This window comes from Podarcis raffonei, chromosome 5 (assembly GCF_027172205.1).
Source record: "Podarcis raffonei isolate rPodRaf1 chromosome 5, rPodRaf1.pri, whole genome shotgun sequence".
Taxonomy (NCBI): Eukaryota; Metazoa; Chordata; class Lepidosauria; order Squamata; family Lacertidae; genus Podarcis; species Podarcis raffonei.
This window is the reverse complement of record NC_070606.1, coordinates 2,978,277-3,097,833: the sequence shown is the minus strand read 5'-3', so window position 1 is coordinate 3,097,833 and position 119,557 is coordinate 2,978,277. Positions and strand designations below refer to the sequence as shown.

General features: G+C 41.6%; 2 protein-coding genes across 4 annotated transcripts; one reads left to right on the top strand and one right to left on the bottom strand.

Annotated features, from left to right (window-relative positions):
• The first annotated feature begins 5,556 nt into the window (after nucleotides 1-5,556).
• ATXN10 (ataxin 10) lies at nucleotides 5,557-73,348 on the top strand. 3 transcript variants are annotated; one of them, XM_053387569.1, is made up of 11 exons: nucleotides 5,572-5,853; nucleotides 8,435-8,626; nucleotides 9,774-9,856; nucleotides 29,156-29,252; nucleotides 30,840-31,004; nucleotides 39,127-39,207; nucleotides 42,237-42,384; nucleotides 44,213-44,321; nucleotides 45,673-45,836; nucleotides 59,684-59,747; nucleotides 72,984-73,348. In XM_053387569.1, the coding sequence occupies exons 1-11, from the start codon at nucleotides 5,681-5,683 to the stop codon at nucleotides 73,172-73,174; spliced, it is 1,467 nt and encodes a 488-aa protein (XP_053243544.1). In that variant the 5' UTR covers nucleotides 5,572-5,680; the 3' UTR covers nucleotides 73,175-73,348. The 3 variants fall into 3 exon arrangements, with proteins under 3 accessions (XP_053243546.1, XP_053243545.1, XP_053243544.1); XM_053387571.1 differs by lacking the exon at nucleotides 30,840-31,004 and having other exon boundaries at nucleotides 5,557-5,853; XM_053387570.1 differs by lacking the exon at nucleotides 39,127-39,207 and having other exon boundaries at nucleotides 5,557-5,853.
• Nucleotides 73,349-99,606: 26,258 nt separating this feature from the next.
• LOC128413527 (E3 ubiquitin-protein ligase ARIH2-like) lies at nucleotides 99,607-101,687 on the bottom strand. The gene has a single exon (XM_053387568.1). It carries the CDS (start codon nucleotides 101,527-101,529, stop codon nucleotides 100,057-100,059), a length of 1,473 nt encoding a protein of 490 aa, XP_053243543.1. The 5' UTR covers nucleotides 101,530-101,687; the 3' UTR covers nucleotides 99,607-100,056.
• Nucleotides 101,688-119,557: the final 17,870 nt, after the last annotated feature.

Genomic DNA, 119,557 nt, shown 5'->3' with positions numbered 1-119,557 from the left:
ATTCCACCAAATCCTTTGTTATTTTGTCTCTACTTATTCACGTATTAGCTATGCCTAGTGACTTATTTAAAAGTTCCATAACACCATTTCAGTAAACAGCAAGGCAATACAAACTCTCAACATTATCATGAACAATCTTAACAATAAGAACCATTTCCCTCCAACTCTGCCTGCCCTCTAACTCAGTTGGTTAGAGTGTGGTGCTGATAACCCCAAGGTTGCAGGTTTGATCCCGTGTGGGACAGCTGTCTAGCCCTGCATTGCAGGAGGTTGGACTAGATGATCCTCAGGCTCCCTTCCAACTCCACAATTCTATGATTCTAGATCGTTCACAAGAAACACTGATCAAGATCAACCTGGAAGTTGGAGTGAGGTGTTGTTGATATGCTGATGACACCCAACTCTTATCCCTTTCATTAAATTCGGGTGAAGTTATTGACATGGTATTGGTAATGGACTAAATGAATCTTAAATCTGACTGTTGGCGGGTGGTTTGTCTGTCCTGCTTAAAATATAAAAGACAATAGATCCTTAAAAAATAGCGGGATGAGGACAATCGTGTAAAAATACAACAGCTCTATGAAGAAAAGACCTAAAGGGACCTTGGTATCCCCAGTCCTAGTCTAACTCTAATTACTAACACCACACTGGCAGCATTAGCCACTAAAAGCTGGCAGCTGACAGTCCAGAACAAACCAAATGTTTTTTCCCCCTGAGGTGAGCATTTCACAACCAGGGTACTGCCAGCTGATTTTAGAAGATTGGATAACTCAGCATCTGAGAAGGTCTGAACCTCCTCAGCAACAAAGACTTACCGCTACAACCAAGAAGACCTGCTGCTTGGCCACTATGTGCTCCTCCTTGGGTGGCAGAAGGGCCCAAAGAGGAAAAGCTCAACAATCAGACAGGTTTGTGGGGGCAGGTCCTAAACTGTACAGGGTTTTATGGTTAAAAACAGAACTTGAAGTGTGCCCAGAAATAGATGGGAAGATGTTTTAACATTGCTGGGATGTGCTCTGACCAATTCACATGGAGAGAGAATCCATGTTTCAGAGGGGATAATTCTGACCTCCCTCATGTAAAAGCTCCACAACCCTACAGGATATATTTGCCAGTTCCCTGAACAGATTCTTTCAATGAGTAATTAGCTTCAAGCAGCATGAATGGGCTAGTTTTCTATCAAGAGAGTAAATTTTAGCTGACAAATTAGACAGATTCCCTAAGGCAACAGCTATGCAGCTTTGCCATCTGCACTTAAAAACATGATTTATAATGGAGTCCTGTTTTCTGGGCACTCCTTTCTTCAGGAATGAAGCCTACACTGCATCTTAGATTTCTAGGTAGGGTGATCATATAATCCTACATTTTCAATTTCCTTTGGTTTACACCAGGAGCCAGCAAACTTTTTCAGCAGGGGGCCAGTCCACTGTCCCTCAGACCTTGTGGGGGGCCGGACTATATTTTGAAAAAGAAAGAAAAAAGGAGTTCCTGTGCCCCACAAATAACCCAGAGATGAATTTTAAATAAAAGCACACATTCTACTCATGTAAAAACATGCTGACCGTCCGTGGGCCAGATTTAGAAGGTGATTGGGCCAGATCTGGCCCCCGGGCCTTAGTTTGCCTACTCATGGTTAACACAAAATATAATGGCCATGTTACCCAATTTAACATGCTCTTTTAAGATCTATCAGCATATTCTTGGGGGGGGGGCATCCCCCCTGCTGATATTTCCTGCTTGTGCGTGGATAGTATGGTTTTGGACACAGGAATGTGTCCAACAGAGGGATCACTCGGTTGGCAGAGCATGGTTGGCAGAGCATGAGACTCGGTTGGCAGAGCATGAGACTCTTAATCTCAGGGCTGTGGGTTTGGGCCCCATGTTGGGTGAAAGATTCCTGCATCGCAGGAGGTTGGACTGGATGATCCTGAGGGTCCCTTCCAACCCTATGATTCTATGTGGAGCCTTACCATATATGATGATGAGAAACTGGGTTGGGGGCAAACCTGACTGGAGCTGATGGAAGTCCACAACATCTGGAGGGCTCTGAAGGTGAGGCTGCTAGATACGGGAGTGAAGCTAGCGTTCAAAAATGCCTGCCTCCCACTCTCCCACCCCATTGCGATCTTGTGTCCTAGAAAAGCAGCTTGGCCTACTTTCTTCTCCCTGTCTCCTTTGCTCAGCACCCTTTCCCTCACTTGCTTGGCATCTAGTTTTGTGTACAACCTTCATTTACTAAAAGTGCAAGATTGTCCTTTTAATTATCCCACTCATGATCTGATCCAGACAGTAACCACAGCCCACAATTTTTCTCCCCTTATTTCCCACTGCAGAAACCGCACATCCTACATCCACGCAGCAGCAATCCCATTCTTTTCATACTCACAACACATCAAATCCCACAATAACTCTGCGTCTCACGGCAACTCCTCTTTTTAAAGCCATGCCACAAAAAGAACTGTTTGTGTGTGTTTTGGTAAGAGTGCACTGGGAAGGAGGAATGGGGCTGCTGTCAACTTCTGGGCGTGATCCACTATAAAGTACAGATGGACTAGTTTTCAAATACATTTTATTGTGTAGACGGTTCCCTAATGGAAGTGAAACCCTATCTCCATTGTGAAGATGTAGTCTTGCATCAAGCTGGCATGTATGGGGATTAAACGCAGCAAAGTCCCATCCTGGGCCAATGTTTGATCCTTATCGGTCTTTGACAGCAACATGAGCTTTTGGTCTTGTTTACACCTTGGCAACACCTGAATGTCTTCTTGTGTTAATAAAATATGACTGAATTTAATTTTATGGAACAAGTGGGGAGGGCATTTACGATGTGGAAGGGTTTGAGGGAAAGAAGATGGAAAAAGAGCAGGGCGAGGCATGCATATGTGAAAATCCAGTGATGAAGTCATCATGGATTCAAGTTGAAGCAGCAAAGTTATTTTCAGCTTGGGTGCGGGAGCGGCAGCAGTTGTGAAATGTGTAGAATGTAACACACTAGAGAGGTGTGGGTGGGCAGAGCTATGCATAAAAATCGGCAGTACAACCTCATAGCTTTATTTATTAATTTTTTAAAAAAATATCTTTTATTAAGGATTTTCTTGTTTTACAGAAGTGTAGTGCCTCGTATTTTTTCTTCTTCTTCCATGTAACATTTTTACAAATCCGTTTCATTTGTTGAGGCATTAGGGGGAGAAGAAAAAAGAAAGAAAAAAGAAAGGGGGGGTGGAGAGAGGGAAGATGGATGGGGGTGGGGTCGGGTGGCGCTGTTTCTATTATGTTTAATGTATGTAGAGTTTGGTGTCAGCGTTGCTTGTGTTGTTCACTTGTGTTCCTTTGGTGGTGAGAGAGGTTGGGGTTGGCCTAGGGTGTGATTGTTTGCTTGTGATTGGCTGTGATGATCTTTGTTTTCGTGTGTGAGTGAGGTGTGTGTGTGTTTTGGATCAGGTTAGCCATATTGAGACCTGTCAGGAGTAAGCATGGACCAATGGTACCAAATAGTATGGGAAACAGCCCTACTAGAAAAATTAACTAATAAACTGAAACTGACACGGGGACAAACAGAAGAAGACGCCTTCACCCCGGTATGGCTCCCCTTTATCACATGCACAGCCCAACAGGACAATGACAATAATCCACCAACAGCATACAAATCAGTACAACCTCATAGCTGTACATGTGGAACTGCCTTATAGTGAGCCACACCACTGCTCCCCCTGGCCCAAGATGGTCCCTGACACTCACCTTTTCCAGCCCTGCTAACCAAAACCATTTTGCCTGCGATGGAACTTGGCACCTTCCTCATCCCAAGTATGTTCTCTGCCATTAAGCTAGGCCTCCTCTAGGCTGCCCTGTAAGGTAGCAGCTACAAAACCCACAAAGCTCCACACATCTAAAAGGCCAGGGTGGGAGCACAAAGCTCCTCCTGCCATTAGCAGTCCACACATCAGGATGATGTATTTCCAGTAATTAAGGTGGCTTAATAGTAAAACACTTTTGGACAAATGCCATATTGACATACATCAGTTTTCAAACAGAAAAGAAACAAGTGGCAAACTCAAACAGCTGCCATGGGCGGCAGAATCCCATGGGGCAGCATGGGCCTGCTGGCATTGTGTGGCTGTGGCTTCATGTGAGACCTTGTGAGAGCTCTGAGAGATCTCACTGGAAGTCACCACTGCTGCAAGACTCAGGTAGGCAAGGTTTGGGAGGGGGGCACACTCCCATTTTGTCTCATGCTGCCCCTGACAAGTGGGGCCCTGCAACAAAAAGCTGTAGCGTGGAGGCTCCCAGCCACTCTTCCAATTCAGCTTCCCCCTGGATTTTTGCCCTTTCAAGCCAGTATTTCATGATGAGGATGCTCAGTCTTTAATGGACTCTTTAATGGGGTTAAGAGTCCCATAATCTGGTGAACCGGGTTCGCGTCTCCGCTCCTCCACCTGCAGCTGCTGGGTGACCTTGGGCCAGTCACACTTCTCTGAAGTCTCTCAGCCCCACTCTCCTCACAGAGTGTTTGTTGTGGGGGAGGAAGGAAAAGGAGAATGTGAGCCGCTTTGAGACTCCTGAAGGGGAGTGATAAAGCGGGATATCAAATCCAAACTCTTCTTCTTCTAAAGAGGGTGGGGTTGGGTGGGCACATTTGTGCTCAAGGGTGTTTTAAGAGTGCACAATGAACACTTGTGCTGGAATTGTTTAATTTATCCACTGATGTTCATGGGCAGCCTGGCCTTCCATCCCTCAGTTTCTCAGTGTGAAGCACAGTCACCTATGCAGGAGGAGACGGTTCTTTCAAGGTATGTGTGTCCTTCTCTTTGGCCTCTGCATTCAAGTCCATCCTCTACCTATGGCAGTGTCCTCCCCCCACCTGCAGCCAATACTGCGCTCCATTACCGGAGTTGTTAGAGGGATCTTACAAGGGTTTTCAACCCCATGGCAGCTGGCTTCTATATATATATATATTGTGCACCTACAAACCTTAGATTTCAGCAAGACAGCCCATAGCCCATAGTGATGGTGAAGCTCCCTGAGCATAGGAAGAATCAGATCGATATTAGTATTTATGATATCTGACAGTAAATAGTTTTCATAGTTGGTGGAAATACATGTGCAAATTAAAATAAACACACCCTGTCGTAGGAGAACAGCCACAGAAGGAAATATAAACTGGTTACATGTAAAAACACAGAATACATTTTTAAAACCTTCTTGGCGTTCAAACTCTTGAATTCCTGTTTTTCCTCAGGAGCAGCTATGGAAGAAATGCTAACTTTGAAAGGAACTCGTCTTCCTCCCTTGCCCGGGAAGTGGGGAGCTGGGCTCCCTCCTGCCCCTTCGGGAGAGTCTCCTGCGGAAGGTCGGGGGCAGGAGGACTGGCGCAGGAGCTGCGCCCCCTTCTCCCGGGGGGGGAGGGGTCCCTGCTGGATGCAGCGTGACAGGATAGTAACGGGGGGGGGAGCCCCACACAAAATAAACCTTGGGGGCGAGTGGGAGCCGCGTCGTGCGGGGGGAATAAGAAGCTGCGCTGGTTGGGAAGCGAGGCCCCGCGGCCCCCGCCTCGCGCGAGAAGCAGGCAGGAAAGGGCGGGGATTGCTGCCTGGCGAGGCCGCGGAGGGCGAGCGGCTCAGGCCCAGGCCTGCCTGGAGCGGCGGCTGCGGGGCGGAGCGAGGCCTCGAGCAGCCGGGCGGCCATGGCGTCTTCGGAGGCGCCGCCCGGGGAAGAAGCAGCAGCGGCGCTGCTGGCCGCCCTGGCCGCGCGGCTGACGGGGAGCGCCGAGCAGGAGGAGCAGGCCGCGGCGGCGGCGCCCGGTCGCCTGGCAACCGTGGGACAGATCGCGGCCCTCTTTCGCGACCCGGCGGGCAGGTGAGGGCCGCGGGGGGCTGGGGCCGGGCTCCGTCACGTGTGGACGCGCTGCCGCGTGTCTTCCTGCCGCGGCGGGTGTGGTTTTGCCTGCGTCTCGGAGGAGGGACGGGACGAAGCAGGCTTTGGGGGGGGGGGGCTCGCTTCCTCCTACTCTAATTCTTCTCGGCGATTTTGTAAGGAAGCCTCCAGAAACTTCAAGTCCCCCATTTCTCCCTGCAGTTGTGCTTATATCTCTGTCTGTCTAGAAATACAAGGCGTCCAAAGTTCATGCTGCTTCTCCTCGCTTGGCTGGATGCTGTGGCTTTTTGTAGGCAGAAGTTGCTGGTGGGGTATAAATACTGCTACTGCTACTGCTACTAATAAGAACAACAGCAGCACTAATATGATTAGTTATACCCCACCCCCCTGGCTGCACCCAGCCACTCTGGGCCGGTTCCAACACGTATGAAAACATAATAAAACGTCAAACATTAATAATAACAATCAGATCCAATACAGAAAAGTCACAATAACTTTAAAATAAATAACTTATATCAAATAAAGCAATATTCAATAGTCGATTAGAATATAATGGCAAATATTAAAATTAAATATCAGCAAATAATAAACAGCTTCCACTTGGGAATTACAATAAACAATTACTAAACTGTAATTAATAAAAATCACAATGCATAAAATATCAGAAAACATACACAACCGTGTATTTAAAAATATATCTGAATTTCTTTACAGTGAAAAGTAATAATACAATATAGCTTTATTATTATTATTATTAATAATAATAATAACAACAAAGCTACAAATCTTATGTAGAAGATGCTGCTTTTCAGCATCTTGCAGGTTCCGTGTACATTCCTCACCCTAGTTCAGACAGTTTAAGAAGAAGCATACTAAGAACCAGTTCTTTGACTCCAAGCTTTTTCTTTTTTGGTAACATAGTTTTTATTCATTCTCATATTTAAAGCGTTTAACATTAAAGTGTATGACATGCAACATTTACATAAAATTAAAAATAAAGCAGCAAGAAACACAGAGTTAAATGTTTCTGAGTGTATTAGCAAAATTGTGTCAAAGTGTATCTATCAAAATTATTACAATTATTACGGATATGAAATGATGCATAGTAACATGTAATGACCATAACTAACATGTATTTTGTATTAATAACAATTAGAATTTATAGGAAGGGGCGAGGGAGAGGAGCAGGGGAAAAAACAAAATACATAGTAATAAAACTGCTAGCCCATTGGCACATGCCTGCCCAGGTCTTTGGATACTGGGAGCCATGGAAGTGTCCTTACACTGAGGCGGACTGGCTACATGATGGAGCAGCAGTGGCTCTGCCAGCCCTGCCTGGAGGCTGAACCTGGGGCCTTCTGCATGCAGAACAGAAGCTTTGCCCCCGGGCTGTGCCATGCAAGGAGGTGTGTCTGCAGTTCCACTTTAGGGAAAAAAGTCTGTGGGAAATACTGAAATACACATCAGTCCTGGCTTAATCTTTTAAAATTTCACATCTTGTCTTCATTCCGTGGCTCCACAGGAAGGAATGTAGCTCAGTGATAGAGCCAGTTCTGCATGGAACTTCAGTCCTGTTATCTCCAGGTAGTGCTAAGAAAAATTCCTCTCTGAAACGTTGGAGAGTTCCTGTCTTCCCTGTAGGTAATCCTGAGCTAGCTGGATCAGTGGTCTGAAGTCAGCTCCTTATATTCCAGTTCAGGCATCCATCGTCCCCAGAGCTGCTGTGTTTCAGCAAGATGGTTTCATCATATCCTAAGGCAAGCGATGCAGCCACCTTGGTGAAGCTAAGCAGGTCTGGGTATAGTCAAAGCCTGATGGGATACTGCCTAGAAGCTCTACTTAACTTGAAAAGTCGGTGTAATAAACAAACAGAATAATTCACCTTTTGACTTGCCCTGGGAACTTAAGTTCAGAATTTAGAATAACTCCAATTTTTATGAATTCTCTTCACAATTTTATGAAGCTTGTAGAGGCTGGAGAAAATACCTGAGTTCATGGGTAAAGGTAAAGGTAAAGGGACCCCTGACCATTAGGTCCAGTCGTGGCTGACTCTGGGGTTGCAACGCTCATCTCGCTTTATTGGCCGAGGGAGCCGGCGTACAGCTTCCGGGTCATGTGGCCAGCATGACTAAGCTGCTTCTGGCAAACCAGAGCAGCGCACGGAAACGCCGTTTACCTTCCCGCCAGAGCGGTATCTATTTATCTACTTGCACTTTGACGTGCTTTCGAACTGCTAGGTTGGCAGGAGCAGGGACCGAGCAACAGGAGCTCACCCTGTCGCGGGGATTCGAACTGCCGACCTTCTGATTGGCAAGTCCTAGGCTCTGTGGTTTAACCCACAGCGCCACCCGTGTTCATGGGTACCTATAGTAAATATTTCAAAGCCAGGGCAACCCTTTATTTGCTATATTTTTTTCTATCCCTATCAAGTACAAAATATGCAAAACATCTTGGATTAGCTTTTTAAAAAAATATTGCATGGTACAAATGATATCCTTCTTTTATGTATATTGTTTTAATGTACTGTTGATGCTGTCTACTTTATATTTATTTTTCTTTTCAGGGAAAAAGCATCAGAAAGCCTATTCCAAGATCTCCTGCAAATGTTGAGGAAGGCATCTTATGAAATTGATGTAACCTACAAGCAAAATAATACACTGGAACACACAGATTCATTGTTCCTGTTGGTATCAGAATGTTTCAGATGCCTTCGGAATGCTTGTGTTCAGTGTACCAAGAATCAGAACGTTATGAGGTAGGATTATTGCCCCCATACTTGCATAGTTTTTTAAATGTTAAATTACAGCAACTTGTTTCACCCAACTGCGTTCATAGCCGATTTAACTTTTGAAGCAGGCTCTCTTTGAAATACATTTCACTCCTCACTAGTTCACTTCACTTTGCTGTATACTCTTGGCGTTTGAGTGGAAACCTTGTGAGTGAATTGTCCACATTTGTTAAATTGTGTGGCTCAGGCTAACTGACCAGTGTGTAATCATTATATATCTACATATTCTCTGAAAGTAAATTAATCTGCAAGACAATCAAGGGTGCATGAACACAAGATTTATTCTGACAACTTTTTTTCTTTGATTTGCTCTTTTTAAAATACTCGTGAAGTGAGATTTCATAGACATTATCTTCACCAAGTCTTGTGATTATTTAAGATCTGATTTTTTTTTGTTAGTCTTGCATCTGGATTACTTAATATTTGTTGGCTGCAAGGATGTGCATTTTATTTGCCCCTGAGGTCAGGTGAATTCTGGGGTGTTCTCCGTGTGTCCTAAAGTGCAGCACTGCAGCAGGGAGCGCTGTGTATCCATGAAGGTTCCCTGCACAGTTGAAAACCCGGATTTTCTAGAATTGTCAGTTGTGCAGGGAGCATTCATGGCTGGACAAGGATCCTCAGTGCAGAAGTGCACTTTAATCATGTGAGGGGTCAGAACGAGTTGTTAGTTATTTTGAATCTTTATGTGAATCTTTATCTCTTGCCAGCTCCTCACCATGAAACCCCCCTCCGGTCTCTTTTCTCTCCTGGTGTGCCTTGCCACCTTAGGACTTTTTATTTTCATTCCTTTTCATAATTGCCCAGTATGACCTCCCTTTCCTAGACTTCTCTGGGCCTGTTGTTTTTTAAGCTACAGTCTGTTCTTTCCAAGTATTTTTAAAACCATCTTCCTCCCCTTAGCTTTTCTTCCTACTCAGTCCCTTTCTGTCACTCTTACCTTACTCAGTCAATTACTCCTAGGGGAGTTCACCACCACAGAATTTATTTATTACATTACAATATGTATTACAAATTTAGGACTTTATATTATGATACAGCTTTGTATAAAACACTGGTTTCTCTGCTTTTTTTAATTTCAGAGAATTTTAAATTTAAAACTGTTCTTTTATAACAGAAACCTGGGGCTAATTGAGGCATCTGTACACTTGATCCAATTACTTCACAAATTAGAAACTAATCTGGAGTCATTATTGACAGGTAAGATATTGCGGGGGCTACGTACATAAGCCCACATAGCTACTAACTTACAAACATGTTTACTTGCCTGTGTGCTCACACATACCTAAGAAAAGACAACACTATTCCAGTTGAACAAAAAGACTTTACATGTCCAGCCTCCATCTCCATGTTGTAGAACTTTTAGAACTGTGGAACTGTCCTGATTTCCCCCCTGATGCTCTGTGGCATTCTTGTACAGTGGTACCTCGGGTTAAGAACTTTATTCATTCTGGAGGTCCGTTCTTAACCTGAAACTGTTCTTAACCTGAAGCACCTCTTTAGCTAATGGGGCCTCCCGCTGCTGCCGCACCGCCAGAGCACAATTTCTGTTCTCATCCTGAAGCAAAGTTCTTAACCCGAGGTGCTATTTCTGGGTTAGCAGAGTCTGTAACCTGAAGCGTCTGTAACCTGAAGCGTATGTAACCCGAGGTACCACTGTAACTTGAAGCCATTGGTTTGCGTCCTACCCTTTGGAGCAGGAGAAAACAAGCTTGCTCCATCTTTCATGTGACAGCCCTAAAGATATCTGAAGATGGCTATCGTATCTCCTCTCAGTCTCCTCTTTTCCAGGCTAACCGTACCAACTCCCTCAAGGCTTGGTTACCAGACCTTTGATTATCTTGGTTGCCCTCCTCTGCACACATTCCAGCTTGCCAATGTCTTTAAATTGTGGTACCCAGAACTGGACACATTATTGCAGGTGTAGTCTGGCCAAGGCAGACTAGATGATACTTTTACTTCCTTCACTCTGGAGCCGTATGCTCTTTATGAGAGAGAGGGTTATTTCTTTATTCTGTTACAAAGCCAGAACATCTTGCTAGCTAATTGCCGCCGTGGCAGAGTAAGGCCTTGGGGTGCTGTTGCACTCCCTCCAAATGCTGTGGGACTGCTAGTTGCTGCCCTCAGCAGCTCTGTACAATGAGATCATGCTCTGGGAGTGCCGGCTGACCTCCAGATTAGCATGTTGTGGCACTTATTAGTGCCAGATGTGCTGATGAAGGATACTGTTACAGGTCTCTATACCAGCAGACTAAAATCAAAAGACTTTTCTTTGAGAGCAGGTGTTCTTTAATTTTGCAAGCTTGAAACTGAGTGGTATAGCTCAGTGTTAGATAATGTGTTCTGCATGCAGACAACCCCAAGTTCAATCCCAGTCAAAAGGATGGGGTTAAGGGAAGACATTAACTGTCAGGGTCCCTCAAAGTAGCAGAAGCTGATTTTGTTGTGGTTGCCATATTTATTATATTAAGTGATCATTTTACCCTGTTCAAGGAGGTGCACATCAGCGTTCATTAATGAAATATGAAACCTGAGTAAACAGATAAAACAGCAATGGAATTAAATGATAGGTGAAGATAGAATAATTCCAAACTATTTCTCACCAAGAGTTCATGTAATCAAAACAAGGTTTAACTTGATGTGAAAAGACAAGATTAGGTGCCAAGCCAGTTCTCTGGAGAGGACACAACCTGGATGTTGACACAGAAAAGGCTTTGTATCTTAATTATCAGGTTCATACAGAAGAAAGCACCCTGTTTTACTTAAGTGCTTTAGGGCTTTATAGCCATCACCAGCACTTAAATGAACTTTTCCACGATATTCTAATTTTTCGAGTTTCACCTGTAATTCAAGCATGTCTGAATGTACTCTACCTATATTTAAGTGGCATAATTTGGGACCTGCATTTCTTCTAACCAGGAATAATAATACCTTTATTGTCATTGTACAACTTGTGGACAATGAAATTAAACGAGCCTCCCCCCAAAAAACACTTAATCTCATTACACTCTCTGTGCTTATCGAACAACGCACCACTTCGCAAGTCAATTGCGTTATGTTATTTTCCGTTCAACAGCCTAACAGCCCATGAATAGAAGCTGTTTTTTAGCCTGTTGGTATGGCTGATTATACTTCTATATCTCCTGCCCGAGGGTAGAAGATTAAAGAGGTGATGGCCGGGGTGTGAGTCATCCCTGAGAATTTTTCTTGCTCTCCTAAGGCAACGATTCCTTGCAATGTCATCTAGCGGACTCAAGGGACAGCCCATGATACCATGAGCTGTATCCACCACCCTCTGCACAGACTTTCTGTCCGTGTCTGTCAAGCCAGCATACCACACTGTGATACAATATGAAAGGACACTTTCTATTGTGGACTGGTAAAAGGAGTTCATAAATTGTTGTTTAACATTATTCTTTCGCAGGACCCTGAGGAAATGGAGTCTCTGTTGGGAAAGAATACAGTAAAATCTTTTAAGTTAATTATCCTGATGGCTATGTGTTTCTCTCTCATCCAGTAACATCTATTTTAAGTTTTTATTGTGGTGTTCATAATGTGGGTAGGAAAGTCCAGAGTGTCCCAACAGTTTGGAATCGGTAATACACATACTGAAGTGGTATGCCTTATGTGCCTGGCAGATGCTTTTAACCACTGCGGCTGACTTGCGGGGAGGAGTTTATTTTTAACGATGTATTAATGAATAAAGCAGCAGAAAAGGAAATACTGTGCAAAGCGCTGTGACTTAAATAACTGCTGTCTAATATCTGGTTAGGTCAAACTGCAATTTGCAATTTGCCATGAGAGCAAGGCATTTTTATTTAAGGGAACAGCCAAGTCCCTGCTCTAAAAGTTTTAACCCATTTTGTTTACTGTTTCTGCTTTCATGTTTACTTAGATCTAGCAATCATAATTTAGAAGCTGTTCAATTAACAGCTTCTATAATATGACCAATTTGCATACGACCAATATGCAATTATATATAAAGAAGTTTAAATCACATTTTTTATATTGTTCTAGAATATTTATTCAGTTAATGGATTGAGTTAGGAGTATTGTTGACTTTGTGAATTGTATTATCATTCTGTACAATTTAAAACCAAACTGTATGTGATGCAAACTGTATCATTACATCCATTAGGCAGGTTTTTTTAAAAAAAGAAAATTGCATCAGCTGAGGAAGAAGCTGGTAATTAATCAGTTTATAGCAAGTATGAAAGGGGAATATAATCATTTTGTACTCTGCTGTATTCCTGAGGAAAATCCCTTTTCTAATACAGTGGTACCTTGGGTTAAGTACTTAATTCATTCCGGAGGTCCGTTCTTATCCTGAAACTGTTTTGTTTTTTTAAAATAATTTTTATTAACCGACCAATCAAATCAAATCACATCACATAAATTCCAAATTACAAAGCCGAATTTTTGAGGGGACCCATATTTCAAGTTCCGAAGGGGAATTCTGATCATCTTCTTGCTGCTGCGTTAATATCCACAAATCTGTCCAAATAATATTCATAATTCTATCCAGTCCTATCTTGCTGTTTCCACATCTCATCTTGTTCGTATATTTTTCTTTTTTTTAATGATCTCTTCTGATAATCTCCTTAAGCAGGTAAACACCAATTATAATCCTGTGTGAATTTTCCGTTCGTCCAATCATCATATCAAGATGGTTTCCATATATTTTCACTTTCATAAATAACAGCACTCTTTCCATCATTAGTCTCGCAAATCTGTCGCCTTCTTTTGTCCCTCTGAGGAGTCTCACCCACAATATGAAAACAGATTTGTTACTCCTCTCAGACATAAGAACTTGCCAATATGGCGACGCTGTTTTTTGCTGCATCATTCCAAAGCTCTTATGCTTTCCACGATCTTCTTAAAACATGCTTTGGTTAGGAAATTATCTCCACACAGTCTTAAATCCACAGCTTAAGTCATTTAAACGGCATTTCTGACTTGTGTGTGTGTGTGGGATTCTTGGTTAATCACATAAAGAAAAGAAAGGAAAGTTCCCCCCCCCCATCCAGTCCCGTTGCCGAACATACCGAGCCTTGGTGTGTCTTCTCATGATTTATTCCTGTTCCTCCGACCCGTCTTGTTTATCAGAGATCTCTTCAGTTAGTAGTCTTTACTCCCCCTTCTTCCTTGAAATATGTGCATTAGCTTCCTCCTAATTGTTTCTTTCGAAGTTGCTGCAGCTAGAGGCGTGAATCAGAGACAGCGTCCAGGAGCGCCGAAGTCCGCACAAGGGCTTTCTGCCTAGTGCCCCCACCCCCTCAAATTCGGGGGTGGTATAGGGCACAGCAGGCAAGGGCAGTCCCCCCCACTCCCTTGGGGGGGCCAGGAGGCTGTTTACTCCCATCACAGCCTCTTAATTACCTCGTGTGGGTCGGAGAGATGTTATTGTCAGCCATCTTCCGATGCGCCCCTAGTGGCCTAACTGTTCTTAACCTGAAGCACCACTTTAGCTAATGGGGCCTCCTGCTGCTGCTGTGCCACCGGAGCACGATTTCTGTTCTCATCCTGAAGCAAAGTTCTTAACCCGAGGTACTATTTCTGGGTTAGCGGAGTCTGTAACCTGAAGCGTATGTAATCTGAAGCGTATGTAACCCGAGGTATCACTGTACTAATAAATGTATTGTGAGAAAATCCCCCATTTGCACTAGTTAAATACCCCAAGATAAATTTCATTTTTTTGCAATTAACTATTACTCTTTTAATTCTCTTAATTTTTATTTTGAAATTGGGATTTCCTTTTGCAAGTTTCACAATATAGTTAGACTGTAATATTCACAGCAGAGTGAATATTCTGTTCCACACACCCAGAAACCTTTGCATTTGGGATCCTAAGGTGTACTGACCACCCTTCAATAGAAAGACCTCCCTTGGAAGGTGGTGGACTCTCCTTCTTTGGAGGTTTTTAAACTGAGGTTGGATGACCACCTGTCAGGGATTATTTAGCTGTGATTGCTATATTGCAGGGGGTTGGACTAGATGACCCTTCCAACTCTACAAATCTATTACATATGCCTCTAAGACAGCATTGCTGGCCAAGCTGGTGGAAGTGGTATTGGCGGAACCCACGACTTTGGTTCTGTGTGACTTCAGTGTCTATGCCAAGGCCTCTTCCATGACAGCTTTGGAGCTATCACAGCTCATCAGTGGCCCAACCCCCGGGGCAGGACAGATTTAGCCTGGGTTGTGTGGTCCGACAATAGATGGGATTCAAACAAGCTAGACCACTTCCTGGTGAGGTTTGGTCTCATGGTGATTATCTCCCCATGCAGGGGCTCAGGACCTATTCAGATGGTCCATCCCAGAGACTTATGGAATCTAATGGAGAGAACTGGCAATGGTACTGAGACCCTTGTCTTCCCCTATAACAGTGAAATGTGTAGGGCTATCCACACTTTCTCTCCTGAGTGCCCTCTCCACTGTTGTGGAGCTTGAAACACACCTTGGTGCTCTAGGGAGCTATGAGTTATGAAGCAAGATGGACAATGGCTACAGCGCTCTTGGCACAAAACCTATTGCAAAGGTGACCCAGCACACCTTAGAGTACACAATAATGCCTACTATGTTGCAATGAGGGGCAAAAAAGGACTATTTTGTCTCTGCCATTGCGTCCTGAAATAGACATCCAGTAGATGACATACCGTCTCAACCCTTGCCCCTCATAGCTAATTATAGCTTGTAAGGTGTGCTTGTGTGTGTGATTGGCTATGTACTGTATATGAGTAAAAGTCCTGAACCAGTGCCTGGATGCAGTAATGGGCTTGGTGAGGGCTAATAAACTGAAGCTCAATCCCCAAAAGACTCAAACCCTGTTGGTAAGCATCTGGAAACTTGGGTCAGGTACCATCTCTGGATGGGGTTGATCCATCACTGTCATTGGAAAGCCTAGCATCCTCAGTGGCTAGGAATTTCTTTAACCAGCTTTGGCTTGTGTGCCAGCTGCCTTTCCTGGACTGAGATAATCTGGCCATGGAGCTTTCTGCCCTGGTAACCTCAAGGCTAGACTGTGGCAATGTGCTATATGCAGGGCTGCCCTAGAGCTTAATCTGGAAGCTGCACTTGGTGGATGTTAGGTTGCTCTGTGCAATGACTTAACACCAACAAGCTACACCATTGTTAAACTTTTGCTCTGGTTGCCAATAAGCTACTCAGCTAAGTTTAAGGTTATGGTATTGGCATACGGAGCCCTGAACAGCTCAGAACCTGATTATCTGAGATATACCTGATTATAATATAATATAATATGATATAATATACCTGACTCTCTGCTCTGGTCTGCTGTGGGTTTTTTTTTTTAAAACACCATGTGCATCAGTGGGCCATTTGTTTGTTACTCACCACTGAACACTTAGTTGTGTAGTCCCCTTTCTGTCCCTTAATATTTTAGACAAACACCAAATTGGTATATTCTTGGACGCTTATTGAACAGATCTTCCCAGACTAAGACTAGATTGTATTTTATCTCCACACAATGTTTATTCAGTTACATAGTTGTGCTTGTGTTTTGTAGCTGTAATTATATTTTACTGTATTTTGTATAGTTGTTGTTTTAAGGGAATCACTTAGATATTTTGGTTTGAAGTGACAAATAAATAATAGCAGTAATGACTATGATGCTAATCTGTGCTGACTTTCTTTAATTACATAAGAAAAATAGCTTAAAAGCTACTTATTTACATCTTTGCTTTGTCTTTCTGCACTTCCAGGACAGGGAATTGAGGCCAGTATTTTGCTACTGTGGTTGAAGCAGAAGCTGTAATTACATTGTCAGAATAATATTTATAGCACTGTATTACTTTCTCAAAATAATTGCAGGCATATGACAAATACATTACACTCATCAAAATTTTATGTAAACACATGCACAAGTTTTTATTTGACTTATTGATGGTGTGTGTGAGTTTCATGCCTTGCAATCTGTTGACCAGCCAACCAAACAAGCAAAAAGCAATCTTTGTGGCCTTTTAACTGTTAACACTATAAATATCTGCTGTAAAATAAACTGTCACTTCTACTGTGGGCAATATTTGTTCTGTCGTACTTTATGCTATGCAAGTCTCATATCATGCTTTGAAGTGAGACATTTAATCTTTTTGTTCCTGGGATGTTATTGGATGAATTTGCTCTTGAAACAATTATTAAATTGACATTTTTTAAATATGAGAGTTGAAAGTGATCTTTAGGGCTCATAGGGTCCTAAAAACCTGGTTGTCTTGTAAGCAAATGAATCAACAACAGCCAGAAGACCTGAAAGCAAAAGCAGGCTTTTGCACAAACGATTCATGACAGGTGCACGTGGTTCCCACAGAAATGGCTTGATGTGTCTTTTGATGTTGATATAGGTAATTTGCAGCTTTAAGCTGATTTCACTTATGCTAAAACAAATAAGTGGAAAGAGCTTTCTGAACTCTTGCTTACTGGCCTTTGGGAAGACCATGTGAGGGCCCTGCGGTGCTCCCAGAGCCCTTCCACATCCTTTCCAGAGATTGGTAAGCAGCCCTGTCTGTCTCACTGGGCTTGGGGAGTCTCTTCTCAGGTGGGGGCCTCATTCTACACAAACCTGGGTGTTGTAGATTTTACCTGTTGGCCTTGAGTGTGAAATTCACTATACGATTCAATTTTTCATTGCAAAATGAATATTTTAGCTGATTTAATTTCTAATTGCCTTATCTTATATAATAAGATGCAACATAAAAAGAGTACTGGTTACATTATAAAACTAATTCAAAATAGCTTTTAAAAATACATTAGTAGTTTTAAAATAGCTAGTAGGGAGGACCACAAACTTTTTTCCTGTTAAGTAAACACTGCTATTTTTGTTTAATTATTCAGAATATTTATATCCCACTTTTTCTGGAATATTGCTCATGCTGGCTAACAATAAAAATGAAATTCATAAACTTAGCAAAAGGACCCCATAGTAATAAGATACATATCACACAGGCTGGTAGTTTTTTGGTCCAGCTTGCTGGGGTCTGCAGTGTGGCACCCGTAGATATCCTGGCACCCTCAGGTGGTCCCCTGCCCCTCCCAATTTTTAAATTTGACTTAAACAAGCTTTGCAGGTTTGCTTATTTGGTCAGGAGTGCCTGTTTTTATTTGGACAGAGAAGGTGATAAATCACCAGTTTTCCTTCTGAAAAATTAGTATGATATGGTGCGCACAACAATTTCTTCGATTTCCAAATGTGGTCCTGGGCTCAAAAAGATTGGGAACCCTGTTCTAATATTCTCAATTGTGCTTTCTTCTGTTCAGAGTGCAATACAATAAAATGCAGTATAAGAAATAAAAGAAGCAATAAAGATACGCTAGCTCAGTGGGAGAACACATGCTGTACATGCAGAAAGTCCAGGTTCAATCCCTGGCACCTCCAGCTGAGAAGCAAAATAAACAAGGAGAAAAGAGTGTTCAGGTAGTAGATGATATGAGACATCCCTGCCTGAGAGTCAGGAGCAGGGGTGCCAACTTGAATAATTTTTTGGGGTGGGAGCCAAGTAAGCCCTGTCCTGCATACACTGTTTGAATGGCCATGCCCATCAGCTGGGGGGCAGCACCCTCAATTTTTTTTGGGGGGGGGGGCAAATACCCCACGGCCCCTAGGAGTTGGCTCCTTACACCAGAGTAAACAATAAAGGGCTCAATGACGATTAGTCTGACTACGAACTCCTCCTCCGCCTTCCTTCCTGTTGCTTGCTATCCTGTCATGGAAGTGGAGTTCTGGGCCTATTTGTGTCAACAAAACAGCCTGTCTTTTAAAATGCATAGTTCCCAACTCCAGGGATGCAGTCTTGGGGTTTGATAAGCAAAGCTAGGATCCCTCATTTTCACAGAAGACTGACATTCTTTGAAATTAAATGAAGCAGCCGGTCCATCCAGACATCTCTATAAATCTAAGTGTGCAACATCTGCTACATCCTGTGAACTGGCAGGTCATATGGTCATGTAATACAGCAGCTGGACACTATGAATAACTCATAGTGGGTGGCCGGTCAGCCCTGTTCACTCTTTTTCTTGGTTACCAAGTGTGGTTGAAGTTCAGGTTAAGACTCAGACCATTCATTTTCTGCTGATTTTATGCAATTGCTCTTTGAAGGGATACTGTTGCCTGATTATATGCTTAAATGAAGGGCTAATCCCAGGATTGTGTTTGCTATGAGGTATCTGAAATGAGAACACTTGTTCTTTAACAGAAAGATTAACTGTTGTTCTAATGCATCAGGGACTGGTGAAGCCTAAAGGAACTTCAAGCAATCAATAATGTTTAATTTATTAACTACAATTTAGTCCCTCAGTTCCTCAAAGTAATTATACTTGCAGGCCCTGGGGCACTAAAAACGAACAGAGGTAAGGAAATTTCTGCATTGGTTTTTAGACCACAGAATGAATAAAACTGCCTTTGGTCCCTGTAAACAGAGGCCTTTAAAAACAAAGGGCCATATCATATGTGACCTTAAATGCAGATTTACATTTAACTTGTAGGTTTAAAATCCAAAAAGTATCAGCTGTTAGTGCCAATAAGATAATGCAGAAACAACCTTCAGAGGACAAATTTGTCTTAGTAGCTCAGCTGGGGAGAAAAGAGTTAACCTCCCACATGCCTGCTGCAACCCTGATAATTATCAGCACACCCCTTACCACTATTTGCATGTTTTAAAACTTGCGTTTAACACCAGGTGTCCTAAACCCTCTCCAGTTTTTGTGTTCTCAGGGGTTGCTGTCACCTCCAAACTGGGGGCTTGGGCTGGCAATATCTTCTGCCTTAAATTGGTCCTCTCACAAGTCACCCAACTTGGTAGGAAGGCTGGTGCCCTTGAGTGTTGTTGCGCAGCTCAGAAAAGCATGGCATACAAATGTGCAAGTGCATTAAAAATCCAAAATTAAAGTTTACCATTAAATTACGGAATCTCTCTAACAACTTGAAAATACTATTTTATTCTTTGCCTACAGTTTCATTCATAGAAAAAAAGTTTTGTATTACCTTGCTTAAATCATTGTAGAGTGGGGAGGGGGGAATCATTTAAACCTGAAGAGTAAAATCAACTGTAAATTAGAAATCAGGGATGGACTGAAAAGAAGCTTTTCTCCTTCAAATAGAGGAAACCATCTAGCCTGTGAAAGACTGCTTCCAAGGCTGAGAAGACAGACTCCTGATTCAAATTCCAGAGGACACATAGTCTTCCCAGGTCCCTAAATAACTTCTTGCCTTTGCCAAGGGTGAAAGGCTCTGATGGGGCTCCCTCTCCAGCAGTTCCTAAGGCATAATAGAATGGAAATGCAGCTCACAATTTGACTAAGGGAGCTGCTTATTTCATGTGTAGACAGCCGGCTGTTTTTTTAAAATTTGTGTTCAGGGCTACCACCGTTCCTGCTACAGCTGCAGCCTTTTTTTTTTTTTTTTACTTTACAGTGTCTGGTTTCCAGCCCAAACCTGGTGGGCATTCTTAGTGTTCAGCGCTCTGAAGGTCCTGGAGTGTTTTCCTCTGGGCAACAGCTCTCACAGGAAGTGACATCGTCTGGTGGTCCCATCATTTGTTGTAGACCCAGGGATAGCTTAACCTGTGGCCCTCTAGATGTCAATGGCCTAAAGCTCCCTCCATGGCTGGGCTGATGGAAGTTGGACCCCAACATCATATGGAGGGTTAAAGGTTGCTCGCCCCTGCTTTAAACAAACAAGTATGATTTCTCTGTGTGCCATGTTCTCCCATGGGAATATGTAGGTCATGCAGCTGCCATGACTTGTAGAATTGCAGCCTTTTAAAAAGGTCCAGTGTGATCATGCAGAATTTAGAGGTCATGTGTTTACTTCCTATGTGGAAGAACCAGTTATTACCAGCTATCACCTGGTTTTGTATGCACATCCCTCCCAGGTTGCAAGCCTGCCAGCCGTCAGCTCTATATGATTGCTCTTTGATATTTGGGATCTATAATAGGCATAGGCCTTCTTTTTGTGCAATTGAGATGAAATCTAGCCTTAACTTTTAAGTGGTTTGTGGCTGAATTCAATCAAATTTTGATGTAAGATGAACTTGTGGCCAATCAATATTCCTTTTACTGTTCAGATGGCCACATAGCCTGATATAAATTGGTGTCCTAAATTGTAGCATATTGTGCTAAAAATCCTTTAAGCCTGAGATCCACTATGACCTAGCATTTGTGAATCTTAAGCCGCAGACTCCTTGATCAGGGTACATATCCTTCTTTGGTAATTTTCTAAGAAAGGAATATAGAGAAAATTATTCTCCTCTTGGAAGCAAAGTGGAAAGCTGAAGTTACTATTCTTCATACTTCACTGGCAATAAAACGGGGGCATGTTCTACGTTTCAGCAAATACAGAACAGTAAGGCCTTTAAATTGTGTGTAAAATGATCTATTGCCATGGTCGCCAACCTTTCTGGGCACATTAGCAATCTGGAGAAACTCTTGTGGTCACCAAGCATATACCACCAGCTGTTCTTTGTATTGGCTACAGTGGGATCCTCCTTTCAAGCCCAGTTTCATGAGAGTGAGGGGAGAAGACCCTGTGGTGCCAGGGAAGGCTTCTGCAGGCGCCTCCTTGGTAACCTCTCTTCTGGTGTTCTAAAACTAAGTTGCAGTGACCATACACATCAGGTACACATTTTGTTCTACCTAGATTACCCTAGACTAGCTATCCCAAGCAAGTTTTGTTTTTGTATTCTTTCTTCGTGGTGAGGTGGAAGCAAACTGGATGGCCAAGAAGATCTGTCCCAATGGATCATCCAGAAATAAGAAATAGCCTTCTGGCACCTTAAAGATTTAACAAAAAATTATTTTAGCATAAGCTAAATTATTTTAGCATAAGCTTTCATTGTCTGGAGTCCATTTCATTGCATGCAAGTGGACAAAGCTTCTGCCACAATAAATTTGTTAGATTTTAAAGTGCCACAAAACTCTTTGTCAACAGACTAACACAGCTGCACCTCTGGAAATACTCTTAGAAAACCTGAAGTTAGGTTGTGACACATAAGGGCTGGGAATATACTGTATTAAACTGTCTTGAGGTATATATAATTCTTGTTAACGCTATATCTGCATGGGCCAGAATGCCTTTGCTACTCAAAGACCAAGTCACACACAGCTATTGTCTGCTGCTAACAGTTGGATTGCGGGCAAATTAAATACGTATTACCTTGGTAAGACAAACCTGAATATGCTTGCCCTGTGTTTTGCTTTGGGGAATTGAAAACTTCCTCTAGAAATGGCTCAATTTTAGGTAGGTTTTATTAGGAGCAGCTGGTATGGAAGAGTCTGCCATGACATCTTATTCCCTGTGGTGTGTTGCTGCATCACTTTGTGTCCTTGGATATTAGAAAGGGAAGTATTAGAAGGAATGCTCCCTGAGTGCCAGGCTACACATTCTGTAAGGATAGAGATGAACTCTGGTTTCTTAAAGGTAAAGGGACCCCTGACCATTAGGTCCAGTCGTGACCGACTCTGGGGTTGCGGCGCTCATCTTGCTTTACTGGCCGAGGGAGCCGGCGTACAGCTTCCGAGTCATGTGACCAGCATGACTAAGCTGCTTCTGGTGAACCAGCGCAGCACACGGAAACACCGTTTACCTTCCCGCCAGAGTGGTACCTATTTATCTACTTGCACTTTGACGTGCTTTCGAACTGCTAGGTGCAAGGAACAATTGCTTATTTCTATGGATGTCCTGCAACGAAGTAAGGAATTGCCTGCCATGGTATCTAGTGCCAAGAGTTTAAATTTAGAAACAATGTCTTGCTTTTTATTTATTTTCTTCAGGTCTGGGGGAATTGAAATAGGCTTCTGTTATCACATGCTGATTCCATTTATATATATATTTGTTCAAAAGGACTGAAACAGAATGTCAGCCTCTTATGGGAGTTGGCGGGGCAATGCAGCTAGGGATTGTCAATTTCAATTCCTCTCAGGTGAGAGCCTGAGCGGCAGTTTGTGTAGGTAGAGGGTGGGCCCATGAGAGAGAGCTGGGAGTGAGAGTTAACGCGGGACACAAGCAGGGGGTGGGGTGGGGCCAGGGGGTGATGTTGTGGTGACGGAAAGGGGTCTGACTTAAAGGTTGAAAGGGGGCCAGAGAGCCGGACGTTTCCTTTCCCACTTGTATTGGAGCTCAGCTGGGGAGAAAAAGGAGTCATTTAAGTGTCAGGATCATGTATGAATCAGTCCCAGGGCAAGTTTGCAGGGAGGTAAGATACCGGAGGGATTAAGCTTCAGCACCCATTTGCTTCAAAAATTGGATGTATATCACCTGCTTTATAATTGATTTTAAAAACAAGGATTGCTGCTCACAGCTTGGTTTAGCTGGAGAGATTTGCCGCTAGAGGGGGCTGTAATACATTCTTTGACAACTGGTTAGACAAGATTGTGACCTTTGCCCAGAGATGTCCCCAGAGCCGCAACTCGGCCACAGTTTCTTGATGTCTAAACTGGCCAAGCACACATGGGTCTTTAAATCCATTCAGTCTTAAGTTAAAATCAGTGTCTCTCTATCTATATAATGTGAACTGGAGGATTTATTCCCATCCTGCTTCTCTCCCCCCCCCGCCCAAAGCTGGAGTGCAAAGCTGTGACCTTTTTTTGGCGTTTGGAACATTTGTCTTTCTATGCTTGTTTTATAAGTCAAGAGTAAAAATGATCTTACTGTTGCACTATTTCTTGATGCTTTTGACTCATTAGCCAAGTATCTGAAATCCTAGTAATAATTATAGATTCTTAACATCAGTCTTCCGTTTGAGATGAATCTTAATTTATATCACAGAATAATAGAATCATCATACCTCTCAAATTTTAAAAGCATGATGGTTATGTTTTGGTGATACTTAACTTCAGTTAGAATTTTGGAGTTGATCCATCCACATAATGATTTGATTTTTGTGAAGTTGTAAGCTATTTTGTAAGGGACACGGGTGGCACTGTGGGTTGAACTACAGAGCCTAGGACTTGCTGATCAGTAGGTCAGTGGTTCGAATCCCCGCAACGGGGTGAGCTCCCGTTGCTCGGTCCCTGCTCCTGCCAACCTAGCAGTTCAAAAGCACATCAAAGTGCAAGTAGATAAATAGGTACTGCTCCGGCAGGAAGGTAAACAGCGTTTCCATGCACTGCTCTGGTTCGCCAGAAGCGGCTTAGTCATGCTGGCCACATGACCAGCTGTACGCCGGCTCCTTTGGCCAATAAAGCGAGATGAGCGCTGCAACCCCAGAGTCGGTCATGACTGGACCTAAAGACCTTTAAGCTATTTTTAAGTATGTGGAATTGCCTAGTTTTTTAGGGTGGGAGGTAAGGGGGTGTTAAAAGAAGAAAAAAAGCATGCTAAAATATGATTGGGAACAAAATACAGTTGAGCAAAGAAGAATAAACAGAACTTTAAGACTTGATTGAGAACTGATAGTTGTTGGTTAAGGATAAAACCGACATAGCAGTTAAATGATGTGCTGTGGACTTTTGGCTCAAGAGACTCTGGATTACTTAATTTTGCTAAAAGTAAGCATAACTTTAGAGAGGGCATAAGTGGGAAAAGTCTAAAGGCAAAACTTACCAATTTCTGCAATGGAACTTGATGCAGACATGTCATTCAAGTTTTTGTTCATACTTGTATCTCTTATCTCTTCCCACTCCCTTTTGTTTCAAAGCACTCAGTAAAATGTACTAATAGGTTATCATAATGCAGCAATAGGCTGTCAGCGTTTAAGATCTATCTCATATAATTTTGATTTCTTATAGTTACGATAATTGTTGTAAATTCCTGCAGGTGTGTGTATGTATGTATGTATGTATGTATGTATGTATGTATGTATGTATGTATGTTGTGGTTTCTGTATGTAGAAGCATTTGCTCACATAGGTCTCCTGTTACCTTTGCCTTTCTCTTTCTTCTTATCACTTCTCCTAGCACTGACATTTAAATTGTAAGCTTCTTGAGACAGAGTTGTTTTGATTCTCTTACATGAGTGCTATGTACAGTGTTGGTTCCATGTCCGGTTTTGTATAAAGGTAGGCAACATTATGCTAATTTAAACAGTTTTCCTTAAATCTTTGAGATTTGAAGAAAAATCAGTTTTAAAAAGTTAAGAAAGTAAAAGTCAGAGGTTGCTTTGTGCCTAACCCCAAGTGACCTTACTTCAAGTTTTCTTTCTGTGTGTTCCAAAGGAGCAATGTTCCCAGGCCCTTCTCGCAACTTTGGTTGCCAGCTGGCTCTGTCCCTTTCAAGCAGATACTCCTTTGCTATTTCCAGGGCCTGGCAAAGGACGCTTCCATTTGCAATGGGCTGCCTTTTAGTAATATCTGTTTAACTATATTTTAATATGTAATAGTATGTCTATAAGCCAGCCTGTAAACAACTGAAGAAATTGAGAACTTGTAAGTCTTGCCCAGAGTGTCCTGTATGCTAATGTTTAGACTTTTATAGACTGGAATTCTTTTATTATTCTTATTTAAATTCACTGGCCTTCTTCTTTTGGAGTCCTAGCTACAAACTTGACTAATATTTCATTGAAAATCAATAGTTTTCTTTAACTGAAAATAATCCTGGGGTGAAGATTTACATAGCTTGCATTACTGGCATACTTGATGCATTTACATTACCGTACAAAAATTGGCTTTTACGATATCGCTGCTGAAGCAGACATACGGTAAAAGGGAATGGGTGTTAGTGCTTGTGGAATTTGAAGGGAGCGGCTTATATTTGGGTATTGTCTTTTTTTCTTTCCCCCCCTTGAATTTTAAAGGTGTGGCTAATATTCGGGTGCAGCTTATATTCGGGCCAATATGGTAAGAAAGCAAAATACTCTGGCTTCAGTCTTCTGGAAGGGAGATTTTAGGGTGTTGTGTTCCCTGACTGCAAATTGCAGTGGTTTGCCAAGCTGCCTAAAAATAAAGTTAGTAGTGAGTGACTTCAACATTTCCCCTTTGAAATATTGCTATTTTGCACCCTACAGCCTGCAATAATTTTTTTCCTCCATTAGATTGTATTTTTGCTCCATAGTCGCTCCTGTTTACTTCTTTGAGTCACTATAAAATGTAACTTTTCTGTTATGTGACAGGTTGAAAAATACTTTAAGTACTTGAGGCAAAGCAGACAAAAATAGTGGTAAAAGTTAAAGTACATTGATCCTGTTGTTGTCCCTGCAGAACTCCAGGGAAATAATCTTTGCATTTCTACCAGGTTCCTTTCCAGCCAGAGTGCAGTAGCAAGTGAATGTTGTACAGTGTTGTACCACAACCTAGTTTTGAATTTTGAACAAGATATTTATTAAGGGAAATCTGCAATCATTAGGCATATGCAGAAAATGAAACTGTCTAGTATTATTTTATTTTATAGATGGGAAAAAGGAGTTTCATTTACGTGCTCTCAAAGGCTTTGTCTCCGCAGCATGCCTGTAGTGCCACAGGGGCACGCTGGCATGTTAGATTGTTTTGAAGTATAACAGTTGGATTCATTCTGCAGTGCCAATTAATCCTCCCCCTTTGTCATGCTAAAATTTAAAATGGAGTTGTTTATGCATCAGCTTTATTCTGTATAGAAGACCATATATGCAACAAAGCTCTATTTTTTATTTATTTTTTGAACCCCTTTTCACCTCTCTCTGCAAAGTTCTCCTTCCCTCCCAGTTGCAGTGGGGACAGTCTTGTGATTGCCTTCAGTATCCTATAGCAGCAGTGGTGGCGAGCCTATGGCATGTGTGCCAGAGACGGCACTCTGTGGGCACGTGCACAGTTGCCCCACTGTGCTGGAGGTGGGAGGAGGAAGAGGGCTCACACACACGTCCAAAGCCTGCATCTCTAGTGCCATAGCTTCCGTGCTGGGGGTAGGGGAGGAGGAGAGAAGGGCTGGGTTAGGGTAAGGAGAGGGGGGGCTGCCGCGAAAGCAGCGGCCTCCCCTGAGAAAGGGAGGCGACTGGAGTGCAAAAAAACTAACAACCCCAAGACGGGAGGTGATCTGGTTTGGGAATTTGCATGTGGGGGCCTTAGAAACCTCCTGCGCTTTCTCTGGAAGGAAGCGTTGCTGAGGTCGGTGGGGTTTACTCCCGAGTAAGGGTGTGCAGAATAAGGAGGAGGGAAGCCTGGTGGGGCCTCAAAGGGGCCCAGGTGTAGGTGAGGGAATTAAGAGCAAGATGGTGGGCAACTCTGGGGTGTGAGGGATGGGTGTCCTCTCTGGAGGGCTGTTTCCCATTATAAAGAGTATCTGAGGGGTGGATCAACAGGACTTCAGCCAGCCGACTTCCCGTGGGACTGAGAGGGGGGCATGTAGACACGCTGGTGCAGGTTGCATTTTGCAACAAACAGGTGCTGAATTGTTGGCAGGCAGAAGGGTGACCCCTTTCGGGTCATGCGGTTTAGCCTTTTATCTTATGAATGTAGATGTTTACATATGGAAAAAGTATTGGAAGAGAGGAGGGTTATTGGTTTGTTCTTGTTTTCATTATGTATTTTGTGTTTTTTATCTTCTGTTTTCATGCTGTGAACTGCCCTGAGACTTGCACATGAAGGGCAGTATGCAAATTCAATAAATGAATAAATAGAAGGATTTGGATCTGGATGGAGAAAAAAAGCACTGAGTTATACCATAAAATTATATATCAATGGAAAGATAATTTAATAAAGAACTTTCATGAAGGATTATTTATTACAACAGCAGTCATAAAGAAGAAACGTGAAACACACAGAAAAATATACAGGTGAAATTGCCATGTTGGCACTTTGTGATAAATACTGTATTTTTCGCTCCATAAGGCGCACCTAGTTTTTAGAGAGGGAATGCAAGAAAAACAATATTATTTAAAGGGAGCGCTGAGCAGAACCTGTATGCATCCCATGCTCTGCTCAGCGCTCCCTTTCATGAGCCGTGTGGAGCGTGTGTGGCTTTTCCCTGAGGAGGGAGAAGGGCAGCCCATCACTGACGGGCTGCCCTTCTCCCTCCTCGGGGAAAAGCCCCCAACAGCCACACACACACTCCACGTGGCTCTTTAAAGGGAGTGCGGCTATCCCTGGCTTTCGCAGGAGGTGGGGGAAGTGTTCCGGCTTTTGGGATAGCCGCGCAGCCTGCATTTGCTCCATAAGATGCACACACATTTCCCCTTACTTTTTAGGAGGGAAAAAGTGCGTCTTATAGAGCGAAAAATACGGCAAGTGGGTTTTGGGTTGCAGTTTGGGCACTCGGTCTCTAAAAGGTTCGCCATCACTGTCCTATAGCATTCGTCTAATTAGTGTTTTGAGACCCACAGCCTGGGTCACATACCCATTGAAGGTGGATTGTGTGCCACCACTATTTTTCTTTTGGATGGCTTTTTTCTCTTTTAGGGAGGAGAGTGAAGAGTAGGCAAAAGAGAGAGCATGGGAAACCAGATTCAAAAAGGCCATCTTGTAAGAGATACATTTAAAAAGTCGCCCCCGTGTTTCGGTCTCTTTGACGAACATAGGCCCTGGGTTTGAAAAAGTAAAGATGTCTGGCAGCAAACCCGGGATGGATGTTGCTCTTGCCCGCAGCTGCACTTCCGCCTCCCAGCACCATCACGGCCCTTTGAATGAGGCAGTGGCGACATCCTGCTACAGATGTGGAAGGCTTTCGTCCTCAGGGTGGCTGTCTGTAGCAGAGCTGCAAAAAAAGGGAGGGAGAGGTGAGGAGCAGGGGGACCAAGCAGCACTGAGAAGGACATTTTGCACCTGCAAGGCTGCCAAATGCTGCTTGTCCTTCACCCCCCAGAGGTGTGCTCACCTGGCAGGGAATCCACACCTTTCCCATTTATGCTGTAAGAATTATAAGTCTGTATTCTTACATTTCGTGTCCCTGTGATATCACTGCTAGTATTTCTCTCTCTCTAACTTTATAGCCATGTACCTGCCTCCTTCAGATAACATTCCATGCATCTGATTAGGTGGACTTGAGTCCATTAAAGCTTATAAAATGATCAATTTGTTAGTCTTTCAGGTGCCAGTAGACTTTGCTGTAACAGACTAACATAGTCACCACTCTAGAATTTTTTCTAAATAGGTGATCAGGGGTCAGCAAACTTTTTCAGCAGGGGGCCGGTCCACTGTCCCTCAGACCTTGTGGGGTCAGACTGTATTTTTTTGGGGGAAATTAAACGAATTCCTATGCCCCACAAATAACCCAAAGATGCATTTTAAATAAAAGGACACATTCTACTCAAGTAAAAACACGCTGATTCCTGGACCACCCACGAGCTGGATTTAGAAAGCGATTGGGCCGGATCCAGCCCCCGGGCCTTAGGTTTCCTACCCATGGTGTAGATCTAGTAATTTGTGAATACGTAGCAAGCTTGTAGATTGTGAACATGTTAATCCTATACATGTTTCCTCAGAGCAAGTCTCCTAGATTTAAATTGCAATTAGTTCCAACCACATGTGCATAGCTTTGCAACACTAATGTGCTGCTGGACTAGATTATTGTGGCTTTTTTTGGATAGCTTTGATATGTTGTAAGGTGCTTTGACTGGGCAATTAAATGATTCTCTCTTTTCCCCTTCAGCTTTTCGCTGTAGCCTCCAGTTTCTTGGAAACATTGCAGCTGGAAACAAAGCTTCTCAGCACAGGATTTGGACTCTTGCTTTCCCTTCGCTTTTCTTGTAAGCATCTTGTCCCGCTAACAACAAATGAAATATTATATGGTTATATTTTAAGTTACCTTATTTACCATCCCTAAAATGTGTTTTTGGAGAATGAGAGAGTAGTACTTTATTTGTGTATGCTAATCACAGGAATCAGGTTAACTGGAAAAAAAATCTTAATATGCTTAACGTTTTGTGCCAAATCATATGCAGGTAGATACAATGGGTTTTAATTCATTAATGCTTGGCTAAATACAAGTTTATCTTGACCAAAATATCACAGTTTACATACAAAAATTCAGTTATGAATTTAGAACAGGATCTTGAAATTCTTTACAGCTAGGTTTTAATAGGATTGCTATGAATTTCAAGAAAACCTGGTCAGTTGATTAATTGTTGATTAAAGCTGCATAAATTTGGGTATTAATCGCATATGAATAACTCAGTATATAAATAACTTTACTTGCTTTTAGATGATTTACAAATTCCTGATGGCAGCATTTTAGATAACACATTTCCTTTTGCATGTGAGAGAAGAATAACTGGTTATATTAATATTGTACTGGCCAACTCATTTTTTGTCAGTTATGGTATTAAAATAGTTACAGTTTAAAAAAATTGCTGCCTGATATTAATTTGGGGCCTACTTTTAGTTAATTAATTGGTTGGAGTAACTTTGATTAAATAAATGTTGCAACCTAACTTTTTAGTCTAATGCCACCTCTAAGAGGAAATGCTAAATTCAAATAAATTGTTCCAGAAATGTATAGTAGTATTTGAAACCTTATACCCCTTTCTCAATGAAAAACTAATGACTTTGTATTACACTGCTTAGAATTTGCAAACTACTTTTTAAATTGCCCATTGCAACATTGTCATGAGGCAACAAAGTTTTTGAACAAAGTTTGACAGAGTTTGGGGGATTTAAATAGAAAAATCTCCATTTAAAAATCTCTACTTGGCCATAAAGAGGTCTTAACTCTAACCTGCTTCCCAAAACTGTGAGGGCAAGGTAGCAAACAATGAAGTAAAAAACACTGTACACAGCATCACAATTTAAACATTTCTAGTTACCGTTCCATTCCTATAAACATAAGCGCTTAACTTTGTATGAATTCCCTCTCTGTTTCCAAAGAGTGTCAAAGCAATTGGTATTAAAATGATGACATAATAATACAGCTTCAGTGCTTGCTTGTTTCAGTAGCAATTCTTAGATTAGCAGAACCAGACAGGAACCGATCCTGACCTTTCTAGTTTCAGGTAAATTTTTGGATGGATGGATGTGTGAGTGAAAACACTTCTCTATAAACAGGCCTTTGGCTGATTTACATTCTATGGCTTTTTAAATGTGTTTGGGGAGTGGTTTGTTTTCTTTGTTTTTGTTTTATTAAGTATTTTGTGTTCTTATTTTGTATTTTTATTGAGGGATTAATTGGGGATATCCATTAGAATAAAATAGCCCCCAAAGTCCCTTCCAACATTCTTAAGATTCAGTAAATACCCATCACCGTTTGAAGAGTTGGGTGCATTACACATTGGCTGTTGGTACATAGCCTAAACAATCCAGAACAATAAATATCCCTGCTTTTTCGTTTTGTTTTTGAGGAATTGCTTGAATCATCAAGATGAGAAAACGGTTGCCTATTGCTGTATGGTTCTTTTCACTTGTCTTAACCCTGAGAGGACAAGAGAACTACAGGAAGAAAGCAACTTGAACGTTGCCCTTGCTGTTCTGCAGGCATCCAGGAAGTACCCGGAATCGGAATGGACGTCTGTATACCTCTCCTTTTTCCCAATACATTGCCTTAAGTCTTTGATAGTTGTCTTTTCTCAGATGAGATGTGCAGCTTGCTTTTAACTTCTTTTAGTAAATACATTATAATAACTTAATCTTGATTTTAATTCTAAGAGAACCTAACAATATGTAAACTTTATATTGGCCCAAAATAAGACTGGGATTGAAAGAACTGAATGCCCAATGGTGCTCCATAGTCTCTGGTAGAAGTCACATGTTTCTAACAAGCCGGGCCATAATTGCAACAATTTCACACTCTTCATCTCTTGCTAGAAGTTGTTGTGGGAGGAAGGAGAATGTGATAAACCTTTTTGGATGTGCAAGTTGTTGGGCTTTTTTTTGCACGTCTTCAGGGCTCTTTGGACTCTAAAATAAAATGCCACTTGCAGATAGGGATGGTGAGAAATTTGAAACTCTCTTATTCACACTTTTTGAACTAATACATGAAGTGAAAAACAATTATCATTTGAATTCACACTTTTTTGTGCCTCCTTGAACGACACAATGAGGAATGAGTATCCAGACTGCTTTCTGTCTGTCAGAAACAATAAAGTGGAAAGTGAGGCGAGTGCTGTGCCTGCCTTGAGCTCTTTGCCGCTTACGGTGTTAGGACCCTGAACACGAGATTCATCACCATCATTCCTTTTGATGAATTTTGTTGTTTGTCCAATTAGTAAACTGCTATAATAAATCCAGTTCAGGGAGAGGAGGACCTAATGGACATTGATCCCAGCTGAGTGATGGAGATGGCTCTGGGAGGAGATGAGGGAAAAAGCAATATCTAGAATGGAAAGTTTATTTTACTCTGTATCTGAAGAAGCCATTACAGAATCAGTAAGATTCCTTAGGGCATTGGAGTTATCCTATTCCAGAGCTTGTATTTTTGGGAAGAATAACAGAGGTAGTTTTTCAGCAACTTGACACAAGTGGAGTTTGGTACTGGTTGTGATAGCTAGATTTTGCTGTGAGAAAAAAGCTTTGGAATAATTTTGTAAATAAAGCATTTTACAAGGAATAATAATATATTTTTTTAATTTATATGCCGCCCCTCTGACTGGGTTTCCCCAGCCACTCTGGGTGGCTCCCAACAGAATATTAAAAACACAATAAAACATCAAACATTAAAAACCTCCCTGGACGGGGCTGCCTTCAGGGCACCAGGCACATTTTGTGCCTAAAGATTCTCCATTTGTGAGCAGCTCAAAAAGTCTGGGTGCCATTTTTTGTGTCAGGTTGACACTCAATGACTACTGAAATGTAGGTGCATTGAAGTCTATACAGTAGTGTATGTTAAGGATAGACAATATGGTAAGGAGTTTAATAATAAAGAGTAGAGTGTTTTGAAAACTGAAGTATGGTACCAATATTTTTATTGTAAACACCAAATTAAACATGTATTAATAATTTCTGATAAAAATGATATTCACAATCGTGTCACTTATGTGAATTGCATATTAGTTCATGTTTATCAAAATGATAAAGAAAAAGTGTTGCTGAACCCTCCTGTGGCAACTAGCCATTCTCTTTTGGCGCCCACAACCCACGTCCCAGAAGCCACTTGGCTCCTAGCTTTTCTACCCCAGTTTCTAACACTGGCTGCCCTCAGATGTCTTCTAAAAGTCAGGTTGTTGTTTATTTCCTTGACATCTGATAGGAGGGTGGGTGCCACTACCGAGAAGGCCCTCTGCCTGGTTCCCTGTAACTTGGCTTCTCATAGGGAGGGAACCACCAGAAGGCCCTCGGTGCTGGACCTCAGTGTCCAGGCTGGACGATGGGGGGGTGGAGACGCTCCTTCAGGTATGCAGGGCCGAGGCCATTTGGGCTTTAAAGGTCAGCACCAACACTTTGAGTTGTGCTCAGAAACAGATATTTTGATTATTAAAAAGTCTTCTGTCTCTGAGATTCTTCTCAAAGAGTTAGCCATGGTTTTATATATTTAAATGTGAAAGGCAAGATACCATCTTTACTTTGATATACTGTGGTGGTTGCCTTAGTTTCAAATTTATTAGCATATTTAGTTGTTGCCCCCCCCCAAAAAAACCCAGGATACTCATTTTTGTTTTCTTACATAGAGGCTGACTGATGACTGATATACTCTATATACAGAAATAGTATATGCTATTGTTTTAAGTGGGAATTATTTTTTCTAGCACAGTAGTGGCCTTAAAAAGGGGGGGGGAATGGGACATTTTATTAATGTTGAAGGTGTGTGTGTGTGTGTATCTAGCTTTCTTCAGTTGTTGTTTTTCATCTAAAACAAGTTGAGCCCTCTTCCCATCTACCAGAAATATACACTGCTTAAACTGAGCATCTTGGCCTCACTAGATATGGTAACCTGGATTTCTTCAGGTGCAGAATTGTACTGAGGTAGGTTATACAGGTTCCTTTTTAAAACACAAAGCAGTTTAACTTGGTCTCCTTAGAAGGTAGCCTGGCCAAGGGGTCTTGGGACTCAGTTGATCTTTAAGAGTCATACTTGGCAACTCACTGTGGCAGAAACGTGGGCTTAGGGATGTGAGCAAATAGGATGCTGTCCACTTGGCTGCACCCTGTATTATGTGCAACCTGCGGTAGCTTACTTGCAAGTAGATTGGTCAGAGAGACAAAAGGTTTTCCATATATAAATGTTCCTGAAGCAATTCACAATATATCCAGTTAAAAGGACCTCAGGTATCAGGGGTGGAGAAAACATCTAGCTGAAATCTTGGATAGCCGCTAGATAGTAAAGGGGATAGTTTTGTGCTAAATACACCAATGGGTGATTAATTATAAGGCAGCTTCTCTAATCCTTATATTGTAATGATTAGCATAGGCCATAATAATAATACAAAATAGAGCAAGGATTTTGTGTGGATGTATTGCATTGCTGACTGAGAGTGTGAGTTCGGTGCAATACATACTGTGCCAAATCATAGATATATAGTCTCTCTCTCTCTCTCTCTCTGTGTGTGTATATCTCTCTCTCTCTCTCTCTCTATATATATATATCTATATCCGTCGTCTTCTACCCTGTTTATTATCCCAGTCCTGTAATCATTACTGTGGTTATCTACTCATATGTTTTCTTGGGTAGAGGGAGAGGAGATAGCAGAAATAAGATGGGAATGTCATGAACTGCAGTGTAAACTGATCCGACTGCTTCTCTGAGTTGCATTTCTTCCTTCCCTCCCCCTCCCCCTTTTATGTATAAAAAAACACTTCTTTACACGCAAGCAGATGAAAAGTCATGCCTTAGGCACTGGAAAATTTAAAAGTCTTCAAGAAGTCAGATAATTTTTTTCTATTTTGGTTTGCTCTAATCAACAGCAGAGAAGAGCCTTGTGTCTTTTGAAAGCTACCGCCTGTAAAAGGGAAAAGAAACAACATTGGACACCATATGTTATCTATTTTAAACATTGAACCTGCAAACACATACTGTATATCTGGGATAGGGAAAAGTGCTTCAAAGATGCATTATAATTTATCCAGTATATGTTATAAAAGCTAATTTAGAAAAACTATGGATATTCAATTACAGACTAGATTTAGGACTGGTGCTCCAGTCAATGAGCTTCAATCAGCTACATTTGTCATATTAAAATTACTGATTTGAAGAAAAAGCATTATTTGTCTTTAGATAATTTTAGAACAAGCATTCCCTCCTGAGCACCCAAGGAGAGCCTGAGGATCAAGCCAGTGGCCCACCTAGTCCAGCATCCTGGTCTCACAGGGCCAAGCAGATGCCTGCGCTCTGCCTCTACGCAGGACCTGAGTGTGTCCTCCCTTGTGGTCTTCAGAGGCAGACTGGCTCTGACAAGGGAGGTCCTAGTGCACAGCCCTCGTAGCTAGTAGTAGATGCCAAGCCTGCAAGAATGGCACTTTCCCCCCTCGTGATTCCCAGCAATGGTCTTCAGAGGCATCTCACCTCTGATATGGGAAGTAATACACAACCACCATAGTGGTAACCACTGATAGCCTAAACCTCCATGAATCTGTCTGACCCCTTTCCAAGCCATCCTGGTTGGTGGCCATCACTACATTTTGTGACGGCAAATTCCATAGTACAGTGTGTGAAGAAGTGCTTCCCTTTCCCCATTTTGAATCTTCCAACATTCTGTTTCATCGAATGTCCCCAAATTCTAGTATTATAAGAGTGGGAGAAAAGTTTTCTTGGTCTAGTTTCTCCACACCATGCATAATTTCTATCATATCTCTTCTTACTCACCTTCTCTCTCAACCGGTAAGCCCCCAACACTGTAACCTTTCCTTGATCATTTTGGTTTACTTTTTCTACATCTTTTCCAGTTTTGAAATACCCCTTTTGAGGTGAGGAAACAACAACTTTATTCCAAGTGTGTTTATACATGCAAAGTCCAGAAAAAAGCAGAATTCTTTGGGGAGGAACCATTTTTATCTGTTGATATAGTTGTGGTGGAGGAGAGGATAATGGGGGAGAAGAAACTAAACTGTGCCCTGCTGCTTCGCTTCGTATTTGTTCTTAACTGGAATAAGCATATATGAATACAGTGGTACCTTGGGATGCGAACGGGATCCGTTCCAGAGCCCCATTCGCTTCCCACACAGAACGTAAGACACGACGGCACGTCTGCGCGTGCACGGGTCGCGTTTTGCCGCTTCCATGCATGCGCCTGACATCATTTTGAGCGTCTGCGCATGCTCGAGCGGCAAAACCTGGAAGTAACGCGCTCTGTTACTTCCGGGTTGCCGCAGAGTGCAACCCGAAAGTGCTCAACCTGAAGCACATTCAACTTGAGGTATGACTGTATAGCTGATTCTGTACCTCCCTTCTACAAGTTTAAAGACCAGGAAATAGGGTTATCCTTCCCCACTTTGTAGGTACTTCAAGCTTGTGGAGCTAATCATGAATGGAAAGCCAGTAGTTGAGACCAGAGGCTGTGAGGAAGAGTTTGAAAAGGGAGTCATGGAATTGTATAATCATTATGCTATAATGTGTAAAGTATTCTCTAGCTGTGTGTAAAAATATTTTTCAGCCCTGTTACGGGTTGAAAATCCTTCCTTTCTAACTTAGGGATAGTTTTATTTTTTCCCCTACAAAATTGTGTGCTCTCCAAAAGACCAAATTTGTTTTTAATTCCTGGAAAGTTGGAGTTTCCTCATGTTCCAGGTTCCAAGTGCAAGTGAGGGTTTGATAGCTATTTCTCACTGGAAAAAATGTTCTTTAATTGTAGTGTTGCAACAGATACTTGACATCTGTAGAAGCAATGCTGGTATTCTACAAGAACTCTTTTAATAGTTTTCTCTCAAAGCCATGACTATATTTGACTTTTAAATGGGAATTGTGACTAATATAATCACAAACACCATGTGGAAATGATTTTTGTGCTGAAGCTGGGCAAAGCACATCTAATGGTCCTATTCTCAGCGTTGAAGCTGGGCCACATTGCATAATATAAACACAATGCCTTTGTGGGTGGGGCTACAAGTGGATCTGGCCGTTTGGAGTGTCAAGGGACATACTTTGCACACTATGAGGATGCTGCTGAAAAGGCATATTCCCCGGGTGAATTTGCCTTCTCTTATCTGTAATATTTAGGAGCACTTACGCCACGTTGTGAAGTCATTCTGTGAGTTTTCATGTCTCATTCCTTATCATAGGCTGGTGGAGAGAAGAAAAACTCAGAATGCAATGGTGTCATTGCATAGGGCAAGCGTTATGGGTGATGACATTTTTGGTGGTACCCCCATTTTGCATTTAATGTGTAACTTGGTTGTGATTCTGTTTGTTTTCCAACCCCCTTCCTTAATCAGTCAGATTTATTACTTGTAAAAGGTGTAATTTTGCTTCTTAAGGAAATGCAACTATTTTGGTTTGAGATGAAATAATCCTATAATCTGGTAAATCTTCCCTTCTCCTGTTTATAGCAAAATCATAGCACATGACTTGAATGGAGCTCATGCTCATGTAAATATATATAGGATTGCATCCTTAGTGTTCTGTCTCAAAAACCAAGTGCCTAGTTGGTTACCTGGTCACCTGAAATTCACAGTCAACAGCTAAAAAAAATTATGATTGTTTTTTCCATCTTTGTCCAAGACTGAATCCTGAAGGTTTCAAATGTTTTTACAACACTCCTTGTTACGCAGCAGTGCATGATCCATTGGACAAAGGGGTGCATGTGGAAAGAACATTAGATTGGGAATCTCCATTTTTGTAGTTTAGGAAAATCTACAGAGGAATTTGCCTACTTCTGTTATCAAAGATGTCCTGGCTTGCGTGGGACAGGGAATTTAATCCAACTATTTGTGTGCATATGAAATTCAGTATCATAATTGAGTTATCTATTTAGCATGTTTAACCTATTGTCTTCTGGACATTTACAAATGATTGCATTCTTGTTTCTCCCATTTACTTTATATTGCGTTTAAGTCTGCCTAAACAATATCCAATTCATTTTTTTTTTTAAAAAAAAAATACCATTTACTATTTAATCTTCTTAAACTGGGGTCAAGGTGCAGTGGACCAACTTCTGAAGTGTTGCCAGCCAGGACAGGAAAGGAGGGGGGGGGAGCATTTGTTATATTTTGCAATGCTACCACTAAGCTAGCATACTTGAGGGGTCTGAGGATTGGGCCACTTGGTGGAATACATGGTGTTTTGGATCAGACAGAACCAAAGCTTTGGCAACCCATTCCACCTGGATATGCCATGTTTCAGGACATTTTGCTCTCTACCGCTGGTGATAGCTTCCACCTGACCAGATGAAGTTGTGCCTCTCCTGTGGCAGCCACCCACCCTAAGCTGGTGAAGATGATGATGATGATGATGATGATTTTATACCCTGCCCATCTGGCTGGGTTTCCCCAGCCACTCTGGGCAGCTTCCAGCGCATTTAAAAACAAAATAAAACATCAAACATTAAAAACTTCCCGATACAGTACTGCCTTCAGATATCTTCTAAAAGTTGTGTAGTTCTTTATCTCCTTGACTTTTGATGGGAGGGCGTTCCACAGGGAGGGCGCCACTACCGAGAAGGCCCTCTGCCTGGTTCCTTGTAACTTCACTCCTCGCAGGGAGGGAACCTCCAGGAGACCCTTGGAGGTGGATGATGGGGATGAAGACCCTCCTTCAGGGGTATACTGGGCTGAGGCCGTTAAGGGGTTTAAAGGTCAGCACCAAGACTTTGAATTGTGCTCAGAAATGTCCTGGGAGCCAGTGAATTTCCTTTAGGACCAGTGTTATATGGTCCCAGCAGCCACTCGCAATCACCAGTTCAGGATTAGTTGTAGTTTCTGAGTCACCTTCAAAGGTAGCCCTATATAGAGCACATTGCAATAGTCCAAGCGGGAGATAACCAAAACATGTACCACTCTGGTGAGACAGTCTGCAGGCAGGTAAGGTCTTAGCCAGATGGAGCTAGTAGACAGCTACCCTGGACACAGAATTGACCTATGCCTTCATGGACAGCTAGGAGTCTAAAATGACTCCCAGGCGGCACACGTGGTCCTTCATGAATTTAGGAGGTTAGGGACTGCAGTAGCAATTAGCAAATATATTTATAGGCTAGAATTTCTAACAAGATTGCCTGTGATGCATGTCCAGGGCTGGACTTAGGTTTGATGAGGCCCTAAGCAACAGAAGGTAATGTGGCCCTTTATATGTCCAGCTGTCCTTTGTCAACAACAAATTTTCACTGTTTTTTGTGTTGAATATATGCTATATGGTAATTTATGGACCTAATAGGTATCTGAAGCCATTTGCACATAACAAAATATGCCTTTTATCAAAGTAATTGTTGACCTTATCTTATATTTTGGAAATGTACACCTAGTTTTTCCCCCCTTTAATTTTTTTGGGGGGCCCCAAGAGAGTGGGGTCTTACGCTACAGCTTGTTTAGCTTATACGTAAAATCCGGCTCTGCACATGTCCATGGTTGCAAAGAAAAAAATAGTTAAATTTGTTGTTTTTTTGACTTCTTATATAGTTTAGCAGGTACTGATAGAAATGTAACTTGATTAGTGACCAACTACTATAAAATGCCAGTGTGAACTAACTTTGCACAGTGCAAAGTAGCTAACTTTTGCAGTTTTCCTACAACCAACAACAGTTTGTCCTATTGTTTTTCCTCCTCTTTCAGGTTCTTGATTGTTACCAACCATTTGCTGAAGTGCCCCGAGTTGGTCAAAGCCATGTATGCCAAACTGAGCAATCAAGAAAGGTAACCCCAAAAACCAATGTGGGTTTCAGCATTTAGCATTCCATATAGAGTATCCTGTTCACATGATTTGAAAAAAAAAAGTGTGGTTTCATAGTTGGCACAGAATCTCTAAATACATGTTTCTATGTCAGTAATGGTTTTAAATTGGTTGGTTAACATTACAATTTAGCCACAACTGGCAGGGATTTAGATAGGGGTTGCAGAATCCAGGTTGGCGCCCTTACTCTGTAAGAAATGCACACACAGAAAGAGAAAATGAAGGCAAGATTTCATGCTTATGCCTTGATTTCATAAGTGCACCGCACCCTGTTGTATTTCATGGCTCAACTTATGCAGCCATTTAATAGCTATTTGAAAAAAACAGATTTGCACCAAATAACTTTAGATATGCTTCACTACCTTGCAAAGGAAGTGCACAATGAATGCGACAATGCATTTGTGCCATGTTCTTTTATATCTCAATCTGCACAAACATGCACATAAATTCTGTGTATGGAAAAGAGCAAGTGTGCTATTCTTCAAAAAGGAAATGGGTGGGGTAGAAGTTGCACATTATATAAAGTGAGGTCAGAATCTACAATATGCATATTTTTAACACAATCAGCCAGGCCTCATTAAAAAAAAATATAAGGAGATGTGGGCCAGCAACTGGCTGCACCACTATTTAGTGAACAGAAACCTGAAGTGCTGTTTAGGTTAGATTAGCACCCTGCGGATGGGATTTTTTTCTGGGGAGCGGACACGGTATGATGATCTATTCTGCATTCCTAACCCCACTTACATGGGAGTTAGCCCTATTGATTAGACATAGTTAGGATTACAGTCTTAAGTGAGTATGTTTTTTACTCATCTAGTTTTTACTGATTTTGAATCTGAAGCAAAAGCTGAGCTTTTAACTTGGCTTGAGGCCTGCCCTTACCATTTAGTTTATATGCTGCACTTAACCTTAAGTCGAACCTGTGGTAAGCTTCCGCTGAGGTTTTTAGACGTATAAGTTACTCTTTAGTTTTAAGATGTCAGTTTCATACCCTAAATTTGAAACTGAACTACGGTTGTAGCTGCGGTTTGCTGCAGTCCCCCAAGGCTGCCCTGCTAGAGTTAGAGCAGGAAAAAAAGGTTCAACAGACTTCTCACCCCTAGGATGCCACTCCTGAGCTATAATTTTTACAGGGTTTAGATTAAGCTCCTGCCGCCCATTGCCTTTCCCCTTGTTAGAGGGGAACAAGTTGTACTTTAGGAAAATACATGAATAAATGGTTGGTAAACACAGTACAGTGGTGCCTCGCAAGACGAAATTAATCCGTTCCGCGAGTCTCTTCGTCTTGCGGCTTAGCGGCTATTAGCGGCTTAGCAGCTTTAAGAAAAAGGAAACAAACTCGCAAGAACTCGCAAGACGTTTCGTCTTGCGAAGCAAGCCCATAGGGAAATTCGTCTTGCGGAACGACTAAAAAAACCGGAAAACTCTTTCGTCTTGCAAGTTTTTCGTCTTGCGGGGCACCACTGTACTTGCCCTTTCCATGCCCAACCCAACTTGCTTGTTACCTTGACAGTTTGTTCCGGGGCCCTAGACTTTACATCAGCTTCGCAAGGAGCAAGCAAAGCTGTCAGTTATCACTTTTCACTGTTGGTGCTAGCAGCAGAACTGTCAGCAATAGCAAAAGAAATCAAGCAGTGTATACATTTTATGAAACAAACAAACAACAATATAAAAAGTTACCAGGGAGCTCCCTCACACAGAGCCTGCCACTTCTGGCCGCAGCCCTAACAGCCAGAAAGCAGTAGAAGGGGCAGTGGAGTGGCCTCCTCCTGCGTTTCTAGCTTGACATTTTCTTTTATTTTTACTAGTCTGCTTTTTACTCCCCAGAGGGGCTGGCAAAGAAGGGACCAAGTGCTCTGTCCAACCTCTAAAAGCCCCTCATATAAGAAATAGCAGAGAATTTCATTTTACAGGCTATAAGTTTTAAGACTTGGGATATAGTTTGGGAATCAGGATTCGTCTCAAGAGAGCATCTTATTAATTTAACAATAATTGGACAACTTAAATTGGGGTGGGGGTTGTTAACATTTTGTAACACAAGAATTGGGAATACTGTAACCTAAGCAGTTGACTCCATGTGAAGTTAAAGGAGTATATTCATGTATCTTATAAAACTCTACTGCCTTTTAAATTTGGAAAAAATGAGGGTTATCGTTTGGAGAAAAGATTTAAGAACTTCTTCTTCAGAGAGGTAGGGCCAAAAATATAGGAGCCAAAAAGCACTTTTCTGCCAGTACATCATTGAAAGAGACCTAATTTAAGATAATATGTGACACATCAAAGAATGAATATATGGAATGGATATGTTTGGATGCTTGAAATGTGGAATGGTGGATGCAGTCTTATATGTTATGAAGATGTCCCACAGTTCAAAATGATTGGGCTCAAGTTATAAGGATCAGTTTGCAAATTGACATACTAACAATGGTTCTAAATTGTATAATGAATGTACCAAAGAAACCTGATAGTTAATCTTTTGCCAGTGGCCAGCATAATACTTGTTCAATACTGACAAAAATTGTCAGCTCATTCTACTGGAGCAGCAGATTCCAGCCTGGTGCCCTGTTTTGGAACACAACTTTCATCTGCCCCAGCTAGCATCTCCAGGGGTCAAGGATTATGGGAGTTGTAGTCTTAAACAAGAAAGAAAAATAAAAAATGGGTCATTTCTTGAATTTGATAAAAGAAATATATCACACATCTGGTATAGACTGAAGGATAAACTGAGCGAATATTACCTCTTACTTCAGTTTAATTGTTGTAAACCACTCTGATTTTTTTTAAAAAATGAGTAGTGGTATATAAACATTTTTATAACTAGGTAAGTAAAAATCACACTTAAGGTGTGGATTGGAATTTCTTTAGTGAGAGACTCCATGAGGCATCAGGAGATCTGTGGTGGCCTAGCAACTGTGGTCTAATTTAAATATATTGATTGTGCCCTCCATTTGGTAAACAATGTAAATAAGCAAGGCTTGCATTTTTATTCTAGGGCTTCGTTTTTAGAATTGATACAATCCGAAATTGGTGAAAACAATACAGTTATCAGTGCAGAAACAGCCAAATTTCTTGTAAATTGTTTCAAGGAGAAATGTCAAGCAGTGCTCATATTGGCTTTTGCAGAAAATGATGATGACGAGGTAAGTATATTTTTATCTGATGTTGTAAACCTGGTGAAACGTGATCTGATCTAGAGCTTTGTGGCTCTCATTTGCATTTACCAGTTCAGCTCACTACAGTTACTCCATACATGTCCTGTAAGACATTGATAGGAAAGCAGACATTTAAAAAACAAATGTTAATAATCATCTGCAACCATGGATTTTTCTGCTGTCTTGAAACAAATAGGGATGTTCTGTGGGTGGGCAAACAGCGCAAGAGCCAATTTATGAGATCATGGTGATTGAGTCTGTAGTATCAAGTGCATGAAATATCAGAGATGTCTGGATATGCATGTCCCAGTAATAACTTGTAATATTGCCACACAGTTGATATATTAGCTGATACAGTTCGTCCTAATACTTGTGGCTAGATCACATTGAAAATTACTTGTACTCTCTTAGGCTACAAATGGGGGATTTCTTTGTTTGAATTCTTCCCTGTGGGAAGGGAAATAGTCTTCTGATTTGAACAAAATGTCAAGGAGAAGGCTGGAAACCATATCTCTTTCTGAAATCTAGTTCTTTATAGATATATGGAAAGGAGGAAAATATACAATCATACCATCTTCTCAAATGGATATAATCCAGGAACAGATTGATCTGCTGTTTCTGTTAACTGGTTTGTTCATGCAGTTTAGAAAATCCTGGATTTATGATGACCTTTATCCAAACATTAACACTTCTCTATCTTATAGACTGGATTTTCAGTTGCAAGGGCAATTCCTGTCTTATTCAGGAAAGCCATAATATAGCACACGGCTCTGCCACTGTAGCCCATAATTATCGCTTTCTAGTCTTAAATTTGATATAATCTGTTTTCTGCATATGATGATTTGCAATTACCACAGTTGGTACAGATCAATCCAGCTGCAGTTAGACAATTCCAAGCAACAGCTCTCAGGGTGAATAAATAATATGCAAATGACAATAATTTCCCTTTCTATCTAATCACAAATACTACACATTATTTCAAATGAATATTTATTGAACTTTAATGTAAATATAATTACTTTGCCACAAACGATTTAATTCTGTTGCAGAACAATCTTATATTGAAAATAATGTAGCTAGAGACTTTCTATATTTCTGTATTTCTTTATTTCAAGTTTGTGTTTAGTTTTTGGAGTATCACCCTTGCAGCAGTATTTCTGTTCTTGATTATGTATTTGTGATTCTGAGGTTGATTGGATATTTGTAGTACAATATGCTCATTTTTATGGAGGTTTGCATTTGACTATGTTACAAGGCTTTTGAATTAGAAAAAAATCAGTACAGTGGTACCTCGGGTTAAGAACTTAATTCGTTCTTGAGGTCTGTTCTTAACCTGAAACTGTTCTTAACCTGAAGCACCACTTTAGCTAATGGGGCCTCCCGCCGCCGTATCACCACTGCATGATTTCTGTTCTCATCCTGAAGTAAAGTTCTTAACCTGAGGTACTATTTCTGGGTTAGCAGAGTCTGTGACCTGAAGCATATGTAACCTGAAGCGTATATAACCCGAGGTACCACTGTACCAAAGAAGGTTGTAAAAAATTCTGCACAAGGGTAATAAAATTTCAGTGCCAAAAAAACCTGAATTCTGCAGTCTGTACAAAACATGCAGTTTTGTTTGTTTTGAATAATCGTGCATTTATGCTACATTGGGACAAGGAACTGTGTTTGCAAGTAAAGCTTACCCCATGACCATTTGCAATATCCTCTAATACCATCTGGCAATTTCAGTAGGCATTTGCTGCCATAGGTGCTAGAAATTTACTTCTTAAGTAGGTGAAAACTGAGATTTCAAACTGTTGCCTGTTTTTCATAGGAAGCACTAGTCACGATTCGGCTTGTTGATGTTCTTTGTGAAATGACATCAAACTCTGGACATCTGGAATGTCTGCAGGCTTGCCCTGATTTGCTTGAGGTGACTGTCAGTAAGTAAGAAGCACACACATTTTTAAAAATGTAATAATCTAAGGAGTAATGCTTTGTATTCTACTTGAAAGTAGGTTTTATAAGGAACACTTGACAGTTGTGACCAATAACTTAAAAATAGGAAGCAGAAAACTGATAGCATGTCTTCCAATATCTATATTTGGATGAAAAAGGTATTCAAAGGTTTGCTAAAGGATTAGCTAACCATCAGGTAAAACGTATAAGCTTTGGTGCGATATATGTTTATTCCAAGATATTGTGTATCTTGTATTAAAAAATCACATATATGAACCAATGTTCACACACTACTTTCTGCATGCCTCTGTTCTTCACATTGTACAGAATGTGTGAAACAGAATTGAAACTTGAATGCTCCTGTGAAGTAATTTGGTAGTAAATGTTATAATACCTTGGTGTTGTGGCAGCAACTGGAGCTCAAGAGGAGCACAGCCAGAACTTTTCAGCAGTGTTCACTAGAGTTGATTCACATTAAATTGTAGTTTGTTTTTAACTCTGATTCTATGTGACATGTGAACTAGGCTTATGAATTAAAGGACTCTGTTTGATTTCTTATCTATTGTACCAGAGCAGAGGACTAAACAATAATTTCTAAAGTTGCACACTGAGCAATATTTGCTACTTTTGGTGCAAAAGAGTTTACCAGTGAGCTTAGAGATCAATAAGTACTTTTATGAATTTTCACCCAAATAGCCCTGCTGACTAATTAAACATAGGATAGCATAGAACACTGAAACCATATGTTAATGTTGAGGGTTCCCGAACATTCTTAGCCAGCAAGTTTTAAAGTATTTATGCAGCATATTTAAATATGCTGCAAAATACATTCAACTTGATGCTTGAAATGTTGGCTAACTTCAGGAAACTGCAGTAATATGACTCATTATACTAGCCTTAATTGAACCAGTGCATTTAGAACATGAGTTAGAATGTCACATACAGGAACCTGATCTTGAACAGGAATATTTTGTCTAATGCATTTTCTGTTTTTACTTTTTGGAATGATTCCCAGGATACTCTCAGAGACCTCAAATACACACACATCACCCCTCTGACCTCCCCATGCCACCTTTCCCCTTCCTGGGTCGTGCCCAGATTCTCCTTCAGCTCTCTGTCCTTGCAAAGAGGACCATCTGGTTCCCCTCCTGGGGAGACTTCTGGGACAACCTATTACAGATTTTAGTAGTGTTTCTTTCAATAGCAGTAAGATGTAGATTGATTTCCTTTTGTAATTATATGTTAATAACTATGCAGTAAAACAAAACTTAAGTATCATGGGCGTTATAAAGATAATGTTTTAAAAAATAAGACAGAATTATTTTCTCTGTTTAGAAACTTTGCAGCTTACACATCTTGCTGGGAAGCAGAGCACAAACATCTTCACAGTGACTCATTCTGGGCAAGAACAAAGCTGTCATCCAGCTGTGGGGTTTAAGTCACATCTAATTCGTTTGATTGGAAATTTATGTTACAAGAATAAGGCTAACCAAGACAAGGTAAGAAAAGCTAAAGACTGTAAGCAATTTGTTGTGCAGTTCATAGTACAAAAAGACATTTATATCTTAGAAATTTTGCAAAAAAAAGTCTCAAGCGGGTAATAAATATGGTATGCTGCAAGGGTGCTTTAAGTCAGTTGTAATATTTAAAATCACTTCCATTAATTCCTGGTGTTTCATGTAGGACTGCATGTATATGCTAAAAATACCAAATTTCTACTTATTATAGGGAGGGTAATAGCTCTGACTGTGCCCCCCTGCTGACTTGAGATTTCATGAGGCAGTGTCTGCAAACTTTCAAGCATAGCTTCAGAGCTGTAGGAGCTAATACTTTTGAAAACAAACATTGAAACTAATTTCAAGAAACTAATTCTGCACTAAATATAAGCCACCATTTATTTTTTATTCTCCAAGGCAAATTGGGATGGGGATGATTCATCACCTATCTTTTAAAATAGATTTGATCTGTCAGCAAACTCAGCCTCCATTGGGAACAGGGGTAGCATTTAGTGACTCAAATTCCCCATAGTTCAAAGGTGGGTTTATAAGCCACTGACTAGTTGATGCTTGAGAAATCTTCAGATTGTCCTATCTCAGTTCATTAAGCAAAGAGGTGCACAGACCTTTTGCCCACACACACAGTCCCTTTCCTCTTCCCTTTGTGACTTGCAGCAGTTAAACAAGGAAGGCTCTTATTAACATATTTCCTTGTTTCATCTGAATTGGGAAACTTATTACCAGATTTGGAACAAGCCAAGGTGTTACACCACCATTTTTAGAAAGTATTTAATTGTCCCAAACTGGTAGCCAGAGTTTCCTGCTTTAGATAAAATGGGAAACTATAAACTGTATATTTATTTCCTGCTTTAATTGCCTCTTACATCAATAATGGAGTGAAGGGGCTGTTTGTGCAAGAAAAATGATTGTGCATATCCTGGCTTAATAGGCTGAAATATTATCTGACCTGCGGCAGTGTCATTTTCCATTTCACTATATAGAAAAGTTATTGCCATTGTGTAGGTGTTACAGCATTTAATACATTTGTAAACCAATGAAAATAGCTCACTGAGCTGAAATAAGTGCTTTTTACAATGGTTTTTCACTTCTTGTTGACAACTTGTGTGAGGTTGTTTTTGGTGAGGTTTGTTTCTTCATAGTTTGCCTTGGGGAAGAATAGTCAAGTTTGAAATACTTGGAATTTTGTTTGGCAATAAAAAACAGGTTTTTTTCTTACTGTGAATTTCAGTCCCCATTCCTGATAGGGATGACTCCCCCTACTGGAGACAGGGAATCTTCAGCTTGCAATGTCCTCTCTAGAGGGGAGGTGTCATCCCCTCTCTCCAGGCAGAGTAGCAGAGCAGAATAACACCTCAGCCCTCAAGCAGCTGCCCATACGCCAGCCCCACTGCTGGAGCACAGGACACTCAGACACAAAACATGTGGTTAGACAGCAATGCAAAAGTTAATGTCCCAGAACTCCTCCCCATATCAATCTACAAATCAACCACAGCAGCCAATAAAGTCAAAAAATTATGCAATGCATAGAACCAGAGGAAGATAGCGGAGGGTGGAATGACCCCCCCCCCAATTACGATATATGTAGGTCTGCCTCTGAAGACGGTTAATTCAATGGCCAGGTTGCCAATGGCACAGGGTACCAATTAGTTTCCGGACCCAATTCAAAGTGCTGGTTTTGACCTATAAAGCCTTAAATGGCTCAGGACCACAATACCTTAAGGGGCATGAGGTTCATACCTCTGTATAAACCTACTTGGACCCTTAGATCATCCTCTGAGGCTCTTCTTCGTGTGCCTCCTCTACAGGAGGTCCGAAGCAATCCTGGGAATTTTTTTGAACTAAGGAAGGCCTCAGAATGAGAGGGGGTTTCTCCCTTACTCACGCTCACCTGCTCTGGCAAAGAACCTGGAGAATCACCAAAGGCAGCTTGCCTGGAATCTCCAAATGCATAGATCTCCTCTGTGCCAACATCGCAAGGAGAGCGCAGTCATCCTGTGCACAGATGCAGAGAAAAGGTGGGGAAAGCAATGCGACTGAGCCCACTGCAGCAGCAGCTGCTCAAACTCCCAGTTAGCACTGGGACCCAAAGGTGCAGTGATAATGCAGCCAGTCAAAACTGCTAGACCAACAGGTGCAGCAATCACGTCTCTAGGAGCTGCTGGGGCCATCCCAGAAACGCTGAGTTGCTGAAACAAAATGGCGTTCCTGCTTTTTTTAGAAAGAGGCTCCTGGCCCTGTGTCGCCTCTGTGGACTCCTCCTGTGCCTGCCTGGCAATCCAGTCAGAATCCAGCTGCTCCCTACAGTCTCCCCAGAGAACAGGGGGCGGGGGGAGGAAAACGAAGAGAATGAAGTAGAAATGAATAAGCTGGGGGAGGCAGCCAAGAGGAAAACAGAGTGAAAAAACTCACTCAGAAAGATGATACAGCAAACAGGACGAAGGAGAAGACTAGACAAAGGGGAAATCCACACAAAACAAGCACTCAGGCAAGTGTTTGTCTTCACACACAGAGAGAGACACAAAGACCCAGCCATCCCTTGAGCAGGCAGGGTCACTGGGAGAGAAGGGGGTTGACTCCTCCCCTCTGGAGAGGACCTTGCAAACTAAATACCCTGCCTGTAGGGGGAATCCTCCTCTATCAGGAATAGAAGCACCCCCCTCCGTCTGATGAACATTCTTGGCACCTTCTGCCTTACATATATGCTGACTTTATTCTAAGATCTTACAAGAAATGGCATGCAGTCAGTGGCTAAGTGGCTGTGCCAAGATATCCCCCTGCCCTGATCCAACATGGGAGTTGCCCGTGTGATGTGCACAAGCCACATTTTCTGTGTTTTTATCCATTGCTGCTATGTGGGAGCAAATCACAAGGAAGCAGTTTTGTGGCAGCATATATAGCAATATTAATGTGTAAATTGGTCCAAAGCTGTGTGTGTTTTAAAAAGTCTGAATACAGAATGGATGTAAGAAAAAAACTTGGATTTTTAACCAAATAATACTTGCTTAAAAGATTCATTTGTAATTGTGAGACTAGAGAATTGGTGAGTTTTAATAAGGACAGATCTTTCGACAACTTTTAATATGTTTGAAGGGGAATCTTGCTGAATTAACAGTGATACTTTGTAGGTGAAGAGGGGATTGCTGTACAATGTCTCCATTCTTATTCAGGAAGATGCAGGGGGTTGTGATGGACACATGGTCAATTGTAAAACAAGCTGTCCAGCTAGATTTCAGTTCTCTTGCCTCATTTAATTTCTGGATGTATAAGTACTGAGGAAACTAAAGGCTGAACAAATGTTGATTTAAATTGAAACTTTTAGAGAGTGGAGTCTCAAAGACATGAAGAAAATGGGCATAATTATACTGATAATGTTGTTATAGGATCTTTTAATTTGCCAGTGGGGTTTGTATTTGCCTGGAGTAATTGTTCTCAAAATCAACCTATGAAAGGGGGGGGGGAGAGGTGAAACTATGAAATCCTCTTGGATTACCTCATACAGTACTAACAATTCTTAAGTGAAAGGTTGAACTGTCAAACACACCCTGTAAACAATTTCTGTAATCACCACCACCACCATCATTATCTTCATCATCATCACAGTAAAATCCACTTCAGCCCTCATTCTGTAAGGGTGACTTATGTGTGTAAGCATACAGATACAAATGTTTATCCCTGGTCCCTTTGCATAGGCTCACCTGGGTCCCTCTGAACAGGTCAGGTGTGCCTTTTTGGAAATACCCATTCCCATCCATGTCCGCTAGTAGCACACAACTGTAGCAGGATCAGGAATGATTTTCTTTTTTGTTTCTATTGCCTAATTAAGGAATCAGTGAAACCTATCACTGAAGGAACTGCTTCCCCACATGGGGTTTGCTAGCTAATGCTTTGCATGCACAGAATGATATGTTGTGGAGCAACAGGGTCTTCCTCAATGTTCAGAAATGTGTCGAATGTTCTTCACCTTGATTTAGATGTCTCATGGGTGGGTGGTGGAGGAAGGCCATGATAGGGACAGCATTGTACATATAAGAAGTGTTTCAGGCAAGGGGGTTTTTTCAACTGGAACTCACTAGAACTCAGTTCCTGCACCTATCAGGTGGGTGCCATTGCCATTCTCAGAGAATGAGGGAGGCATTCATGTTCAGTTCCTCTTTTTCTAGAAAAATAGCACTGATTTCAGGCATATTTCCAGCAAAGATGTGTGCAAGAGGTCACTTGGGCCATAGGGAAGAGGAGGATTGCAGTCCCAGATAAACTGTTTGGTGGTTTTTCTTTTGGTCCATTTTTGATTGGCATCCACAAACTGGGTTTAATCAGTAGAGGAGGAGGATGCTGAACGTAGTCTGCAAACACTGTATCCCTCTTGGCACCAGGGCTAGGTAGATCTGGATGTACATCTCTTGTCTCAGATGTTGTGGAGGATGCAGCACACTGCAGTCATGGTAGGGTCTTCCTCTCCTCTTTCAGAACAGGTGACAAGATTTCCATTCCCCCTACCCACCCCCAATCCCTGCTACCACCATCCATAAAGAGCCTTCTGCACCTTTTAAGGGGGAAATGCTGTGCCTCTGATCTCACAATGATCTCAGGCGTAATGGTTTCCAGTGGAATGAGCCCACACATTCTACTGTTAATCATCAAATGTTAAGAAAGAAATGTTTGTATGAACCCATAGGGCCCACATCTTAGGGCAGTATTTTTCTTTTTCTAGACCAACAGTTTGGTGGATGTGGCAGAAAGGAAACACAACTAAAAAGTGAAACGGTTTATAAGAAGTGAAATATTTTTAAAGGTTTCCATTAAATCAGTTTCTAGATTAGTTAGGGCAAGTAATTGGTAGAAATGTACTGTTTCTTTCTCTGATGTGAAAAATCAGTGCTGTTTCACACACCGCAGGGTTTTATTGTTTTGGTTTTTGCTAGGCTGCCAGGTTTCTAGAGAAAGCAAACACACCATGAAACCTGGGTAGCTTTAACTTTGACATTAAAAAGTGGCATATAATCTAGTGATAGTTTGCTTCATGTGTTGCCCTGTTCAGAAACGCTTGAGGCTCCAGTCACCTCCATTCTGTAATGCTTAAGTACTACAACATTGCATACCTTGGTTATTGTATATTCTTTGTTGTAAATATATAGATTTCATAGATGCATAAATCACAAAAGTAAGTTACCGGTTTATACAAAAATATTAAACATATTAAAGCCTGGCCAATATGTATATGCTACTTAGAATCATAGAGTTGGAAGAGACCACAAGGGCCATCGAGTCCAACCCCCTGCCAAGCAGGAAACACCATCAGAGCACTCCTGACATATGGTTGTCAAGCCTCTGCTTAAAGACCTCCAAAGAAGGAGACTCCACCACACTCCTTGGCAGCAAATTCCACTGTCAAACAGCTCTTACTGTCAGGAAGTTCTTCCTAATGTTTAGGTGGAATCTTTTTTCTTGTAGTTTGGATCCATTGCTCCGTGTCCGCTTCTCTGGAGCAGCAGAAAACAACCTTTCTCCCTCCTCTATGTGACATCCTTTTATATATTTGAACATGGCTATCATATCACCCCTTAGCCTCCTCTTCTCCAGGCTAAACATGCCCAGCTCCCTTAGCCGTTCCTCATAAGGCATCGTTTCCAGGCCTTTGACCATTTTGGTTGCCCTCCTCTGGACACGTTCCAGTTTGTCAGTGTCCTTCTTGAACTGTGGTGCCCAGAACTGGACACAGTACTCCAGGTGAGGTCTGACCAGAGCAGAATACAGTGGCACTATTACTTCCCTTGATCTAGATGCTATACTCCTATTGATGCAGCCCAGAATTGCATTGGCTTTTTTAGCTGCCACGTCACACTGTTGGCTCATGTCAAGTTTGTGGTCAACCAAGACTCCTAGATCCTTTTCACATGTAGTGCTCTCAAGCCAGGTGTCACCCATCTTGTATTTGTGCCTCTCATTTTTTTTGCCCAAGTGCAATACTTTACATTTCTCCCTGTTAAAATTCATCTTGTTTGTTTTGGCCCAGTTCTCTAATCTGTCAAGGTCGTTTTGAAGTGTGATCCTGTCCTCTGGGGTGTTAGCCACCCCTCCCAGTTTGGTGTCATCTGCAGATTTGATCAGGATGCCCTTGAGTCCATCATCCAAGTCGTTGATAAAGATGTTGAATAAGACTGGGCCCAAGACAGAACCCTGTGGCACCCCACTAGTCACTCTTCTCCAGGATGAAGAGGAACCATTGATGAGCACCCTTTGGGTTCGGTCAGTCAGCCAGTTACAAATCCACTGAGTGGTAGCATAGTCAAGACCGCATTTTACCAGCTTCTTTACAAGAATATCATGGGGCACCTTGTCAAATGCCTTGCTGAAATCAAGGTAGGCTACATCCACTGCGTTCCCTTCATCTACCAGGCTTGTAATTCTGTCAAAAAATGAGATCAGGTTAGTCTGACATGACTTATTTTTCAGAAATCCATGCTGACTATTGGTGATCACAGCATTCCTTTCTAGGTGCTCACAGACTGTTTGCTTAATGATCTGCTCCAGAATCTTCCCTGGTATTGATGTCAGACTGACTGGGCGGTAATTATTTGGGTCCTCTCTTTTCCCCTCTCTTTTCTTACTTAAGTAAGATCCATTCAGTTGAACAGCTTGGAGGACCAAGAAGCTATTTCCCTTCATATAGTTCAGGTCTCTCTTTTTTTGGTCCTCCTTTATAAAAACGATGGAAATGTAAAAGCAATGCAAAAATTACTAAAGTTGCAGTCCATTAGGTTTTTTTATGAAAGGTTAACATCCAGCTGTCAAATAAGAGATATTTTCAGCAATGACACTGCAGTTAGAGTGTGTGTGTGTGTGTGTGTGTGTGTGTGTGTGTGTGGATCACTTGTGGAAACTGTAATAAAGTCCAATCATAATTGCAATAGGATGTAGGGTGTGTCATTCTGGGAAGTTGCCACTACTTGGGTGGTTGTGGTGCTGAGATCTCTGCTTCAGTCTGCAAGTGAATCTTGGGAATTGCAACCTCAGCATGAGATCAGCAGAGAGAGAGAGAGAGAGAGAGAGAGAGAGAGAGAGAGAGAGAGAAATCTTCTATTACATACACTCCTTACAAAGACCACTTCAACTTTTCTTATCTCAACGCTATTTTAAACAAATTAAGTAAGGTAAGCAACTGATTGCATAAGTTGACCTGATTCTTATCTAAGGCACTTAAGTACTGTATGTGCTAAACACTAAAATTAAAACTAAAGGGCAATTGACCCTTCAAAGTTAGACATTCTTTTCTCAAATATTTTATATAGAATTATATTGTTCTGCTTTATAAGTAATGATTTTTCTACATTGGAAATCTTTTTGACTCCGTAGAATAATTATCATGTATAACAGAGAGTTCTTAGAAACTATGCTACTCAAGTTTAGGTTCAGCATAATTCTGCTTTCATGGCTATATTTAAAGAACACTTTAAAGACCCTTCCCCTCTGCAGGGAGGTGGGACCGATTCGGATGGTCCGCCCCCGCCACTTAATGGATCCAAATGGTTTCCAGAGAGTGGTAGGGGATGCTTTATCCCATGTTGATGGCCTTTCAGCTGATTCCCTGGTGGCCCGCTGGAATGTGGAGTTAACCAGGGCTATTGACTGTTTGGCTTCAAAGCGCCCTCTCCGATTGCATGGGGCCCGGCAGCCCCGTGGTTTTCCACGGATCTGAGGGCAATGAAACAATCACTGAGATGGCTAGAGCGTCAGTGGCAGATAACTCATTCTGAAGCTGACCGGACACGGGTTAGAGCTCAATGTCGAGCCTACCAAGTGGCGGTAGCGACAGCGAAAAACACTTTCTTCACCGCCTCTATTGCATCTGCAGAAAACAGCAGCAGGAGATTCTTTCATGTGGTTCACAATTTAGCGGAACCACCTACTACTACATCCTGCAGTGATTTTGAAAAAAATTTTTGCAGATAAAAGTCGCTCAGATTCGGGAAGAGGTAGACTCCACCGTGGGAGCAGGGCTGGGGTGGGAGAGTGCTAGGGTCCTGTCTAGTCAAGTTACGTGGGATCAGTTACAATCTGTTACCTCCAAGGATGTGGACAGGCTGCTTGGACGAGTGAAACCAACCACCTGTCTCCTTGATCCTTGCCCATCCTGGCTAATAAAAGCTAGCCGGGAAGGGCTGGGCGATGAGCTCCGCAGGGTGGTGAATGCTTCTCTCTGTGAGGGAGCCTTCCCAGACCCACTGAAAGAGGCGGTTGTCAAACCGCTTCTTAAAAAACCATCTTTAGATGTGGCCAATATGGCCAACTATCTCCCAGACTCAAATCTTCCATTCTTGGGCAAGGTGATTGAGTGGGTGATTGCTGAACAACTCCAGGCACACCTGGAAGAAGCGGACCATTTGGATTCCTTCCAGTCGGGATTCAGGCCTCATCATGGGACTGAAACTGCCTTGGTCGCACTGGTCGATGATCTCCGGCAGGCTAGGGACAAAGGTGAGAGCTGTTTCCTAGTTCTGCTGGATCTCTCAGCGGCGTTTGATACCATCGACCATAACATCCTTCTGGACCGTCTTGAGGGGCTGGGAGCTGGGGGCACTGTCATACAGTGGTTCCGCTCCTTCCTCCTGGGCCATGTTTAGAAAGTGGTGGGGGGGGGATGAGTGTTCAGACCCCTGGGCTCTCACTTGTGGGGTGCCTCAGGGTTCTGTCCTCTCCCCCATGCTTTTCAACATTTACATGCAGCCGCTGGGAGAGATCATCAGGGGGTTTGGGCTGGGTGTTCATCAGTATGCGGATGATACCCAGCTCTACCTCTCTTTCAAATCAGAACCAGTGAAGGTGGTGAAAGTCCTGTGTGAGTGTCTGGAGGCGGTTGGAGGATAGATGGCGGCTAACAGATTGAGGTTGAATCCTGACAAACAGAAGTACTGTTTTTGGGGGACAGGAGGCGTGCGGGTGTGGAGGACTCCCTGGTCCTGAATGGGGTAACTCTGCCCCTGAAGGACCAGGTGTGCAGCCTGGGAGTCATTCTGGACTCACAGCTGTCCATGGAGGCGCAGGTCAGTTCTGTGTCCAGGGCAGCTGTTTATCAGCTCCATCTGGTACGCAGGCTGAGACCCTATCTACCCGTGGACTGTCTCGCCAGAGTGGTGCATGCTCTGGTTATCTCTCACTTGGACTACTGCAGTGCGCTCTATGTGGGGCTACCTTTGAAGGTGACCCGGAAACTACAACTAATCCAAAATGCGGCAGCTAGACTAGTGACTGGGAGCAGCCGCCGAGACCACGTAACACCGGTCTTGAAAGACCGACATTGGCTCCCAGTACGTTTCCGAGCACAATTCAAAGTGTTGGTGCTGACCTTTAAAGCCCTAAACAGCCTTGGTCTAGTATATCTGAAGGAGTGTCTCCACCCCCATCATTCTTCCCGGACACTGAGGTCCCGTGCTGAGGGCCTTCTGGCGGTTCACTCGCTGCGAGAAGCCAAGTTATAGGGAACCAGGCAGAGGGCCTTCTCAGTAGTGGCACCCTCCCTGTGGAACGCCCTCCCACCGGATGTCAAAGAGAAAAACAACTATCTGACTTTTAGAAGACATCTGAAGGCAGCCCTGTTTAGGGAAGCTTTTAATGTTTAATAGACTATTGTATTTTAATATTTTGTTGGAAGCCGCCCAGAGTGGGTGGGGCGGGGTATAAATAATAAATTATTATTATTATTATTATTATTATTATTATTATTATTAGAATGGTAGGTTCTTACATTCTCATTACAAAACATCTGAAGCTGTGTGAAGAGCAAGTTCTTTTTTCAAATACGAAAATTAAATATGAAATGATGTAAACAAAATAATACAAAACTGTAAGGTGCATATAGTTCAAGAGCACATCTTTTTTTCTGTGTTTATGAATGCAGCCTGAGAAGTCACTTCTCCAGTCTCTTATTGCCAACATTACAGATCATAATGCTGACTCCCCCCAAAAAAATTGAAATGTATTTTTAATGCATGAATGTATGTAACTCATTGTATTATTTTTCATAGTATAAGAAATAAGAGTTATTCCACACAGTGAAATATTATTCAGGTAGGTCTAGCTGTAACCAACAGCTGCTTTCCCCAGCTAACAGGACAGTATCTTATCCCTGCTGAACCTCAGTCCTTTAGTGGCTTAGATAACTGGAAGGCCAACACGTGCTTTGTGTCAGGGTTTGCTACCCAGTAAGCTGTGCTGCAGCCCTGATTTCCAGTGTTCATGTTCAGTTACTGTGCTGCAGTAATAATGCTCATCACAGTCATCTCAGATGGGGTTGGTAGTGTTTATGCAGCCAGTAAGCTGAAGCTAGTTTTCTAAATCCACACAAGTAAATTACGTTTTCCAAAATGCTTTTTCAAAGAATGAGTGAGAGCAATGTGAGAGCAAGATTAGATGTGATGTTAATCAGGTAAATGCAGTTAACATGCACATTTTCATATGCAATAGTAGCAACCAAAAGTAAGACTAAGCAACCATATAAGCATCCTTGAGCTCCTTGAGAGCAAGCAAGGTGAAAAGAAGAAGAGTGAAATTATGAATTATGCTGAAGTACATGAATAAAAATCAATAAAAATACATAGCTAACTGAGGTTCTCCCCCCCCAACAAAAATCCTGGCTATGCCAATGCTGAAGTAATAGAGGGAAAGCTGGGCAGTAGATTGAGATTAAGGAATGGGGGAAGCTAGTAATAAGAAAAAGAAGGGTGTCCTCAATATTCTCAATGAGTGTGAACTCATTTTCTAGCTTTGTTTTGAGTCTATTGAGCTCTGTTTAACTTAATGACATGCGAATATTTTACATAAGTACAGTCAGCTTAAATTTCAGTGGGATATCTGTTGTAAGACATTAATACAATTGTGTCACTAGACAGCCACTTTTATTGAATGACACTTTAAATACATATAGACTTTGCAGGGAAAAGGTCAAAATTCTCGTTACATTTGCAGGAGGGAAAAAGTTTCCCCCTCATATGTATATATTTAAATGTTTCATAGTGTCAGTAGAGCAACACAATTTTAAAGTATGGTAGAGGCAATGATCATAGTTTTGCTTTCAATGGGTGGGCATGGGGCTTCCTGGTGCGGCTGGGAAAGAATCTCTGCTACTTACTACTTACGCCATCCATCTCGTATGGGAAGTATATGTCACATCAGAGCCTTTGCCATTCCAGCATATGTATGTCCTGGGGAAAAAGAGCCACAAGTATTTCAGCAGTTTTGCAGGATGTGGTAGCTTCCAATAATAGACTTGTTTGCCACAAGCCACAGTGCCATATATTATAAGCCAACATGCCTGTACCCTAAGCTCTGAGATCTTTAAACAGCAGGGAATAAATGCCCCATCTTTCTTTGGGGTAGACATGAATTTGCACCTTGCCTTTGTGTAGGGACAATATCCCACATATAAAGCTAACGACAGCAGGTTGCCCATCTCTAAAGTCTAACAGGCTAACTGGAAGCTGCTGAGGCTCATTGGACGTCCAGGCTGGTTCACTTGGCATGAAAAACTGGAACTGAAGTTAGAGCAGGGACTTCTGTCTTTGCAAAGTCCCTCCACCCCAAGCCCTCAGTTACAAGATCAGGCAACATTTGCAACAGGGATACGGCACAACACCTTTTTGTGGGGCCCTGCTTGTCCATGTGACAGGCTTCAAGAGGGAAGCCACAGTTTATAGTTGTCTTTGTAAACCCAGGGCAGAAATCCTACAATTTTTGTCTCTTAAAGACACTTTTGTTTGTACACAGTTGTGTGCATGTACAAGTGTGCCAACAAAAACAAGGCTTACCATTGCCTTGTTCCTTTGCAAATGCTAAAAGGGGATTTGTTTTTTAATCAAAAGGAGCAAGGCAGTGTAAGCCCCTGATCCTTCCTCTAAGACATTACTGTCTCTTTGCAGGTGAGCGGTGCTTCATATATGTTGGGTGAGGCAGGTATTTCCCTCTGGTGCAGGGCTTGGGAGGGGGCTGGGCTCCCTCTTGCCCAGGCCGCCTTTTCTCTCTCTCTAGTTTGGCATGCTGCGCGACTGACCAAGGCCTGAGTCAAGCAGGGAAGCCCAAGGCTGAGAGAGAGGTGCCTGCAGAAGGTCACCCAGTGAGGGCACGGATGAAGTGAAATTTAATGGAGGATTCTGGATTGGGAACTAATTCTCTAAACCACTGTAATATGTAGTGGATTGGAAATGGGAGTGGGGCGGGGAATAGTAGCTATGAGTGATATGTATATTGTGGAAGGCTTTTAATAACAGCCCTGCCCTGCCCCAACCTATCATGGGGAGGTATTGTTTTGGTTCATGATTAAGTAATAATAAGGAATGCGGGTGGGGCTGTGGTTTACACCACTGTTTCCATCCCAAGCAACCAGCAAGCTGCTTGGGCTTGCCGATCGGAAGGTTGGCAGTGCGAATCTGTGCGACAGGGTAAGCTCCCATTGCTTGGTCCCAGCTCCTGCCAACCTAGCAGTTTGAAAGCACGCCAGTGCAAATAGATAAATAGGTACCGTTCCACGGGAAGGTATACAGCGTTTCCGTGTGCTGCTCTGGTTCGCCACATCACCCGGAAAAACTGTCTGCGGAAGTGGACAAACGTCGGCTCCATCGGCCAGTAAAGCAAGATGAGCGCCACAATCCCAGAGTCGTTTGCATCTGGACTTAACTGTCAGGGATCCCTTTACCTTTACCTTAAGTAATAATAATAATAATAATAATAATAATAATAATAATAATAATAATAAAAAAGCCATTTCACAGTAGTGAGGGTTGGGAATGGCCTTCGTTTTTTATATTAAAACTGACAGCACTGCAGTTCACATGCTGAATCCTTAGACCTGTTATATGTAATGAAACGAACCCTTGTAGTGTTCACTTATCATTGTTGCCCAACTCTCCATTAGAAATTGACTTACTTCTGATGTATACTTTCTGGAATGAAAACTGTCTGAATTGGTAATTACTGTGTCAAAGAGAGCTTTGCACCTAGAGTTGGCATGCCTAGGCATATCCAAATGTTGTAAAAGTATATTGCTATACTTTCGTTGTAGGAGACTAGTTTAAATAGTGTATTGTGATGTTTTGGGTAGTTGCAAGTTTGGTTTTCATTGTGCATGCATTGAGATTGTTTAATCTGAAATTGAGTGATTATTTAATTTCTGAATCGCTTAATATATAAAAAAATCTCTTAAGCACTATATAGAGATAAATAAATAGGCTACAATAAAAGAACTGTTGGAATTAAAATATTTTCTAGAGTGTGTATAGCAGGGGTTTGCAACAAATATGATACTTATTCCAATTCAGATTTGGCCATTTCAAAAGCAGCTTGAGTTGGCTTAGAACGCTTGAGAGGCCACCACATCAGAACCCCTTCAGAAGGGGTTCGCTTAATACATGCTGTGGTAATTTTGCTATCAACGCAAGGATTTTGGCTTGGCAAACAGAACGACCCTTCTCTCCCCCCCCCCCCGCCTTCTCCTGTGCTCTGTTCTGGGGGTTCTCCAACCTCCCCAAGCCAGGGGAGGAGAGAAACACCATTTTGTTCGTGGAAGTCCTTGCATGGGATTCCACTAACAGAACTCATTAACTGAATCTGGCCTAAAGTATAGATGTAACACCTTGCCAAACCTGCTTCACATCATTAGTTTTAAATATTGGATTGTGGCCAATTATTAGGCATTGTGTTTGAATACATACATCATAGTTAACCATGGTTCTCACTGCATAAATATATACAAAACCTATCCATTTAGGAATGGGTTATGTTTGTGTATTTTTACCCACCTAGGAGAAATATTTTATAAAATATTTTTTATTTTCTTACAGGTTTATGATCTAGATGGCATCCCGTTGATCCTGGATAACTGCAGCATTGATGACAATAATCCTTGTATCCTTTCAATAACTTTCTAAATTAATAAATAATTACTCCTTTTCTGACGTAATTTGAGCTGGAGGTGGGGTTGTAGATGTGGATGCTTTGGGGATAACGTGTGTTGTCCTTGTGCCTCAAAGTATCTTAAAACTCCCGTCTAGAGAAAACATTACTTCAGTTGTAAAGACTTCAGAGAGACATAGCACAGTCCTAGCCCACTTCCCCTCAATTGGTGGCTTGTGGGTCGGTGGTCAGTAAGAAGCAACAGCCAGTTCAATGTAGCATCAAAACAGGGTGTTGCAGAGCACTGGTAGCTTGGGATCCAAAATCCCTTAGAAGGGTCCGCTCCTTGGGTCATTCAGCCATTCCCAGAGCTACAAACAAACAAAGAGCAAGGAAACTTCCCTTCAATCCTTGCTGTTGTGAGCTGGCAGGGTTTGGAATGTAGTGGTGTCCCTGCCACTCCAATCCAATGGGACCGTGGCGTAGAATTATTCTGCCCAAAGGGCAATCCTATACATAACAACTCAAAAGAAAGTCCCATTGAATCCAGTGGAACCTTTGTGGGAGTGTATATAGAATAAGCATTGGCCTATTTTAACTTCCTCCGGATTCTATTCCAGGTTGTCAGAGTTGACCGCTGACTCTTGTGCTCTGGTATACTCATTTGTTAACCTTTTACCACCAGTACTAAACCTACATTATAATTTCTACTGCCTATTTTAGGAAAAATTATAGCTTGCATCAGAAAAGGGTTATTGTCATATTTATTTTAATTTTTAATTTTTAACACGAAAAGAATAATTACACTTTTATTAAAAGGCCATCAGTTTTCATTTTGCATAACATATTTTAAATCTTTTTCTGCGTGTTTTTTGGCTGTCTATGTTGTACTGTATTATGAGATCAGAATATCATAAAATACTATGCAAACAAGTTTGAGGGGGTAAAACACAAAACACTGAGGCTGCTTTTTTTTGGCTGGAGTAGCAAATTGACAGAGAGGTTTAAATCTTTTAACTAAATACAAAAATGGCCTCTTTTGAAGTGGAGAAACTACATTATTTTTAGTCTTAAAACAAATGGGCCTGGTTGAACATCATCTCGTGTTCTCTAACTTTCTGAATATCCCAGAATCATTGTTGTCACTTTAGATTACGGATTGTAATGGAATCTAACCAAATTTGGTCATTGTAGCTCGTCTTGAAGCTTTTGCTTCAACTGACATCTGACCAGTCAGCTGAAATGAACAGGTAGATGAGTTAGTAAGCAGCTCATCAGTGTTACATACCTTATTAAATCTGACCAGTGGAAAAAATATTTTCAACTCGTATATCTGGTATTATCTGATGAAAGAACAATAGATATTTCTGTTGTTAGGACTGGTGGAGAAATTCCAGTGGAACCACCGCTAAGAAAGATGGCTGCTGGTTATTAAACTTTGTTAAAGGAGGTTGTTTTTGAAAGTGAGTATGCAGTAAATAATCTGCCTTGTAAATATTGTGTGTAATATTTAATTATTATGACTAGCCAGTAAAGCCCTCAGCCTAGCATCCATTGTATTCTTCAAAATGATATCACAAAAATTTTGGTTTAATCCCAGAATAAAAGGGAAGGGAAAATTAACAGTAAGAGACAATCATGGGCGTGAAAGATATGGAGGAAAGAAGCAAAATCATCCTGAGGAATCTCATGGGTCTTATTGACTTCCTTCAGAATTCTTTGGGATAAATTTCAAGTGGAGCATTCAGATGAACAACCAAATGTTGCTTAAAGTGAAATCCGGGGACTACTCAGAAGTGAGTTTTTTCAAAATTCTTACGCAGTTCCTTGAAAAATCTTCAACTTTTTACATATGAGAGTTCCCAAAATTTGTTTTGGGTTTAGCTCTGGACAGAATTCTTGTGGCAACTTTAGAGAAGTTTAACTGCTCTTCAGATGCTACAAGGATGGAGAATACTTTGTGGTATTGGTTACATAGTGTGGTACTACCAGTATGGCTTGTGAATAAATTCTAATGATGGAATAAAAGGAGAAGCACCATCTTTGTATGAATTAGAATATTATTTCTTATCTCTGCCTTTCTCACACATGCATATACATATACGTATATGTATGCACCCACACACTTTTGTTAATATTTAACATTTCAAACGGATTCATAGATCTATATCATTGTGAATTCTGTTATTGCAATATATGCTGTAGATACCGAATATTTTTTCTATGGGTAGCTTCTTTCAGATGCCCAACAGGCCTCAGCCAGAAATCTGTGTTTAGTGCAGGCAGCAACCATTTTGCATGCATTCAGTTGGAGGGGGCAGGGTGGAGCGGGCTTATGCCTTACCACTGACGTTTGCAATAACCTGGAACGCAGCCCCTTGCAAACGGGGGGTTGCCTGTACCGTCAGTCCCATGCTATGGAACCCTCTTCCAGCAGAGATACGGCAGGCTTTTCTTGACTTCCAGATGTCTCTTGAATCCTTTTTTCTTCTTCTGACAGGCCTATGCAGTTGTTTAAAACCTTTTGACTAGCCTGTCATTTTATTTCTATTTTTCATGGTTTTTATATTTTATTATACACATAATGTTGTACACCACCTTGATTTTGTGTTGTTGAGAGGGTAGTGTATATAAATGCATTTATAAATAAGTAATGACAAATCTCCCAGCTTTCTACATATGGCAGCAATTGAGGCTAGTGGCTAAACTATCCAACTTTCTGACCAAAGGCACTGAGCTGAATTCAGTTTGGATACTATGAGGGCCACAAATTATATGAATTTGCCTCAGAGTGCAAAGGAAGTTTTCAGTTGAGTTAGAAAGTGAGCCCTACTCTCCTGCAGTGCAGTGTTTATTCCACCAGTTCATCCCAGTCTGTCTGTTAAATGTTGGTAAAACTTTAAATGCAATGCATTTTTAAAATATTTCATTTATGTTGCAACCAGCTTACTCCCAAATGGATTACCTCTTCTAAAAAGAAAACTCCCCACATTAGAAGGGAGAAACAGGGGCCATTTACTGTAGAGTAGTCCCATAGGAGTCCCTGGAACGACTTTAGAGCAGATAATTACAGGAGTGTAGTCTGAGTGATCTTGTATTCAGTTCTTGTGTTATGTAGTGAGAAAAGGTTCTGATGATAATATGCCATTTAACATTAGATGAAAATAAGTGGCTCTTTGACTCCAAAGACCTTTATAGTGAAGCTTCTGTGTTATGTTAACATCAGCTTGGCAAGTCCTCTTGCGACCAAAATGTCGGTAATATTTGGAGAGGAAAAAGCAGGGCTGCCTTTCTGGGTGATCATTCAACTGGCTACTTAGGAGACAAAATTGGCATTGTTTGTGAAAGGAAAACCTGTGGTTTCTCTTATGCTCTCCTATTGCAATGGCGGTGGTTGATCCACACATACAGACCCTTTAGTTTGGATAAAATACTGAAAATATAAATGCGAGCTAATTTTTACATATACCCATTTGAAGAACATTTTCTGTCATTATATTCAGTCTGACAGTCATCTCAGAGGTAGATTCAAAATACTTTTGACCTCATGGCAACGGTTAGTATAATTGTGGTTTATGAAACCTCAGGTTAAATCTAGGAGAAATCAAGTTGCTATGGTCTATAACAATGGCAGTTTGTTTTGTGTCATGCCAGGAAAGACTTTCTTGGGGAAACCGATGAGCATTTCATATTTAAAAGTGTAGCTTGAGACGGGCCTCATGCTGTGAAAACAATCCATGCTGCTGAGGAGAGCAGAAAACAGGGATGTGATTAAGTTCTGAAGGAGTGAACTACAGTAGCTACCACAAAACAGACAACTAATAGAATACAGTAGCTTTAAAATGGTGATCAAATATGAATTACAAGTACTTTTATTTGACAACAGCTATGTTTTCATAGATTTGTACCCATTGGGGGGGGGATATTCATTTGTTTATATTGTTTCTTACAAATTATAATGTAAATAACAAAAATAATACATTTGATGTAATATGGTGCATCTGCAAGACACAAACTGGCTCTTTGCTGAGGAAGGCAAAATAAATGGGGATAGTTTTAGCTTTCACATTGGGATTTTAAGCCAAGCATGCACAGTTTTCAACTCTTGAAACCAAACAGAGTACACACCAGCCCCACCAGGGGCTTATGAAACCTTTTCCGTTTGCTACCTATCTGGGATTGCAAAAGCAGCAGTGTTGCTAAGCCCCTGGCAAGCCACAATTCACTTCTATGGGCTGCATTTGGTTTGTGGGTTGGAAATCTAGTAGGCTTGTTCATAACTCAGTTAAGAACCATTCTAGTATTAATTTTTTGAATATTTGAGTACAATTGTGTTTCCCCCACCCAGAAAGTATTTTGCTGCCCCCCAGTCCCCCAATAATTTTTTTTTAAATAGTTAAGAATCCCAAACTTGTGGCACATTTTGTAAACACCCATTATTCTAGATTCTTTCCAAGATATCGGGACCATTGCCCTTCTTAGAATGCTGTTAAACAACCTGCCCATATGGGGATCAATGTTTCAGAAAAAAATTCTTATAAAAGATACCTGGCAGAACATCTATACCATGTTTGCCATTTCTTGATATTGAATTACTTATTATTTTTTATTTGTATATTTGCATACTTTCATAACATTGGTGTGTATTGTAGTGCTAAAATTGAAGGAATTGTGAGAACCTACAATTTATTTTAATAAAACCCTACACTATCATTAAAAGAAAAGCCCTCTTAATATTTTCATTTCCTTTACTATCACCTGCCCTAATGGTAAAGTTGGTTTTGGTTCCAAAGCAATGAGCCCCCACGCTCATTGCTTTGGAACCAAAACGGGAGCACTGAGAAGCAAGGCGAGAGCACCAAGATTTTCAGAAATACAAAAAGTAAATCCTCACATCCTGCAACAGCCAAATGTGGACAGAGCCTGTTTGTTGTAACCCTGGCACTTACAGAATGTTCCATGTTAGTTGGAAAGGGAAAACGGGTGGAGAGGGAATTGATTTGTGTGAATCCCTAACACTGTGGTTCTCAAAAGGTGCACCACCACCGCCACACTGGTGCAACAGGAGAGGATGTGGCAGGAAGATTCAAGGACAATCAAAGAAAAATTAAAGCATTTCAGTGCAGTGTAGTATAGTATTGTATCAAAATGTGTTTTATTTATTTGCGGAGTGTGGATAGATATATTTTCAAAATGAGAGCAAGAGCATGTGCTATGCTTCTACTGTTCTCCGTGACCTATTGTTGTGAACAGGAATTGTTCTTAGGTAGCTTCCTAGATGCCCCATGATCATATTCTAAGGCAGCTGTGTTCTGTGTTTTGTTTTCCAATGTATCTCTTATCAATTAAAAATTCATTGTGGCACGAGCAGATTTTTATTCTGAAAGTGTGGCCCAAAGGAAAAAGTTTGGAAGCCATGTCCTAACAGGTCACGGCTGGCTGGCTGCAACAGGGAGCGAGGAATCGTCAGCCACGTTTAGCTGTAGGTCCCACTAGAACCGAAATGTTGTTTGTTAACAATTTTTGCCCAACTGGCATGTTTATGTAGGTGGTAGAGAGTGTTGATGACAGATAAATAAATTAAAGTGACATTTCACAACTCTGCATATTTCTGGATAAAGCAACGAGTGTAAAATGCATTGTTGCATGTTGTATCACATTCAGTTATTCTGGTTCCATGGATTTTCATGACAGTGTTTAAACACTGACAATTAATTGCATATGTTCCCATCTGGAGATAGATATATAATAACTCTTAAAACTGAATATCTTAGGCATGGAATGTTTTTGGCTTTACATTGTCCAAGAGTGTGATTTTTTTTCTTCTCCTTTTTTAAACCCAAAGGATTTTTAGTTGCATATAAATTATAGGTTTCTATTAAAAACGTCACTTAAAAATATGGGCAGCCTCTGTAGCAAGAATGTATGTGCCACATACAAGCTAGCATTACACATTTGAATTTGGTGCCTGCTTTTATTTTACAAAAAGTTTTATTTTCTAAAAGTAGACATTTATAAATTTGAAAGACATTCAAAGAAAGCCTAATAGGTGCCTTACTTGTGAGCTTTAAAATACTTAATTGTCCTAAGGTGTGATAATGAAACTCCTTCCATTTTTTAAAAAAAATCAATAATCACAAGTCACTGCTTTGAGCTGACATTCTGCTTTTTAGCACATGATATAAGAGCGCCTGCCTTAGGAGATTGTGCTTCTTAGGCACTGCCTTAGGTGAAGATTAAAAGCTTTAAAAACACTAAGGTGCTCCAAAGCACTTTTAAATGTAATGTGCCCCCCATCTCCAATTGTACCAACTTTCAGGTTGCATTTGTGTCCCCTCCTTTACCTGTTTAAATTCAATACACTTGTGGCAGCTCTACATAACTAGGATTCTGCCAAATGCTGTCATTGTACCCACCTTGTAGTTTGGTGACTGTGATTCGAGGCAAAATGGGATTTTTTTTTTTGCTGTGGAATAAAAAAAGGAGAGAAAGAACCAGGAAACCAGGGAGGCCAACCTGCTGATGAGTTCTGAGTTTTGGGGAGGTATAAGTTTGGGGTAGTTATTTAGTGGTGTGGCAAAAGCACTCTGTGCACGCTTGGAAGTACTTCTCTCCCTAGGCTGAGTTCTTGTGAGGTCACAACACATAATTAAGTCATAGGGAGGAAAAGACAAAGACTGGAGGGGGGAGTTGTAGCAATAACAGGCACAACCTTTTATTGGGTGAAGAATTCCTGGAAGACGGAAAATAAATGGGCTATGTGGAGATCCACTCCATGTGCACTTTGGCTGTCATTCGCTTGCAGTGGAGGTCAGTTCAGTGCCTAATTCTTTTATTTTTAAAGAGCTGGGGCTTTAATCTGTGTGGGAGACGGGCATTGCTCTGTCAGCTTTTCTTCTTAATTTTCCATGTCTGGGGAGGGTACATTCTCATTTATCAATATGCCTTCACACTCTTCAGCCACAAAATGGAGCCCATGTCCTCTAAATAGGGAGGGATTGAGCAGTCTAATTCTGCAACAGTTTCGGTTTCACTGGTGCTCAGAGGTCTGTCCTGTTCTCTCTCTCTCTCTCTCTCTCTCTCTCTCTCTCTCTCTCTCTCTCTCTCTCTCTCTGTGTGTGTGTGTGTGTGTTTAAAGAACACATTAAAACTCCACCTTCAAATTGTATGGTTTTTATACACATTTTTATATAAAATTTGCATTTTTCAATTATTTTCAATGCATTTCCCCATTAAATTATGCATTTTGTACATTCTGTTTACATAAAATGTGGATTTCTGTACACACTTAGTAAACACTGAAACCACATCACAAAATCTGGCAAACTGTGTAATCTGACTGCGAAGTTGTATTCTGATCTTTAGGCAAGTCCCGGCTTGTTGCATTGGGCCAGTCTGCTGTTTAAAGCAGGCCTAACTAATTCCTTCTCCCTCCCTCCCTCTAAAGGAGTTGTGGATGTAAGCGTTGTGACTCTGTCCAACTGGCCATGTCGTGTGTGGCTAAGTCTCAATTCACCTTCATCACCTGTAGCCATTTGCTTGCATAAACTTTCAGTTCCTGTTTCAACAGGAGCATTTATTATTGTTGCTGTTGCCCAGTAGGCCACAGCCATTGGGGTGCTGGACTCTGCCCCTGGCCCACCCACTTATAAAAGTGCCCTGGGGGGTAGGGGATGCCACACCCCCCCTCACTGGTGGTGGTATCAGGTGCTGGGTTGAGCTGTTTTTAGGACTTCCTTAACCCTTGCAATATTATGAAGATTTCATTTGCCTTCACAGATGTATACAATCGGCTCATGTTGACTGGACGTTACATCAGCCCTGCTGAGTGTGAAACTAATGGGCAAATGAATGTCCCAAAATTTGTGCTTGCTAAGGAAAACAGGGCGGGGCAGCATTTGTAGGACAAAATCAGTGGAAGGGGGGTGGGAGCTTGATCCTAACAGCACCCACTGGTTCTCCCAGGTTACTTTAAGTCATAGAGCTGGAAGGGACCCCAGGGGTCATCTGGCCCAACCCCCTGCAAGGCAGAAATCTCAATGAGATCATACCTGGCAAGGTGCCCACCCAAGCTCTGCTTCTAAACCGCCAAGGAAGGAGAGTCCACTACTTCTCATGGGAACCTGTGCTACTATCAAGCAGCTATTACTGCCAGAAGGTTCTTCCTGTTTTTTTGTGGAAATCTCCTTTCTTATACAGTGGTACCTTGGGTTAAGAACTTAATTTGTTCTGGAGGTCCGTTCTTAACCTGAATCTGTTCTTAACCTGAAGCACCACTTTAGCTAATGGGGCCTCCTGCTGCCACCGCGCTGCTGGAGCACGAATTCTGTTCTCATCTTGAAGCAAAGTTCTTAACCCGAGGTACTATTTCTGGGTTAGCGGAGTCTGTAACCTTAAGCGTATGTAACCTGAAGCGTCTGTAACCCGAGGTACCACTGTAGCTCCATTGGTTCAGGTCCTACACTCTGGAGCAGGAAAAAACGAGCAGTCCTTGGAGTCCAGCTGTGAGAAAAATGATTTGGGGAGCATTTCAAGGGGAACAGCAGGCAGTTAACCACCCTCTGCCAGTCTACACTTTTTTACTGGAGCCAAACTGTATCTCACACTTTTTAAATTAAAGGTATAGTTAACACCAGCTCTTATTTTAAAGGAAGAGTGGCTATGTGGGGGCATTGGTTAAGTTTTCCACCAACCCCCTCCCTGGGTGCTATTTGTGCTCTAAGATCCTGCAGTGTGAACATTGAAGAGCACAAAATTTTCAGTGGGAAACTAGCACAAGATCTCAATCTGGATGGAGGAACTGCATGGTTGCCTGATAAGCTGCAGTTCTTTTGGAAAACACAAACACTTGCACGTGCGTGTGCACACAGGAGCTCTCTTTTTTCAACTGAGTGTTTAGGAAAGTGGTATCTTTAGTGCTTTATAGGCTGAGATTGGGAATGCAATGGAAGGGTTGTGCAAAATCTGAGAGAAAATCTAATTGAAATCAGTAAGACTTGGCATCAAGTAAATATTCATAGGATTTTACTGTGAAATATGTAAAATTGTAATGGAAGACACAGAACTGAACTAATTTTTTTGGGGGGGCTTTCCTATATTTTTTCATAGGAGATCCTTGTCATATGATTAACAAGATTCTGCATGCTGCAGTGCTATGCATTTGTATGGTTTTCTAGAAATGTAAAGCAAACCTGCAAAATTGGGTTTACTGTGATTGCTGTGTTTTGTTTTATTTTGTGAGGTTTGGCAACAAATGGACTCATGCTCCTATTTGTAGTAACTATGGAAACTTCAGAAGCACTCTCTTTCTAAGGCTGATTATACAATAAAGTGCTTAAAGTGTTGGTCGGATTATGGACTTCAGAATATGTTCAATTTTCTATCTGTCTTTTGGGTAAGAACAAGAGGGTAATGTGAATATTAATTGGGGACTCGCTTTAATCTCTCGTGACACTTAAGTCTGTATAGGTCTGCACCCAGCCATCCAGAAGTCTCAGGCTCATCAGCATGTTAAGAGCAATCATACATATTCATGACTCTCCATTGCGAGAGTGCACTAGGGAAGGAGAGAGCTGTGAGCAGGCTACAGCACACAAACCTTCCCCCAAGCCGGCAATATACTGGTAGTAGGAAAAGGGGGATATGACAAACACAGAAGCCATGTGACACTTTATAATTTATATCATGGATTTGTTTTGTTTATAGCACTTGTATTGTTCAATCACACTCTACAGCAGTATACTTTAACTGTAATTTAATTTTAAGATCTCTGCCCTTGCAAATGTTTGAAGACTTAATTAGCAGGCCACTTCATGAAGCTGATGTTCTCTACATGGTGGTCTTTTTTTTAAAAAAATAAAAGTTTATTGGCATAAACACACTAAACTTGAAAATGCTCTGTTAAAACAATAACCTGCTTTTTCCAACCCTTTGTTTAGTTACTGAGAGCCCCTGTTCAGGGCCCCAATGCACTGACATAGGCATGTCCATCAAGAAGTGCCTCCATGTGTCTGCCATACTGCTGGTGGCATTTCTGCTGGTGTTTCAGGACAGGGCAGAATGGGGCTGGTTAGGGATCTTCTGCCATTGTGATGGCAACAAGTCTGATCCATCCCCTCTTCATGGCTCCTGCCCTTCCACCCCAGCCAATATGTGCGGTGGGACTGTGGATGGGACAGTGGCTCCATCGCTCTATTAAGCCCTGCTGCTGCAAGTCTGGGTCACTCGCTTATAATTAAAACTATATTATTTGGTACTCATGTTTATATTGTGGGTGCAATAAACCCTTTTGGATTGTCCTAACATGGCAAATATCCTCAATGGTCTAATTTTTCATACTAAAAGCAGTCAATTGTACATTGCAACCAGCTTTTAAAGAAACAACTTCCTAGCATTCTTTCTTCCAGAAAGCTATACTCAAGTCAATCAGATGCTAATAATGTGCTGCTGAGTGTCATGTGACCATAATTAGAATCTGTGACACTTGGAGATCCCAGTGATCACTTTCCATTTTTGCCAAGTTGACAATATGGTACAGCTCTCTGAAAAGGTCTTCATGTTCTCTGTGCTCGTAGTGAATAAAATCGGTGGAGCTCTGCTTCAAATCTGTTCTTGGATTAACATATTGCCAAAATAGCATTAGCTTGGGTAAACTAGCACTGTGTAACTTTCCACTGCCAGGCTACATGGCCGTCTTTGTTTCCCTCCTCTGCATTATATCCATCTACTTATCTTTCCTCATTTCATTAATTAGGACAAATCTCTGGTCATAAACAGTTGTGTTTCATGCTTTGGTCTGAGGTTGTTAGAGGGAATTCACAGTAAAAATTAGTAGTCTAGTATACTCAAAGATCCAACTTCAAACTAGGCTTTTCTTGTTTATTAAATTTACATGGGATACACAGCAGTGGTCCATGTTGACCAATACTTCTCCATACTTTTCTAGTCTTCACTCTTTTGACTGGTATTTTTGCCACACCCAGACTCCAGACAGCTCTGCTTATGCCCTGCAGGTGAATGGCCATGTGGAACTTAGCAAGAAACTATGAAGGATATGAGTAAATTATGCACAGCTTTCTCTTGTATGTGAAGCTACATGTAGCAAATAATTGGTGCCCTGCAGGCATTTTGTTCTTGCATGGAGAGTTGGAATTCCTTGTCTCCTCTGTAGGTGTTTTTGAGAGCAATTACATTTTGTGACATAACACCTTGCTTGCAGCATTTAAGCAAATAGTTTTAATGGAATGCTCAGGATGTAGTTTATTGATGATGATGGAAATTATTAAACCAGGATCTAACATTTGCCTGAAACTTTGCTTGAAGGGAGACCACCATGAAAGAGGAATGGATCATTGCAGGCTATCCTAGCTCTAAGTGTCTTTCAAAAACCAGTAGTTATAGTTTGGTGACTTTAAAAAGGTAATTCGTTTTTCATTTTGCAGAAGCAACACATGTCAAGAAATAACTTAAATATTATAAACAAAGTACAACCAATAATGCTAAAATATGATATGGAATTTTGGAGCAAGAAGGGGACAGATTGAAATTACAGAATTTTGAGAAGCTAAAAAGTAAAGTGCAGGACTGGTTACATTATTATCAGATAATGGAGGCATACAATCTAGACAAGAAAATTGGCTTCCAGGTGGAAAAATCTAAATTAGAAACAGAAGTGCTAGAACCTAAAACTAAGATTTTGTCAAAAATGTATAACTTGCTGTTGCAGTGGAATACGCAGGATGAAACGGTTAAATCTGCAATGATCAAATGGGCACAAGATATTGGTCATAACATTATGTTTGCTGACTGGGAACAGTTGTGGACCACCGGTATGAAATTTACGGCATGCAATGCCTTAAGAGAGAATATTATGAAAATGATATACAGGTGGTACATGACACCAGTCAAGCTTGCAAAAATCTATCATCTGCCCGATAATAAATGTTGGAAGTGTAAGGAAAATGAAGGTACATTCTTTCACCTTTGGTGGACGTGCCCAAGGATTAAGGCCCTCTGGGAGATGATTTATAATGAAATGAAAAAGGTATTTAAATATACCTTCCTGAAGAAACCAGAGGCCTTTCTTCTGGGCATAGTCGGCCAATTGGTGCCAAAGAAGGATAGAACTTTTTTTATGTATGCAACAACAGCAGCAAGAATACTTATAGCAAAGCACTGGAAGACGCAAGATCTACCCACTCTGGAAGAATGGCAGACGAAGCTGATTGACTGTATGGGATTGGCAGAAATGACTGGCAGAATCCGCGACCAGGGAGAAGAGTCGGCAGAAGAAGATTGGAAGAAATTTAAGGACTATTTAAAGAAATACTGTAATATTACTGAATTTTGAAGGGAGTTGGATTGAAATTAATGGTTTCTAGCTGTTATGGTAAAAGAATATGGAAGAAATATCTTTTCTTTTTTTCTTGTTTTAATAAGGTTTAAGCTACAATAATTTAAGAAGCTGAAAAGAAAATAAAGGGTTAATTAATTATGAAGTTAGGAGATCAGGATTTGCTGGATAAATAATTTGATCTAGAAAACAAGAAGGGGAGGTTCGAGGAAGTCAAAGGACGATGGTTTGGAAACTAGGTTTCGAAAACTATGTGTTTTTAATATTGTCTTTTTTCTTTGTGCTTTTTTTTCTTTTTGTTTGTTTGTATAAAATGGAAAACCTTAATAAATATTCATTAAAAAAATGCTAAAATACATGATAGAACATATTAAAATATGGAAAATATGCTTGCAGGCTTCCCATTGCCATCTTATTCGCCACTGGGAACAGAGTTCCGGACTAGTTGGGCCTTTGGCATGACCTAACAGGCTATGTTTATGTTTATGCTATTAAAAATATAAGGGGGGGGGAGATTTTGGTCTGGATGCATTTTTCCTACACCTAATTTCCTGCATTAAACCTTCTTCCATACTAGGTTCATGTTGAATGTTTTGGTCACACATTTGATTTTAACTATAATTCTGTACATAGTCATGAGGGCTTCTACTTTGTCCTTCATAGCAGTGGCATACACGTAGCTGAGTACAGGACCATGGCCTGTTTTTCTGATATCTGTGAACTGACATTCCCTTAACACAGACTTTTGGGTGGTTAAAGTGACTTTTGTAAATGACAATATGGATTTAATCAGTCTGTTTAATTTATTGAAATACAAGTATTTGTAACATGTGCCGCATAATATATACATTAACTGGAAATGAACATGGGATAAATTCCTTAACTCTTTTCAACAGTTGTAAGCCAGTGGGCAGTATATACAATTCGCAACCTCACGGAACAGAATGAAAGAAACCAAGAACTCATTGCACGGATGGAGCAGCAGGGACTGGCTGACAATTCTGTCCTGGAGAAGATGGGATTGAAAGTTGAGAAACAAGATCAGAAGTTGATTTTGAGATCCAGTGGAAAGACACCACATCTATAAGCAACTGCAGTGTGAATGGTTTTCATCTGTTTTGCTCTGGATACGATACCAATGTAGTATAAAATAGACTCTCAACCAGATTGTTGGCATTATTTCTTACCAAAATCAAAGGTTAATTTTAAACCTTCCTAGACTGTATAAAATGTTAGTACCAAATAAACTGCAAATCCCAAATTATGAATACCTGGCTGATAATTTGTTCACTCTTTTGTTCCATTAATTAAAAATATAATGTATCTACCAAACTAATTCACAGCTGCTAGATGTCTGGAGGCGGTTGGAGGATGGATGGTGGCTAACAGATTGAGGTTGCATCCAGACACGACAGAAGTACTTTTTTGGGGAACATGGTGTGGGTGGGTATGGGGGACTCCCTGCTCATAGCTGTCCATGGAGGTGCAGGTCAATTCTGTGTCCAGGGCAGCTGTCTACCAGCTCCATTTGGTACGCAGCCTGAGACCCTACCTGCCTGCAGACTGTCTCGCCAGAGTGGTACATGCTCTGGTTATCTCCCGCTTGGACTACTGCAATGTGCTCTACATGGGGCTACCTTTGAAGGTGACCAGGAAACTGCAATTAATCCAGAACGTGGCAGCTAGACTGGTGACTGGGAGTTGCTGCCAAGACCATATAACACCATTCCTAAAGGATCTTCACTGGCTCCCAGTATGTTTCCGAGCACAATTCAAAGTGTTGGTACTGACCTATAAAGCCCTAAACAGTCTCAGTCCAGTGTACCTGAAGGAGCGTCTCCACCTCCAACATTCAGCCCAGACACTGAGGTCCACTTCCAAGGGTCTTCTGGTGAGAAGTGAAGTTACAAGGAACCAGGCAGAGGGCCTTCTCGGCAGTGTGGCATCCTCCCTGTGAAACGCCTTCCCATCAGATGCCAAGGAGATGAACTACACAACTCGTAGAAGACATCTGAAGGCAGGCTTGTATCAGGAGGTTTTTAAAGTTTGACACCCCCCCCCTATATTTTGCTAGAAGCCACCCAGAGTGTCTGGGGAAATCCCGCCAGATGGGTGGGGTATAAACAATATTATTAGTATTCATATTATTTGTATTAGTATTTTCATCTAAAGCTGCAAAAAAGGAAGCTTACCTCCCAAGTCTATGAAAAGGTGGGAGATGAATATGTCTGCCTGCAATAATGCATTTCCCCCCTTGTGTAAACACAACATATCAGACTCTTAATCACTCATGAATTTTCTGTCCTCACTTTCGGTGAACATGAGAAGCCATCTTCTGAGGAATTACTGAAATATGCCCTCATACATTGCAACCATTAGAATTGTTTGTCGCTCTTTTTTATTTATTACAAATATCAATTAATCATTGCTGAAAACTGATACACTACTTACACATCAGAGTTCTGTAATTTACCATTTGCAAAATGAATTAAAAAATGCAGAAGCTGCTGCAGCAGCAGGTGTTAGGTTTAACTGTCACAGGGCTTGTCTCTGTTTCTAGAGAACTGGATGTTTGTTTGAATTTTATTTGTTCCCTTGGTAAGTCAGCCCACTTACCCTTTTATTATTATTTTGCTTCTCATGAGCTTTTTCTAAACTCTGGAAGACTTAAGAGGTAGTTTCTCACTGTGATTAATTCTAGCAATTTCTTTTCACCCCGTGCCTTCCCTAAACATTGACAAAACTCATTTCCAGTTAATTAATTCAAGAGAGGCTGAAGAATGGAAAGCTCTGCCTTTCTATTTTGGATACCGTTCTGTATTGTTGTTGAACTCTGCCACTGCGGAATGTGGCATGAATGAGATGGGTGGGAGAGAGACAGTGGTCAATTAACTCCCTGTGCCCCAAATTCATTTTCTCAGGTAAAAACAAAAACCAGAACAAATTAATTCTTAATATTTTTAATACGCTTCTTTCAGTTTCCAAACTTTGGGCTGTGTTCCAAAAATGTGTATTATTTTAAGATAAGCTACTGCAGCTTCCCTCACATAATAACGTGGTTTGCCTTAAGTTGGAATAATCAACCACATGTTATTAACACTGACCGTCTTCTCTCTCACGCATACCCACCCCAATAAAGCAGAAAAGGAATGTGATTTAATGAATACACAAGCAATATATTCCCTTTTTTAAAATGGAACACATGGGAGAAGGAAGTTCAGCTAAGTATTTGGCATAGATGAAATATTCCCGTAAGAAGACCAGGGATGCTTTCATACGCCCTGTAAGTTGAATCACACAATTCCAGTGGTGATTTCCCCCCGTGATCAGCAGCACAGCTTCATAGCGGCAGTAACATCAAACTAGGCACAAATATGTTGACAGGCACTTCTTTCAAGTGATGTGAGCATGCTGGGGGGGGGGGAAATCTGCCATGCATTTAGCATTTCAATTGGGCTTAAACAAAAAAAATAATTCCAATGAGAAATTGGACTACTTTTGTATAAACTACTTCCATTTCATTGGGGCATCTCTGTAAGTAATCCATACTTTTGTTGTGGTTGTCATCATGGGAAATAAAAGTACAGCTGTAAGAAAATAAAATCTCAAATTATGCATAAGAACTCGTGCTCTGGTAAAATAAAATTGTTCATAACTTTATTCTTTAATGTTTCTTTTCATCCCTTTAAATATTTATTTTAGTTTTAGTGGAGAATGTGAAAAAAGACAGTATTACAGATTCAAATGGAATTTCGAAACTTCAGCATTGTAATCTTATGTGTACCTGAGGCTATAACTGTGTTGAGACTTACTTCTGAGTAGACAGGCAAAGTGTTGCACTGTAGATATTTGCAATTGATAGTTAATATTTAAAGCATGTTTCTGGAAAATGGTTGCTGGAAGGAAAATGCAGTTTAGAATGACAGTAAAAATTGTGTGCAACAAGTATACCCAGATGGCACGCAATATTTTTAAAAATGCGTTCTGCTTTTCCTCCTTTGTGTCAGTGGCTGCAATTGAAGAGTGTCGACTTGTGGGCTCTGCACATGCCCATAGAATCAGGAAGCATAGAACCTGGAGGAACCCCGGGATTATCTAGTCCATAAATAAGAGGCTAGGAAGAAGAAATGGATAGAGAAGCATTTTCTCCTTTGTTTGTTTGTTGAAAATATTTAACGGGTAAAATTTTAGTTCTAAGTAGAAAATGCAAGACTTTTACAGTGGAAAACATGCTGATTACTGTATTGAGGTTGATCAGCTCTTGATTTTCCAGGATGGATTAATTCTTTTGATCACAACAGCTTCCCTGTCCTCCTTCCGTGGTCTTGTGTTTTCTGAGGGGTGTGCTTTGCAGGCTTGAGGATGCCTTAACAAGATTGAAAGGAAAGAGAGTAGTCAGATCAAGGCTTGTGGCAATCTTGCTAAACAAAAGAGATCAGTTATCTCCCCCTTTTCTTTAAAAGCAAGTGAGGATTTGGGTTTTCATGATAATGGGTAACTGAATCCTAGCAGAAAGTGTGTGCTATCTTTTACAAAAATCAGATAGCAAGGTATGAATCCATTATTTAATTGAATTGTACACTGTGCCTTTTGGTAACTGTTGACTTGCTGTGGGCTTTAAAAAAATGCCATTATAAAGAAATATTTCTAAATTATTTCCCTTCACTAACAATTATTCTTTAAAAGCAAAATCAGTCTGAAGCTGACTGAAAACTGGTTTTGTTTTGTTTTGAAATATATTAAATATTCCTTAAAATGCTTCAGAATGCTTCTAATTTGGTCATTCTGGCATGGTAGGTTCCACAATATAAATGCAACTTACATGAAATTCAATATTTGGATCAAAATGGAAGATTGTAAATTCAGAATTTCATGAAGCACAATAAATACAAAACATCTTGGGGCAAAATAAGATGAACAGTCTCTGCAGTGCTGTCCAAGGTTCTGATAAAATGCTTCTCTGAAGAGTATTTTTGTCCTTGAAAGGCTTAAAATATTAGAAAATCTTTGGGGAAAACAATGCAGTTTTTTTGTTTGCTTTTTGCAGTTTCTTCACATTATGACACAATGGTATTGCATATCTGTTTTGGTCAGCACTTTATTGGCATTACCTGTAAAAATTTCTATCAGACATTCAATTTACCAAAGCTTTCTTTAGGTGGCTGCGGCTTTAATTAAAATTGCTTATACAGAAGGATAATTTCCTCTTTTCCCCACATTAAATTTAAAACTAAAAAGAACTTTTGGCCTCCCACCCCCCCAAGGTATGAACTTTTAAAAAGTCAAACTCACTTTAGAATGCTGACATGATCTTCAGGGTTTTTCTTTATACTGAGAGTCCAACATTTGTATTGAACTTTTCCACGGATCTTTAGGAACTCTTATCAAAACAAGGTAAAACAACATTTTCAAGTTTACTGACATGCAATATCAGGCAAACGATTATTAAAGAGGAAATAAAAACAAACACACATTTCCCCCACACTTCTCCTTCCTATGTTTCTCCTCTGCGAATTTCACGCTGCAAGTTCTTAGGAGCAAGGAGCTGTGCTCTTGTACTCTACAGCACTAGGCACATAGATGACATTGTGTATTTATTATCTCAGTTTCAACTGTGAGCCCAAAAGGACTTTTCAACGCGACAGCAAAAATGCGTATCAATATATCAGTATGCTAACAGTCTAATGCTAATTCATTTCAAAGCATAATGCAACAATCCAAATAGTTTATTTTGATAATTGGGTATTTTAACATTTTTAATTCATTATAAAACAAGCGGAATCAAATGTATCAGAGTCCTAGGACAAGGTTGGGTGGTGGTGCAATCATCAATAATATGTCACCTTGATACTTGAGAGTCTATGGAAACATATATAAATTTGCCTGATGGCATAGGGCAAGTTCTTTTTACCTTTTTATTTTATTGCCAAATATATTACAGATCAGTTCTCTCCATGTTTTTCCACAAATAACAAAAGATGTTCCATGCTCTTAAGCTACAGACATGCATAGAGTTATTTAACCATGAAATCTAGATCATTTCGGTTAAAAAAGTAAACACGTTTGTTCTCTCCATGAAACTCCCCCCCCATCTGTTCTGGGGGTTCCCAACTCTTCAGAGCATATTCAGAGAGCCTGGGGGCACACAGGTAGGGGAGAGGGGGGAAGTCCTGCAAATGTTGGATACAAGCCTGTGGATGGGGAAGTTTAAGTTTTACTCAGAGTAGACCTAGTAAAATGAATGGATCCAACTTAGTTGTGTTTTTTAATTTCAGTGGGTTGATTCTGGGCAAAATTAGCTGAATAGCACCATTGACTCTTAATTCCATGTTGGGCCAACATGAAACTGTGCTGCCAAATATTCTAATACATTTCCTGATATTTTGTTTTCTGCTCTGCAGCAGATAAAGGACAGCAAAGCTACTTCCATTATTATGAACACTAAATTGGTGTGCTAAATGAGTCATACCAAACTGGAGTTGGACAACTGTGGCAAAACTTCCTTTTCAGTAGTAGTAATTGGCGTACCAGCCTAACCTGAGGTTACCCCCTCACCACCACAATAAACCTGATCCTTCCACTGAATTAATTAATAAACACTGTTAGTACTAACAGACATTAGCCTCCTAAAGCTAAGCATTCTTAGGTCTCATTGATTTCAGTGGCCAAGGCTTAAGCAAATACCGTATTTTTCGCACCATAGGACGCACTTTTTCCCCTCCAAAAATGAAGGGGAAATGTGTGTGCGTCCTATGGTGCGAATGCAGGCTTTCGCTGAAGCCTGGAGAGCGAGAGGCATCGGTGCACACCGACCCCTCTCGCTCTCCAGGCTTCAGGAAGCTATCTGCAAGCCTTGCAAGCCCGGCGGGAGTTCCCGCCGGCTCACAAGGCTTGTGGGCAGCAGCCTGCAGCCCCGGCAAGTGTCCGCAAGCCTTGCGTGCCGGCGGGAGGTCCCGACGGGCGCGCGAGGCTTGGGGCGGCAGCCTGTCGCCCGAAGCACGGGGAGGCCTCCGGAGGGCTCTCCGTGCTTGGGGCGACAGGCTGCAAGCCTTGCGCGCCCGGCGGGAGGTCCCGACGGGCGCGCGAGGCTTGGGGCGGCAGCCTGTCGCCCGAAGCACGGGGAGGCCTCCGGAGGGCTCTCCGTGCTTCGGGCGAGTGTCTGCAAGCCTTGCGCGCCCGGCGGGACCTCCCGACGGGCGCGCGAGGCTTGGGGCGGCAGCCTGTCACCCGAAGCACGGGGAGGCCTCCGGAGGGCTCTCCGTGCTTCGGGCGAGTGTCTGCAAGCCTTGCGCGCCCGGCGGGAGCTCCCGCCGGGCGCGCAAGACTTGGGGCGGCAGCCTGCAGCCCGAAGCATGCGGAGCCCTCCGGAGGGCGCCCCGTGCTTCGGGCAGGTGTGCGCAAGGCTTGGGGCGGCAGCCGCGGCTGGGGGGGGAATAAATTTTTTTTATTCATTTCCCCCCCCCAAAAAACGAGGTGCGTCCTATGGGCCGGTGCGCCCTATAGAACGAAAAATACGGTACTTAACTTCCCATTGGTATCACAAGAATCTGACAAAGCTTGCCTTAGGCTAGATTCCACTCAACCTTTGTGTGGGTCTCTGCCTGATACATATTTATTGCAGATGTGTGTTGTATCCTTTCACTCTAGAGTAGACTTCATGCAGCAGTCCGTGGGTTAAAACTCGTATTTTGACACAAGAACAAGCTCTCATTTAGATATTTTCTCTCTCCCCTCCGCCCCCTGTTTGGGATCTTAGGCTTTCTAGTTCAGCTTTTGTGGAGGCTGCAAAACAGGTGCTCGCTCTACAGAGAACCTTATTCTGTAGTTTCGACTGGAGCTAGTGGCCTTCTGAACTCCCCTTTGCTACCTCCTTCCCCCTCAATAATTTTTTATGAATGATAGCTTTTCAACACCCTGGGAAAAGCTCGTTGGGAAAAGCAGCTCTTCACAGGGTGCAGTCAAATCCTACACATTTCATCAAGGGGATCTTATGAAAGGAGTAATACTGTGTGCTTACAGGTATGACGTATTCTTGGGGCCCATCGCCTCCCCCCTCCTCTTCTTCTTTTATGAACACTTCTAAATATGTTCCTTTTTATTATTATTAATTCCAATCGGCTGGCTAGTTCTTTCTGTCTCTGCATGTGCTTCTCAATTAAAGTCTTGTTTGTTTAAAAACTTGAGGCTTGTTTAGCAGATCCCCTGGGGAGATTGCAGGAATAGGTGACAAAATAGAAACCCCAGAATCCAGAGGGCTGCATTGACAAGTCTGTTCTTTGGTTAGCAAAGGGCAGTGACACCTCTGAGAGGAAGTCTGGAATGCTTTGACAAGCCCTGAGCACTCCTGGCTACTGGTCCCAGCCTGTCTTTTCTCTCTCTCTTTGCTGTAGTGGACATGCGTCTCTTTGTCTCTTTTGCCTTGTCCTTAAAAAGAAAAAAGTCGCATCTTAGAACCTTCTTAAATTATGTGTAGCAGAAAAAGACCCAACCCACCATGAAGTGCTGTGGGGGCATTTTGCTTCACAAACTGATCCACTCCCCTCACAAAGAAGTCAGACTTTGTATTAAATATGGTGCCATGAAGCAGTAAGTATTTCAGAATTATGGAACGGAGGCCTTTGGGCCCAAGGTGGAAATTGCACGAAGAAGGGAAATTATGATGATGATTTTATTATATTGAATTTATATACCACTCTTCATCAGAAGATCACTGAGCGGTTTGCATCAAACAACACAAAAATACATACCATAACAACAAACAAAAGCAATAACACTCCCCCCACAGTTTAAAAGGCCATAGATCATTTAATTAGTCAAAGGCCTGGGAGAAGGGGAATGTTTTTGCCTGGTGCCTAAATATATGTAATGAAGGCACCAGGGGAAATGTTTCAAGAATGTATTTAGTTGTTAATTACAATAATTTGAAACAACAATACCAATTACAAATGATTGAAACTAGCAAAACAGTTAGTAGCCAACGTGAAAACTAAGATTTAGAAGGTATTGGGAAATAGAAATGTCTTCACCTGGTGCAGAAAAACACCATAGTCTCCATTAGGCAAGCCTCTCTGGGGTGAGCATTTTAAAGCCTGGGTGCCACAACTGAAAAGACTCTGTGCCTAGGCAATACCTGGTAGGTGAAACCTAGAGATGGGCCTCTGAGGATTATATTAATCCTTAGAGGGAAAGGTTCACATGGGAGAAGGTGGTTCTTTAAAGTCCCAAAATGTTTGGGCATGAAAGGTGAGCTAGTAATTTCAGCTGTGCTCAGAAACTTTTTCGAGACTGGTGAAATGTGTTCCGGTTGACCAGGCCCAGTCAGTATCTACTCAGGGTCCAGATAAATTGTTTCGTGTGTTGAATCTAGACTCCAGGGCCCCCATTCCTGGCTTACACTTGTAAACAAAGGTGCTTCTTATTACATTGATTCTAATCCACTTTAGAATCTGATTCTTGGAAGTAAGCCCTGTGGAGGCTTTTCTGAAAGCACCAAGATTATTAGCAATTAGTTCAAATTATAGCTGCTATCTAAGATACTTCCAATGATCAACCTATTGGCACGGAGTACACGGAGTCAAACTTGGACTGGTCAAGGAATGGTTCTGGGTTTGTTCAGTTAAGATATGTTCAAAAATGGAGGAGTACAAAGAAACATATGTAATAGCATAAATACAAACAGCTTGTGTGGCCCCCTCCTCTGATGTTTTGGCCTCATTGCCTTGGCCTGAATAGAACTTGTATGTGTACTTTATGTGTACTTTAAAAGCAACTTCCTATTTTGAAAAAGACTACATTAGATATCTTAGAATACCCATGTTTGACTATAAGAAAGGTTAACAAATCTTGTTGCCTAAAACTTTGTTAAGGTGCTTCTGATAATTTTTATATTTTATTCTGTTAAATTTATATCCCACCCTTTCTCCAAAAGGGAGACAACAGCAGCAAACACACAATGAGTGAAAAAAAGTAAAACATCTAAAAACAATCTCAGTACAGATGCAAACTGGGAAAGATCTCGACTTAAAAGGCTTGTTGGTAGAGAAAGGTCTTTTGCAAGCAAATAAGCTCCAAACCCCAATAGAGACAATACCTGACTAATATGTATGGTGTATTGGTTCAAGTGTTTGATGAGGGCCTGGGAAACCAGGGTTCAAATTCCCTGGCATGAAACTCACTGGGTGACCTTGGGCAGTCACTGCCTCTCAGCCTAACCATTAGGGAGGAATAGAACCACGTACCGTATGTCACCTTGAGTTCCTTTGAGGAAAGGTGATATATACATGCAGTAAATAAATAAATAAATATCCAAAGGGGGGGGGGGCGGATTCCAAAGGGTAGTTGCCACAATTCTAAAGGTCTGATTCCTATATTGTGCAGAATGCACCTCCTGATTAAGATGGTATCTGCCAGAGGCTCTCACCTAAAGATTATTGTGGCTCATTAAGAATATTTTAAAAATATTTTATGGTGAATAGATCTCTAATACAAGATGTTTTTGTTCTGTTTTTAATACCCTGAAGACAATGGGAATACAAATAACACCTTAAAATATTTGGATGTGCCACAGTATCTGATCTGTGATTGGCACTGATCTGGGGCATGTTAAAAAATAGCTTTAGACCTTTTTAATGGCCATGCTGCTGCAATTCCAGGTTGTCACTGCTCAGACAGTTCAACAATGAGTTAGGCTCAGGAGTTGTACAAAAATCCCTGCTGCTATCTAACCAGCAGCAATCTGCTGTGGTTCACCTTTCTTCTCCTTCGCTGAATAGGTTTACTGTGTTAGGCTGTAGGAACAGAGCTAATAACAAGCTGTAATGGTCCAACTTTGTTTGCTGCACTCATTAAGCTTCTCAGCGAGATCTTGATAATATGTCAGATTTTGTACCACAAAGACAATGTTGATTGTAAGAGCTTTCAATACATTACAAGGCATTTTGCTGCCTATATTCTGCCTTATTTTCCTAATGCTGCAGACTTTGTTGCCAAAATCACCATTCTTTTTTTAAAAGGTGATAGAACAGACTGCAGAAATTGTTGAGGCATCTCTTTATTATTAGCTGCAGCCAGCAAAATTCTTGCAAGGATCTTAGCAAACTGTTTCCTAACTATATCTGAGGCTACCCTTCCTGAATCCCAAAATGGTTTTTGACCTTCTAGGGCGAAAGTGGGTATAATTTTCACTGCTCAACAGCTTCAAGAAAAATGCAGAGAGCAAAACCAACCTCTTTATATGGCATTTATTGACCTGACCAAGGCTCTCAAAACTGTAAATTGCACTGCTCTGCGAACTGTCCTTCTGAAAATTGGCTTCCCAGATAAATTTGTGAACATCCTTTGGCTCCTGCACAATAATATGGCAGTAACAATTGCGGATAACAATGGCTCTCAAAGTGAACCATTCACAATAGGATCAGGCATTAAACAGGGTTGTGTTATCGCTCCAACTCTATGTATTATCTTCATTTCCATGAGCCTACACATTGTTGAAGGGAAACTCCCCACCGGAGTAGAAATCATGTATCGAACAGATGGAAAGCTCTTCAGTCTGAGCAGGCTGAAAGCAAAGAGTAATGTTACCGTAACTTCCGTCATAGAGCTTCAGTATGCTGATGACAATGTAGTGTGTGCACACTCAAAGGATAACCTCCAAACAATCCTAAACATCTTTGCAGAAGCTTACAAAAATCTTGGCCTATCACTCAACATCCAAAAAACCAAAGTACTGCACCAACAAGCACAAAACAACCCCTCTGTAGCACCACAAATCCAACTTAAAGGTGTACTGGAAAAAGCAAAGATCACCAGTGTCTAAGCAATGATTCTTCACCATCAACTTCATTTGACTGGTCATGGTGTTTGGATGCCTGATTATCGTCTTCCAAAGCAACTACTCTATTCTCAAGAATGCAAAGCGAAATACCGGTGGACAACAAAAGAGCTTTAAAGATGCTCTCAAGGCAAATCTTTAAAAAATGTAGTAGAAATATTGATAACTTGGAAACACTGGTCTACGAGTGCTCCATTTGGAGAACAGCCAAAGGTGTCATGGACTTTGAAGAAGCACAAACTCAGGGCCAAAAGGAGAAATGAGCTCAGAGGAAGGCACATTTGGCAAACCCTCACCATGATCAACTCCTGGCCGGAAACCTATGTCCCCACTGTGGAAGGACGTGTGGATCCAGAATTGGCCTCCACTGTCACTTATGGACTCACTGCTAAGACCGTGTTCATGGAAGACAATCTTACTTGGCTATGAGTGATCACCAAAGAAGAAAGAGAAGAAGAGGCAGATGAATTAAATGAAAAAGTGCAAGAGTAGACCTCAGCCCAATTTAAAAGCTTAGCAACTTAAAAACTAGACTGTAAGTTACAAAAAGGTACAAAAAGTCTGCTGAGATCTCCTCTTTCTCCCAGATTTTTTTTGATGAGCTTGTGAAGTTGTTGTGTAAGTTCAATTCCACCCACTTTGAAGACTTCGGCAGGTATCCCATCACGTTTGCTGGCTTTGTTGTTTTTCATTTGGTTAACAGCTGTACATAACTCTCCCAGATTTGGAGATACTGCAAGCTCACCTCTAATTTGTTTTTGTGGGATTTGTGAGAGGATCTCAGCAGCTATGGGGGAGTTGCAGTTAAGGAGATGCCAGTAATATTCTTTCCAGCAATGCAATAGCTTCTCTATCTTTTACAGTGGTACCTTGGTTCCCAAACTTAATCCATTCCAGAAGTCCATTCCAAAACCAAGGCATGTTTTCCCATAGAAAATAATGCAAAACAGATTAATCCATTCCAGACTTTCAAAAACAACCCCTAAAACAGTAATTTAAAATGAATTTTACTATCTAACAAGACAATTGATCCATAAAATGAAAGGAATAATCAATGTACTGTACTATAAAACAAATAAGACAGTACTGTAGATGATAAAAATTTAACAATGATGACAGTCATTGTTTGGATGGGGGGCTTTTATCCATTTCCACAGACACACACACAATCAATCAATCAATCAATCAATCAGTAGCTCAGCTGGGTTCCAGTCACGAAAACAAGTCACAAAAATGAAGTCACAAGCCAGAGTCCCATAAAACGAAGAGCAAGCCACAGTCACAAAACCGAAAAAGTCACACAAACAAAAACACAAAAAATAGCAAAGACAAAAGCACCAAATATCACATTAGAACACTGCAATGGAAGCTCAGGAGCACATTTGGTTTCCAAAGCAAAGTTTGCAAACCGGAACACTGACTTCCGGGTTTGCAGTGTTCGATTTCCAAGTTGTTCAGGAACTAAGCTGTTCGAAAACCATGGTACCACTGTAAAAGTGTGGCACTAACTACTGAGCATATGCCATGATTTTTGGCCCATTAATGACATGAGCGTTGGCTAAGTGCTGGATCTCTTGAGCTTTTTTTTTTTTATCCCCCAGAAGTTCTTTATTTCTCTGGTTCTTCTTTGAACCTCAGCCTTAGTGTTGGAATAGGTTTTTTTCCTTAGTGGTGCAGTTTCGATCTCTGCCAGATCTGAAAGGCCTTCCTTTTCTTGTCGCTAATGCCTTCAATCTCACTGTATTCTCATCAAACCAGTCCAGGTGCTTCTTGGTTTGGTATCCAGTAGTTTGTTCGGAAGCTGCAATAATGGATGTTTCTAGCTTGGTCCAGTGTTCCTCGATGTTATCAGGGAATTCTAAAAGCAGGTGGTCCTTAAGAGTCACTTGGAAGCAATCCTGCTTTATGGGATCTTGAAGGGCTTGCGTGTTCATTCTGCACCTTGGTTTCCTTCCTTGAAACCTGTGTTGAGATATAATAATTTATTTAAGGATAACTATGAAAAATGTTGGATGGAAGTGAAAAAGGACTTAGAAATATGGTCAAATCTGAAGTTATCATTGCTAGACCGAATTGCTGCAATAAAAATGAATGTACTGCCAAGGATGCTGTTTTTGTTTCAAACATTGCAAATTTTGGATAAAATGGATTGCTTCAAGAAGTGGCAGAGAGATATTTCTAGATTTGTCTGGCAGGGCAAGAAGCCTCGAATAAAATTTAAGATATTAACCGATGCTAAAGAAAGAGGTGGATTTGCCCTGCCAGACTTTAAACTTTATTATGAATCAGCCACGTTTTGCTGGCTGAGAGAATGGCTGCTTCTTGAAAGCACTGACGTGCTGGACCTAGAATGTTTTAACAATGTATTTGGGTGGCATGCATATTTGTGGTATGATAAGGTCAAAGCACATAAAGCGTTTAAAAACCATATTGTCAGAAAAGCACTGTTTAATGTCTGGATAAGATATAAGGACTTGCTTGAAAATAAAACCCCAAGGTGGTTGTCACCAATGGAAGCGAAGGCTCAGAAAAAGCTCAATATGGAGGCCAATTGGCCGAAATATTGGGAAATTTTGGAACAAGAGGGAGATAGATTAAAACTGCAGAGTTTTGAAAAACTAAAAAATAGAGTGCGAGATTGGCTCCATTATTACCAAATAATGGAGGCGTATAATTTGGATAAAAAAATTGGCTTCCAGGTGGAAAAATCAAAATTGGAAACAGAACTGTTAGATCCCAAAACTAAGAACTTGTCAAGATTGTATAACTTGCTGTTGAAATGGAACACTCAGGATGAAATGGTGAAATCAACTATGATTAAATGGGCACAAGATGTAGGACACAATATTATGATGGCTGACTGGGAACAGTTATGGACCACAGGTATGAAGTTCACGGCATGTAATGCCTTAAGAGAGAATATAATGAAAATGATTTACAGGTGGTACATGACCCCAGTCAAGCTTGCAAAAAATTATCACTTGCCCGATAATAAATGTTGGAAATGTAAAGAGACTGAAGGTACATTCTTTCACCTTTGGTGGACGTGCCTGAGGATTAAGGCTTTCTGGGAGATGATTTATAATGAAATGAAAAAGGTATTTAAGTATACTTTCGTGAAGAAACCAGAGGCCTTTCTCCTGGGCATGGTCGGCCAATTGGTGCCAAAGAAGGATAGAACTTTCTTTATTTATGCTACAACAGCAGCAAGAATACTTATTGCAAAGTACTGGAAGACACAAGATCTACCCACCCGGGAAGAATGGCAGATGAAGGTGATGGACTACATGGAATTGGCAGAAATGACCAGCAGAATCCGAGACCAGGGAGAAGAGTCGGTGGAAGAAGATTGGAAGAAATTTAAAGTTTATTTACAGAAACATTGTAAAATTAAGGAATGTTAGAAGGATGTTGGAATGAAGTTATGTGGTTTTAGCAGAAATGTTATAAAGGATTAAGAAAAAACAGACTGTTAATAGGTGAAAAGAGGGAAAGTAAAGTCATATTATATTAAGATAAGGACAAAAATTGGAAAAGATGGAAAGGATTTGTTGAAATAGTTAACCGAACTAGGATACAAAAAAGGGAGGTGTGAGGAGGTCAAGGAAACAAGTGAATCAAAGATAAGTTATGGGAAGGTTTGGTGTGTTTTTTTAATTGTGTTTATTTTTATGTTTTTTTTCTTTTTTTCCTCTTTTTTATTATTGTGATATGTTGTTTTGTTTTTGTTTAATATGGTGTTTTTTATTTTTTCCTTTTTGTAACCTTTAAAACTTTAATAAATATTATAAAAAAAGAGATATAATATCGATAGCCATCATGTAACGTATTAATTGGTGACCTGTCCAGCAGTCGTTTACGCTCGTCATAGCTCTGCTAAGGAGGACATCATGGCGATGTTTGGCTTGGTTTATTCTTGCACTTTTCTTTTAATTCATCTGCACACTTAAATCAGGATATGCTATTTTCTGTCCTCTCTTTTGTGTTGCATGGGGGACCTGATTCACATACAGTATCCTGGGTCCAGAAAATAATAGAATCATAGAATGTAAGTAACCCTGAGGATCATTTAGTCGAACACCCTACAAGGCAGGAATATGCAGCCATCCCATATGGGGATCAAACCTGTGACCTTGACATTATCAGCACCACGCTCTAACCAACTGAGCTATCCAACTGGTACCATAGTAGAGAATGAATGAACAAGGTATTAGTTAAGGATAAAATTGCACTGAGGAACATTAGTTTGGTTCTGAGCAAAGACAACTGAATTATGTGAAGATTTCTGCTATGATGTCTCACAGTTAATTTGACAGCCATCAAATTGCACCAGGTGGCCAGGATATAAAACGACCATGTCAGAATGGAAGCCCGAATGGAACGCTTCTTTCTGATGTGCAGTTTTCTCACTGACCTCCTTACATGCCTCATGGAATGGCACAGTCCAGCAACAACTGCACTGTATTGATCTGCTTTTAATGTACCCTGGTGTCCTGAGCACACCCAGCCCCCCAGCCCCAAGGAGGACACAAAATTGGAAGTTTAGTTCTTTGCTGCCAAAGCACTCCATTACACCAGCTCCTGAGGTGCAAGAATCACATGCAACACTCCTAGCTGGGCACCTCCTTCTTCAGACTTGTGCTCTGACCCCAGACAGTTGGAGCCAGAGCATGACCACGCCCCTTTCAGCATACTTAAACTCCTTCTGGTGTGGTGCATGCAAGCAACCAGCGACTTTTTCTGTGCAGCATCTCCAGCTGCTCTTGTCACTTTAAGCTCCTCATTGTCCTTGGAGACAGTGGGAGAGAGGATGGAGGAGATTCTAAAGACTGGACTCTCTCTGGGACTGTCTCTTCCCCGTCTGTGCCTTCTTGCATCTCTTCCTCTGCCTGTTCCCTCATCTCTGACTGCCTGGCCTCTTCCTCTTTCCTCTGCCTCAGGGTGGTCAGAACCCCACAAATCACTGGCCCCAGATCCTCCTCCTGCCCCCTGCCTCCTCTGCCCCCCCCCGGACTCCTGCCTGTCCCTGACATCTGGTCTTCAGGGTGGGGCTAGCCATGATTACTTCCCAGTGGCATTACATATCCAGTCTCCAAAAATAAATTATTATTTTCAGTCTGGAGGACTGCCTGTCACATGGTTGCTATTGAAAAACATTTTATGACTGCAAAACTTGGTTCCTGGAGAACACATGGCTTTCCTCTGCCAGACGGAAAGTTCCTTCTGGTGGTTACACCAAAGTTGTTTCATACTCCTACGGACACCACAACTTTTTGGGTATGGGAGAAGATGATGGAACCCAGATTGGAGGAGCGAAAGGGATGAGTTTGGACATGTTGGGGGTATTTTTTGGGTGTTTTGTGTCCCTGAATTTCAATGAATGTCTTTAAGACTCAAGACATGTTTCCAATAAAGTGGTTTGGGTATTCTTTTGTTTTTGTTCCACATGTTTGTGTTGTTTAGTTTGTCTTTGTTTATGCTGAAGCTAAGTTAGGGTGACCAGATATTTTTCTTTTCAAAATGCCTTCTGCAATTTCCCTCATGACATTGTGGGGAATGCCAGAAGGCTTTACCAGCTGGAAATGTAGGTCATGCTGGGGACAGGAGTTTCTCAAGGGCGTAGGCAAGTCTGGGTAAAGAGGAGGAGGAGGATGTGGAACCTGCTGTGGAGGCCAGGTTGGAGATGCTGGTTGGTTCACTTTCTGACCTTACCATGGCCTTTCTTTTGTCTCCCAGACACTGCATTTATTTCTTAATTTTGCACATTTACCTTTCTGTTTAAGTCCATGCAAAACAGCAGCAGCAGCAGCAGCAGTGATACATGCCGGTTCTGAATCTATCATGGATGTGGCAGTTTACATACCAAGTCTACAGGAATTCCTAAATGCACTTTCCACATTCACCTGCCATATTGCAAGGGCCTCCCAGAGGCCTGGTGGTGTGGTTACAATCCACACGATCCAGCATTCCCACACTGGAGGAGCATTTCAACATGCAGCCCAAAGCACAGGGCTGCAAATTTCAGTGGCAGCCTTGAAGAAGATAGCTTGTCCACCCAAACAGGGCCAAAGAGCAAATTGCCTGTTGCTACCAAGTGAAAGGAGAGGAGAAATAGAAGTTCAGACCCAAGTTTCCCATCTCCAAAACCAACATCAGGCTGCCTCTGCTCAGCTGTGAAGCTCATGGGATGGCACTGGGCACGTTGCTGCCTCTGTACCTGACACCAGGGTGGTGTAATGGTCTGACTATGACATGGGAGACCAGGATTCAAATCCCCACTGAGCCATGAAACTCAGCTTGGGCCAGCCACCATCTCTTCGCCTAACCTACCTCACAGGGTGGTTGTGAGGATGAAATGGGGAGGAGAAGAATCATGTATACTACCTTGTGCTCCCTGGAAGAAAAAGGCGGCATTTTTTCATCTCCGCCAAGCTAAGCAGTTGGCTCCTTACCTCTCTCGCCCTGACCTAGCCACTGTGATCCACGCCACGGTCACCTCCAGACTGGATTATTGTAACTCGCTCTACGTGGGGCTGCCCTTGAGACTGACCCAGAAACTCCAGCGGGTGCAGAATGCCGCAGCGAGACTCCTTACGGGGTCTTTGCTGCGAGATCACATTCATCCGGTGCTATACCAGCTGCACTGGCTCCCGGTGGAGTACAGGATCAGGTTTAAGGTGCTGGTTTTAAGCTTCAAAGCCCTATACGGCCTAGGACCCTCGTACCTACGGGACCGCCTCTCCTGGTATGTCCCACAGAGGAACTTACGGTCTTCAAATAAAAACATCTTGAAGTTCCCAGGCCACCAAGAGGTTAGGCTGGCCTCAACTAGAGCCAGGGCTTTTTCGGCTGTGGCTCCAATCTGGTGGAACGCTCTGTCACAAGAGACTAGGGCCCTGCGGGACCTGACATCTTTCCGCAGGGCCTGCAAGACAGAGCTGTTCCACCAGGCCTTTGGTCAGGGCGCAGCCTGACTCCCTCCTTTGGCAATCTTTACAAAACTTTAGTTTATGGTTGCCATCAATTTTGATTTTAATTAATTTTTATAATGTTTTTATAATGTTGCACTATTTTAGTGTTGTTAGCCGCCCTGAGCCCGGCTGGGGAGGGCGGGATATAAATAAATTTATTATTATTATTATTATTATTATTATTATTATTATTATTATTATTATTTAAATGTAACAACAACAACAACAACTGAATGGTGAAGAGGTATTTCAAACAAAAGATTGGGCTGAGAGTATTGTGTTGGATCCACAGCCAGTTAGCAATTATTTTAAGTTAGCATAACAGTTCTATTGAAATTAATAGCTAGCTTCCCATTGACAAAAATGTAACTAGCTTGCTCTGGCCCCAACTTATTGTTATTTCCCTGGCAAATTGCCATATTGTGGCTAGAGTTTCTATCCCCAGTTTGCTGCCTGCTATTCTAGGATTGGTTTTGTTTGTTTGTTTACATAGAGGAACATTTTTTAAAAAACGATTTCCCTACTTGCAATCTGAAGTGGTAACAATCCATTCTACACAGATGGGACCATCTAATTTCCATCTCCTTCTGCTGTTGGAAACTGGAGGTGAGAGCTAACACCTGTGGCAGTTAACAATATGCTATTTGGACACAGTGGGTGGTGTTCAGCTAAGTTTTACTTAGACTAGAGTCATCAAAATTTGTGGACCTAACTTAGGCTACTATAAGTAAGGCACCACCCTTTCTGTCCCACATCAAACAATTTTTAAGTTCCATTTATTATTATCATGAAATATTTTCATGATGTACTTAATCACTGAAATCAAACCAATAAGACTTAAGAATGCTTAGCTTTCACTGGATGATGCCCATAGTTTACTATGGTAGCCTCTAACTATAAAGATACTCATGCAATAGTTTGTAAAAGATATACAACACATTACTTCATCCCAAGCCTTTGTAACGTTCACCCAAGAGGCAATAGGTTTTCATCTGTGAAACTACAAATAATGAAAGTTATAATTCCAGCCGATGCATGGGGGCAGAAAATGTGACAAATCTCAGCCCATTGTAGAGCGGGTATCTCAGGATAAACTACATCACATCTTTGGCATGGCAAACACCACAATTACACAGGAATTTGCTGTTATCTTCCATCCAGGTATGCAGAGGGCATAGATTGAAATCTAAGCTCTGCAAAAAGCCTGTCTGAATGGGGGGAAATGTAAGTTCCTTAAGTATTGGGATCTATTGTTCTCCTTTTAAAGCAAGCCATACCATCTGGAGAAATGTGTAGCTTTAATGAAGTTCATAGAATTATATAATTGTATAGTTGGAAGGAATCCAAAGGGATCCAAAGGTCATCTAGTCCACCCACTGCAATGCAGAAATCATAGATTTATATCTATGATTTACTGCATAGAGGGGATGGGGTGGGGTGGGGGTCGCCCTAGGGCTCAATGGAGCCTTCTGCTGCCTTTCTGTTTCCTTGGTCGGCCAACAGAAGAAGCAGGAAAGCAATGGCTGAAGAGGGAGATGGAAGGAAAGAGTTAGGCTGAATCATGTTTGTTTGTGTGTTTAAAAATCTCACTTGTAAAAGCATTCTGCCCTCACAAACGAGTGTACAAGACTTTAAAACATGAAAATACAATGACAAAACACCTGCACACAAAAGCCAAGCAGCAAGTGAATTTTTCCCCAAATACAGCACAATTCAGCCAAATGTAGACTCACATAAACAGGTATTAAGAGGGTTTTTTAAGCACCCTGTGCTAATCATTTCCTATATACTCAGTCAGGGGTGCCAACTTGAATTAAATATTGGGGGGACCCTGGTAAGCCACACCCCACATAATTGTTCACATGACGCAGTGCACACACAACATTAGAAGGGCAATGTCGGAGACTTCCGGTTAGCGCCAGCGCTTAATGGCGGATTTCTCCCGGAGCTCCGGGAGAGATCTGCTTCGTAGGTTCGGGTCCTGCAGCTACGGCGGAGCGAGGACCCTCAAAAAATCACAGGCGCGTAGCCTGTGAACTGGAGACTTGGCGGGCACCTTTGCGCCCCCCCGACGTTGTGAAATAGCCTTTTTAAAGGCTACGGATCAGCGGAGGGTGTATGGAGCGGTGCTGAGAGTCGCTTTCACCCAGCCTGCGAAGCGAAGCCGCGTCGCCATTAGCGGAGAGCGCTGACTTCTTCCGGTGAATTTGGATCAAAAAGAGCAACTTTCCGTGAGTAGGATTGAGCTTTAAAACATAATTGGACGTTAAAATTAAAGAAATTGGGCACCGAGACGGATAAGCATCAAAAAGGAAGTCTGCTTTCCGTTCTGTAGCAAGACCAAAGCGAAAGGCATTTAAGCTGTAACTTTCTGACAGGAGAGATTTGCGAACTAAGAAATCCACCACCAAGCAAAGAACTCCCTCCCCCGAAGGCAGGAGGGGGGGGGAAGAAGACTTTAAAGAGATTCCCTGCTTGTTTTAAAAGAAATTGAACTGTTTACCGCTGCTTCTTTACCTGGGGGTCGGACTGCCGGAGAAAAGGAACCGGCTAAGGACTGTCGCTACAAGAAGGTTAAAAAGTAACTGTAATACCGACTTTGGTTACTCTCAACTTGAAACATCTTATTTTGTTGCACAGTAAGTTATCTGCAGGATACTATTGATTTGGATCTTTTACAAAGAAAAAAGAATAACTGAAAGGGACTAGGAGGGCTTTTGTTTTTTGGAAGGTGTGGGAACAAATTGAAGTTAAAGAACTGAATTTATGCCCTCTAGAGGACTTGTGAATAGTTTCAGCAACAAGTGGAGTTTAAAACCTGAGAACTTTTTTTTTTTGACAGCTTAAGAGTGTGGGAATGACCTTGAGTGAAAGACTTTGTTATGGCAGATGGTAAACAGAAAGAGGACTCACAAGAAACAACTTTGAGATCCGGTAGACAATACAAAGTCGATCTTTCTATGCAAAGAAGGGCCTCTGTATCAGGGGCTTCCGGAACTGCAGCTGTCACAAAGGCAAAAGTGAAAATAATGTCTTCAGAAGAAGCATTTGCAAAGGCATTGGGGAAAATAAATGACTCTTTGGAGGAACTAAAGAAGCAAGGCGCTGAAACAAACAAGAAAATTGAAGAAATCTCTGGGAAAATTGATTTAAATACCAAAAGTATAACTGACCTCGGGAACAAAGTGAACTCTAATGCAGAAGCAATTGGGAAATTACTGGAAGATTCATCCACAACACGAAAGATAGCTGAGGAAGCTAAGGAAATTGCAACTGCTGCCGATGAAAAGTTTCCACCGGTATACAGGAAACTAGATGAGTACGAGCTGGCACTCTCTATGCAGGATATGCAACGCAAGGAGAAAAATTTAAGGATCAGACTTGTGCCGGAAAAGGAAGGAGATAACTTGGTGGATTATTTGACAAAAGAATTTTCTGACTTTTGGAAGCAGGAGCTGAATAAGGAAGAATTTAAGATAGAGAGTGCATTTAGACTGGGAATAAGGCAGAGGAAGAACAGACCCAGAGATTGCTTGATAACTTTAAGATCAAAGGAGGAGAGAGACAAAATACTGAACCTGCACTATCAAACAACCCTTCGAATTGAAGATTTCCACATTGAGATTTTTAAAGACATTCCCAAAAGTATTTTGGATGCAAGAGGCCCTTACAAGGACTTGGTGACACTGCTGAAAAGGAACTACATACCATTCAGGTGGGAGTTTCCCCAAGGCTTGTCTTTTAAATATAAGGGGAAGAAAAGAAGAATAAAGACAGTGAGTGATAAAGACAAGTTCTTGGGAGAACACGAAGAAGACCTACAGAAAGAGACGTTTCCAGGACAAGGACACCCTTCAAGCAAGGGACCACTAGATACGGACACGGAACCACCGACAAAAGACGAACAACAACTGGGAGCTGTAGGAGGAAGTAAATAACCCCATCATGGCCTTGCAACTTCTAACCTGGAATTGTAACGGTTTGAATAATCCCAGAAAAAGAAAAAATATATTTCATGCTTTAAAGAAAGACCAATTGGACTTGATTTGTTTACAAGAGACTCATGTGACAAGAGCACATAGAAAATTATTAATAAATAAGAGATTGGGACAAGAATTTATATCTTCAGACAGAGTAAAAAAGAGAGGAGTGGTGATCTATGCAAAGGAAAATTTGCAACCGAAACAAATCTTTAAAGATGACCAAGGAAGATATTTGGCAATTGAAATTCAATTTCAAGGAGAAAAATTTTTGATAGTGGGAATATATGCACCAAATGAAGGGAAAGCAGAATTCTTTAAGAAGTTGCATGAGATTTTGATGGACTATATGGATTACAATTTAATTATGATGGGTGACATGAATGGAGTAGTTTCAACAAATATGGACAAAGCACAAAGACAGGTAATCACAAAAGACGGAAGACTACCAAAAACTTTTTTTGAAATGACTGACAATATGGACTTGATTGACATTTGGAGAACAAAACACCCATTAGAAAGAGAGGGAACCTTCTTTTCTGAAGCCAAAATGACATGGACACGGATTGACCAAATTTGGGTGACTAGCAGTATGGCGTCGAACATAAAGAAAGTGGAAATCTGCCCAAAAACCTTTTCCGACCATAACGCAGTAAAGATGGTGATGAAGCAAACAACAACTGGCTCCTTCAGATGGAGAATGAATGACACCTTATTTAGAGACGAGGAGATTTGCAAGAAGGCCCAAAAAACTTTGAAAGATTATTTTGAAATCAACTTAAGGACTAAAGTAGAAAAAAGAATAGTATGGGACGCAAGTAAAGCCGTGATGAGAGGGTTTTTGATACAACAAAATTCATTAAAGAAAAGAAAGCAAAATGAGAGGAAAGAGAAAATCTTGGAAAAGATAAAAGAAGGGGAAAGGAAACTAAGATTGAAGCCAAAATCGCAAGAGATTTTAAGAGAAATTAAATTGTATCAAACACAATATATGGAACTGATGAATCAAGAAATAGAATGGAAAATTAAACAAATGAGACAAAAGACTTTTGAATCTGCAGATAAATGTGGCAAGTTATTGGCTTGGCAAATAAAGAAGAGACAAAAACTCAACACGGTAACAAACTTAGAAGTGGAAGGAAAGAACATATGTAACCCAGTGGAAATTAGGAACTGTTTTCAGAGCTACTTTAGACAACTGTATACACAAGGGCCGCAGAAAGAAATGGACATACAACAATTCCTCGAGAAAAATGGGCTGAAAAAGATTTCGCAGGAAAGCAAGACAATTTTGAACCAGGAGATATCAGCACAGGAAATAGAAGATGCCATTCAAGCATGACGTTGGGCAAATCACCTGGACCTGATGGACTGACTTCCAAATACTACAAAGTTTTGAAGGAAGGGTTGATACAACCTTTGAAGGAAGTCTGCAACGAGATCATGGAGGGGAGGAAAGCACCCGATACGTGGAGGGAGGCCTACATTACACTTATACCAAAGACAGAGACTGAAAAGACCCAACTTAAGAACTACCGACCCATCTCGTTACTAAATGTGGATTACAAAATCTTTGCTGATGTTTTAGCAAAGAGACTGAAAAGAGTTTTGATGGAGGAGATTCATGGGGACCAAGCGGGCTTTCTCCCGAAAAGGCATTTGTCGGACAACGTAAGGAATATAATAGACATTTTGGAGAAGCTGGAAGTGAATATAAATACCAAGGCTGTTTTGATATTTGTGGACGCTGAGAAAGCCTTTGACAATTTATCTTGGAGTTTCATGTTGAAGAACCTCCGGGGGATGGGGGTAGGCCAAGGGTTTGAAAATGGTATAGGTGCAATATACTCTGAACAGAAAGCAAAATTAATTGTAAATAATGTGGTTACAGAAGGGTTCAAGATTGAAAAAGGGACACGTCAGGGATGTCCTATCTCCCCACTACTTTTTATATCGGTCCTGGAGGTTTTGCTTAATATGATCAGGAGGGACCAGCTGGTTAAAGGGATTCAGGTCGGAGCTAAACAATACAAATTGAGAGCATTTGCAGATGACCTAGTACTTACATTACAAGAGCCAGAAGCTAGTACGAAAAGAGTTTTGGAAATAATTCAAGAGTTTGGTCAAATGGCAGGATTTAAATTGAATAAGTTAAAGACTAAGGTTTTGGAGAAAAATTTAACACAGGTTGAAAAAGAAAGGTTTCAGAATGAGACGGGGTTGACTGTGGTTAAAAAAGTGAAATACCTGGGTATAAATATGACAGCTAAGAATGTGAACCTATTTAAAGACAATTATGAAAAAACTTGGACAGAAGTGAAAAAAGATTTGGAGATTTGGTCAAACTTGAAGCTTTCCTTGTTAGGTCGAATTGCAGTTATAAAAATGAATGTATTGCCAAGAATGTTGTTCTTGTTCCAAGCATTACAAATAATGGATAAAATGGACTGTTTCAAGAAGTGGCAGAAAGACATATCTAAATTTGTCTGGCAGGGCAAGAAGCCCAGAATTAAATTTAAGATATTAACGGATTCAAAGGAATGAGGGGGGTTTGCCCTGCCAGACTTTAAACTGTACTATGAAGCGGCAGCTTTCTGCTGGCTAAAAGATTGGCTGCTTCTTGAAAACACAGACATTTTGGATTTGGAAGGTTTTAACAATATTTTTGGGTGGCATGCATATTTGTGGTATGACAAGGTTAAAGCACATAAAAGTTTTAAAAACCATATTGTCAGAAAAGCACTACTAAATGTCTGGGTCAGATATAAAGATCTGCTGGAAAACAAAACCCCAAGGTGGCTGTCGCCAATGGAAGCGAAGGCAGTTAAAAAGTTAAATATGGAGTCGAAGTGGCCAAGATATTGGGAAATTTTGGAAAAGGAAGGGGACAAACTGAGATTGCAGAGTTTTGAGAAATTAAAAGGGAAGGTGAGAGATTGGTTGCACTATCACCAAATAAATGAAGTGTTTAAATTGGACAGTAAAATTGGTTTCCAGGTGGAAAAATCAAAATTGGAGACTGAATTGTTAGAATCCAGTACTAAGAATTTGTCAAAAATGTACAATTTGCTGCTGAAATGGAATACACAAGATGAAACGGTTAAATCAACTATGATTAAATGGGCTCAGGACATTGGTCATAATATTTTGTTTGCTGACTGGGAAAAGTTGTGGACCACCGGGATGAAATTTACGGCATGTAATGCCTTAAGAGAAAATATTATGAAAATGATTTATAGGTGGTACATAACCCCAGTCAAGCTTGCAAAGATTTACCATTTGCCTGATAATAAATGTTGGAAATGTAAAGAAAAGGAAGGTACATTTTTTCACCTTTGGTGGACGTGCCCGAAGATTAAGGCATTCTGGGAAATGATCTATAATGAACTTAAAAAGGTATTTAAATATACCTTCACTAAGAAACCAGAGGCTTTTCTCTTGGGCATTGTCGGCCAAGGGGTGTTAAAGACAGATATAACTTTTTTTATGTATGCTACAACAGCAGCTAGAATACTCATCGCAAAGTACTGGAAGACACAGGATCTACCCACACTGGAAGAATGGCAGATGAAGGTGATGGACTACATGGGCTTGGCAGAAATGACGAGCAGAATCCGAAATCAGGGAAGAGAAGCAGCGGAAGAAGAATGGAAAAAGTTTAAGGACTACTTAAAGAAATACTACAAAATTAATGAAAGTTAGAATGATGTTGGACTGGAAAGTAAATGGTTACTATTAGTAATGGTTAAGACAAGGAGAATAAGGAAGATTAGCTTAAATTTAAAGTAAAATAAGGGAAGATTTGCTGAGTAATTGATTAGAATTTGGAATACAGAAAAGGGAGGCATGAGGAAGTCGAGGAAGAAAGGTTTAAGAAATTAGGATATGAAATGGTACTTGTTTTTTTTTTGTTTTTTGTTATTGTCTGTTTATGTATTTGTCGTTGTTATGTATTGATTGTTTGTGTGGCTATAAAAATTGTTTAATAAAAAAAAAAACAAGAAAAAAAAGGGCAATGTCCACCAACATTTTTTGGGGTAGCCCCTTTTAATATTTTATTGGCGGGGCTGAAGGCCCCTTGGCCCCCGGGAGTTGGCTCCTACGTGCACGGTAGTGCCCACTTGGATCAGAACACAGATTGTGCCCCAGTGGCATAGGATGGGTTGCCAGCGTCTAGGGCTGCATGGAGGGGGTGGGTTTGGAGGGAGGGAAATGGACAGAGTACGCATACTACCCCCCCCAAAAAACCCTCACAACAATATGTATGGTTAAACCCAATATTTAAGAAATTATGGACCATAGGAACATGCAACTTTGGCCACATCATGCAGCAATTGACATTTTTCTCCCTCAGGAGAAATGCTGAGAGGAGTGTCATCTTTTAGGAGCCCAGCCAGTGCGCCTCAGAGTTATCATTTTTATCATTTGAGGCTGCTGGTTCATTTCTCCAGATGTGCCATCTGGCACATTAAGCAATTCTTTTCTTAGAAAAAGAACCTATGGTTTTGCCATGTAATGCAAAACACCAATGGAATCACTACACAAGCAAAATGCCAGTAATGGTATAGCGGTTCAGCCACAAACGATGGCATGCTAATTTGTTTGATTTTTTCCCAGTGTGTCATCTGTAGTACTAGATTTTCTACCCAGGTTGTGGAGTTCATCATTTGGCAACAAATCTTAAAAGTACACTTTCTTTATTTTCTTTTTTTAAATTTAGGAAACACTCCAATTCCAATTTATTTTTTAAAAAGGGTTGTGTGTTATTCTAGGGTTTGTTTTGTATAATTGTACAACCGTTTGAAAATCACATATGCTTGTAATGATCTAACACTATTAACAGCCATTCGGGGGGAGGAGGAAGAAGAAGAAGAAGAAAAATAAAATAAAAGAACTCCTTCCCAGAATAATCCAAGAGACAGGGAGGAAAACGTCCCAGAAAAAAAGGTGCCAAATCTGAACTCCAGCCTCTGGCCTGGCAAAAACGAAAAGCAGAAAGAGAAGAGAAAACAGAAGACTAAGCTGTGGTGCTAGCTCGTGTCTGGCTTGCAAGGGGAGGCAGCAGTGTTGTCCTCAGCCCTTCTCTGTGATGGGGGCGGGGGCCAGCTTCTCGTGTTGCTTCTGCTGCTGCTCTCACCGCCACCTCGCTCTTTGCGCTCACCCCTGCGCCCTGACATCTCCTGCTACTTTATGTGTCGTGGAAGTCTTTCAGCAGGGTCCTTCTTCTCTGCTCGGCTATGTGCATCTGATTTTCCAAGTCCCCTCTGTCATAACTATCTGCTCTCTCCACCTTCCATGAGAGGTTTTCTATTTCCGCTTCCAGCTGAGCCTGTTGGTATTCAAACAGTTTCTTTCTGGGGCCAGACTCCATGTAGTAGGCATATGGATATGTGTACTGCAGCATGTAACGACACTTAGCTAGCAGCTTTGCTGCATTCTGTAGATACTGCCAGTCTATCCACGTTCCCAAGTTGTTCATCACCCTTTCTTGTATCTTCTCTTGAATTCGCTGGTATGTCTGTGCCTCCAGCTGTAAGCTCTTGTTGTGGTTTTCCCACCTTTCAAAATAGAACAAGTACTTCTTTAGGGCCTCCCTGGCCTGTGCTTGCTGACTCTGGTTTACAATATCAGGATTCTCTTTGTACCGACTGCATTCGTAGTACTCGCTGCCATGAGTCTTCCAATCCCCTAGACACATCCAGCAGAAGTCATGTTTGCGTTTGGAGCACTGCATGTGATTGCAGCCTCCATTCTTTTCAATACAGATATTGCACTTGGGACAATCTTTAGTGTGAGCAGTGATATAGTTGGCTGTTTCAGAGTCATCTGCACACTTGGTGAGCCATTTTTGAATGGTGGCACAATCTGTGGGAGCATGGTACATCTGCCGACACTTGAAACAGAAAACTTCATTGCATCGATTGCACTGCACTCTGCGAGCTTTGGGCTCCTGTACCTGTATGACCATAGGGCAGTCTGCGCCGGGACAGAGCTGCAGCTGGAAATGGCTCTCAATGTAATCCCTGAAGAGGTAGCGTCTGTATTTGTCTTTCAGCTCCTCGCTAGGTAGCAATGGAAACACAAAATCTTCTGGAGTCCGGAGCAGGCAGTCCTGAGCCATGCAGGAGACACCAACTCTGACTCCATCCTTGACGAGAACTGTACAGTGCTGCTCCCAGCAGCTGCGGCAGAACTGGTGCTGACAAGCCAGAGACAACAAGTTTTCCTTTCGGACAAACTGCATACACACCGCGCAGTGCTGGGAGGAATGTACCATGGCGTGTTTGGATGAGGCAGGCTGAACTCGTGCTTCCACTAGCAACTGGACAGAATTGGACTTGTGCCTTTCCAAAATTTCTGAGATTTGCCAGTGGAAGCTAACTAATACAAGCTTAGCAACTGCATGGGACACCTTTAATGCAGAGGCCAAGCTGACCATGTGCTCATTCAGGGTACTCTCCGATTCCTTGTAAGTCAGGCAGGTAAACTGATATTCCTCAGGGTCAAAGGCATCTGCTCCCTGTTGCTCCATGTCATTTGCCACCCCCTCATAGTAATCCTCAATGTCCCCAGGTTCTTCATCCTTTTCCTCCTCATCACAGTTTGGATCATAGTCCTCTTCGTTGCTGTCAGAGCCCTGGCTGTTCATGTCCACAGACATCTTAGTGCTCAGCCAAACTGCGGAGCAGGAGAGTAACGTCCTTTTTCTTTTTCAACAACTCTTATCGCTCTTTTGACTTCATTTGACTTCTCTGGCTCCTCTCCGCGGGCTCCTCCATTGGTAGCCGGGCCACTGTGGCCTGCGCACCGGAAGCCCCGGCCTCCTTAAAAGTACACTTTCCTACTTTTTGCGTTACAGCTAAGGATATTGATAATGATGTGCTAATGATTCAGTTTCAGGATTCTGTCCACAAATAACGGCGACTACAGTGGTACCCCAGGTTACAAACACCTCGGGATACAGACTCCCCTAACCCAGAAGTAGTACCTTGGATTAAGAACTTTACCTCAGGATCAGAACAGAAATCGTGTGGCGGCACGGCGGCAGCGGGAGGCCCCATTAGCTAAAGTTTCAGGTTAAGAACGGACCTCTGGAATGAATTAAGTTTGTAACCAGAGGCACCACTGTACATTTTTCAGATTAGGAATTTGCTTAATTTTGTTTGCTTCCTTAGTGTTTCATCCCAGGTGTATCCCTTCCTAGTTTTAGCAAATGCTCTCAGCTGATGTGATGCCATGTACTGAGACCCAACAGGTCTGGCCAATGCCCAACAGGGCCTCACATGAACTGCAAGTGTGCATCTTGGAACAAGATACAGAAACCTACTGCATGTGGAACAGATTTTCAAGCCAATGTGGAAATTGCTGTCGAAAGAAAGTATGGGAAATCAATGTTCTAAAACAGGGGTTGGCAAACTAAGGTCCGCGGGCGGGATCAGGCCCAATTGCCTTCAGGATCCGGCCCGCGGACTGTCTGTGGATCGGTGTGGGGATTCTGTTCATTCGGGCTGCACCATTCCCCCCCCCCTGTGCCATTCCATTCCCCCCCCCTCACACACCGCAGTGGCACCTCCTCCCTCCCTCCTCCTGGCTTCTCCCCGCCCTGCCTAGAAGAGGAAGGGGGCTGTGCTGAGCTGGCTGAGCGCCACTTTACACAGCCTCTCTCCGGAGCCAGCACTTTTGCACAGCTCATCTACCCCCCCGCCACCCCCTGGTGCTCCTGTGGGCCAGAGAGTGGAGCAGACGAGCTCACTCTGCCTACCCAGGAGAAGTAGCGGTGGTGGTGGCAGCCTATGGGAAGGTAAGCACAGTGGCTGGGGGGTGGGGGTGGGGAGGAGGACTGCTTGCCCCTCTCTCCTCTTCTTCCAGCCCCCACCCGGGCTTCTCTGGCCCACCACTTCTTCTTCTTCTTCTTCTTACTCGTAGCCGAGTAAGATTGTCTTCCATAGACACGGTTTTAACAGTGAGTCTGTAAGTGACTGTGGAGGCCAATTCTGGATCCACACATCCTTCCACCGTGGGGACATTGGTTTCCAGGCGGGAGTTGATCACGGTGTGGATTTGCAAGGCGTTCCTCCCTCTTAGCATGTTTCTCCCTTGCGTACTGAGTTTGAGTGTCTTCAAAGCCCATGACACCTTTGGTAAAGGCTGTTCTCCAACTGGAGCGCTCGCAGGCCAGTGTTTCCCAGTTGTCAGTGTTTATACTACATTATTTTAGATTTGCCTTGAGAGAGACTTTACACCTCTTTTGTTGACCAACAGCATTACTCTTTCCATTTTTAAGTTCAAAATAGAGTAGTTGCTTTGGAAGATGATCATCAGGCATCTGCACAACATGATCCGTTCAACAAAGTTGATGTTGAAGAATCATTGCTTCGACACTGGTGATCTTTGCTTCTTCCAGTATGCTGATACAAGTTCGCCTGTCTTCCCAAGTGATGTGTAAAATTTTTCGGAGAAACCACTGATGGAATCTTTCGAGGAGTTGGAGATGACATTTATAAGTGGTCCATGTTTCACAAGCATATAGTAAGGTTGGCAGTACAATAACTTTGTAAACAAGCAGTTTGGTTTCCCTGTGAATGTCCCACTCCTCAAACACTCTTCAACCGGGAGAAAGCCGCATTGCAGAGCTCAAGCGATGCTGGATTTCGGCATCAGTGTTGGCCCTTGTGGAAAGATAACTGCCTAGGTAGGAGAAGCGATTGACATTTTCCAGCGTTACACCATTGAGTTGGATTTGTGGCACTGCAGAGGGGTTATTTTGTACTTGCTGGTGCAGCACTTTGGTTTTTTGGATGTTGAGTGATAGGCCAAGCTTTTTGTAAGCTTCTGCAAAGATATTTAGGATGGTGTGGAGGTCATCCTCTGAGCGTGCGCACACTACGTTGTCATCAGCATACTGAAGCTCTATGACGGAAGTTACGGTAACCTTACTCTTTGCTTTCAGCCTTCTCAGATTGAAGAGCTTTCCATCTGTTCGATATATGAGAGAAGAAAGGGAAGCTCCCCAGTGAGGGGCCTGCCCCTGTCTGTGTAAGACAAGGATTAAGATCCACCTTTGAGAGAGGGCTTTGGGTTTTCGTCTCTCTTTCTTTTTTCTCTTTTGTTTTATTTTTATTTAGATGACTTTTTGTTGTATCGCATGATGAAAAGTTTCAATAAAATCTGTTGGGGTTGGGGGAAGAGCTCTTACCAAAAGAAAAAAGGGGGAAAACAAACTAGATGGTGCAATCTGCAAAGCACCTTCATGGAAAACAGGTGTGTAGGAGCCAAAATTTCTGCTTCACTGGTGTATCCATGGCTCCCTCCAGTTTGATTAGCTCTGCTGCTATGTGTTAATAATGCTGGGGTGTGGCAATGAGGTATTTGTATTTATTGAGCTGCTTTCTGTTTTCCCATGAATTAATGGCACACAGAAGGGTGGGAGTGAGCGAGTGTGAACTCTCTCTCAGTCTCCATTATCTCATCCCAAGAGTATGGCTATGCCCATGTCTGAAACCCCAGGAGGTGAGGGACAAACACTTCATTATTTTCTCTTTGGGCCTCAAGGGTTATCAAAAAACACCAAAAAGTTCTGAAAGGAGATTAAGCCCTGTTCTTTTTCAGGCCTCCTCTGTGGAGTGAACCAAAGAGCCACTGCTGTGTCCCTTTTAATAGCAGAGAAATCAAGGACAACAGTGAGAAAATGGGGATTATGGCATACTAGAGTTCCAAGAGGAAAAAGGCACCACCATGATTGCTTACTCCCAAGAATGTAGTTGTCACAGGTCTTGCTATGCTGGTTAGCTTGTGTGGGAAAGAAGCAAAAGTTTAATAGTCATCAGTTCTGTTCTGTAAATTGTTAAATTTTACATGTGGACATGCTGGACATTCATTTTATTAATTGACTTTCTACCTGGAACCATTATGCATTAGTTGGCAAGAAATCTGTGCTGGTGGTGGATGGCAAATTGCCCTGTTAACACTGAACACAGAAGAGATACAAATTTATTAAGAATTATGGCTGAGTTGGCCACCCTTTTTGGTTGCCCAGCACTGGTTTTAAATACATAGTACTTAGTTGAAATGAACCAGGTGGTGGTTTCATGAGAAACTTCATCGGAATTCAAGGAGGCTGCATTCACTGACTGAGGGAAGGATTTTGAAAAGACTAAGAAATTATTGTTGTGAATTTATATAGCACAATCAGTGTGCATATTGCTTTATAGAACAGAAGACAACAGGTCTTTGTTCCAAGGAATTTACCATCTAAACCAGGCTTCCTCAACCACGGCCCTCCAGATGTTTTGAGACTACAGTTCCCATCATCCCTGACCACTCGTCCTGCTAGCTAGGGATCATGGAAGTTGTAGGCCAAAACATCTGGAGATCTGAGGTTGAGGATGCCTGGTCTAAACCATGACAAAGGGGAAACAGAGGCAGGGGTAGCAATCTGTTGTTCTTTCAGTTGCATACAGCTAGGTTGTGTTATACACTAAGGCATGGAATGAGGTAGTTGTGCCAAAGGTGATTTTTGAGAAGGGATGAAGTAAGAGAGGTGTCATCATGCAGATGGTCTGGGAGGCAGTTCCAAGTATAGAGGAGAGAGTGTGGAGTCTTTTAAGGGAACAGGAGATCTTCCCATAATAGAAGCTGATGGAGGGGAGGAATGAAGAGCTGTGTGGAGAGATGGGGAGGGAAGGCCATGGCCAGGGTTGAAGGTGAGGCTAGGGTTGAAGGTGGCCCTAGGACTCTATAGTGGACAGGAAGTATGGGGATTTTGTGAGGGTGGTGAATCATTTCTGCAGTACAGTGAGGGATAGACATGATGAATCCCAGGTGAGACACTGGAAACTGCAAGAGAAAATTGCAGTTGTCTAAATGAGAGATGCCCAAGGCTTGAAGATGACAGAGAAGAATGGCCATGTGATTTCAGTACTGTAAAAGGAGAAGTAGCATAACCGAATAATAAAAATACATTGACACAACGTATCTGCAAAGAAAGTGACCTGTATTTCTATATGTTTTCCCCCTCCAAGGAAAGTGTTTCATTCTGCTGCACATCGTTCTCTCAAATGGCAAGGTCTGGTCGTGCTTCACTCTGCCCGGGATGACTCTGTGTGTTCAATGAATCTTTAGAGGCTTCAGATGTTACAGCAGAACGTGGACGATGGCTGCACAGCTGACTTGGGCATTTTCTTCCTCTGTTTCTACTACAGCATATTGTTAAAGGAGGACCGTGCACATCTTTCCTATAGCAGTTGTCTCTCATTTATAAAGTTTTTCTTCCCCTTTATTGTTTAGCAAATGCCTGTGAAAATGTCTCTTGGCACCCCCGTTTGGATCTTTGGGCCAGTTAACTTGAGTAGTTATGAATATTCAGTTCAGCTCTGGTGATGAATGAAACCTCTCAAAGCAAGAGTTAAGGTAAAAGACAGTGGGAGAAGACTTGTGAAAAACATCCTAATGAACTGATTTGAGCATGCGGCTAAATTTGATTAGACACTTTTGTCCAAAGACACCCGGAGGTGTGACCTCACTAGATATTGATTCACATAAGCCAACTTGGCTGTCACTGTACAACCTCTTTTGGAATTGCTTTCTGCCTGGGTGAATGGAAACAATGCATATCCACCACAGTAGTTCTACCACAGTCGGTCTCATTTCCTCCACATGATATACAGAGTTGTGTCTCATTTGTTGCCTTTATTTATTAATAAAGGCCAATTGAAATCCATCCAGTTGGGCTGAAACAATCCTCTACTATTTGGCGTGGGGGTGGCAGTTGGCATTTCTACAATCTTAAACTGCTTAGCATTTGATCTCTGTAACAGCGTTTCCTGGAAAACAACATTTCTGCCATGCATCTAGTGCATAAATTGAATTGGGAAGAGGGTTTCTAGGAAACCAAAGCAATTTGGGAAATCATATAAAGTGAGGGAGGTGAAAATAGGCAAAAGGTGGCGGGGGGGGGGAATCCTGATCTCAGGCAAATGTGAAAGCAAGTTGGAGACTTCGTTCTAATAAAAGGTTTGAATAATTCATTTGGAGTTGTGGGCATGTGTTTTGCCTCCTTCATCTGGAGGTTGAGCTTAATGGGACACTTCCAGATTTGTCACACTACTTTGCCATGATATTTGATCTAGCAAACTGTAGTTTGAGCAAACCAAACCAGATTTCCAAACACAATTCCATCCTGGTAAGAAATTTTCATTTGCAGGATTGCTCAAACCACAGTTTGTTGGGGCAGGTGTCATGGAAAGCTGGTTTGACAAACCAGGAAGCAACAAGGGAAGAGAACATGCACACACACTCATTCTCCATGCTTTCAACCATGGCTGAGGATAGAACATAGCAGCCACAATACTAACTATATATTGTAAACCTGCTGGTCAGTTTGTAAGCTGGAAAATTGTGAAATTACAATGTATCTACTGGGCAAAATTCTTCAAATTCTACCTTGTAATTCCCTTTGGCTTCCAGTGATTGGATCTAAACAAAATTAGATAGAAGCATGTTGCATGTCACACAGAGCTGACATCAGTTTCCTCTCCCAAATTCTCCACAGCAAATTTGGTGTTGAACATTATTCAGATGCTCTCTAAACAAGTATCTTTGCATAATAGTCAGAAAATGTTTTATATCTGTCTGAAATATCTTATACTGACTTTTGATACTTGATACTTGGCAGTATTTGATAGCTGGCATGGAATGATATTTGATTTACAGCATTTGTCATGCAATGATATTTAGCATCTTACGGCTTGCATCATAATGATGATTGCTTTGGCTATCAAAAAATGCTGGCAAGTCTAGAGGCCAGAAAATGAGATTTCTGAGGGAAAGTTTCATATAGCTTGGCAACATGTAGAAATTGCCTGCCCATTGACAGTGTTTACAAATACTAATTTAATTTCCAACAGCAAAGGTTTCCCCCCTCAAAATATAATTTACTTCTCTCTTCGTCCATCCCTTCTCCATTTTTGTGGCAGGGAATTTCAGAAAACACTAAACCAATCTAGACTGCTCTTTCCCAAATGGTCACAAGGTGGTTGACATATTTGAAGAAGTCATAAATACATGATATGAAACACTGAAACAGCAAGTGCTAAAGGAATAATGATATAAGCAAACTGGCCATGGTTCCAGCAATTGCACCCTTCCACGATGCCTGTGTTCCGTATCACAGGTCCTTTACAGGAGAACCCCAGCAGAAGAGCCATTCCTTTGCCAGTCTTCTAAAGGAAGGCAAGAGAAGAGCAAGATATTACTTTATTTAGAGAGATCCATGCATCAAACCTGGTGGAGGGGAATTCAATTTTTTTTAATAAAAAAATTGTTCTTAATTTTCAGCTCATTGAATCTCTAAAAAGCAAGTAACCTTAGGCTGCAATCCTATGCACACTAAACTGGGAATATGTACCACTGAACTTCTGAGTAAATATGAATAATGATTGGGTTGCCGATCTCTAAAGCCCCTTCCCATGCATCTTGCATGTGTAAAGAAGAATGAAGATGCCTGGAGATTCTCATAGCTGCGACTTGTAAATGCCGCCCCCCCCCCCCGTTTTCTTTGTACTTAGGCTGTGAAGACAAGCAGTGGTTATTCAATAGCCTCTGAGATAAAGAATTTGGCCTTTAAAAGGTCACTCTCACTAGTTTTGGCCAGGAAAACGCTTCCACTTTTTGAGGCAGTTGCTGGGAAGTGCAAGCAGGGAGGGAGGGGCTGTGGCCCCCTGTCCTGCTTGCAGGCTCCTCCGTGGGGCATTTGATTGGCCATTCTGAGAACAGGATGCTGGCCTTGGGCCTCATCCAGGTGGGCTCGTCTTATGTTCAGGTTAATTTAAGCAACGCATCCCGAGGCAATTAAAAAAAACCTTCCCAGAATTGTAGATAGTTACACTGTCTCCAGTGGCCTCCACACAGTTCTAGTCCTTGCACATGGAAGCCAGTTTTCTTTGTGTTCTTGTTTGCATAGTGCAGGAAAGTGACTTTGCTTGGAGAGCTGGAAGGTGTCAGAGAAGTGGAGAGAGAAGCAGGGCTGCCATTCTTTCTTACTTCTTACACCGTTTACAGTCAGCGGGCAGACAGGCATGTGCATGGTTACAGGCGCTCGGTTTATTATTATTTTTCTTTTAAAATTATTATTTTTCTTTTAAAACATACTATCCTTTTTCTACAGTGGTGCTTGTTGCAAAGTAAAGTGTTTAGCAGCAGGGCAGCAGGAGTCAGATCTATTGTATTGCTGTAATGGTGGTGCTACGATTCAAAGTGAGTTTAAAGAGCAAAACTGCACATGTTCAGAGTATTTTTAAAGAAAAAAAATCAGGATTGGCAAACTATTTGTTGTTTCACACATGAAGTAAAAGTAGTCCTAGTGGCATATTAGAAAAAATCCAAAATTCATATATATAATAGACCAAGCACTTATTGCATGCCTTGTTTGAAAGTCTGCTACATCCAGCCCACCTTGTTCCTTAAGACTCTTAACAGATGCAGACTTATGGCCAACCTCTCACTGGCGTTGTCTGGAGTCTAGCCCAGCCTTTCTGAACCTTGGGTCACCAGATGTTGTTGGACTACAACTCCCATCATCCCTAGCCAGCATGGCCAGTGATCAGGGGTGATGGGAATTATAGTTCAAGAACACCCGGGACGCCTCAGCAAGGAGATATAAGGGAAATAATAACACAGAAAAGAAGGCAGGGATCTTAATTTTCAGCCCCTCACTCTATAGGTCAGGTGTGGGGAAACTTTGGCCCTCCATAAGTTGCAGAACTACCACTCCCATCCTCCTGGGCCATTAGCCATAATTTCTGGGGCTGATGGGAGTTGTAGATGTAGGCCCCAAATACCTGAAAGACCAAAACATTCTTTGCAGACCCTCGGGGGGGGGGTAGGTTTAGCAAAGGAGGCCACTTGGTGTCTCCTCTGCCCTCAGAGAGGGTACGGCAGGATGTCATGAACTGGTTGGATGCAGAGGATTGGTGGGAGAAAGCAGCTGGGGAACCGGCAAGAGAAGAAGGCTCAGAGCCATGGGAAGTGGTGGTGGAACAACAATGAGTTGTCAGAGGGGAAGAGGGAGAAGACTGGGATGAAGAGGGGTCAGAAGCTGAAGAGGTAACAGGGCTTAGTGACATGGGAGAGTCTGTGGCAGAGAGAAGCACATAATCGGAGGCAGAAGCTGAAGCAGGAGCGCGGGAGAAATAGGTCACCCAGAGGGGATGTAAGTGGCAGGTCAAGAGGAGATGTCAAACAGGGTGACAAAACAGCAGAAGCAAATGTCCAAATCACTTATGTTGCACCAGCGAAAAGTATTTTACAATGGAACCCCGATAAAAGAATTACATTTATACAGGTGAAAGTTACATTTCTTGTAGAATGAAGGACATTCCAGTGATGAAAATAAAACAAGAAGATAATATACTCATTTCTCTACTCAAACAGCTACAAACATTTTGAAACAAAAAGCTCCTCAAAGATACTAAAAAATCAAAGCAATTTCATTTCTCAGGAGGGTGTCAGACCTTGTGTGAGTGAAGTCAAAAGAATGGTACAAACAAAGTCCCATAAGTCAGATGATATTTTATGGATCAGCTTTGCAGATGTTCTCTGGTCTCAATCCTCCCTCAAGCTTGGAGGAATACACAGGTGGAGGAATATTCACCTGGGAGGCTGTCATTTACCATTCCAAGGCCTTCCAGGTCAGAAAACATTGCTTTGCCAGATTCCTCTGACTCAGAAGAACCACTCCCAGTGCAGCCCCCATCACCTCCATGGGCGCAATGGCTCTTTATTAGTACAGGCATCTCCTTGGGGGTGGGGAGCCAATTGCAGGACCACACCAGCCAGCCTTCAAAAGGCCTTTGCACTCCTGGGAAAGACCTTGATGTTGGGAAAGATGTTGGGAAATGATGTTGGCACAAGGAGAAGGGGACGATAGAGGGTGAGATGGTTGGACAGTGTTCTCGAAGCTACCGGCATGAGTTTGACCAAACTGCGGGAGGCAGTGGAAGACAGAAGTGCCTGGCGTGCTCTGGTCCAGAGGGTCCCAAAGAGTCGGACACGACTAAGCGACTAAACAACAAGAAGGGCAACAGTTCTTGGGTGGGTAAGAAGGCACCACCAGTGCCCTGTCCAGGGTTCTGAAATGACCCTGCCTTGCCTCATGTGACCCTCTTGTTTCAGATTCACCTATGAGCCTTGGGTTGTGACAGGGCAGGGCAGGACACAGGGACTTGGAAAATGCAGCCAGACATTTGCAGGAAGCAAATTTGGGGTTTATATGTTGATACATGGGGGTGCAAATCATTATAAGGCTGGGGAGATGAATCGCTCCTTAACCCTTCTGGAATATTGGTGAAGAACAGCCAGTAAATAGAAGCATTTCAAGCAGTTAAAAGTCATTTGGAGTTAGAGAAGGGTGAGACAAAAAAGGAGGACATGGAGGAAATGGGGGGGGGGGACAATAGAGAGCTTTCAGTTTTTTATGGTGTCATGATTTGCAGTTAGTTAGGATCACTAAATAACAGGGATTATTGGTAAATAAGACTTCTGTTGTCACCATTCCCCCAATAAATACAGTTTTTGAATGATGAGGAAGGGGAGAGGCCTTTAATTAAACCCACAAGCCCCTCCTTTGATGTTTCCCAATCTTAGCCAAATGACAACCCCTTCTAGACTTTTGAAAAAAACAGCTGGGGACCCTGGCATCACTGAAGTCAAGGGGATGGACCTGAATAATTACTTTCCACACCTCTTGCAGGTTTGGAAGTCTTATTCCCCCTATGAAGCCATCTCACGTTCTTTGTTGATGTTTGGAATTCCAATTTATGTGACAGAAAGGTGTCAGCCACATTACAAGAGCTGGTCATGAAAAGTCTGCTGGGAGGCAGGGTTGGCAGGGGATGAGAGGGGAGATCATTCAGATATGCTTGCACTGACAGAGCAATCTCCTCAGCGCTAATTTGAATTCCACCATTAGTGTCAAATCAGTGGTGTGTCACAGAGCTGATCCTATTTGCTCCAAAACTTATTTTCAAAAATCTTTGAACGTTCAAGTATTTTTCAAGCGTTAGATCCCTATATTGCCTGTGATATGACCTGGCCACGTTGTGCAGTTGCCTGTCCTCTCCTGCAGCAACCCATAAATGAGAAAACACACGAGTTGATGATGTCACAACAAGGGCATGTTTTCCCACAAGTTATCGGGCAGGAGGGCAAATGAGGAAGCTGCTTTCTGCTGTTGTTCTGTGTTGATTACACGGTCCAATCCCAGAATAAAAGTGAGAAGCTGCATCTCCCTGCTCCCACTCAGAGATTGAATTTGTAGAGATTTAGACTAGAGTTGAGGAAGAGGCTGAATGGCACCTCCAGCAAACAAGCACTAGAAACATTTTTAAAAGGCATCTGTAAAAAGAGGACAGTGATTTAGCAGAGAGGGAGTGTTCCTGGTAAATGGAAACTATTGGAGCATATGAAGACTAGAGTTAGAGTGGGAAAGGATTCATGCAAGAGGACTGGGGGGCTAAGTAACTTGCTCACAAATTGAAACGGCCTTTCTGCTGGTGAAGGAGTGATTCAAAGTCGACACAATAGAAGAAAGGGAAAGGAACGCCAGGACTTGCCTGAGAACTCATCCGTAGGCCTGTGCTGAAAGATCTTATTCTGATGGAGGCTAAATCGTGCCGACTTTGCCAGTAAAAGCTATTCCAGCAGTGTGTAGAGGGCTTATTGCTGCATTCACCATGGCCCCACACAGCTCCGCAATGAAGTCATTCTGTAGCCTGATTAAAACAACATCTTCTAATTCTCTTTTTGTTGTAATTTACAATCTCTTTCCTTTGGCTGAACCTGCTGGCCATCCTGGAGGTGAACAAAGAGAATGTGCTAAAGTTGCCAATTCAAGGGCTTGGTGTCAGAGGAAAGCTTTTGTTTCCCCAGGGTGTATTTATTTGGGAGACAGTTCATAAAGCCCTACAGAGCCTTGTAAATCTCCAGTTAAGTGCCTGATCTGTGTCCCCAGTTCTCCAAATCCTGTAGCAAAGTAACTTAATTGTAATTTACTCCAAGATCTCAGGTTGGTTTCGGCCTCACTTCAAAAGATAAAATTGCATCACCCCGGACGATTTCTTTTTAAAGACTTGAATAGTGGGTTTTTTGTTTTTGTTTTTAAAAGAGCATACACTAAAGAAATATAAAACACAAACCAGACAGAGAATGTATTCTCATCTCAAAGAAAACAAAAGCATACAGTTAAATCAGTTATATGAAGTATTCTACTTAATCACTGAAACTGCAAGATGCCAGCCCCACAACCTTACATGAAAAACCTCTTATTGAATAACAGTTATTTTAACCTAATTGTTCTTCATTCTGATATTTGTGTACTGCCCAATAGCAATTTTTTCCTGGGAAGTTTACAAAGAAAACCTTTAGACACAAAAAGCAGCACAAACCCAGAAACACCAAGTAGCATTTGCACGGTTGCACCCCCCCCATCTCTGAGTGATGTGCGATTCCAGGGGCTCCAGGCACTTACCTGGTTCAGTTTCTTTGGAATGAGATCCTGATGCCTTTATGATATGCAGTTTATTTACACATACAGTCGTATCTTGGTTTTTGAACAGCTTCATTCTTGAACTTTTTGGCTCCTGAATGCCACAAACAGTGACTGTTCCAGTCTGTGAACTGTTTTTGGAAGATGAACATCCGACAGGGCTTCAACGGCTTCTGATTGGCTGCAGGACCTTCCTGCAGCCAATCAAAAGCTGTGCTTTGGTTTCCGAACATTTTGGAAGTTGAACGGACTTCCGGAACGGATTCCATTCGACTTCCAAGGTACGACTGTATATATAACCTGAGCCTGCGATGGAGGAGCTCACACAGCTTTAAGGATCTTGCTTCTCCCATAGTCACAGGCTTGGCTTCCAGCAGAAATCAGGCATGGTTTTCCCCCGCCTGCTTCCGGCTTCCGGCTTCTTGCTCGCACAACTCAACTCCCAGCTCAGGACAATAAAATGATCTTCATCTGGTGCGGCAAAGACCACATTGTGAACACTAGGCAAGCCTCTCTGTGGAGGCCATTCCACAATCAGGGCTCCACAACCAAAAACCCCCAAAACTTATACCCCATCCATTTGGCCAGGCCTCCCCAGCCACTCTGGGCAGCTTCCAACAGGGTATTAAAAACACAATAAAACATGAAACATATACAAATGTTTGCACAAAGTAATTTATACATGTATACATTTATAATTTATACATTTGATATACACTTTCCCCTAATATATGACTATTTGGACACATCATTTGGTTAAAGAACTGCATAGCAAGAGTCAGAGAAATGCAAATTTAGGAGGATAACTATGTTTTGGGTCATGCATTATTTAGTGCTGATTAGATAGGGTAGCATTAAAATGTGAACCAAACCAACTTTTTGTCCCTAGCAGAGAGTAGACTACGGTTACCAGATTTTTTTCAATGAATCCAGGGACACTTTTCAACTTCCTATTAAATAGATGGATTTTGTCAGGGGACTGATTGGCAAATCTGGGGACTGTCCCTGGGACATGGGGAAATCTGGTAACCTTGTTGTTGTTTAGTCGTTTAGTCGTGTCTGACTCTGCGTGACCCCATGGACCAGAGCAGGCCAGGCCCTCCTGGTAACCTTAGGGTAGACCAAAGTGGGAGATGGTTGCTTCTTAGGTCCCTTCTCCCAAGCTGCTTAGGGCTTGAAATGTTAATACCAACACTGTTGATTAGGCCAAAATGTCACCCTTTCTAATTTAACTATCAAGGTTTATTTTGAATAGACTGTTTTGAAACTGAAAGAATACCTGCTGATTTCTAGCTGGAAGCTTCCACAATTTTTGCTACTGTTAAAATGTTGTTATTGCATGGGATAAGGAGGGAGCCAGAAAGGACAGCATCCTGTCAGCACAGACAGGAGCATTTTTCTGCGTGGTGGTTGTGGTGGTGGGGCTTTATTGGAACTAACCCTAGAGTGCAGCAACTTGAAACCTGGAAGGCCCACTGTGATGATCAAATTGCCAGACACTTTGTACATAAAATTGCTCATATCCATGCCAACTTGGATGCTGTTTTGACACTGCTGGAGATAGTCATTGCCAATGCACTGTCTGGTCTTATTGTTAAAGATTTATTTCAGCTTGTCTTGCCTGGGGATAGGGACAAGCTGACAGGAGCTATGAGGCCTGTCACCTGCCCTTTGTGAACACTGAAGGGTCACTGGAGTTTATACAAAATAAGGTAAGGGCACTTAGCCTCCAGGAACAGGAGGAATTTCCTCTAAACAAATTAACCCTCTTGCCACTTTATTTATTAACAAATGGGTTTTGTCTTTGCATTTCAAAAATCAAGCTAAAGGTCAAATTTAAAATATAAATTTCAAAAATGGAACATTTGCTTTCAAAATTTGGTAAAATTGGATATGTGTGCCCAGTCTCAAATATTCACATTGAGATTTTTAAAGACATTCCCAAAAGTATTTTGGATGCAAGAGGTCCTTACAAGGATTTGGTGACACTGCTGAAAAGGAACTACATACTATTCAGGTGGGAGTTTCCCCAAGGCTTGTCTTTTAAATACAAGGGGAAGAAAAGAAGAATAAAGACAGTGAGTGATAAAGACAAGTTCTTGGGAGAACACGAAGAAGACCTACAGAAAGAGACATTTCCAGGACAAGGACACCCTTTAAGCAAGGGACCACTAGATACGGACACAGAACCACCGACAAAAGACGAACAACAACTGGGAGCTGTAGGAGGAAGCAAATAACCCCATCATGGCTTTGCAACTTCTAACCTGGAATTGTAACGGCTTAAATAATCCTAGAAAAAGGAAAAATATATTTCATGCTTTAAAGAAAGACCAATTGGACTTGATTTGTCTACAAGAGACTCATGTGACAAGAGCACACAGAAAATTACTAATAAATAAGAGATTGGGACAAGAATTTGTATCTTCAGACAGAGTAAAAAAGAGAGGAGTGGTGATCTATGCAAAGGAAAATTTGCAACCGAAACAAATCTTTAAAGATGATCAAGGAAGATATTTGGCAATTGAAATTCAATTCCAAGGAGAAAAATTTTTGATAGTGGGAATATATGCACCAAATGAAGGGAAAGCAGAATTTTTTAAGAAGTTGCATGAGACTTTGATGGACTATATGGATTACAAATTAATCATGACGGGGGACATGAATGGAGTAGTTTCAACAAATATGGACAAAGCACAAAGACAGGTAGTCACAAAAGATGGAAGACTACCAAAAACTTTTTTTGAAATGACTGACAATATGGACTTGATTGACATTTGGAGAACAAAACACCCATTAGAGAGAGAGGGAACCTTCTTTTCTGAAGCCAAAATGACATGGACACGGATTGACCAAATTTGGGTGACTAGCAGTATGGCGTCGAATATAAAGAAAGTGGAAATCTGCCCAAAAACCTTCTCCGACCATAACGCAGTAAAGATGGTGATGAAGCAAACAACAACTGGTTCCTTCAGATGGAGAATGAATGACACCTTATTTAGAGACGAGGAGATTTGTAAAAAGGCCCAAAAAACTCTGAAAGATTATTTTGAAATCAACTTAAGGACTAAAGTAGAAAAAAGAATAGTATGGGACGCAAGTAAAGCCGTGATGAGAGGGTTTTTGATACAACAAAATACATTAAAGAAAAGAAAGCAAAATGAGAGGAAAGAGAAAATTTTGGAAAAGATAAAAGAAGGAGAAAGGAAATTAAGATTGAAGCCAAAATCGCAAGAGATTTTAAGAGAAATTAAACTATACCAAACACAATTTATGGAACTGATGAATCAAGAAATAGAATGGAAAATTAAACAAATGAGACAAAAGACTTTTGAATCTGCAGATAAATGTGGTAAGTTATTGGCTTGGCAAATAAAGAAGAGACAAAAACTCAACACGGTAATAAACTTAGAAGTGGAGGGAAAGAACATATGCAACCCAGTGGAAATTAGGAACTGTTTTCAGAGCTACTTTAGACAACTGTATACACAAGGGCCGCAGAAAGAAATAGACATACAACAATTCCTCGAGAAAAATGGGCTGAAACAGATTTCGCAGGAAAGTAAGACAATTTTGAACCAGGAGATATCAGCACAGGAAATAGAAGATGCCATTCAAAACATGACGTTGGGCAAATCACCTGGACCGGATGGACTGACTTCCAAATATTACAAAGTTTTGAAGGAAGGGCTCATACAACCTTTGAAGGAAGTCTGCAACGAGATCATTGAGGGGAGGAAGGCACCTGACACGTGGAGGGAGGCCTACATTACACTTATACCAAAGACAGAGACTGAAAAGACCCAACTTAAGAACTACCGACCCATCTCGTTATTAAATGTGGATTACAAAATCTTTGCTGATATTTTAGCAAAGAGACTGAAAAGAGTCTTGATGGAGGAGATTCATGGGGACCAAGCGGGCTTTCTCCCGAAAAGGCATTTGTCGGACAATGTAAGGAATATAATTGACATTTTGGAGAAGTTGGAAGTGAATATAAACACTAAGGCTGTTTTGATATTTGTGGACGCCGAGAAAGCCTTTGACAATATATCTTGGAGTTTCATGTTGAAGAACCTCCGGGGGATGGGGGTAGGCCAAGGGTTTGAAAATGGTATAGGTGCAATATATTCTGAACAGAAAGCAAAATTAATTGTAAATAATGTGGTAACAGAAGAGTTCAAGATTGAAAAAGGGACACGTCAGGGGTGCCCTATCTCCCCATTACTTTTTATATCGGTCCTGGAGGTTTTGCTTAATATGATTAGGAAGGACCAGTTGGTCAAAGGGGTTCAGGTCGGAGCTAAACAATACAAATTGAGAGCATTTGCAGATGACCTAGTACTTACTTTACAAGAGCCAGAAGCTAGTACGAAAAGAGTTTTGGAAATAATTCAAGAGTTTGGTCAAATGGCAGGATTCAAATTGAATAAGTTAAAGACTAAGGTATTGGAGAAAAATTTAACACAGATTGAAAAAGAAAGGTTTCAGAATGAGACGGGGTTGACTGTGGTTAAAAAAGTGAAATACCTGGGTGTAAACATGACAGCTAAGAATGTGAACTTATTTAAAGACAATTATGAAAAAACTTGGACAGAAGTGAAAAAAGATTTGGAGATTTGGTCTAACTTGAAGCTTTCCTTGTTAGGTCGAATTGCAGTTATAAAAATGAATGTATTGCCAAGAATGTTGTTTTTGTTCCAAGCATTACAAATAATGGATAAAATGGACTGTTTCAAGAAGTGGCAGAAAGATATATCTAAATTTGTCTGGCAGGGCAAGAAGCCCAGAATAAAATTTAAGATATTAACGGATTCAAAGGAAAGAGGGGGGTTTGCCCTGCCAGACTTTAAACTGTACTATGAAGCGGCAGCTTTCTGCTGGCTAAAAGATTGGCTGCTTCTTGAAAACACAGACATTTTGGATCTGGAAGGTTTTAACAATATTTTTGGGTGGCATGCATATCTGTGGTACGACAAGGTTAAAGCGCATAAAAGTTTTAAAAACCATATTGTCAGAAAAGCACTATTAAATGTCTGGGTCAGATATAAAGATTTGCTGGAAAATAAAACTCCAAGGTGGCTGTCGCCAATGGAAGCTAAGGCAGTTAAAAAGTTAAATATGGAGTCGAAGTGGCCAAGATACTGGGAAATTTTGGAAAAGGAAGGGGACAAACTGAGATTGCAGAGTTTTGAGAAACTAAAAGAGAAGGTGAGAGATTGGTTGCATTATCATCAAATAAACGAAGTGTTTAAATTGGACAGTAAAATTGGCTTCCAGGTGGAAAAATCAAAATTAGAGACTGAATTGTTAGAATCCAGTACTAAGAATTTGTCAAAAATGTATAATTTGCTGCTGAAATGGAATACACAAGATGAAATGGTTAAATCAACTATGATTAAATGGGCGCAGGACATTGGTCATAATATTTTGTTTGCTGACTGGGAAAAGTTGTGGACCACCGGGATGAAATTCACGGCATGTAATGCCTTAAGAGAAAATATTATGAAAATGATTTATAGGTGGTACATAACCCCAGTCAAGCTTGCAAAGATCTACCATTTGCCTGACAATAAATGTTGGAAATGTAAGGAAAAGGAAGGTACATTCTTTCACCTCTGGTGGACGTGCCCGAAGATTAAGGCATTCTGGGAAATGATTTATAATGAACTGAAAAAGGTATTTAAATATACCTTTCCTAAGAAACCAGAGGCCTTTCTCTTGGGCATTGTCGGCCAAGGGGTGTTAAAGACAGATATAACTTTTTTTATGTATGCTACAACAGCAGCTAGAATACTGATTGCAAAGTACTGGAAGACACAGGATCTACCCACACTGGAAGAATGGCAGATGAAGGTGATGGACTACATGGGCTTGGCAGAAATGACGAGCAGAATCCGAGACCAGGGAAGAGAAGCGGCGGAAGAAGAATGGAAAAAGTTTAAGGACTATCTAAAGAAATATTATAAAATTAATGACAGTTAGAATGATGTTGGACTAAAGTAAATGGTTACTATTAGCAATGGTTAAGACAAGGAGAATAAGGATGATTAGCTTAAATTTATAGTAAAATAAGGGAAGATTTGCTGAGTAATTGATTAGAATTTGGAATACAGAAATGGGAGGCATGAGGAAGTCGAGGAAGAAA

Bases quoted from the DNA above. Each gene is read 5' to 3' on its own strand.
- LOC128413527 (XM_053387568.1), bottom strand. From the start codon at position 101,529: ATGTCTGTGGACATGAACAGCCAGGGCTCTGACAGCAACGAAGAGGAC.
- ATXN10 (XM_053387569.1), top strand. From the start codon at position 5,681: ATGGCGTCTTCGGAGGCGCCGCCCGGGGAAGAAGCAGCAGCGGCGCTG. The intron at 8,627-9,773 runs GTAGGATTATTG...CTTTTATAACAG, and splicing joins AAGAATCAGAACGTTATGAG to AAACCTGGGGCTAATTGAGG. The intron at 31,005-39,126 runs GTCTGTATACCT...CTCCTCTTTCAG, and splicing joins TACCCGGAATCGGAATGGAC to GTTCTTGATTGTTACCAACC.